Below are 144,179 nucleotides of genomic sequence, written 5' to 3' on the forward strand. Positions count from 1 at the left end.
GCTATGTGATTAACACCCAAAGAGTACTAAAGTGTGATCATGTTTTGCTTGTGAGAGAAGTTTAGTCAACGGGTCTGCCAAATTCTGATCCACATGTATTTTGCAAATTTCTATGTCTACAATGCTCTGCATGGAGATACTCTAGCTAATTTCTCCCACTTTTAATACGTATCCAAATTGAGACTCAAGTCATCTGGATCAGTGTAAAAGCTTGCATCGACATAACTCTTTACGACGAACTCTTTATCACCTCCATAACCGAGAAATATTTCCTTAGCCATCTAAGGATAATTTTGACCGTTGTCCAGTGATCTACTCCTGGATCATTCTGGTACCAGCTTGCTAAACTCATGGCAAGGCACACAACAGGTCTGGTACACAGCATGGCATACTTTATAGAACCTATGGCTGAGGCATAGGGAATGACTTTCATTCTCTCTCTATCTTCTGCCATGGTCGGCCTTTGAGTCTTACTCAACTTAGCACCTTACAATACAGGCAAGAACTCCTTCTTTGACTGATCCATTTTGAAATCCTTCAAAATCTTGTCATGGTATGTACTCATTGAAAGTCTTATCAAGCGTCTTGATCTATCTCTATAGATCTTGATGCCCAATATGGAGGCAGCTTCACCGAGGTCTTTCATTGAAAAATTCTTATTCAAATATAATTTTATGCTATCCAGAAATTCTAAATAATTTCCAATTAACAATATGTCATGCACATATAATATCAGAAATGCTACAGCACTCCCACTCACTTTCTTGTAAATACATGCTTCACCATAAGTCTATATAACCATATGCTTTGATCACCTTATCAAAGCGAATATTCCAACTCCGAGATGCTTGCACCAGTCCATAGATGGATCGCTGGAGTTTGCACACTTTCTTAGCACCTTTAGGATCAAAAAGACCTTTTGGTTGCATGATATACAACTCTTCTTTAAGAAATGCAGGAATGCAGTTTTGACATCCATTTGCCAGATTTCATAAAATGCGGCAATTGCTAACATGATTCGGACAGACTTAAGCATCCCTACGACTGAGAAAATCTCATCGTAGTCACCACCTTAACTTGTCGAGAACCTTTTGCTACAAGTCGAGCTTTGTAGATAGTAACACTACCATCAGCGTCCGTCTTCCTCTTGAAGATCCATTTATTCTCAATGGCTTGCGGATCATCGGGCAAGTCCACCAAAGTCCACACTTTTTTCTCATACATGTATCATATCTCAGATTTCATGGCCTCAAGCCATCTGTCGGAATCTGGGCTCATCATAGCTTCATCATAGTTCGTAGGTCCGCCATGGTCTAATAACATGACTTTCAGGACAGGATTACCGTACCACTCTGGTGAGGAACGTGCTCTGTTCGACCTACGAGGTCTAGTAGGAACTTGATCCGAAGTTTCATGATCATCATCGTTGGCTTCCTCTCTAGTTGGTGTAGGCATCATGTGAACGGATTTCACTGATGTGCTACTTTCCAATTCGAGAGAAGGCACAATTACCTCATCAAGTTCTACTTTCCTCCCACTCACTTCTTTCGAGAGAAACTCCTTCTCTAGAAAGGTTCCATTCTCGGCAACAAAGATCTTGCCTCTGGATCTGTGGTAGAAGGTGTACCCAATTGTTTAGTTAGGGTATCCTATGAAGATGCACTTCTCTGATTTGGGTTCGAGCTTTATCAGGCTGAAGCCTTTTGACATAAGTGTTGCAACCCCAAACTTTAAGAAATGACAATTCAGGTTTCTTGCCAAACCACAGTTCATATGGTGTTGTCTCAACGGATTTAGACGGTGCCCTATTTAATGTGAATGTGGCTGTCTTGAATGCACAACCCTAGAACAATAGTGGTAAATTGGTAAGAGACATCATAGATCACACCATATCTAATAAAGTACGGTTACAACGTTCAGACACACCATTATGCTATGGTGTTCCAGGTGGCGTGAGTTGTGAAACTATTCCACATTGTTTTAAATGAAGACCAAACTCGTAACTCAAATATTCGCCTCCGCGATCAAATCATAGAAACTTTATTTTCTTGTTACGATGATTCTCCACTTCACTCTGGAATTGTTTGAACTTTTCAAATGTTTCAGACTTGTTTTCATCAAGTAGATATACCCATATCTGCTCAAATCATCTATGAAGGTCAGAAAATAACGACACCCGCCGTGAGCTTCAACACTCATCAGACCACATACATATGTATGTATTATTTCCAATAATTCATTAGCTTACTCCATTGTTCCAGAGAACGGAGTTTTAGTCATCTTGTCCATGAGGCATGGTTCACAAGTATCAAATTATTCATAATCAAGTGATTCAAAAAGTCCATCCGTATGGGTTTTCTTCATGCGCTTTACACCAATATGACCTAAATGGTAGTGCCACAAATATGTTGCACTATCATTATTAACTTTGCATCTTTTGGCATCAATATTATGAATATGTGTATCACTACGATCGAGATTCAATAAACCATTTACATTGGTTGTATGACCATACAAGGTTTTATTCATGTAAACATAACAACAATTATTCTCTGACTTAAATGAATAACTGTATCGCAATAAACATGCTCCAATCATATTCATGATCGACGCAAACACATGGTAACATCTATTTAGGTCCAACACTAATCTTGAAGGTAGAGGGAGCGTGCGACGGTGATCTTATCAACCTTGGAATCACTTCCAACACACACCGTCACCTCGCCCTTAACTAGTCCGTGTTCATTTTGTAACTCCTATTAATCTTAGCAACTGAACCGGTATCAAATACCCAGGGGTTACTATGAACACTAGTAAAGTACACACCAATAACATGTATATCAAATATACTTTTGTTCACTTTGCCATCCTTCTTACCCGCCAAGTATTTGGGGTAGTTCCGTTTCCAGTGACCATTCCTTTGCAGTAGAAGCACTCAGTTTCAGGCTTAGGTCCATCTTTGCGATTTTTCCCAGGAGTGGCAACTTGCTTGCCATTCTTCTTGAAGTTCCCCTTCTTTTCCTTTGCCCTTTTTTAAAACTAGTGGTCTTGTTAACCATCAACACTTGATATTCTTCCTTTATTTCTACCTTCGCCGATTTCAGCATTGCGAAGAGCTCGGGTATCCTTTTCGTTATCCCTTGCACATTATAGTTCATCACAAAGTTCTAGTAGCTTGCCGATAGTGACTACACTAGTGCAGGATGCTGCTAACGCGACACTATGATCACAGACCCTTCGAGAAACTGTGTGCAATGCAATAATCTTAAACGGTGGTGTTAGAGAACCGTCAAAAATGTCCAAAACATTTGCGATGACGGATGCATCAAACACGGTTCAAATTATAGTTGCGTGTCCGATGCAGGGCATACGGTTCTATTCAATTAACAGTTTGTGATGAGGAGTAACAAAAGAAACGGCAGCCAAATGAAGGCGTGTGCGATACACAACATACGGTTCACTAGGATGAACTGTTTGTGATTAGACAACACAAAAGAAACGGTCAGCCAGATCAAGGTGTGTGCAATATACAGCATGCGGTTCACTTGGATGAACTATTTGTCTTGAGACAAGAGAACATAAACAGTTAAATATAGAAAGATGTGTGTGATACGCGGCAAATAGGTCTGTAATCAGAAATGTGTGCGAAGACCGATAATAACACAAATGGTTGCTTCTAATATGACGTGTGTGTTGTGCGATGGGATTGCATATAGAATAACAACATATATATTACATGCATGATTAACCAAATTAAACACCCAATTACATAGGTGGCTACTACAACCATGGCATTTGCACCCACCAAAGTAAACTATTAGAGGCATAATTTCATAGGTGGCTACTACACACATGACACTTCCACACACCAATAAAGTGAACTATATAATACATTCATGATAAACTAGCATAAACGATCATCTGATCATCATCTACTTCTTGTGACGCTTGCTCTGCTTGTGGCTCGATCCGGGCTCATCGATTTGGGTAACGAGGCACTTCATCATGTCAACGATCCTCCTGTGCATCTCATAGCATGTGTACATGCTCTTGGCCGCGAACCTGAGGTGAGGTTCTTCCAGTCACCGCATCCAGGCCATGTGCCAGGATACGACATTTGTTCTTTGGGCATCCTGCTTCATCTTTTTGTAGTAGGGGTCGATGATGGCCGAGGCGAGTTCGACCAGGGAGTCATTCTTCGTGCTGCCCAGACCCAATAGTGGTCATGGATTTCGACAAGGTTTTGGCAGGCCAAGCCCATAACACTGTTTGCTTTTACATCGTCGGTGGTTTCCACCATGGCGAACTTGTAGTCGGTGCTCTTGACAAACCAGTTGAAGCGGTCGCAAGGCTCTCTGGCCATGTAGTAGTGGTAGATGAGGACATGATGGCGCACGCACAACTAGGCGATGGCAACCTTCTGATCTATGCCGGGACGACCGGAGGTGTACTGGAGGTCGATGCCGACCACCTTGTACTTGTCTCCAGCAGGCAACTGCTCAACGGTGTTGATGTAGTCGTCCACCACAGCCGGGTCGATGGTGTACACCACTGAGAGATCCATCTCCATCGCATGGGTCTCCACTTTATGCTCGCCGAAGTTAATTGGAGTGCCGCTAGACTTCCCCTCTCTATGTGTCGTCGTGGGTGTGCTTGTTGTGTTGTGGGGCGCGATCGAAAGGTTGAAGAGACTAAGGTTATAATGGCTGCGGGAATTAAGGGGGAAGCCGGACGGCCTGGAATATCGATCGGCACGCCCTAATGGCAGATATAATTTGCATCGCGTAACTCCATCGTGCCGCATGTAACTGCATTGCATGGCAACGCGCGCGGCGTAACCGCATGCATATGGGGCCCCAACGTCATCGTGTGCAGGCCCAACTGCTGGTAGAGCACGCGCGGAGGGACGCGAGGAGAGCGCTCCGCAATCGCCTCAATGGCGAGCAACCATATATATGCATATAGCAGTTGAACACGCAAGGAAAAGTTGTCCACAACCCGAGCGCGCCAACGGACGCGAGAAGAGCGTGCCGCGGCGCCTAATGGCGAGCACCGCACGCTGCGGCGCCTAACGGTGAGCAGAGCTTGCCAAGGGACGCAAGCAGAGGCCGGTGCCATGTGTGTTGTGGGAAACGCTTGCTTGTATATAACCTCAAATTTAACCCACAAAATGATAATTCATGTTACAAAAGTTATATAACTGGAAACTATGTTCAAATACGAATCCGACAATATAATCCTTGGTGACATGCATTCGTATTTTATTAATTAAATCCTACTTATAAACCAGGACAGGCGTATAGTAGTTAATTAAATTGTAACGTTTTTTATTAAACGTATGTGTACGTGTCCTTTCCTCCTTCTCTCACACGTCTTGTCGCCCCGCTACCACAGACGGTTCGAGCTCAAGCTTGAGCAGCGCCCGGGGGCGTTCTTTTGGCCAAACGAGGCTGAGCCCGTTCCCGTGCAACCGTGCAGGGTCCCACTCAAGCTTGTCGCCTGACTCGATGAAATCCCCCAAAATCCCAATGCTTATCAACCTACTATACAAACCCTCACGGCTGGCGAGTCCTGCGTCGCATTTTCCCCTCCATCCTTGTAGCTTATCTCATCTGCTTCTCCCAAAAGCGGTAATGGCACCGGACCATCGTTGTCGCTCAGCCTCTCGGCCGTCATCAGAGCACAGCTCAAGCTGGGAGGCTACACTGCGGCAGCGGCGCAGTCCCCAGCGTAGTGTAGCGTGTGCGGCGTCCCAGTTGGGTGTGCGCGGAACATGCACCACACGCTCGGCCACCGGTGCCCGACGGCACCTGTTGCCAGCCGCTGTTGCCGCCACAGCTCCGTCGAAAGCTAGGGCCATCACCCGTGTAACGCCCCGAGACCGACGCTCCAGAAGACTTCCAGCTATTTTGAGTTTTATCGTGTGATTTGTTTTGATCGTTGCGTTCATCCTTGCATCATGTGCATTGCATCATGTCATCATGCAACCCCTTTTTAAAAACTCACCTAAATAAATTGCATAGATCGTTGATCTATTTAAATCGAGGGATATTCACATGGTGATTTCTCTTTAAAACATATTCAAAGTCTCCTACTATTATTAGGGAGCTATAATAAAATTATTCCGTTTATTTGGAATTAACCATAACCCACTTGCAAATAAATCCCAATGCCTTTGTTGTCTTAATTCTTGTTCTCCAACCTTGCCTGTAATTATTTCATCATTTTCCAGAGCTCCACCAAAAATCCGAACATTTTTGGACCTTCCTTTTATCAAGTCCTAGTTCAAACCCATTTGAATTAAATTCAAATGAGTTTGAATTTAAATCTTTCAATCATGCCTCTTTATATTTTTCCTGGATCGAGCTCATTTTGCGAGTCCGGGAAAATTATCCCCATGCGCAAATCTTTCCCCTAACCTCTCTTTCTTTTCTTTCTTTTCTCTGTTCTGTTTTATTTTTCATTAGCGAGAGAAGAGAGCCCAGCAGCCTAATTTTGGCCCAATGACCAGGCCAGCCTTCCTAACCTCCGCAGCCCAGCCGGACCCGCCTATCTAACCCTAGCCAGCCTCAAACCCCAACACTCCTGCTCTCAATTCCCTTGTGCCGCCACATGCACGCATCGCTCCAGGGAGGAGCTCCTCACGCCTCCGCCTCCGCCCAAGGCCTCGCCCTTCCTTCTCCCCCGCGTCCCCATCGCCACCCGCTGCCGTCGGCGACCCCCAGGAGGGCCACCCCGTGCGTGGCCCCATCCTCTCCGCCGCGAGTCCTTCCCCTCGTCGCCTCCTCCCTCCGCTGCGCGCGAGGCCGTTCAACCCCGTGCCCCTGCGCCTCAAGACTCCCGCCGGAGCCCCACAGGCCCGCGTCGTCGCCTCCTCTGCATCGACCGAGGACGACGAGCAGTGCCTTCTCTGCGCCCGAGTTTCCCCTGACCTGAGGCCGTCGTCCTCGACAGCGCCGAGTCCCTTGTCGCGCCGCCCTTCGCCAAGTCCTGCTCGCCGATGCTCCTTGACTCCGTCCTTCCCGCGCGGAACCCGCCTCGCCAAGCCCCTGCATCGCGCTGTTGTTTCCTCTCCTTCAACCTGCGCCGCCTCTGCCAACCCTGTGCTGCTGCTTGCATCCGCCAAGCTCCTCTCCTCCATTTTGCCTCGGCTTCGATCGAGGAGGACGAGCAGCATTGCTGCCTGCTCGATCCGCCTGCACGCGAGCCCGCGTTGGCTTCCCCTGCTCCACCACCATCAGCGCCCGGTAGCACCTCCTCTGTCCGTGACTTGTGATGCTGCCCTTTTTGTCATTGCCAAGGCCACCGAATCCAGGGACACAAGACCGCCTCGGTGGATTCCATTTGACAAGTTTCTCTCGGCGACCCTGAACATCTACATGGATTCGCCAAGTAGCACGACGACCATCGCTTGCCAAGTTCGACTACTTGACAACCTTGGTCGGCTACCTCTACATCAAGTTCCACTACGACATGTACGACTACCGTTGCCAAGATCGCGAGTACCTCTACTTCCACTACCGTCGACATGTACGACTACAAAACGTGAACGACTACCGTCACCGAGACCGCAAGTACCACGACAACCCCGAAGGGATTCGAATCCGTCAAGTTCATCTACGAAACGAGTACCACTACTTCCCTCGACGACTTGAACCGCTCCAAAGATGCACGCTTCGAAGGTATAACACCGAGACGATGTCCGCGGACCGAATGCATTTGTTGTATGAGATGCACCCTATGTTTGGACCGTGTCCGAATTGTTCTTTGCACGTTCCTCGTTTGCCATGCCGTCGACCCGTGGGAACCCGGTAGTCGGGAGCACCCCACCATCTCTTGTGTGTTCTACACATCCGCACACTTTCTTTTGCACCGACATCTCGACAAGTTGTCGGATCATCGAAATGTTGTCGTGTCACCATTTCCGTTGTCATTGCCGTGGCACCCCTTTTGTTCCGCCATGGTGAACAAATGCTTCATAACATGCTCATGTCAACGTTTTCATAAAATTGCACAAAACTTGGATATGTCATCCGCATCATGATAATAACAATTAAAATGTTTAAAATTATTGTTGCATTAAATTGCTAAATAACATGGGGATTTTCCGGAATTGTTGTTTGTGTTTCCGGCCTCATTTAAAGTTGCCTAAATAGTTAGCTCAATTATGCTTCACCCTTTGCCATGTTTAACAACATTTAATATTGATGAGTAGCATAACCGAGAGAGAACTAAATAATTGATGTGGTATTTTGTCAATATGCAACTCGTTGCATATTGTGCTCCACTTAACTTGTAGTATTGTTTGTTGCACTTTGCCATGCCATGCCTCATTAAACCGGACATGCATCATACTTGATTGTGCTTCATGCCATGTTTATGTGATGGTTGTTTACTATGTTGTTTGTTTCTTTCCGGGTTGCTTCTCTCGTTAGCTTCGGTTTCGTTCCGGAGTTGTATGGATCCGTTCGACATCGTCCGTTTGTCTTCTTCATGGACTCGTTCTTCTTCCTAGCGGGATCTCAGGCAAGATGACCATACCCTCGAAATCACTTATATCTTTGCTTGCTAGATGCTCGCTCTTTTGCTATGCCTATGCTACGATACCTACCACTTGCTATATCATGCCTCCCATGTTGCCATGTCAAGCCTCTAACCATCCTTTCCTAGCAAACCGTTGTTTGGCTATGTTACCGCTTTGCTCAGCCCCTCTTATAGCGTTGTTAGTTGCAGGTGAAGATGAAGTTTGTTCCTTGTTGGAACATGGAGATGTTGTTCCTTGTTCGAACATGTTTACTTGTTGGGATATCACAATATCTCTTTTTTAATTAATGCACCTATATACTTGGTAAAGGGTGGAAGGCTCGGCCTTATGCCTGGTGTTTTGTTCCACTCTTGCCGCCCTAGTTTCCGTCATACCGGTGTTATGTTCCCGGATTTTGCGTTCCTTACGCGGTCGGGTGATTTATGGGACCCCCTTGACAGTTTGCTTTGAATAAAACTCCTCCAGCAAGGCCCAACCTTGGTTTTACCATTTGCCTACCTAAGCCTTTTTCCCTTGGGTTCTGCAGACTCAAGGGTCATCTTTATTTTACCCCCCCCCCCCCCCCCGGGCCAGTGCTCCTCCGGGTGCTGGTCCAAACCGAGCGATGTCCGGCGCCCCCTGGGCAACCAGGGTCTATGCCAACCCATCGTCTTGCTCATCCGGTGTGCCCTGAGAGCGAGATATGTGCAGCTCCTATTGGGATTTGTCGGCACATCGGGCGGCTTTGCTGGTCTTGTTTTACCATTGTCGAAATGTCTTGTAAACCAGGATTCCAAGACTGATCGGGTCTTCCTGGGAGAAGGTCTATTCCTTCGTTGATCGCGAGAGCTTGTCATGGGCTAAGTTGGGACACCCCTGCAGGGTATAAACTTTCAAGAGCCGTGCCCGCGGTTATGTGGCAGATGGGAATTTGTTAATGTCCGGTTGTAGATAACTTGACACCAGATCCAAATTAAAACGCATCAACCGCGTGTGTAACCGTGATGGTCTCTTCTCGGCCGAGTCCGGGAAGTGAACACGGTGTTGGAGTTATGTTTGACGTAAGTAGTTTCGGGATCACTTCTTGATCGCTACTAGCTTCACGACCGTGCCTTGCTTGTCTTCTCGCTCTCTTTTGCGATTGTAGCCACCATATATGCTAGTCGCTTGCTGCAGCTCCACCTCATTACTACATCCTTCCTATAAGCTTAAATAGTCTTGATCTCGCGGGTGTGAGATTGCTGAGTCCTCGTGACTCACAGATACTTCCAAAACCAGTTTGTAGGTGCCGATGAAACCGTGCAGGTGACGCATCCGAGCTCAAGGAGGAGCTCGATGAAGATCTTGCCCTTTGTGTTGTTTCATTCTAGTTGATCAGTAGTGGAGCCCAGTTGGGGTCGATCGGGGACCTTTGTCGCATTTGGGGTTCTTCTTTTATTTTGGTTCCGTACTCGGACCTTGATTGTATCTGGATGATGTAATGCTTTATTCATGTAATTGTGTGAAGTGGCGATTGTAAGCCAACTATGTATCTCTTCCCTTATGTATTACATGGGTTGTGTGAAGATTACCTCACTTGCGACATTGCTTTCAATGCGGTTATGCCTCTAAGTCGTGCTTCGACACGTGGGAGATATAGCCGCATCGAGGGCGTTACAAGTTGGTAATCAGAGCCTTCCCCGACCTTAGGAGCCCCACTGCTTGATCGTTTTTAGCGGCCGAGTTGTGTCTAGAAAAATGTTTTGAGTCATTTAGGATTATATATATCGGAGAGTTAGGAATTCTTTTTACTCCCCAGTCTCTTCATCGCTCTGGTAAGGCATCCTGACGTAGAGTTTTGACTCTTCTCTTCTCAAATTTCACTAAAAAATTTTTAGGATCACGCGGGTATCTTGGAATCGTTCCGATGGTTTTATGATGAGAACATTGTCTTGGTGCCTCCTGTCAGGGGTTTAGTGGAAGTGTCCCGGGGAGTTGAGCTCTGAGGTGTTGTCGCCATAATTTTATCGTTGCAGTTCTGGAATACCTGAGTTTAGTACGCCGACATCGAAAATCTCTTTTATGCAGTTCGTTGGTGAGATAACCTCGACGCCACCCAGTACTGGGGCGGGAGTTCGGGAGTATCACCATAACTTGTATAACGGATGCTTTTCGAAGGTTGAGGTAGACGATTTCCGAAGGTTTCTTGGTTATGTGTTGAAGGATGGATACAACTGGATGTAGGATTTGCTAGTTTTGGGTGAGATATTATGCTTCCCCTGTATCCCCAACACCTGATTGCATAACCGGAAAATTTCGGGAGTTTCATAGGTGGGAATTCAAGTAGCTCTTAGGATATCTTTCCGACGGATGTATGATATGAAATTGGGGTTCGACGTCTAGTGGTCCGCCTATTCACGGTTGGTTTTACAGTGGTCTCATTGTGTCTTAAAGAGTCCTTGGCTATGCCGACTCGGGGATGCTTCGTATGTCATGTGCACTGCCTTGTACATGATGGTGCTGTACGATCGAGCCCGTGTAGGCCCCACCACGAAAACTTCGGACGAAATCTCTATCATATGTTTGTTCCGGCTTATTCTGCAAGCCAGTCCTTTGTTTTTGTTTTGAGTTGTGGTATTCGAGTTGCTTCAATGTCAAGTGTTGATTCCATACCTTTCCGAAATGGTGTTCTCATACTCCGATGTGAATACCAATCCTTCTCGACAATCGAGATTGTCATGTCAATCCTTTTCAACCGGCGTGTTTCTCTTCAAGTGGATCCGATCACTTCAACATCAGCAAGACCAATTATCATTTCTTCTCAACGGTGTTTGTTTCATCCGTCTCCAAGTTGCCTTTGTTTTTCCCGCCCACCCACCCTTTTTCCTCACGGACTAAGATTTCTTTACCAAGTATCCTTTTATTTTTGTGAAGTTTCTCCATTCTTTTCCGTCAATGTTCTTACCCGGTGGTTCTCAAGAAGATGTTCTACTAGTTCGTCATTCCTCATTCCTTTCTCTTCTCCGGTGGATTCAAGTCAAGTTTTGTTGATCATACCTTTTTCCTCATTTCAATGTCTTCTCATACCGGTGCACCTCATTATCATTCTACTTCTCGCTATTTGTTATTCCGGAGTGCTCAAGATATCTCGAAGATTCGTGTTTCCACTCTGCATTCGTTCAAGCTCTTTCGAGATTGGTATCTCATTCAAGTCATTTAATTCAACCGGTGCAACATCTCTTTTAAATCTTTTCAACGGTGTTCTTTTGAGTGGGCCCTAACCCACAAGTCTTTTCCCAGGATCTTACCTGACTCCTCTATTTTCCTAGAGTTATCCTAAATTCTTCTCCAAGTTTGACTTAAGAATGATTTATCATCAGTCAAATGCTTTTCTCCAAGATCTTTCAAATTCTTTTCATAGTTGGCTCAACCTCTTCGCTTTTGATTCTTCTGGTGTGCCTCAATAATTCTTGGTGGTGTTTCTCGTTGTCATTCTCATCATTTGAAGACCGAAGAAGAGTTTCTCTTTAATCTTGCTCTATTCTCTTCAAGATTCATGGTGCTAGCTTGTTGCCATCCTCTCATAATTGTTTTCTATTGTGAGAATCTTTTTCACCCATCCGGAGCATTTTAGGAGTCTTTTCAGTTTCATTCTTTGAAGCCCATCATCTCAGTATTATTCATTCAAGCTTTCAGCTCTCGTTCTCCAAATCATACCGGTGCATCATTCAAGTATTCTCTAATCAGCTCGTGATCTATTCGTTCATTTGTATCTAAATACCCTAAAGTATCTTCATTCATTTTGCAATTCTTCCCGGTGATTTGTGCATTTGCTACGTTCAATTTCAATTCTTACGGTGGTTCATTCAAGAGTTCTCTTTCTTTGTTATCATATCAATTCATTCGTTCTTTCCAAATCCTACCGGTGGTTCGTTGAAGACCTTCTCAAGTTTACGCTATATCTCTCTTAATCCTTTCTACAAGAATAAGTAGTATGCCAAATCCGTTGCTTGTCATCAATTTAAATTGGTGAAGGATACGCATAACATAATTCTTATTCTGGTTTCATCCAAGTGATTAATCCTTTCCTTCGGAGTTTGTTCAGGAGTAATAAATTCTTGGCTTCTTGTTGTTCATCTTTCTTCCGGAGTTCTAAGTTTTCCGCATTATCTCGTCGCGAAGCTCCATCTAAATCATCGCAAAGCTTCACCTTGTGTTTTCAACTTCTCTTTCTTTTTATCATCCGTTTATTACCGGACTGGTGGTTCGTCAAGGATTCTTTTCATTCTTCAATTGTTCTTCAAGATTTCTCTTGAAGTTAAGATCAGCCAAGCTATACTTAAAAATTAAACATGGTGTTCAACACATGTCTTGTTTTGAGGAGTTCAAGCGTTCTTCATCTTGCATTCCAAAGTGCAATTCTTTCTACCTTATCTTCTGAGGTGGTGTTAGGTCATTCTTGATAATTTCCCTTCGCGTTTCATGATTCACAAGTTTTCAAGAGTGACATATTTAAATCCATCTTTTTCTCTTTGTTCAAGAGATCTTTTCAACCGTCAATCTCTTCATTGGAGTTATCTTGGTATAGATTTCACCTAAAGCCTTCCCTAAGGAATGTAGCTATTTGTGGTGCTTATCAATGATCAAATTTTCTCCTTCTCATCTCGGTGAAGAAGTTTTTCATCTCTTTGGTGCTCTCAATCAAATCAATGGTTTCCATTAGTGGCCGGTTGTCACCTCATAGTCTTGAGATGTTTTCCATAAGCCCACTACAAGCTTATTCGTTTCGTTGTTGGTTTTCCAACAACTCCGTTATAACTTTCTTGGAAGGGTGCTTGGCATTTTCTTCTCCATTCTGTTATTCCAATGATCTATCTTCTATTATTTCTTTCGGAGGCATTGTGATGTTTCTCTCTTCACTCCTCTTCTCGAATTGAGGATCGTGTTCTTTTCATGCTTATCCATTTAACCGGGGTGTTGTGTTCTCATTCAAGTTCTTTCATCTTATCAAGTTTTGCCTCTCTTTTCAACTTGAGTGCTGTTTGAAATCCTTCTTACCCATTGTGCCGTTCTTTCAATAGTTCCGGAGACAGTGTGTTGTTGATTTCATCAAGTATCCTCTCATCTTGTCAAGTTCATGTTCAATTCCTTCCATGTTCAACTGGAGTGCTGCCCGAATTCTTCCCCTCTCATCTTGTTTTAACCGGAGTGGTTTCGAATTCTATCTTGTCCATTAAACTCTTGATTCATGTCTTTGCAACCTTCAAGTGCCCATAATGTTCCTTGTTCCTTTTTTCTAACGGATTGTTTGCAATCTCGTTCATCTCTGTTGTACTCTTTCTTTTCAATTGCTCAACCTCTCAAGGTTCGTGGTTTCACTCGTTCGTCAAAGAAGCAACTTAGTTTTACCTCCTCCGTTTCTCTCCAGTGCCATCCTAGATCTCGGGACGAGATCCTCTTGTAGTGGTGGAGTGTTGTAACGCCCCGAGACCGACGCTCCAGAAGACTTCCAGCTATTTTGAATTTTATCGTGTGATTTGTTTTGATCGTTGCATTCATCCTTGCATCATGTCATCATGCAACCCCTTTTTAAAAACTCACCTAAATAAATTGCATAGATCGTTGATCTATTTAAATCGAGGGATATTCACATGGTGATTTATCTTTAAAAGATATTCAAAGTCTCCTACTATTATTAGGGAGCTATAATAAAATTATTCCGTTTATTTGGAATTAACCATAACCCACTTGCAAATAAATCCCAATGCCTTTGTTGTCTTAATTCTCGTTCTCCAACCTTGCCCGTAATTATTTCATCATTTTCCGGAGCTCCACCAAAAATCCGAACATTTTTGGACCTTCCTTTTATCAAGTCCTAGTTCAAACCCATTTGAATTAAATTCAAATGAGTTTGAATTTAAATCTTTCAATCATGCCTCTTTCTATTTTTCCGGGATCGAGCTCATTTTGCGAGTCCGGGAAAATTATCCCCATGCACAAATCTTTCCCCTAACCTCTCTTTCTTTTCTTTCTTTTCTCTGTTCTGTTTTATTTTTCATTAGCGAGAGAAGAGAGCCCGGCAGCCTAATTTTGGCCCAATGACCAGGCCAGCCTTCCTAACCTCCGCAGCCCAGCCGGACCCACCTATCTAACCCTAGCCAGCCTCAAACCCCAACACTCCTCCTCTCAATTCCCTTGCGCCGCCACATGCACGCATCGCTCCAGGGAGGAGCTCCTCACGCCTCCGCCTCCGCCCAAGGCCTCGCCCTTCCTTCTCCCCCGCGTCCCCATCGCCACCCGCCGCCGTCGGTGACCCCCTGGAGGGCCACCCCGCGCGTGGCCCCATACTCTCCGCCGCGAGTCCTTCCCCTCGTCGCCTCCTCCCTCCGCTGCGCGCGAGGCCGTTCAACCCCGTGCCCCTGCGCCTCAAGACTCCCGCCGGAGCCCCGCAGGCCCGCACCGTCACCTCCTCTGCATCGACCGAGGACGACGAGCAGTGCCTTCTCTGCGCCCGAGTTTCCCCTGACCTGAGGCCGTCGTCCTCGACAGTGCCGAGTCCCTTGTCGCGCCGCCCTTCGCCAAGTCCCGCTCGCCGATGCTCCTTGACTCCGTCCTTCCCGCGCGGAACCCGCCTCGCCAAGCCCCTGCATCATGCTGTTGTTTCCTCTCCTTCAACCCGCGCCGCCTCTGCCAGCCCTGTGCTGCTGCTTGCATCCGCCAAGCTCCTCTGCCCCGTTTTGCCTCGGCTTCGACCGAGGAGGACGAGCAGCGTTGCTGCCTGCTCGATCCGCCTGCACGCGAGCCCGCGTTGGCTTCCCCTGCTCCACCACCATCAGCGCCCGGTAGCACCTCCTCTGTCCGTGACTTGTGATGCTGCCCTTTTTGTCGTTGCCAAGGCCACTGAATCCAGGGACACAAGACCGCCTCGGTGGATTCCATTTGACAAGTTTCTCTCGGCGACCCTGAACATCTACGTGGATTCGCCAAGTAGCATGACGACCATCGCTTGCCAATTTCGACTACTTGACAACCTTGGTCGGCTACCTCCACATCAAGTTCCACTACGACATGTACGACTACCGTTGCCAAGATCGCGAGTACTTCTAGTTCCACTACCGTCGACATGTACGACTACGAAACGTGAACGACTACCGTCGCCGAGACCGCAAGTACCACGACAACCCCGAAGGGATTCGAATCCGTCAAGTTCATCTAAGAAACGAGTACCACTACTTCCCTCGACGACTCGAACCGCTCCGAAGATGCACGCTTCGAAGGTATAACACCGAGATGATGTCCGTGGAGCGAATGCATTTGTTGTATGAGATGCACCCTATGTTTGGACCGTGTCCGAATTGTTCTTTGCACGTTCCTCGTTTGCCATGCCGTCGACCCATGGGAACCCGGTAGTCAGGAGCACCCCACCATCTCTTGTGTGTTCTACACATCCACACACTTTCTTTTGCACCGACATCTCGACGAGCTGTCGGATCATCGAAATGTTGCCGTGGCACCATTTCCGTTGTCGTTGCCGTGGCAGCCCTTTCGTTCCGCCATGGTGAACAAATGCTTCATAACATGCTCATGTCAACGTTTTCATAAAATTGCACAAAACTTGCATATGTCATCCGCATAATGATAATAACAATTAAAATGTTTAAAATTATTGTTGCATTAAATTGCTAAATAACATGGGGATTTTCTGGAATTGTTGTTTGTGTTTCCGGCCTCATTTAAACTTGCCTAAATAGTTAGCTCAATTATGCTTCACCCTTTGCCATGTTTAACAACATTTAATATTGATGAGTAGCATAACCGAGAGAGAACTAAATAATTGATGTGGTGTTTTGTCAATATGCAACTCGTTGCATATTGTGCTCCACTTAACTTGTAGTATTGTTTGTTGCACTTTGCCATGCCATGCCTCATTAAACCGTACATGCATCATACTTGATTGTGCTTCATGCCATGTTTATGTGATGGTTGTTTACTATGTTGTTTGTTTCTTTCTGGGTTGCTTCTCTCATTAGCTTCGGTTTCATTCCGGAGTTGTATGGATCCGTTCGACATCGTCCGTTTGTCTTCTTCATGGACTCGTTCTTCTTCCTAGCGGGATCTCAGGCAAGATGACCATACCCTCGAAATCACTTTTATCTTTGCTTGCTAGATGCTCGCTCTTTTGCTATGCCTATGCTACGATGCCTACCACTTGCTATATCATGCCTCCCATGTTGCCATGTCAAGCCTCTAACCATCCTTTCCTAGCAAACTGTTGTTTGGCTATGTTACCGCTTTGCTCAGCCCCTCTTATAGCATTGTTAGTTGCAGGTGAAGATGAAGTTTGTTCCTTGTTGGAACATGGAGATGTTGTTCCTTGTTGGAACATGTTTACTTGTTGGGATATCACAATATCTCTTATTTAATTAATGCACCTATATACTTGGTAAAGGGTGGAAGGCTCGGCCTTATGCCTGGTGTTTTGTTCCACTCTTGCCGCCCTAGTTTCCGTCATACCGGTGTTATGTTCCCGGATTTTGCGTTCCTTACGCGGTCGGGTGATTTATGGGACCCCCTTGACAGTTTGCTTTGAATAACACTCCTCCAGCAAGGCCCAACCTTGGTTTTACCATTTGCCTACCTAAGCCTTTTTCCCTTGGGTTCTGCAGACTCAAGGGTCATCTTTATTTTACCCCCCGGGCCAGTGCTCCTCCGGGTGCTGGTCCAAACCGAGCGATGTCCGGCGCCCCCTGGGCAACCAGGGTCTATGCCAACCCATAGTCTTGCTCATCCGGTGTGCCCTAAGAACAAGATATGTGCAGCTCCTATCGGGATTTGTCGGCACATCGGGCGGCTTTGCTGGTCTTGTTTTACCATTATCGAAGTGTCTTGTAAACCGGGATTCCGAGACTGATCGGGTCTTCCTGGGAGAAGGTCTATTCCTTCGTTGATCGTGAGAGCTTGTCATGGGCTAAGTTGGAACACCCCTACAGGGTATAAACTTTTGAGAGCCGTGCCCGCGGTTATGTGGCAGATGGGAATTTGTTAATGTCCGGTTGTAGATAACTTGACACCAGATCCAAATTAAAACGCATCAACCGCGTGGGTAACCGTGATGGTCTCTTCTCGGCGGAGTCCGGGAAGTGAACACGGTGTTGGAGTTATGTTTGACATAAGTAGTTTCAGGATCACTTCTTGATCGCTACTAGCTTCACGACCGTGCCTTGCTTCTCTTCTCGCTCTCTTTTGCGATTGTAGCCACCATATATGCTAGTCGCTTGCCGCAGCTCCACCTCATTACTACATCCTTCCTATAAGCTTAAATAGTCTTGATCTCGCGGGTGTGAGATTGCTGAGTCCTCGTGACTCACAGATACTTCCAAAACCAGTTTGCAGGTGCCGATGAAACCGTGCAGGTGACGCATCCAAGCTCAAGGAGGAGCTCGATGAAGATCTTTCCCTTTGTGTTGTTTCGTTCTAGTTGATCAGTAGTGGAGCCCAGTTGGGGTCGATCGGGGACCTTTGTCGCATTTGGGGTTCTCCTATTATTTTGGTTCCGTAGTCGGACCTTGATTGTATCTGGATGATGTAATGCTTTATTCATGTAATTGTGTGAAGTGGCGATTGTAGGCCAACTATGTATCTCTTCCCTTATGTATTACATGGGTTGTGTGAAGATTACCTCACTTGTGACATTGCTTTCAATGCGGTTATGCCTCTAAGTCGTGCTTCGACACGTGGGAGATATAGCCGCATCGAGGGCGTTACAACCCGCTCTGCCGCCACGGCCATCATGCGCTCCGCCGCCATGGCCATCACCCTACTGCCGGCCACCTTGGCAATCACCCGCTCCGCCACCACGGCCCGAAGGCGGGAGGTGGTGGTCGTGGCCGCCACCGCATCGTCGTCCGCCATGGCTGCTAGCCCACCGCCGACTGCTGGGATCATCACCCGCTCCGCCGCCACCGCCCGCAGGAGGAAGGCGGCGGTGGAGACCCACACGTGCGGCAGCGACCTTATGCGCTACATCGAGTTCCTGCAGGAGGAGGAGGAGCGCCTCGTCGAGCACGCAAAGATCCTTACCGCCGCCATGGCCGTGACACATGCCGACGTAGAGGCGAGGAATTAGGAGATCAATGAGGAGAACCACCGCTTCAAGAGGGATCGTCTAGAGCGGTAGAGGGCGTTCGAGGTGAGCATCGCTGAAGGTGCAGTAGCGGCAGGCACCGTATTGCAGTTGCCCAGCTCGTCGGTAGGCTCCTCCTCCTCCTCTTCTTACTGAGCATGCTCAGCATAGGAGAGGCTGCCAGAAGTAGTACAAAGCCCTTTCGTAGTAGTATTTAGGGACTATTTGTTCAATTTATCTAACTATAGATGTGGTGGAACTATACAATATACTTAAAATTAGCTAGTATATATAGTGGAACAGGCTATTGCAGTACATGGTTGGCAACAACTGGGGAAAAGTTTGGTCGGTTCAGCTGTAAAGTTGAACTGTTTGTATAAATTAAGCACGACTGCTTAATCTATGAATGAAATCTATGCTTAATTACTGAATTTTAGTTGCAAAAATTAGATAGTGCTACTGAATTTTAGCTTCATATTTTGAAAAATCGCAGTGTTACAAGGATTGATAAATGGTAATGTTAGAATGTCAATCTTTCCAGTTTAACAAATGGCAATATACCAAATTGACTGATGCAAATCTTACCAAAATTGTCTATACGTGGTTGCACACGGGTCACCCGAAAAAACCGTTTGCGTTGAAGGGAGGTAGAAATCCTGCATGCTAAATTTTCTCTTGGCTTAGCGCCGAAGTCTTGCTTTGCATACTTTATTCAATCCGAACCTTTTGCGTTGAAGAGATGCACAAATCCTGCGCAGCAAATTTTCCCTTGGCTTACTACAGAAGACCATAGCTCTCACTTTGCATAGAGGTGTTCTATCTAAAATGTTTGCGATGAAGAGCTGCACAAATCCTGCTCGGCACATTTTCCCTTGGCTTACTAGGGAAGCTGTCATTGTACATACGGGTGTTCTATCTAAAATGTTTGCGATGTTAGAGTGGCAGCTAGTTGTTTCAAAATGCCTTTGTCGACTATTATTTGAGTGCACCTTGTCCCAAAAAGGACACGGAAATTACCACAACATGTTGGGTGCCATTCCATGATACCATGCCAAGTTTCCTGAATTTCAGACGAGTGTTGGATTTACTAGAATTTAAAAACAAAGTATCTCAAAGTTTTGCCGGCAGTCAATAGTGCTAGTGTTTGAAATTCATTCCCATTTCTTGCATGGGACCTAAGCATGAACCCAAGGACACATATTTGATTTTTCAACCAATTTATATGCACTGGAGCATGTGCATGTAGTTCTAAATTTGAATTATGCACATAAAATGCCTAGAAACCCAGTTAATATATAATAATGTCCAAACGAACCCCAAAAAATTCCAAAATTGTACACAACACTCCTGTTGTTCTATGTTGACACTAGAATTTTTTTGAAAGCAATAACAGGCAACGTGTATCGTTTCGTCCCCAAAGGTGGCACGTTCCCTACCGAAACCATCAAGCTTGTTGTGAGAAGCTCTAGTTTGTGAGAAGATTATACCCAAACCTACCCCACATGGGACAAAAATTTACCATGGCATGTTGGGTGCCATTCCATGATAGCATGCCAAGTTTCATGGATTTTAGAAGAGTTTTGGATTTACTAGAATTTAAAAACCAGGTATCTCAATGCTTGCGGCCGAGTGACAGTGGCAGGGTGTTTGACATTCATTCCCATTTCTTGCATGGGACCTAAGCACGCAACCAAGGACACATATTTGAATTTTCAACCAATTTATATGCATTAGAGCATGTGCATGTAGTTCAAATTTGAATTATGCACCTAAATGCATTGAAAACTAATTAATGGATAAGAAATGTGCTAACGAACCCCAAAAATTCCAAAATTTAACACAACACTCATGTTGTTCTATGTTGACACTAGAGAAAAAATTGAAATCAAGAAGAGGCAACGGCTATCGTTTTGTTCAGAAAGGTGAAACATTCCCTACCGAATCCACCGGGCTTGTTGTGAGAAGCTCTGGTTTGTGAGATACTTATACCCAAACCTGGCCCTAATGGGACAAAAATTTTACGACGGCATGTTGATGCCGCCCCATGATAGCATGCCATGTTTCATGAATTACAGACAAGTTTTGGATTTACTAGAATTCAAAAATCAGGTATCTCAATGTTTGTGGCAAGTGACGATGGCAGGGTGTTTGACATTCATTCCCATTTCTTGCATGGGACCTAAGCATGCAACCAAGGAGACAGATTTGAATTTTCAACCAATTTACATGCATTAGAGCATGTGCATGTAGTTCAATTTTGAATTATGCATGTAAATGCATTAAAAGGTCAATTAATGCATAAAAATGTCCAAATGAACCCAGAAAAATTCCAAAATTCAACACAACACTCCTGTTGTTCTATGTTGACACTGGAGAAAAAAATTTGAAATCAAGAAGAGGCAATGGATATCGTTTCGTCCAGAAAGGTGAAACATTCCCTACCGTAACCATGTGGCTTGTTGCTAGAAGCTCTGGTGTGTGAGAATCTTATACCCCAACCTGCCCCAAATGGGACAATATTTTTACCACTGCATGTTACTGCCGTTCCATGATAGCATGTCAAGTTTCATGAATTTCAGACGAGTTTTCAATTTACTAGAATATTAAAACCGTCTATCTCAATGTTAGCGGCCGAGCGACGGTGGCAAAGGTGTTTGACATTCATTCCCATTTCTTGAATGCTACCTAAGGTTGCAACCAAGGACACACATTTGATTTTTCAACCCGTTTATATGCACTGGAGCATGTGCATGTATTTCAAATTTGACTTATGCACATGAATGCATAGAAAACTCAGTTAATGTATAAAAATGTCCACGCGAACCCCGAAATATCCCAAAAAATTGCAAACACTCATGTTGTTCTATGCTGACACAATAAATTTTTTGGAAGTAAGAAGATGCAACAAATATCGTTTTGTCCCCCAAGGTGGCATGGACCCTACCGAAACCATCATGCTTGTTGTGAGAGAAGCTCTGGTTTGCAAGAAGCTTATACATTAACCTGGCCCAAATGGGATAATATTTTTTACCCCAGCATCTTGATGTCCTTCCATGATAGCATGCCAAGGTTCATGAATTTCAGACGAGTTTTGTATTTACTAGAATTACAAAAGCAAGCACCTCAACGTTTGCCGGAGAGCCATAGTGTCGTGGTGTTTGAAATTCATCCCATTTCTTGAATGGGACGTAAGCATCAACCCATGGACACATATATCATTTTAGAGCCCATTTTGGTGCACTGGAGCATGTGCATGTGGTTTAATTATGAATTGTGTACCTGAAATGCCTAGAAAACCAAGTTATCATATAAAAATGTCCAAATGAACCCTGAATAATTCCAAATTTTTAACGACACACCTATAGTTGCATGTTCACTACAGATAGAAGTGCTAGCAATTCAAACACCATCCTTTGCAGCTGTGACCCCATTATGTAATTCAAATCAAGATGAAAAATCAAGTACATCCCACACAGTTTATTATCACCAACCGTGTGAGATGTAGTACAAAATATCCTGGAGCACCCTCGGTGTATAGTACGCCTATGGCTTACGCGAGAAGGTTTGTCGGCTACATCCCACAGCCGGCATGTCAAGCACACTAGCTCGCTCCCGAAATATCATTTCACTGTTCAATCATCACCAGTGAAAGATGGGCGCGTGGACCCATGTCCCAAGGGCAACTTTGGCGGCCCACAACGGCGAGAGTGCGGCTGCAGCCGCCAGCCGCATGCTAACAAGCTTCATGTGGGCGACCAGAATCTGTGACCTGGCGGCCAAGGCAGCCCAAACAGTCGATGTTGCTTCTCAGGCGGCGGCATCAACATCTGCCTCGGGGATAGCAATTGGCGAGAGCTACATAGCAGTTGTACGTTTCACAGCAGCGGCCTTAAACCTATTGGAGGCTGCCCAGGACCATGTCGAGGCCGCCCACACCCAGCTCATGGCGGTTACCGCACAAATCGAAAGAAGATTCAATGACAACGGTCGGCAACCCACGGCCGAAGAGTTGGCCATCGCCGAGAGTGTTCGAGCAGCCGTCCATTCCTGCGGCATACCTTGCCACGACGGAGCCCGCCAAAGCCCAGATGGCGGCCGCCCACACCTAGCTCGTGGTAGCCTTTTCCAAAGAGATGGCAGACGCGGATGGCGAGATGCTTGCCGAGCATGGTTTGATGGATGCCATGGAGCCCCTTCCAAGTCGACCGTCGGGTGTGAGATGGACATGGAGGAGTTGGTGGAGACCGACGAGCACCAGCCGTATTAGTACTCTTTGTTTTGTTTAATTAAGAGTGCCGGTCTTTAATTTGTTAGAATAATGTTTAGGCCAGCTAGCTCTGTTTAATTGCTGAACTTGCTCGATTAAGAAGTGTGGGTGTGTTGTAGTCTCCTTTGTGTACCCAAATTATGCAATGACGTAGATGAGCACTATAACCAAGGAAATTGGAACCAAAAATTTTGATGTTCAAACTCATCGCACACGGGTAAAGCTATCTGAATCTTGTGATGTTCACATATCGTACACAGTTCTGAATAAGGGACCATGTGTGATGACACATTGCGCGCCAGTTTTTTCCCTGAAGCATTTCCAAATTTTTGGTTTCGCGGAAATATATACCTCCCCGCCCCCTCCCCCTTACCAAAAACCACATTTCCCCTATTTCCGCCTTCCTTTCCAAGTTGAAGCCTTCACTCCTTGCTTGCAGCACCGTCCCCCTTGTCGGCGACCCTCCTTCATGCTGCTCGGCCTCGCCTATCCAGGTAGGTAATCCACACCCGACCCCCATCCTCCTCCTCCTTCCACATCCCACATGCCCCGACCGCCAGTGCGAGCGCGACACCTTCCACCAAAATCACCGACCCCTCCACCAAATAAGCGCCGCCCCAATCCATGGTGCACGGAGTATAGCCAGGATCTCAAGGAGCATTTGGCAGCGGAGAAGAAAACCGCGGCCGCACGCGAGGATGAGGTCGCGATGGCTGCCATTCGTTCTGACGCCCAGATCTTGGAGGAGCACCTTGCCATTTGCTAGCTACGCCGGTTAAGCATGCTCGGTTTACCCGTTGTGTGTGCTGCTCCTACCTTTCCTTAACAGATTCTAGTGAATTGTGCTATCTACTTTTACCATGCAATCTGTTGCTCTAGTGTATATGTTCTATATGTAGTGCAATGTGGTGCTCACTTATTAACTGTTTGGTTAATTAGTTGTCGTGCTCAGTTAACTGTTTGGTTCAATTCTACAAATGTGATGTTTAATTCTTCACGGTGCAATTTTGTATTGTCTTCCATGTGAGAAATAAATCAACTTTTTTCTTTACAAAATACATGAGAAACAAATCCAATTGCTATATTTCCAAGTTGTCAAGCATGCTTGGTTTGCTTAACTGTTCGATCTTCTAGTATGTTATACATTGTGCAACGTGGTGCTTAGTTATGGTTTGGTTCATTTGTTGTGGTGTTTAGTTAACTGTTTGGTTCCATTCTGCAATGCGATGTTCAATAGTTGTGGGTGCATTCTGTTATTGTATACCATGTGAGAAATAAATTGAATTTGGCTATACTAAATACATGAGAAACAAATACAATTGCTATATTTCAAAGTTGGTAAGCATGCTTGGTTTGGTTAACTGTCTGATCTTCTATTAAGAGTATGTTATATTGTGCAATGTGATGCTCAATTAATGTTTGGTTCATTTGTTGTGGTGTTTAGTTAACTGCTTGGTTCAATTCTGCAATGCTATGTCCAATTGTCGTGGGTAGAATTTTGTATTGTCGTGCATGTGAGGAATAATCAAATTTGGCTGCACTTAATACATGGGAAAGATATACAATTGCTATATTTCCTAGTTCTTAATGATGTTTGGTTTGGATAAATGGGTCTTCCATGTGGCTTGAATTAATCTGATGAATCTACAATGTGCTTATTTTTCATCAACATATTTTACTAATAGCATGCGGACCCTCACTTAACCTGATCACTAACTACCTTATATGTGTTGCAGGGAAGAAATGGGAAGCACTGAGGTTTACAATCGAGGTTTGCACATGCATGGTCCTTTGTCTAATAGCACATTATTGTGCAATTGTAGGAACCATTCTAATACCTAGGTTTTAAATAATTTGGTCTTGCACATGTAGGTCCTGCTGTGAGAGGTTTTGACCCACTGTTCGACCCTTTTTGCATATGAGGAAATGAGTTGTATCAGTCAAGTCAAGAAACTCAGAAAGATTGTTAGGATAAAGAAATTAGCGAAAAAAACAACAAGATCTTTGTCTGCACAGTGAAGAAGACATCAGTTCACTATAGGATGGTACTAACTATTATACCTTGTCTTTTTTATTCCTTTGCCCCATTTCCAATATAGAGAAGATATTTATGCACATCCTTGTTTTCAGGCCTTCCCAAAACAGTTCACTGATGATTACCTCTCAAACCACCTGTAGTTCAGGAGGCGAGGAAGGTATTAATACAACACCCACGGTTCAATATTGAAGTGTTCCTGGAGAGGACGAAGGATGGACGGTCAATCATCCACAGGCACTGGCCTAAAGTTGCAAAGACCTTCAACATCAATGAATGCTCAATATTCACCTTCCGCTTCAGCAGTTTTCCCGATGAGATGCATTTGTCTATGTACCGTCTATGATGCTAATTTCGAAAGGTTCTAGATGTTGCACGTGAAACTTGGTGGTGGTGCAGTTGTGTAATGGGGTAGCTAAGTGCTGAAGCTATCATGTTGTACTCCGATGTATTTCAATTATGAAATCCTAATTCCTTAATATGGGAATGAAATATATTATGTGTTTAATATGAATGTCAATTAGACTAATAAATGGATTATTAATAATAGGGTAATTAGCCTGCTAATGGCGAATTTGCCTATAATTGGTTTTTTGCTATTGTAAACGGTTATTGAGAAAATACCGTGGGCGATGACCTAAGGAAACGCACACAGTTTCTAGGAATAAACCATGTTGGATCGATGAACTATCAAACACGACATTCTCTTCAAAACTGTTTGCATTGGGCCACCTTGCACAAACATTTACCGCATAAAAGCTGTGTGTGATGGATAACCTTTGCCACACAGTTTCTTCTATGCACCTTGTGTGATGGAATCAATAATGCAAATGATAAAATTATTAATATTGTGTGCGATGGGAACACTATCACAAACGATTTAACGGGGAAAATTGTGTGTGATGTACCTACGAACGGAAACGTTTTCCTTGCAGCGACTGTGTGGGATGTATATACGAATGGAAACATTTAGCGGGGACTGACTGTGTGGGATGTACTTACGACCGGAAATGATTTCACATATATAATTGTATTTTTAGCACTACTGTACGTATAACCATATTTGCTCGCTCGTTGGTCACACACAACCTCATTTTGCCGAGCGTGTGTGCCAGGAGGGCATATCCCCGACGGTTTCTGGGTCGTGTGGGAAGGACCCCCTAATCGCCCACACTCACTAGGAGACGGTTCCGAACACCGTCGCGGAAAGCGGTTTAAAACCGTTTGTATAGCACCGACGCGTACCAGTGCTAGAGAACTCTGTCAATCACTATCTGATCTGGAAAATTAACTCCCACTTGATTCAAGCGGTTGTAGTGCCCAGACATCCTGAGCATATGCTCGCTAGCTGAGCTATTCTCCTCCATCTTGTAGGCAAAGTACTTGTCAGAGGTCTCATACCACTCGAAACGGGCATGAGTCTGAAACATCAGTTTCATCTCTTGGAACATCTCATACGCTCAGTGGCGTTAAAACATCTTTGAAGCCCTGATTCTAAGCCATAAAGCATGGCGCACTAAACTATCAAGTAGTCATCATATCGAGCTTGCCAAACGTTCAGAATGTCTGCATCTGCTCCTGCAAATAGGTCTGTCACCTAGCGGTGCATCAAGGACATAATTCTTCTGTGCAACAACGAGGATAATCCTCAGATCACAGATCCAGTCCGCATCATTGCTACTATCATCTTTCAACTTAATTTTCTCTAGGAACATATCAAAAAACATAGGGGAGCTACAACGCGAGCTATTGATCTAGAACATAATTTGCAAATACTATCAGGACTAAGTTCATGATAAATTAAGTTCAGTTAATCAAATTACTTAAGAACTCCCACTTAGATAGACATCCCTCAAGTCATCTAATTGATACGTGATCCAAATCAACTAAACCATGTCCGATCATCACGTGAAATGGAGTAGTCATCAATGGTGAACATCTCTATGTTGATCATATCTACTATATAATTCACGTTCGACCTTTCGGTCTCCAGTGTTCCGAGGCCATGTCGGCACATGCTAGGCTCATCACGTTTAACCTGAGTATTCCTCATGTGCAAAATTGTCTTGCACCTGTTGTATGTGAACGTAGAGCCTATCACACCCAATCATCACGTGGTGTCTCAACACGAAGAACTGTCACAACGGTGCATTGTCAGAGAGAACACTTATACCTTGAATTTTAGTGAAGGGATCATCTTATAATGCTACCGCCGTACTAAGCAAAATAAGATGCATAAAAGGTAAAGATCATATGCAATCAAAATATGTGACATGATATGGCCATCATCATCATGTGCTTTTGATCTCCATCTCCAAAGCATCGTCATGATCTCCATCGTAACCGGCTCGACACCTTGATCCCCATTGTAGCATCGTGGTTGTCTCGCCAACTATTGCTTCTACAACTATCGCTAACGCATAGTGATAAAGTAAAGCAATTACATGGCATTTGCATTTCATACAATAAAGAACAACCATAAGGCTCCTGCCGGTTGCTGATAACTTCTACAAAACATGATCATCTCATACAATAACGTATATCACATTATGTATTGACCATATCACATCACAACAGGCCCTGCAAAATCAAGTTAGACGTCCTCTACTTTGTTGTTGCAAGTTTTACGTGACTGCTATGGGCTTCTAGCAAGAACCGTTCTTACCTACGCATCAAAACCACAACGGTGCTTTCTCAAGTTTGCTGTTTTAACCTTCAACAAGGACTGGCTGCAGTCAAATTCGATTCAACTAAAGTAGACAGACATCCGACCGCCACCTTTATGCAAAACTAGTTGCATGTCTGTCGGTAGGGGTGGACTAATGAGCAGCTCGTCTCGTTAAGCTCGTACTTGTTAAGCTCGTGCTTGTTAAGACTCGGCTCGTTAAGATTAACGAGCAGAAAACCCTGCTCGGCTCGGCTCGTTAAGCTCGTGAGCGCTCGCGAGCGCTCGTTAATAGATTATAATGTGTTATGATATACATGATGAATGTGTAGGTGTGGTTTTCAAGATGAAATATGGTGACTACAAAAAAATGCACTAGTTTGTTGCCTCATATGTCGATTAGATTGAATTGATGGGCTGAGGTGGTACAAAAAGTTTGTCACGTAAGATGAAAATATGTGTTATGTTGTTACTAATGAGCTTAATGAGCTACTCATGAAACTCGTGAGCTCGTTCGTTAATCTTGTTAAGCTTAACGAGCTGAAATCAATGATTGACTTTGTTCATTAAGAAGAAAGCTCCAAGCTTAACGAGCCAAACTGTCGAGCGCTGATTAAGCTCGCAAGCTATGAGCTTTTGGTCGGTGGAACCTGTCTCATGAACATGGTCATGTAAGGTTGGTCCGGGCCACTTCATCCAACAATACTGTCGAATCAAAATAAGACGGTTGTGGTAAGCAGTATGACTATTACCGCCCACAACTCTTTGTGTTCTACTTGTGCATATCATCTACGCATAGACCTGGCTCGGATGCCACCGTTGGGAGACGTAGCATGCAATTTCACAAAAAAATCCTACACTCACGCAAAATCTATCTAGGAGATGCATAACAACGAGAGGGGAGAGTGTTTCTATGTACCCTCGTAGATCAAAAGCGGAAGCATTTGGCAACGCGGTTGATGTAGTCGAACTTCTTCTCGTTCCGACAGATCAAGTACCAAACATACGGCACCTCCGAGTTCTGCACACGTTCAGCTCCATGACGTCCCTTGAACTCTTGATCCAGCAAAGTGTCAAGGAAGTGCATGAGTTCCGTCAGCACGACACCGTCGTGACGATGATGGTGAAGTGATCCCTGCAGGGCTTCGCCTAAGCACCGTGAGAATGCGACCGAGGGTGTAATCTGTGGAGGGGCGTCGCACACAGCTAACAAATGTTGCTGTGTATTCTAGGCGCCCCCTCTCCATGTATATATAGGTGGGAGAGGGAGTGGAGCAAAAAGGGGGAGCCCCAAGTAGGAGCAATCCTACTTGGGCACCTCCCCAATTCGGCCTCCCCCCTTCCATAAGTTCCGAAGGGGGGAGGAAGAAGGAGGGAGGAGGGAAGGAAGGAGGAGGCCAAATCCCTCCCCTTCCTTCTCTCTTCCCATCTTTCCTTCTCCTCTATTTCGGCCCATATGGGGGGGGCGCAAGAGCCCCTACTGGCTGCTGTATTTCCCCACTTGGACTATTAGGCCCATATCTTTTGCCGGGGGTGCTTGGAACCCCTTCTGGTGACCCGATATGTACCCGGTACCCTCCGGAACACTTCCGGTGTTTGAATACTATCGTCCTATATATCAATATTTACCTGTCGACCATTTTGAGACTCCTCTTCATGTCCGTGATCTCATCTGGGACTCCAAAAAAACATTCAATCACCAAATAACATAACTCATATAATACTAAATCGTCATCGAATGTTAAGCGTGCGGACCCTGTGGGTTCGTGAACTATGTAGACATGACCAAGACACCTCTCAGGTCAATAACCAATAACGGAACTGGGATGCTCATATTGGCTCCTACATATTCTACAAAGATCTTTATCGGTCAAACCGTAATGACAACTTACGTTATTCCCTTTGTCATCGGTATGCAGTATGTTACTTGCCCAAGATTCGATCGTTGGTATCTTCATACCTAGTTCATTCTCATTACCAGCAAGTCTCTTTACTCGTTTCATAATACATCATCCCATAACTAACTCATTAGTTACTTTGCTTGCAAGGCTTCTTATGATGTGCATTACTGAGAGGGCCCAGAGATACCTCTCTGATACTCGGAGTGACAAATCCTAATCTTGATCTATGCAACCCAACAAACACCTTCAGAGATACCAGTAGAGCATCTTTATAATAACCTTGTTGCGATGTGACGTTTGATAGCGCACAGGGTATTCCTTCAGAATCCGGGATTTGCATAATCTCATAGTCGAAGGAATATGTATCTGACATGAAGAAAGCAATAGCCATAAAACTGAACGATCAATATGTTAAGCTAACAGATGGGTCATGTCCATCACATCATTCTTCTAATGATGTGATGCCGTTCATCAAATGACAACACATGTCTATGGTTAGGAAACTTAACCATCTTTGATTAACGAGCTAGTCTAGTAGAGGCTTACTAGGGACACAATGTTTTGTCTATGTATCCACACATGTATCAAGTTTCCGGTTAATACAATTCTAGCATGAATAATAAACATTTATCATGATATAAGGAAGTATAAAATAACAACTTTATTATTGCCTCTATGGCATATTTCCTTCAGCACGACCAGTAGATCAACACCCGGCTCGTTGAGGCTGCACGGGGCGCCGAAGTGCGCGCGCGCCACGACGCGTCCATAGAGTGTTGTAGCACGGCCAACTGCATCCCCAGGACCTGAGACCATGCCGGGTCATCTTGTTTTTCAATGACATGTGGGGATCGCATGTGAGCAAAGGGCATCTCCAACTTTGCCATGACCGCAACTGACTAACCTGGCACACCAAAAACCCTCGTCCCTCGCATTGCCGCTCAGTGCGTTCCCAACCGGCGCCAGCTGCCCGCATTCATGTCGTCCATCTGTATGCCATCATTCAGAAGCTCGATGCCATAGGAACAAACTCCGGCGACTTAATGACGCAACCGGACACTTGGCCTCACCGGAATGCGCTACTTATAGCGGCAACACCCAGCTAAACTCCACACCATAGTGCATCATCCTGCTACCTGGCACCAAATCTGCCATGACCGCGATCGCGAACGCTCTATGGGGGACCTTGTCTTCGGGGATGAAGCTCGAGGTCGTCACCCTCGCTCAAGTCGCCGCTCACGATGCAATAGTGGTGTAGCCGGACGCGGACACGACTGCACAATCGGTGGCCACACTGGCGGCCGACAACGGGAGCACCGTCAGCCACATGTCCTACTTGCCGCCGTCCAACGTTCGGTGGCGCATGTGGCAGGTGAAGCGACGGACTCTTGACGCCCATCATCATCGACCTCACATCCACCGGCATCGGCGAGGTCAGCGACTCCTCCGAGGATGAGTAGGGCATGGGAGGCGGCAGGGCATGGTGTGCCAACTGGTCGGTCCATCTCCCGTGTTCTACTCTTCATCGCCGTAGACTGCACCTTCACTTCACGGGTCTTGAACCCCGCCCCCATACATGGAGATCGCAGATGGAGGACGTCGGTCGCCGTGTAGAATAGGTTTAGGGTCGGGTTTCTTTTATTTTTTCTGTCCTTTAAAAGTTCGAAATGCAATGAAAATCTGCCGTGTTTCCATTAATCTCGTCCGGTGTATATGAAGTTCACAATAATAGTAAGATATATTGTAGGAGTATGAAAATACTACCTCCGTCCCAAAATTCGTGTCTTAGATTTGTATAGATATGGATGTGTCTAATACTAAAACGTGACTTGATACATTCGTATTTAGACAAATCTAAGACAAGAATTTTGGGATGGAGGGAGTATATGGAATGATGATTCATTTTTGTGTGTATAAACTTGGAAGGTTTGAACCGAGACAAAGTGAACATGTGAAATCAATAAACACATAGGGTCTACATACACAATTTATCTTAGGCACTCCAATAGTACGTCCACTACACATTCACACATTTCACATCTTTCTACATCTACAGTAACCTATGAAAGAGTTAACGTAAATTGCCTCTCTGTCCCCCCTGATTTTCATGGTTGTGGGCCCCTCCCTCTCCCTAATCTACAATCAACAGCTTACACATTTCACATTATGTTAATTACATAACAGGGATTACGTAGGTGTAGCATTACTCGTCCTAAAAAACCAACTAAGCCAACCTCCCAGCATATCGCGCGGGAAAGACCCGGCCACTCCGTTTTAGTCGGGATTACCGGATTACGAGTAGTAGTATCGATGGATCACGCGAAGCACCAAGTTTTTTAGGGGGCGAAGCAACAAGTTTAAAAGGAAAAAGGCGGTACACTCACAGCACGCCTGTCGCTGTCGGGGCGGATCTCTCTGTGGCCACGAGCACCTATGGGGCACGGGGGGCCCCTTCTAGTCCGGCAAGGGGGGCGGTGGCCGTGCGCAGAGCAGATCGAGGTCGAGCGCGCGGGGGAGACGGGCGATTTTTACCCAGCTTCGGAGAGATAAAACTCCTACTGCTGCTTTGTGTTCGTATTTGATCTTGCTCAAGGGTGCGAGCGTATGGTGGTGTTGCGTGTGTGGAATGGACCGAACCCCTTCTACGTGCGCATGGGCCTCCATTTTATAGTCTGAAGGGGGCACCAACAGGTGGCAGCGTAGGAAGAGGGGGTAGAAAGGTAAAAACGCAGGTTGGTACAACAGTGACCAACAGTGTCCCCTACCTAACTCTGACGGCAGGGGACAAGGGCATTTAATGCCCGTCCGGTCGCCCCAACAGTGCAGAGAAACGACCGTTAGGTGAGCCACCGGTTGCCACGATGGCGTCTCTGTCAGCTCCGCTTGCCACCTCGCTCCGCATGGCTGTGCAACGCCTCGCCACGTGCCCTTGGGATGGCCCTGGGTGACACGTCGCCGGATGCGCTGGTACGTGGCAGCCTTGCCGCGGCAAGTGCCTTGCCGCGGCCCTTCTCTTGTTGTGCCGGCAAGCTTGCCGGCCGTCGGGCCTTGCCGGGACGCACGGGGCGCCGCGGCAAGTCTTCTGAAAGCGCCTTGATTGGCCTTCCCGGCAAGCTCCTCTTGCCGGGGCCTTGCTTCCTTGGTTAATACTTTGTTCTTGAATGGCAGTAATAGGAAAGGATGGAGGGTCTTGGCGGGTGTCCGGCAAGCCTTGCCGCGGGGCGCTACTACTGCCCGTGCACAAGTTTGGGGTACTAAGATGCCCCCCTACTTTAGTACACCGACAGGAGCCCCCGGGCCTGGGCCATACACGGTGCCGAGCGTTGTTGGGCCAGGCCCAAAACAGTGCACGGGCACGCGTGGCCTGGGCCCACACAGAATCGGACTCTGTGTCCACCGCGCCCTCCTGCAACGGCACGCGTCGATTGCGGCGTCGTGGGAGACGTGGGTGGTTAATACTTAACTCTAGGAAATGCGTAACGTTCGCATCCCCTGTTTATAAGCAGAGGAAACGGGGCCGTTCCCACTTTCGCCACTTGCAGTTCCTTCCTCCGAAAGCTCCGACGCTCTCCTCCGTCTCCTGAATCGAGAGAAAAACAGCGCTCCACCGCCCATCGCCGCCGTCACCGCCATCGCTTTCGCCTCCCCCCACTGCCCCCGCCATGGCTCCGAAGGCCGGGAAGGCTACGAAGGCTGCGAAGGCCGCGAAGGCCGCGAAGTCGGCCAAGGCACTAGAGCTCAAGGCGCTGCGCAAGAAGCAGGTGCTTTTCTCCCCTGAGCTCACCCCGGAGGCGTTGCGGTCGGGGTTCTACCTCTTTTGGTCGACGGAAACGCGGGCGCACCCGCGCACGCCGGTGCTTTCCGCGGAGGCCTCCAGATCGAAGAAGTGCCCCAGAGGGTACTACTTCTTCCCTGTGTTCTTCTATTGCGGGCTCTGCCCACCTTTTTCCGATTTCTTTTGCGACATCATGAATACCTACGGGTTCCATCTGCTTGATTTCACCCCCAATGCCGTTCTGACAATGGCGGTTTTCGCGCACCTTTGTGAGAACTTTGTTGCTACCCTCCCCAATGTCGCTCTTTTTCGCCATTATTTTTCCCCTCAGGCTGAGAAAGGGGAGCCACTGGCTGGCAGAATTGCCTGACCTCTCGGATGGGCATGAAGGAGGCGTACTTGACGGGCGAGCTCCGCAGCAAGTGGGGTGAGTGGAGGGCGGAGTGGTGTTGGATCTGCGATGCAGATCCGCCGTCGTTCACCAAGCTGCGCAAGACTCGGGTGGTGCGTGGCAACGACTGGAGCGCTCTGTCGCCGGATGACGCCAAGCTGGCGATCGCCACCACTTGAATCCTCCGGCTCAAGCACGCCGAACTCACAACAGGGGCGGTCGGCGCGGATTTCCTTCGCCGCCGTATCGCCCCTTTGCAGGCAAGGGGGAGGCCCGCCTGGCTGTTTAGCGGCCCGGCGGATTTCATGAGGCTGCGCCCAGGCCTCAACTTCAACTTCACGGTCCTGGAGCTTGACGCGATGCTGAGGGAGACGTTCAAGCACGACGCCAATCATCCAGAGTGGTTCCAGTTGTCGCAGGGCGTCGTCCCCTTGTGCAACAACTCCCAGCGCGATCGCATCTGCGCAATGATGCCAGAGTGCGACTCGCACGGGGTAAGTGCCAACTGGATAGAGCCCGCCGCCGAGGTCGTGCAGCAATTCTTTGATGACTTGTCGGAGGTGGCGGTCAATTCTGACGAGCAGAAGCTCCTCACCCGTGCCACCACTACCAACGAGCTGGCGTACATCACTAGCAGGGCCGAGGAGGCGGCGGCGGCCGCTGCCGCGGGTGAGTTTGGCTTCACGCTGGCGGAGGCGGAAGTAGCCGAGGCGGCAAGCCTTGCCGCCCGGGAAGATCTCACCGGAGAGGGCGACGGCGAAGGGGAGGCCGCGGTCGGAGTGAGCCAGCCCGCCGAGGGCGCGAGTGGTCGGCCGTTTTCGAGCAACTTGCCGCCGATGGAGCCCTCGGCGCAGCCCCAGTTCCGACCGAGAGGGCGTCTCCGTCGAGTTGGAGAGCTGGCAGAGGCGCAGGCCGATCAGCAGCCGCGGCGCCGCGGGACGCGCTCTTCCGCGGCAAGTTTCGTTGCCGCGGGAGGGTCCCAAGCCGCGCCGGCAACTGAGGCGGGGTCTTCCCGGGCCGCCACGCCTGACCCTGCCGCGGACCTTGGCAAGCGCCAGAGGGAGCCTACCCCTCCGCCACGCTGCGCAGGGAGGGCACCGGAGTTTGACCTCTCCGCGCTGAGCTCTGATGACGACGAAGAGGAAGAGGACGATGAGGAGTAAGGCTTCCTCCATACTGTACTCGCCTTTCTCTTGATCCTTGTTGTCGTTTGTCTTGTATCTAATCTGTTTTTCTCTCTAAACTCCTGTTCTGTCTCAGGACTTTGGCGGAGAGAGCGGCGAAGAGGGACAGGGTCCCTGTGGTTGAGGACGATCCTGCTGTGGTGGCGGAAGATACGTCCGAGACCACCTTGACGGACCTGGTCCCTTCCCCTCGCAGCAGCTCCCAGCACAACCCCCAGCGTAAGTGCCTCGATCCACTTCCTGTCGTGTGGCGCGCATGGTCGCTTCTTCTTCTGCCAATATCTTGATTATTGACTCTTTTGCCTCCAGGGGAAGAACAGGCCCACCAGGAGCAGTCGGAGGCCGACCCGGAGGTGTCGTCGGCCACGACTACGCCACCAAGGGCCGATTCCCCGATATGGGAGCCATCTCCGGCAAGGAAGGGGTCTCCGGCAAGGGGTGGGACCAGTGAGCCCCCGGTGATGGAGCCCATGATCACAGAGCCCAGCACAGGTGACCCTCCTTGCTGGGGACTCTCCCTCGGATCCTGCTGATCTTCCCTTTTCCTTCTTTTGGGTATTTGCTTGACTGTCCCTTCCTTTCCCTGCCTTCAGATCCTCCCCTTGGGGACCCGATGGAGGCCGGGGCCACCGGCGAGGAGGGCGGGCGCGACAATACTGGGGATGCCGCAGCCGCTGAGGAAGGGGCCGGCGCGGAGGAGCCCGCCGGCGAAGAGGCCGCCAAGGCCGCTGGCACAGGGGCCGGCGAGGGGTCCGGCGACCGCACTGACGACCCAGAGGATGCAGGGGCGCGAGGCGCTGCACCGACTGCCGACCCCTCCGCCGCTGACGTAGCGCTGGGCTCCGAGGAGCCCCAGCCCGGCGCATACTTGAAAGCCGGCGAGGGCGTATATATCAAGCTCCCCTGGGCATCGAGCTCCAGGGCACCAGTTGAAGGAGGGGAGTTTGACGGGGAGGTACTTGCCTCCGCTGGGCTGGCAGTGGTCGACAGGCCAAGCAGCATCAGTGGCGAGTCCGAGGAGGAGCAGCTGCTCCGAAAGCTGGTGTCACTCTTCCGCGCCCGGCAAGCGAAGCTTGAGTCCCGCGAAGCGCTTGTCGCGCAGGCGGGAGTTGATATAGAGAAACTTGCACAAGAACTCAAGAACCGCAACCAGGAGGCCCTCCAGTCCATTGCTGAGGAGAGGGCGCAGCTTGATGAGGCGAAGAAGGCGTTCATCCTGGAGAAGGCTGAAGCCGAGGAGCAGCAGAGGCTCGCCGCCGAGGAGCTGTCCAAGCGGGACGGCGAGCTGATACAGAGAAAGGCGTACTTGGACAGCCATGACGAGGAGCTCGCCGTCCGGGAACAATCACTTGGCGGGGCACTCAAGGAGGCGAAGGATGCCGCCGCGGCTGCTGAAGCCGCCAAGAAGGAGTTGGAGGAGAAGGTGACGCAGCTGGAGGCGGACGCGACAAGGAAAAACGAAGAGCTTGCCGCACTCCAGCGCGATCGAGAGAAGGATGCGCACGCTCACGGTGATCTGCAAGTCTAGCTCTCCGAGAAGATCAAGGAGCTGAATGCCGCCAAGGACTCGAGCGCTGATCTAGAGCTAAAATTGGCCACCTTGACGGAGACGCTGGACGCCGCCAAGAAGCGAGAAGATATCCTGAGGAAAGACCTCAAGGGCAACGAGGAGCTGCTGACGAGGGCCGCCGAGACCCAGAACACCTTCAAGACCACGGTGGAGCTCTGGACGGAGGGCCTCGTCAACATCGCCGCGCTCATTGACGAGGAGTTGGCGGAGCTGAACTTGACGGGTTTCGGGTACTCCACTGAGGAGAATCTCCAGCCCAGCGCCAAGCTCACGCTCTTCTTCAAGGATGTGGTGACGGCTCTCCGGCAGCTCCGGGAAAGGATCCCGAAGCAGCTGGCTGACGAGTCGCGCGCGATCTGCGCTGGGGTCTTGGAGAAGGTGTTGGTGAAGGTCCTCTTCCGCAATCCGGGCATCGACCTCTCCCGCGTCACCAAGAAGCTGCCGGAGGGCGCTGATCTTGAAGAACTCAAGGCCATCGTCGCACCCATCATGGACAAGGTGAACGAGGTCAGGAGGGTCTACGGCGGGCGCGCGGATTAGGCCGCCCTTCTTCTCCTGTTTTCTTGCTGCTACCGTTTTGGTCATGAGAACAATTTAATCAGTGCCACAATGAGTCATTCTTGTAATATAACCCTATTCTAGGTACTGCTCGCTATGTTATTCCCTTTACTCTGCTGTGTTCCTTGTATGCTTTTACCCTACGCTTCGAGGGACCTTGCCGGCGCAAGCACACTCGCTGAGTGCGGAACATCAGCGGCCCGCTGGCGGTGCTGCCTCCGACAATAAACCTTGTCGGGTTAGTTGCGGCGCGCTTGGATCATTGAGCGGACTCGAAAACGAATCCAGGGCGCAACTGAACCGCGAGCCGATTCCTCCGCGCACAGTTTTTCCATACAAGGCACGACCGTTCAAGGGGTATAACTTGAAAAACTTAAAAATTGACTAGGCTCAAACTTTGGCTACTTAGCTTTTTGTCTTCTTCGTCCTGGCAAGGCCAGTTTCCTTTGAACGACGCCCGGTCCAGACTTTTATCTCCCCCCCCCCCCGTGAACTTGTGGGCGGAGGAACATTCTCTTTGATAAGAAAGAAGAGAAAATAGCGACATGGGACCCTGAGATCCTTCATTGCTTACCGGGGGTAAGTGCTGCACAAGGTATCAGATATATATGCAAGAAAAATAGAGGTGCACTGAATTTGACAAGATGTGCAAGACACATGAACTTTATTTACGCATGGGAACCACGCCCGGCCTTGTACAAAGTGTTACATGCAACAGCGGCAAAGCTTGTACAAAAGGTGGTTGCTGGAACAGGCCCGACAACCGCGCCTTATGGGAAAAACTTGCGAAGATGTTCTATGTTCCAGGAGTTGCTCACCGGAATGCCATCTTCGGTCTCAGGGCGGACAGCGCCGGGCCTAGTGACTCGTTTCACCCAATAAGGGCCTTCCCACTTCGACGTCAACTTGTTTGAATTCTTGGCGGATTGAATGCGCCGAAGAACAAGGTCGCCTTCCTCGAAGCTTCTGGCGTTAACTTTGCGGCTATGATAGCGGTGCAAAGCTTGCTGGTAGCGAGCAGCTCGCACAGCAGCCCGAAGACGATCCTCCTCGAGGAGCAACGCGTCATCTTGGCGCAGCTGCTCTTGCTCAAGCTCATCATAAGCGAGCACTCGTGGCAATCCGTATATGAGTTCCGTGGGGAGAACTGCTTCCGCTCCATAAATAAGAGCGAAAGGTGTCTGGCCGGTGGCTCGATTTGGCGTCGTTCGGATCGACCAAAGAACCACCGGCAACTGCTCGATCCAATTCTTTCCGCACTTGCGCAGCCTGTCGAAAGTTCTGGTCTTGAGCCCGCGCAGTACTTCAGCGTTAGCCCTCTCTGCTTGACCGTTGCTTCTCGGGTGAGCAACAGAAGCAAAGCAGATCTTGGTGCCAAGATCCTGGACGTACTTCATGAAGATGTGGCTCGTAAATTGTGTGCTGTTGTCGGTGATGATCCTGTTAGGGATCCCGAAACGGCAAACAATCGACCTGAAGAACTTGACTGCTGACTGTCCTATCACCTTCCTCACTGGTTCCACTTCAGGCCACTTTGTGAACTTGTCGATTGCGAGGTACAAGTACTCAAAGCCCCCGACAGCTCGGGGGAAGGGGCCGAGGATGTCGAGCCCCCAGACTGAAAATGGCCAGGATAAAGGGATTGTTTGGAGAGCTTGAGCTGGTTGATGGATCTGCTTGGAGTGGAACTAACACGCTTCACACTTGCTGACTTGTGCAGTTGCATCTTGGAGGGATGTCGGCCAGAAGAAGCCTTGCCGGAAAGCCTTACCGGCAAGTGCTCTCGCGCCAATGTGGTGACCACATATGCCTCCATGTATCTCCGCCAACAGCTCTTGTCCTTCTTCCCGGGATATGCACTTCAATTTCACTACGTTGAATCTTCTTCTGTACAGTATGTCGTCGACAAACTGGTACATACTCAATTGTCGGGCTACTTTTTCCGCTTCTTCTTGTTCCTCGGGAAGTTCTCCTATTTGAAGGAATCGGACTATTGGCTGTGTCCAGGTCGGAGCCTGTGGCTCGACAACGAGGACTAAAGGCGCAAAGGCTGCTGAGGGGACATCCGCTTCGACGGCAAGGATCTGGGATCCTGCCGGAGCGTGACGTTCCCCGCAAGTGTGTCGGGACACAGCTTGTCGGGAGTGCCTGCCTCAACGACGCGAGCCCTGGGGCTTGTCGGAGGAGACCGCTCCGCAGCTCTTTCTGTGTTGAGCCAGGGAACCTTCTTGGCGGCGGCTTCTGGAAGCTCTGCCGAAAAGTGGTTGCCAGCAGGCAACTTCCTCTTCTTACTCTGTCCAGTTGATGGCGTGACAGATGGTTGAGTCAGCTTGAGCACAAAAAGCCCTAGTTCCACAGGCAATTTGAGTGCGGCACATTTTGATAGGCTATCTGCAATGTCGTTCTGAGCTCTTGGAACATGCTCCATTTGCAGGCCATCAAAATGTTCCTCTAGCTTCCTCACTTCATCAATGTATGCTTCCATCAACGGACTCTGGTAATCTTTGTTGACTTGGCGGATGACAAGCTGTGAGTCACCCCTGACAACAAGTTTCTTAATCCCGAGCTCTGTTGCTATCCTGAGTCCGGCAAGCAAGCCTTCATACTCCGCAGTATTATTTGTTGCCTGCTCCTTGGGAAAGTGCATTTGGACCACATACTTGAGGTGCTCTCCGGTGGGGGCGACGAGTAGCACGCCCGCACCGGCGCCTTGCAGCGAGAAGGTACCGTCGAAGTACATGATCCATTCTTTGTTGACTTCCTTGACGGGGATGCTCCTCTCCGGAGTTTCTTCATCCGGTGTTGGCGTCCATTCCGCTATAAATTCTGCCAAAGCCCGGCTCTGAATAGTTGAGGTGCTTTCAAACTTGAGGCCAAAGCTTGACAATTCCAGTGCCCACTCGACGATCCTGCCTGTTGCTTCTGGATTTTGCAGTATCCTCTTCAGCGGGAAGCGAGTGACAACCGTGATCTCATGTGCTTGAAAATAATGGCGCAGCTTTCTTGAGGCCATGAGTACGCCAAAAAGCAACTTCTGCACACCAGAGTATCTTGATCTAGCCCCCTGCAAAAGGGAACTGACAAAGTAAACTGGGCGCTGAACCTTCTTCTTCGGTGTTTCTTCCGGCAACTGTACGGATCCACCCTTGGCGGAGCTAGCACTCTTCGGATCAGGACTTGCCGGGCCAGAGCTTGTCGAAGAAGCCCCCTGCTTGTCGCTGGACTCGCTCGCCGCGGCCGTTGGCTCATCGTCCGCTTCCCTCTCCGCCACTAATGCAGCACTAACCACTTGATTGGTTGCCGCCAGGTACAGCAGCAACTTCTCTTGCGGTTTAGGTGCGACAAGTGTTGGAGTGGAGGACAAATATTTCTTTAAGTCCTGCAGCGCAGCCTCCGCTTCCGGAGTCCATTTCATGGGACCTGCCTTTTTTAGGATTTTGAAAAATGGCAAGGCGCATTCAGCAGACTTGGAAATGAATCTACTGAGAGCGGCGACGCAGCCGGCAAGCTTTCGCACGTCCTTGACTCGCTTTGGTGCTTCAATTTGCTCAATGGCCTTAATCTTGTCGGGTTCGGCTTCAATTCCCCTTTGAGACACGAAGAACCCGAGAAGCTTGCCGGAAGGGACTCCGAACACACACTTCTCGGGGTTCAACTTGAGATTGACCTTGCGCAGATTTGCAAAAGTCTCATCCATATCCTGGATCAGAGTCTCTTTGTTTTTGCTCTTGACCACTATGTCGTCCATGTAAGCTTCTACATTCCTGTGCAACTGTGGCTCAAAAGCATGGCTGACTACTCTTGCAAATGTTGAACCGGCATTCTTCAGTCCGAAAGGCATCCGTATGAAGCAGTACGTGCCACATGGAGTGATGAATGCGGTTTCCTCTTCATCCTCTTTTGCCATGAAGATCTGATGATATCCTGAGTATGCATCAAGGAACGAAAGCAGATCACATCCTGCTGTGGAGTCAACAATCTGGTCGATGCGCGGCAAGGGGAATGGATCCCTGGGACAGGCTTTATTGACATCAGTGAAGTCAATGCAAAGCCTCCACATCTCGTTCGCCTTGCGCACGACTACTGGATTGGCTAGCCACGTCGGATGGAGTACTCCTCGGACCAATCCTGCTGCTTCCAACTTCCCGATCTCCTCTGCTATGAACTCTTGATGCTCTACTGCTTGCTTCCTGACTCTTTGCTTGACGGGCCGCGCGTGAGGGCATACGGCAAGGTGGTGCTCGATTACTTCCCTGGGAACACCGGGGATGTCTGATGGTTGCCACGCAAACACATCGACATTCACCCGCAGGAAAGCAATGAGCGCGCTTTCCTATTTAGGATCAAGCGTGGCACTGATGGTGAAGGTACCACCAGTGCCGTCCTCCTTGGCGGCCACCTTCTTGGTCTCTGGTGAAGCTACCTTTGCTTTCTTGCACTTGCCGGTGGAGCTCGATGGTGCTTCCTCGACGGTAGCGCAACACTCCGGGGAGGTGCGCTTGCCGGAGTGGGCATCAGAGATATTCTTGTCGGACTTGGCTTTCTTCTTCCCCCGGGGAGCTTCAGCGGCAAGTGGCTTGCACTCTGCTGCGGCTGCTGCTTCCCGGTAGATCTTGTCGGTGCAGATAAGTGCATCCTTCTTGTCGCCCTGGACAGAGATGACACTTATCGGACCAGGCATCTTGAGCACGTTGTATGCGTAGTGAGAGGCTGCCATGAACTTGGCAAGCGCTGGTCGGCCGAGTATCCCATTGTAGGGTAATGGGATATCAACAACATCGAATGTGACCCTCTCTGTCCTAAAGTTCAGCTCGCTGCCAAACGTTACTGGCAGCATGATCTTCCCCTTGGGCTTGCTCCTTCCCGGATTTATCCCTTGAAAGGTACCAGTTTCTTCGAGCTCGCTGTCGGGGATCTGGAGCTTCTTGAGCACTGCGGAGGAAATCAGGTTCAGGCCGGCCCCACCATCAACCAACATCTTCGTGACCTTGAGGTTGCGGATTGTTGGTGAGACCAACATCGGCAAGCACCCGACCACAGTGATGCGATCAGGGTGGTCCTCAACATCAAAGATGATGGGCGTGCTGGACTATTTCAGAGGCTTGCGCGCCTCGACGGACGGCTCCGCTGCATTCACCTCTCGCACCCACTGCTTGAGTTGGCGGTGCGAGGTGTGCAGAGAGGCGCCGCCGTCGATGCACAACACCTCTGTCGCCTTCTGAAACTCTTGGTCATCAGTCTCATCTTCCTCCATCTCATCGTCCTCATCCTCATCTTCGTCCTTGTCGCGGCCGCGGGGAGGCCTATCTCCTTGCCGCGGCTTGGCCTTGCCGCGGTGTCCTCCCCGGGCGGGCGGCTTCTTGCCGGATCCTCCGCCACCTCCCTGGGCTCTCTCCTTATCGCGGCGCTCGTACTCAGCTTTCTGTAGCTCGGCCATGTGCTCAACTTTCTTGCAGGTTTGGAGATCATGGCCCTTGGTGCGGTGGATCTTGCAGTACCGCTTGCCGGAGCCATCCTGCTTGTCAGCGGCTACCACAGCCTCGCCGGAGTCATCGGCTTTGGCCTTGTCGGAGCCGCCTCCATTGCCGGAATGCTCAACAGCTAGCAAATCCTTATCCTTTCTCTTCCTGTTGTTCCGCCTCCGGTTCTTCCTTGCCGGGGCGGCATCCTCACTATCAGATCCTTCTGCTCCTGCAACCTCTCCGGGGATTTTCCTCCCCTCCTCAGCCCGTGCACACTTGTCGGCCAGAGCATAGAGCTCGCTGACGTCTCTGATCTTGCACATCGCCATCTCCTCCCTCATCCTGCGGTTAAGCACGTTCTGATGAAACGCGCTGATAACCACGGCAGGGTGGACGTCTGGGATGTTGCGCTGCACTTGGCTGAATCTCTGTATGTACTTGCGCAGGGGTTCCTCGTCCTTCTGGACGAGCAAGTGAAGGTCACTCTCCTGGCCATGAGGCTTGTGGCCACCTGTGAAGGCGCCGACAAACTGATGACACAGGTCCGCCCATGAAGAGATGGAACCGTCCGGCAAGTGCATGAGCCAAGATCTGACGTTGGGCTTGAGCACCAGCGGGAAGTAGTTGGCGAGGATCTTCTTGTCACGCCCTCCGGCAGCCTGCACCGCGATGGTGTAGATGCGGAGGAACTCCGATGGATGTATCCTGCCATCGTACTTCTCGGGCATGTCTGGCTTGAAGTTCTTGGTTTTGGGCCACTGGACTTGCCGCAGCTCACGGGTGAACGCAGGGCAACCTGCCGCGTACGGTAAGTCGCTCGGTTCCCCTGGTGCATGCATATCGACAGTGGGCCCAGCGCGTTGGTCGGATTGATGTCGCGCTTCCCTTCTGCGCTCGATGCGAGTGCGAGCGTCTTTGTGCCGCCGTTCTTGGAGAACGTGGCATTGATCGCGTCGGGTTCGCGGGTCCGACGACGCGGTGGAGTCGCCGTCGGGGTTGGCCCGACGAGCCGGCGATCTCGGCCTTCGGGGTTGGGAGTGCACGGAGGTGGCACCCCCAGCGGTCTTGTCGGTGTCGGCTTGCCCCTGGGCGCCTTGCCGGGGCCTCGATGCGCTCGGTTGCCGGGGCTTGTCGCCGTTGGCGAAGCCGATGAGGCTGTATATGGTCATCCTCCAGTTGTCGATCTTGTGCGGCGCCGGAGGGTAGTCTAGAAGCAGCTGGGCTCGGGCCAGTGCTTCCTCTGCTGTCTTGGGTGGCGGTGGTGACGAGCGGCGCGAGGAGCGGGATGTGCTCGGACTCCCAACTGGATTGGGAGGTGCCACACCCCGTCCGGGCGACCGTACCTCGCTCGCACCAGCATGCGGGCGTGCATGCTGACCTCGAACGTCCCGCGACCCACCGGCTTGGCCTTGGTCCAATGCGAGCACGGTGCTAGGAGCACCGGGGCGTTGTCGACCTTGCACCTCCTGGGAAGGGTGTGGTGTCTGCACGGTCGCCGACGCTTGCGGGGCCTTGTTTTTGGACCTGGTGACGATGTGAGTCCCACCGTCGGCGCCCGCTCCTTCACCGGCGTCCATTCCACCGCCTGCTTGCTCCGGCGGTGGTGGTAGAATCGATGTAGACGGGGCGGCCACCTCCGAAGCCTTCTTCTTCGGTGGCATGTCGATGAAGATGTCGACGCAGCGCGCGCGGAGACCGGATCAGATGCTCACGACCTCGATGCACCCCTACCTGGCGCGCCAAAGATGTCGGGGCGGATCTCTCTGTGGCCACGAGCACCTATGGGGCACAGGGGGGCCCTTCTAGTCCGGCAAGGGGGGCGGAGGCCGTGCGCAGAGCAGATCGAGGTCGAGCGCGCGGGGGAGACGGGCGATTTTTACCCAGCTTCGGAGCTCTCCGGAGAGATAAAACTCCTACTGCTGCTTTGTGTTCGTATTTGATCTTGCTCAAGGGTGCGAGCGTATGGTGGTGTTGCGTGTGTCGAATGGACCGAACCCCTTCTACGTGCGCATGGGCCTCCCTTTTATAGTCTGAAGGGGGCACCAACAGGTGGCAGCGTAGGAAGAGGGGGTAGAAAGGTAAAAATGCAGGTTGGTACAACAGTGACCAACAGTGTCCCCTACCTAACTCTGACGGCAGGGGACAAGGGCATTTAATGCCCATCAAGTCGCCCCAACAGTGTAGAGAAACGACCGTTAGGTGAGCCACCGGTTGCCACGATGGCGTCTCTGTCAGCTCCACTTGCCACCTTGCTCCGCATGGCTGCGCAACGCCTCGCCACGTGCCCTTGGGATGGCCCTGGGTGACATGTCGCCGGATGCGCTGGTAGGTGGCAGCCTTGCCGCGGCAAGTGCCTTGCCGCAGCCCTTCTCTTGTTGTGCCGGCAAGCTTGCCGGCCGTCAGGCCTTGCCGGGACGCACGGGGCGCCGCGGCAAGTCTTCTGAAAGCGCCTTGATTGGCCTTCCCGGCAAGCTCCTCTTGCCGGGGCCTTGCTTCCTTGGTTAATACTTTGTTCTTGAATGGCAGTAATAGGAAAGGATGGAGGGTCTTGGCGGGTGTCCGGCAAGCCTTGCCGCGGGGCGCTACTACTGCCCGTGCACAAGTTCGGGGTACTAAGATGCCCCCCTACTTTAGTACACCGACAGTCACGGTCGCATTGCACCCCCCATACGGTCGGTCCTGCACACGGCTCACGTAAATGGAACACGCTTCGGCTTGCCTCTTCATTGACACATGGGACTGCACTTGGAGAAACAAACCATTCGCCATACTCCCCCCCGCCCACCGCGCAAAAATCCCCACCAACCCCCCCCCCCCAAAAAAAATCAAATTCAACTGCCCTTCGGCCAACTAGCCAATAATATTCCCCAAACCCCCCTCTCCCCCGCCCTCCATTCGCTCCGCCAAACCCACCCTTCCCACCGCGCCGATATGTCAGCGCTGTGGTTCGTCGAGGGGGCGCAGGACAATCCTCTTGCTCCCATAGTACGCTCTCGTATATTTTCGTCCTCTAGCCGCGCCGCCACCGCTGGCGACGTTCTTGTGGAGACGCAAGGTGGTCAGCGTCGCCACCGTTCGCGACGTTCTTGTGGAGACGCACGGCGGTCAGCTTCTCCCACGGTACGCGCATTCTAGACTGAGGCCCCGTGCACATCGGTGTAGCACTGAATGTTAGCTAATAGACGTTGTTAATCTCACTATTTGCCGAAGTAGTTTACAATCAATATGCTCTGCTTAAGAAACTTCCTTGCCCTGTTCTGCACTCAATCTACTTAGCTGCGATGGCATTCCAATCCCGATTAGTTGCTAAAATATCCTGCCATATATTTATTGTGACGTAGATTGCCATGGTCTAGTAGCCAATCTGTTAGGTGAAATACCTCTACACCATTTTATACTCAAATATGTTTGCTGAATTAGCTTTACATATATTTCATTACTTAGATATTCTTGTCCAAATATCTTGCCATAGCTTTAGACATAGACCTAGGTATTTTTTTCTAGACTTCATAAAAAAGCATATATGTTTTTCCTGTAATATCTAGTAGAAGAACTAATTTGTATGTCTAACAGATGGACATGACTTGGATAACTTCTGCTCAAAGATTCTCTGCTACATATGTCGAGGGGGTTGAAAACTTCATGAACTTTATCAGAGCTGAGTACAGTGGTCCAAAATCAGATGTGCTCTGCCCATGTAGCAGTTGTTTGAAATCAGTTACAAGACCCCAGTCGACGGTGCAAAATCATCTACACTTGTATGGGATGTCGGTCACATATACTAGGTGGGTTCATCATGGTGAAGTTGTGAACGTCAATGTTACTGACTATGTGGAAGAAGCAGATCACCATCTTGATCTGCCTGATGCTCAGGTGGAAGAGGAGGATGAGGTGGTGGTGGCGGAGCCAGTGAGTTTGACCAACATTGAAACAATGCTACAAAATGCTCGTGCATTTCGTGAACTTTCACCTGCAAAAGGAAAATGGTGGGCTCGCATGTTGGAACAATGTAACGTGGGTGTCACCCTAGGAAATAAGTTATCAGTATTCTCAGCTATGGTCACCTTTCTTCAGGTGAAGACATCCGAGCGGATGATTAACAAATCATTCGATGAGATGTTGGCTGCTTTCTGCAAATCTTTCCCAGATGCGTCCGAGCTGCCACACAACTACAATAAAATGAAGAATTTCCTTCGTGCAGTTTGAATTGGATATGATATGATCCATGTTTGTAAGAATAATTGTGTTCTGTTCCGGAAGGATTATGCCAACTTAAGTGAATGCCCAAAATGCAAATCATCAAGATGGAAAGATGGCAATGCTGTGAAGAGGATTCCTCATAATGCTCTGAGACATTTTTCCAATTATACCAAGATTGTAGAGGTTGTTTCATGATGCTGAAACAAGAGAGGGTGTACCGTGGCATTCTAGGAACCAGGAGTACAGAGATCAGAATGTAATGAGCCATCCATCTCATGGTAGTGACTGGAAAAGCTTCAATCAGAAACACAAAAAGTTTGATGCTGACCCGAGAAACATTAGACTTGGCTTAGCTTCAGATGGATTTAACCCATTTGGCCACCAGAGGGCCACATATAGCAAGTGGCCAGTGCTTGTTATCCCTTACAACATGCCTCCAAATGTCTACACCAAAGAATCAAACTACATGATGGCCTTGCTCATCCCATGTCTAAAAAGTCCTGGAAAGGATTTTGATTTATTCATGGAGCCTCTTGTGGAGGAACTTCAACAGCTATGGAGGGGTGTTCTCACTCGAGACTTATATAGCAGCCCACCAGCTGATTTCTTTCTACGTGCTGTTATAATTTGGTGCATCCATGATTATCTGGCTTTGGGCACTATGTTAGGGCGAACGACACATGGTTACAATGCATGTGTTCACTGTGACAGGAATTCGCTATCATACGCAATACTTAGCAAGATCTGTTACATTGGACACCGCCATTTCCTTGCCAAGGAAAATCCACATCCTACAAAATACCGAAGATATGTGTTCAATGCAAAGCATGAAAACCGTGATGCGCTAAAGAGGCTTGCCGCCGATGAGTTGCAAGTGGATTTAGAGAAGGTTAGGCATATTACACCAGGAAAGCATCCTGATAATGGTAGCGGGAAAAGGAAGCATGGCAGGGCAGAAGAGAGATTATTGTTTACCCGCAGATCCACTTTTTGGGACTTGGAGTATTGGGAAGATTTGGATCTGCGGCATAATCTTGATGTGATGCACATCGAGAAAAATATATGTGACAACATTATCTGCACACTTCTTAATATTGAAGGCAAGACGAAAGATACCTTAAAATCTAGGATTGATTTGACACACCTGGGTATCACATAGGATTTGCAGGTGCAAGATGAAGGTAAACCACATATATGGCACCTGCTATGTACGTCTTGGACAAGGTAGAAATAAAAGAATTCTGTGAGGTCCCATCACGTGTGACATTCCCACATGGATTTGCTTCCAACCCTGAAAGGAGAGTCAGTGCAGATGGAAACAAGGTACAAGGGTTGAAAACTCATGACTGCCAGGTCCTACTTCAAAGGGTTTTACCTGTTCAATGTTTTCGATCAGCTTAGCAAAGAGGTGGGTGAAGACAATCCCGGGCTCAATGTTTTCGATTGTTCTGTTCGAGTTACAGGGAAGAGTCTACAAGACGACAAACCTAAAGATTTCGACAAAATGGTTTGGTATGTGTTGAATAACTGTCTTGAGATACTACCTTGTATCAAGTAAGTGCTAAGTACTGCCGCTTATACATCGTAATCAACTAAACTTGTAGCACATTCTGATATATTTAGATGTTTGATGCGATCATATGTTGTGTAGCATTTACAAAAAGGGGTTACTGCCGCAAAATCTAAGAAACATTGACAAACTAGTTATGGCAGGACTTGCGAAATGGTTCAAGAGCCATGTAAGCTTTTGAATTGCACTATTAGTTTTTTTAATATACTGAGTACGTAAGATGATCAACTTGTCTATTTTCTAACCATAGGTTAAGAAGATACGGGAGGATGGGTAGGAAGTTGATGGTGCCCTTTACACACTAGCAATGGGTCCTGATACTCGGGTAAAAAATTGTGAATCTTGCATTGTTGGAGATGTGCGCTACAACACCCTTGCACGCGACGAAGGCAGGAAGACACAAAACAGCACCATCATGAGAACGGATAAGTACGGCGAAGTGACGACTGAAATGTATGCTAACATAACAAACATTATTCAGTTGTAGTATATCTCCAGTTTCGAGGTTCATTGGTGTGTGGTTATGTTGTGCTGTCATTGGTATAACCTATTCTCCAGGATCGCAAAACCCAGAGCTGATGATTATTTCAAATCCATCAATGTCAAGGCGGCGTACCAGACCAACGAGCCTTTTATTTTGGCAAATCAAGCACCACAGATATTTTTCTTGGAAGACACATTTTCATGTAGCGATGACTAGAGAGTATTACAAAGGCTTGACCAGAGGGATTCATTTAATGAAGTTGCACAACAAGATGATGCTTACACTGCTCCTAATGTACAAGGTTCCACAGATGTTCCTAATATCTTCGAGAACCATCACATCAATGACGATGGCAAAAAGATTGTCTGTTGGGCTGTGGACATACAAGAGTTGATCAATAAGAAGCCAACGTTCCAGGACATTGAGCATGAACAAGAAGATGACACTGTGGGGAATTACGACTCAGACTGATACACATGGCGAAGATGTTAACGCTGCTGCTGCAGATGGTGATTAGATTGCTTTTGTCATATTTACATGTCAGACGACATTTTTTTATCTTCTATGTGAAATTGTGTTTGCTATGACAACTGAAACCTGATGAACTTGTTGTTTAGTATTTTGCTGTGAGAACATCACTTATTATGTATGTTTATTTGTGTTTCGTGATTGTATGACGACTAAAACATGATGACATTGTTGTTTAGTTTTACTCATATTTGGTTGTGAAACTTAAATTTGATGACGTAGTTTGCTTTTGGACTGCAATTTGCTCGAAATTTTTGAATGGGAACAAGGCTGACCCGACAGGGCCTCTGCTAATTTATTTATTTATTAGCAAAAGGGCCTCTGCTATTTATTTATTTATGAGAAAAAGGGGATACCCCCGATTTTCATTAATAGAAATCATTAGATGTTCACAACACTACGCCCAGCCTACTAAACAGGTTTCATTCATTACTAGTTTCAGCAAAGTGCTCATGTCATAGCCACTGAATACATCACAATTGCTACATACACTACAAATAAAGAGACAATCATTCTACAGAGCACATCGATTTTGCCCATTATCTTCACAAGCTCTTTCATCTCCTCATTGCTATCAAGGCCATTCAGCAGCTGTTGCTTGGCCATGATCAAAGGAACTGCATCTTTAACCTTCTGATCTGCATCTTCCTCTTCTGTCGTTCCTTCTGTTACTTGTCCAACACCCCAACCTACTGGTATTGGGATTCCTCGGCTAACCAAAAAATCAATGTAGTTGCATTCTGCCACGTCAGCAACTTCCCAGAAATACAAATCACACAAATCTTCCCTTTTCTGCACGAATCAAATTGGAAGATCATCAACCAAACTATTAAAAAAATCAGCAACTGAAAGCAGCAGAACAACACTTAAACATATAATTACCCCACGATTCGGGCATTTGTAGAAGATTTGGCCAGGGTTGAGGATTGTGGTTGAGATGCGACGGATGACTCTGCGTGATTTGCAGCAGTGGCACCACACCAATGGCAGCGGGTTGCGATGAGCGATCGGCTGCTGTGCATGTGTCGCGGGGGTGTGATGAGACCCACAGGCGATGGTACGGGTGGCGACTTGGCGCATATCTAGTTGTTGCCTGCTAAAGAGCGGGTGGACAAGCAGCCAGCGGACATGGTTGCTGCGGCCAGAGCTTCTGATGCTAGGCAGAGTAAGTAGAGAAGAGGAGAAGCAAACATTGGATATATTAGTTTCATTACTTGCAGAGTAGCATAGCACCATATATAGTCATGGTCTAGGTTTGGATTCAAACCAGCTATAGGAGCACGTCTCTCTTTTTTTCTAAAACTCAGAAATGTCTCTTTACTGGTACACCAGCTTCTTCTATACGCCTTCTCAAGTATTTGATTTTCTTTCTTTTTTTGCGAGGAAGGAAGGACGACAAAATTGAGAGTTCCTGGGACTCGAACCCAAGACCTCTCGGTTCAAAAACCAAGGGTGCTAGTCATTTATGTGGTGAACGTTCCTTGGGAGAAGGACGGCAAACAAACAATTTTTCCTCGCAGTTAGGTGCGATGCAAGATCGAACGGTCGCAATTTCAGGAATGTTATCAGGCGAACGAGCCAAGTTTTTCTTTTCTTTCTATATAAAAAAGTATGCTACTTGTTATCGGCTTAGTCAAGAAACGATTGTGCCAACTTTGACCGTTGGATTGACATTCAACGTCTGTTGTGTTTCTTCAGTCTCTTCTTCCTCCAGCCGCTAAAGCCAAACCAGCGTCAGTGGGACCGCATGCTCCCGGTTCCCACGGCTGGCTGTGCTGCCGCACACGCATCATGGCCACATGGCACCCTAAAACCATGTGGATCTTCCCTGGCTCCTGTTCGTTCCCGTACGAGGCCTCACCATCGTCCTCCGCCTTGGTTCGCTCGCCGTGGCACCGCCCTCCGGTGTTGTCAACATGGTCAACAACCGAGAGGAATAAGGAGATGAATGTACATGGTGAGGATGACAGTAGGGACCCAGCAGCGCGCGCGCCGTTTTTTTGGGGCGGAGAAGGGTATCAACTGGGTTGTGCGGGAGCTTTGGACAGTCTAGCCCATGCTTTTATTTAATACGTTTACCACATGACCAGCCCAGTTTATTTTTTTCCTTTCTGAATATGGCTAGCCCAGCTATTTTTTTTTGCAAAATAACCAATGTAGGCCTACTTGATTTTCTACGCCCTTCTAGGCTGGAAATCTTTCAAGACGAGGAGGGATGCATTCGGGCTTGCCCAGAAAATGGGCTATAAGTAATAAGAAATGGGCTATAAGTAATAATAAATGGGCTGTAAAATGAAAAAAATATACAACAAACAGGCAATTAGTTCCAAAATACTTTTTTCTTTTGGATTTTGATATGTTAAATTTCGTTGTTTTTGTGTGGGTAAAATTTCATTGGATTTAAATTAAGGTATGTTTATTTTTTAAATTAATTTGAATCTAGCTAGAAATTTCGGGTTGTTTGTTGTTTGGGACAGATTTGGAGGCTCACTTGTGGGTCTACTAGGTTGACGTGTACGAAAGGCTTTGTCAACTTAGTCCACAAACGATTCTAGCAGCAGTGACCATTGGATGTTAATCTAACGATCATGCTGCTTCTTCAATATCTGATCTTCTTGCTCCAGCCGCCCAAACCAGCGCCAGTGGTACTGCCTGCTCCCGCCTCCCATGGCCAGCTGTGCTGCCGCACAGGCCGCACCGCCTCATCCTACTCCATCGCTGGCCAGGCCATTCCTCTACTCACCCACACCTCCTGTTATTTTCTGGCGACTGCAGCCGAACCAGTAACCCTCGTACTCCCCACTGCAACCAGTTCCGAGTCTTCCCCGATTCCGTGTCGTCCCCTTCCTAGGCCTCGCCATCATCCATCGCCCTAGTGCTCTCGGTGCAGCGTGGTCAACCTGGTCAATGAACGACATCCAGCGGAACTGGACTGTACGAGGACATCCTCTGGTCTTCTTGCTCCAGCCGCCCAAACCAGCGCTGGTCGTGCCGCCTGCTCCTGCCTCTCGTGGCCGGCTGTGCTGCCGCGGAGGCCTCACCACCCCTACTACTCCCTCCGCTGGCCAAACCATCCCTCTACTCACCCACACACCCTGTTATTCTGCGGCGACGATAGCCTCACACCGCAGCCGAACCAGTAAACCCTCATACTCCTCTCCGCATGGGCATCCACTGCCACGTCATCCCCGGCTTCCTAGGCCTCACCATCATCCACCGCCTTGGTGCTCTTGGCGCGGCGTGGTCAACGTGATCAAGGAATGACTTCCATCAGAAGAATACTGTACGTCGAGAGGTTGACAGCTGGGGTCCATGGCCGCAGCAAGGAAGTGCCGCCTTGTTACACGCAAAATAATGATTCCTCCACCTCACAGCAGGGACCCACTGGACAGGCCACCGTGTTTCGCGAAAAAAAGTTCCCCCTGACTGCTGGGACCCACCAGCTACATCTTCGTATGCAAGGAAGTAGCTCCTTATCCTCCCGGATAGTTGGGACCCACCAGCGTAGCGTTGTCATTCTGGTCGCGAACGTGTATGTACATACTGGTCGATCGGTATGTCTGCAGGCTACAGCAATGAACCATGGCCGAGTAAGGAAGGGAACATGTCGTAGTAGAGGCACGGACGTAGCACGTACACGTACATACAACTAGGGTGCAAGAAAGTAAATATGGCCACGTACGTACATACGGGCGGGGTCTCGAATGCCTACTCGCGCATACTTACAGCCAGGGCTCATGTACATGGAGAGGCAATGGACGACAACAAGGGCGTCCTGTTCATTGGAAGCCAACCGGCTAGGTCGGAATGGAGAATCTGCATCATCGTGTTCATCGGGAGGCAATAGAATGCGTCGTGTTCATCCGGAGCCAACCGGCTTTGACGGAACAGCCGAAACGAGGCCTGGCGTACCACAGAACGGAGGAAATGACCTTGTGTTCGACCGCCTACGGTCGAAACGGGATCCTGTTCACATGGAGGGTGTGGCATACCGCAAATGAGAGCAAATGGACTTCTCTTCGACCTCCTACAGTCGAAACAGGGTCATGTTGATAGGAGGGGTGTGGTGTACCGCAAAACAAAGGAAACAGACTTCTCTTCGACCTCCTACTATCAAAATGGTGGTCCTGTTCATCGGGAGCGGTGTGGCGTACCGCAAAACGAGACTCCATGAGCTACTGTTCATCCACCGTCTACTGCCTCGCTCTAGCCTCCACGGGCTACTATTCATCCATCGTCGACCTCCTCCAGCCTCCACCTACGACTGTTCATCCATGGTGTCTTCCTCCTGCCTCCACAAGCTATTGTTCATCCATGGGCTCCTGTTCATCCAGCCTCCACCGCTCCTCCACTAGCTACTGTTCAACCAGCCCTCTCCACGGGGTCCTGTTCAACCACCCATCCACGGGCTACTGTTCATCCAACCCTCCACTAGCTACTGTTCAACCAGCCCTCCACCGGCTGCTATTCATCCAGCCCTCCATGGGGTCCTGTTCATCCACCCCCAACCGGCTCGATCGGGGTCCTGTTCATCCAGTGCCAAAAACCTCTACTACCACAGGGTCCTGTTCATCCGACCCCCACCAGGAACTATTCATCAAACCATCAACAACGCTCACTGTTCATCAAGAGGCAGCAGGTTCGATCGGCTTCAGTTAGAAAAAGTAGCAAAGGAATCGCTCGATCGGGTTCAGTTAACAGCCAAACCGATCGATTGCTCGGGTTCAGTAGCACGTAGGCTGTAGTCCAATCGCTCGGGTTCAGTAGGCGAACACCTCACTCGGGTTCAGATAGAGCCCAAAGCCTCACACCCACGTGCGTACGTGTACAAAAGAAATGCACGTCGCTCGGTCCCGACCACCCACCGTAACCGGGAACTCCTCGATATTTTCCTCGCCCTCTCTTCTACCATGGTTTTTTTCGTCATGGACAGCCCAAAGAATGTCATGTAGCTGCATCGCCGGCCCGCCCAGGACGAAAAGCCCATTTTTTGTCATGATATTTTGTCCTGGAAGTAGGAGCCCACCACATCTATGATAATACCGGGTTTTGTCACAATTATTGTCATAGAAGTGTCATAAGCATGACAGGAAAAAAATTCGTTCGACCCAAAATGTCACAGATGTGTCTATTTTTTCTAGTGATACATTCATGTGTACACATGATCTATTATATATATATATATATATATATATGTAATCTCACATCATGATCTATATCATGAGACAAACAAAAAATTAATCCCCTCCTAAGTCAAATTAGTTAACTTCTCTCACGCTGTCGGTGAAAGTGATGGACCAAGCGGCCCGACAGATGGAAGCATCGCCGATAACCGCGTGAATGAGTGCCATATATAGGACAACAACTATCGTGATTGCATGTGTGCCAGAACATATATATGAAGAGGTGTGTTGTGATGTTTTGAATACCTAATGCACAACTTTGATGTGGCATTTGCCTCAAAAACCGCAAAGTCCCCACACAAAGTGAGGTTCATGTGACACCTAGTGTGTGTGTGTATATATATATACACACCCTTCGACACATACTATACACATAGGGCGTGTTTGGTTTCCTGGGTCGCGCCTGGCTCGCACCCGAGATGCAAAATCGAGCGCGTTTGGTTTCCTAGGCGGCCTTCTCAGCCTGGCCCCACAGATGCAAAAGAGGCCTCCCAGCCAGGCTCTCTCGTACGCAGGAATCGGGCATACCTTGCAGCCAGGCCCGCGCATCCCGTATCTCTTTTTCGTTTCTCTCTTTCTCTCTCGCACGCGTCAGATCCAATCAAGCACACAACCCACCACCGCCGCCGTCTTCTGAGCCCCCTCATGTGCAGGTGCAACTGGTCAGAGATCTCTCGTTCACCACCGTTCTGACATCCCTCACCGAAGGACGAATCCGCTGGCGCTCCTCCAAGCTTACGCCAAGGGCTCGCCGCCCCGCTTGGACATCGTCCGGTTCCGCCGCCGCCGAACTCCGCCATCACCGCAAGCACATTCACCTGCGGACGAGCTCGCCGAAGCTCACCATGCTGCCCGCCACGGATCGACATGAAGAAGGGGGAGGGAAGGGGAGCACTTATGCGTCGCGAGCCACAACTGGCTTCCTGTTTCCCCCCTTTCTCCCCTCAAGCAGAGCCACCACCGTCAATCCAGTTGGAGTCGAATCTCTGTCGGCATCTCCTCTCGGCCGCCCATGCCCTCCACAACCATCTCGTTGCCCTCCACCTCTTCATCCAGATTGGTGAAAATGTTTTAGTTCAGACTTGTTGCTTACAACTTCTCTCGTGCAGATTTTGATTCAGATTTCAGTTCAGTTCAAACTTGTTTACTTGCTATCTTGCACACAAAATGATCTAGATTCAGTTGAGATAATTAAAAATGGAAGAGAAAATTCACAGAATTAATCTCATGCAGTATACCAAACAACATCTATTGTATATAGCATCTCTCGTGCATCCATATCATGCAGTCCACCAAACATACATCTTAGCTCATCCTTGCATCAGCTCAACCATGCCCTGCTCACCCAGGATCCCCCATGCAATGCAGCCTACAGCCACCCAGGCAACCAAACACACCCATAGTAACACAACCCTAAAAGAATTAACCTTCCTTGTTCGTCAAGCGTACCTCTCTCTCGGTCAAAGTGATGAACGACAAAGTCGCAGGCTCAACACTGAAGCGAAGCGTACGTCACACGTGAGTGGTCCTCCAATACAGGACTACGTACCACCGTCTGCATGTGGCCCAAAGAGGTGTTTGTGTGATGTTTGAATACGCAATGCAACACTTTGATGTGGCACCACATATATAGGAAACCAAAAAGTCCCCACAAAGAGCGTGAGGTTCATGATGCGTCATATGTGCTATATGTATGCCCCCATTCGCCGTGTGGTATATATGTACTTCTACCATATAGCACAAACCAAAAAAGAATCATTACTTGATGGTCAAATTAACCTCTCTCTCGTTGAGTCAAAGTGAGGGAGGACAACCTCGCATGCCCACAGATGGAAGTGCCACACGTGAGTGAGTTTCTATAGGGAAACCAACGCCTGCGTTGTATTGCGTGATGTTTGAATACCAATATAATCTACAACTTTGATGTGGCACCTGCCTCAGGAACCGGAAAGTCTCCACATGGAGCGAGGTTATGACACACATATATATAGAGAGAGTATTCATGTTGCCCCCTCTTTGACATGTACATACTCCTACCATGCATATACGTAACACAAACCAAAAAAGAACCATCCTTGTTGGTGAAATTAACCTCTCTCTTGTTGTACGTTCAACTGGTCGACGACAACCTCGTGGGCCCACAAAGAGAGGCACACGCGAGTGATGTCATAGGACAAAACCACCGCGTGCATGCGCCCGTGTGTTATGTGATGTTTGAATACTACCCAATGCATAACTCTGACGTGGTACATGGTTCGCAAACCGGAAACGCACTACACCATGATGCGTGTAGCCACCTCACTTCAAGCCGGTGGGAGGGTGTGTACGCACTTGCGCGAACTTTGATATGGAATCTCACTATGATACACACCACACACATGCCAAGATGAATCCACCTTTTGGTCAAATGCCTCTCGTTGTCGGTGGAAACTGAAAACCTTTGCGGGCTAACGAATGGGCACGTCGCTGATAACCGCACGAGGGAGAGTGCCCGAGAGGACCACCAATGCATATATGTGTCCTGAACATGTATGTATGCAAGGGTTGTGTAATGCTTTAAATAGCCAATTTCATGACTTTGATGTGGCATATATGACTCACAAGATGATCAATAATCCCACACGGAGGTTCATGACTCGTAGTGTACTGCCGGACCAATCCGCCCCACCCCCACAGGCAAACACACACATCCCGCACCACCACAGCCACTCCGAGGCATGTCAAACTTTTTCTGTAGTGAACACGTGACCAAAGGCGGAAGTCGTGTTAAAATTTAAAAAAAAACAGACATCATTCGACCGCTTTTATACATTGATTGATTTCCTAGGGATTTAATGTGCAAAAATCAAATTTGAGCTACATGTGCACCAAAATGGATTGCAAAATCATAAGTGTCCCTGGGTGCGTGTTTCCACGTGCAAGAGATTTCAAAACATTGAGAATATAGATTTCTAAAATTTAGTAAATCCAAAAGTTAGTTGAAATTCATGAACTTATCATGGTGTCATTTATGGACACCAGTAGACTGTGGTATTGTACTTTTCGTCAAATTTGTGACCCGTTTTGATATAATCTTATTACAAATGGGAAATTATTAAAAACTGGTAACCAATATCTCATACGGATTATTTACGATGCCATGCTTCGGTTAAGCAACAAAGCGGCAGAATGAATCATCAACAAACCAAAAAATATACGTGCTGCCACATGCCCCGTGTGCCGTGCGAGCAAGCGTGAGTTGACAAGATGCATGCGAGCAGTCTGCTGTGCAGGTATACCAGGAGGCGTGTGTGCAGGTGTGCGTATTGACGGGAGGCATGCGAGTAGCTATGTGAAATGATGGTAGGAATGGTAGAAGTCCCGGCGCATGCTCACCGGGAGGCGAAACAGTCTTTGACCGCCGCTCGCCTCACTCCCACTGGTCCATATTAATTGTGCGCCCGAGCCGGCGGCCATAATAGGCGGCCGCACCCCCGGTCCACAATGTTCACCAACGTCTGGACTCTGGAGTGTATGAGGATGCGGCTGAAGCGCACCATTGGAGGGAGTGGCGATGCCGGGGCTGGTGAAGCACCCGCGCAACGCGTGAAGTTGGGCACAGCGGTTGCCATTGCTGCCAACGAGGTCTTGCGCAGGCGGCAGCACGACCTTGACTTGGAATACAAATCCTATGGTGATGTCCTCTCAATCCATGAAATCAGAGTAATTAAGATCCATTAGATGCACGTAGTGTACTGATTGTTTGAATGTTATCCGTATAGAGTTAGTGATTAATTGTTTGTTCTGTACAAATGATTTTTGCTAATAATCCGACTAGGGTTAGCTTGCGTGTGGCCAGATCTAGAGGATTGATTTTGGATGTCCTACATATATGTTCGTGCCTTTTTTCTTCCAGATCTTGAGAAATGATTTTGAATGTCCTACATGTATGTTTCTGCCTTTTTTTCTTTCAGATTGGAATGTACACAAATGAGGCTCTAGCCAGCGCCGGCGCTGGATGTAGATCTTGGACCCGGCTGCGCGGCCAGAATCGGCCACGCCCCCTAGACCTGAGGAACGAGTAGAATCTTCGGCGGACCGCATCAGCGATCTCCCAAACGACATCCTTAGGGAGATGATCTCCCTTCTCCCCACTAAGGATGGCTGCCGCACACAAGTCCTCCCATCTCGGTGGCACACTCAGTGGCGCGCTGCGCCTCTTAATCTCGACTGTCGTCAGGTATCTGTAGATGATGATTCTAAACTCTGCGGAGCCATCATATCATCCCACCAGGGCTCCGTTCAATGCATCTGCATCCCGGCATGCTACCTATTGGACATACCCTACATGGTGGCCGCCTGGATGACATCCTGTCAATTCGATAAACTCCAGTAGCTTGAGTTCTACCATTACTACATCGATAGGTTACCACCAATAGTTGCATATGTTACCTCACAATCGATGCCCATCTCATGGTTTTCCTCCTCTCTCCACAGTGCCACCTTGGCTGGGTGCCATCTAGCAGACAATCTGGTACAAATGCTTCAACTGCCACTACTGAAAAAACTTGCGCTTGTGTTGGTTCATCTGTCGGAGGCTTCACTGCACATCATCATCCACTCCAGTTGCCCTGCCCTGGAGCATTTGGTGCTTGTTTTTGGAAATGGAATCCATATCCCTTGTCTCAAAATAAAGTCGTCTCATCTTGTAAGCATTGGAATTCGTATTGAAGGACATGAGCTCATCATCAAAGATGCCCCTTCATTTCGAAGGTTGCTCCTTGATTGTTGTTATAAACCTTCACACGTAACTGTGGTCTCTGCGCCTAAACTGGAGACCTTGGGTGCAATTCCTGATCCATTTAAATGGTTCGAGATGGTGTTTGACTCCACACCTATTGAGGTATTGTATCTCTAATAATAAAGCACGGATTGAGTCTCCGGGTTCACCGTCACAATACGCTTTCTTCATGTGAATTTATGCTTTCGGTTTGAATTTACACGTATAAGCGAGGTGGTACTAAATATTGATACGTCCCGAACTAGCGAGGCGTAGATGCATCCTCATCATGGCGACAAAGGCATCCCGGTGGGCCGAGCCACGACGGATTGTTTCCGTTAAGGATTATATACAAGGAAAAAACATTTTTTTCCAACTTGGTCTCTGTCCACACCACGCATTGTTGCCTCTATCTCCTCGAGCCTGTTGGAGGTTGGACACCGCCGCCACCCCCTCGATCTCCGGCCATCGGAGCCACTGCGCTCCTCCGGCCGGTCAAACGGAACAGTCTTTGCCCCGGACTCCTCCCCGTACCAGTTGCCCAACTGCGGATGATCCCCTGTCTACAATTTCTCCGAAATTGAGGTCGACCGCAGCAAGCAGGGGCGGTTCCTCAATGACGCCGATATGATGGGCTTCGTGGGGTCCGTCGTGGACGTTGACGACGGCGCGCAGCTCTTACGGGGGCAGATGCGATACATGTTCCATTCATATCTGGTTTACTACCTACCTCTCCCCCTGCTCCGATGTCTCCTCCGTGCTCTAGGCAAGATCCAGCGCCGCAGTCTACCTTCTGAGTGTGCTGCGCCGCCAGCGTCCGCCGCAAGCGCGAGCAACGTCGCCCACTTGTGCCACCCTTGCCACTGCCGTCCTTCAGGTCTGGCGTGTCCATGCCTTTAAGCTCCTGCTCTGCCCCGAGCTGGTGACCTTTGAGTGGCACGGGAGCAACGGCGAGAGTGATTTGCAGCGGCAGTCCTCTCTTCTCCTGCCTAAGAGTGCCCAAAGGAGGTCGTCGTCGCCGTGTATTGAGCAGGCACTGGACGGAGAGCTTTTGAACTACTCTCTGAACTACTAACTCCTTGGTGAGGAGCGATAGCTGCAGTAGGATATCTGAATCCGCCGCGCCCCTGTTTGGTAAGTCCTTCTAATCGAAGTCTCACTGCTGAAGGTCTGCAGCACTGTCGCGTACAAAATTTGAGGTTTAATCTTCATTAGCCCATCTAGCCATCTGTCATTCGCAGCTAACGTCCAGATGCTCACAGTCGATTGGCTTGGTTATTACTTCGAACGCCAACTGAACTCATGGTGATTACTAGCTAGCTTCAAGAATAACCTGACGGATGGATAACCAACCCTGAATAGTATAAATACCGCCATATTATTTTACAAGAAAACTAAACAAGTATGAGCATGTGAAACCAACCAAAACTCAAGTCACATCAGTACAATTCGTCCTGTAATTCATATAATTTTCCTTGGATTAAATATTACAATTGTTTAGAGAGAGAGAGAGAGAGCCTTTTTAGCTGTACTAGAAATTCCCTAAAAAAAGCTGTACTACAAATTTGTCTAAAAAAAGTTGTACTACAAATAAGAGAATAGTCCCACATTGCTATCTCATACCAATTCCCATCAATTTATATATGCTGGCAAGTTCCTTGGAATGTCAACAAGTGGCTTGACGAATAAACAAACACATGATCGGAATAGAATTTATCTTTCAAACACTAACTCAAAATATAACATGTTATATATGAAAAAATCATGAGAAACATGTGTATAAATTTTAAATATACATACATAGCTGAAAAATCCTTTCGTCGGCCTAATTTTTTACGTCGCATTCCTCCGAGTCAGGCACAAACGATACGCACGGTTTTTTCGCTCACCTCCCCCTGGTATTCTATCTGAACCTATTGAATGTGGACAAATGACTCTAGATATATACATCCTTTTCCTGTTTAATCTTTCTTTTTTCTGATAGATTAAAATACTCTTCAAAATATTTATCTGTCAAACACTAATTCAATATATAACATGTTATATATGAAAAATTCCTGAGAAAAAATATGTATAAATTTTAAATATATATACATGCATACCTGAAAATTTCTTTCAATGGACTAATTTTTTATGTCGCATTCATTCGAGTAAGGCACTCAGAGTAAAACAGATCGAGGCTCCAGATATTAAGATGGCACTCAAAGTAGCCCTTGACCTTCACCTCTCCTTTCTAACTGGCATTTGCTCAGTATGATGATGAAAACCACAAGCTCGTATACATCATAAAACTTGCAAAAGGGCGAAAGGATGAATAGGTTGATGACAATGAGGAGACGGAGCAATTGTGATAAGTGACGAAATATTTTTTTGTTACCCCATTGCAATGCACGGGCTCTTTTGCTAGACAACCCGTGTTTGCATGTCCTAATTTATGTGTGCAAAAGCTGTATCTTTTGTTGAGCTATATTATAATATTATGTGTATGTATGTGCATGTTGCATAGAGATGTTATTTGGCATGCATGAATTCTAATTTTAATTTAAAGTTAGGCACGCTTAATCTCACACACCACAAAATTTCCTTACTGTGCATTACATCTTTTATCTCCAATTTGGATAGAGTCTAAGCGATAACTCTTTAGTCGGATTTATCTTCAAAAGTTTGCTAGAGGCTATAGATGACCTTCTGGTTTTTCTTCAATAATTTTTAGAGTGCAACTGTATGAAGTGGTTTCCCCATCAGGGTTGTATTTTCTTTTCTTTGATAGATTCTACAGTCATGTACTTCCGTTTCATGTGCCCATGTTTGCCATTATATGTGCCTTTCTTGTTGAGCTCTATTTGGATGAACTTTTGTTATGGGATGTGGCTTCATGGGCATGAACGGACATTTTGATCTAACCTTTCTTGAGATGTTATTTTATGCTTGACTCAGGAACTCAGCTTTGTGTGGTTAGTGATGACAATCGACAGTGTCTCTGTTAAAAATAATTCATAATTACTAGCAGCATTCCATAATTTGTATCGGGCTGTTTATTTATTTATTGAGGAAAGGCTTGTATCAGGCTGTCATGGTGTGGCGACCTAGGAAGGACAAACAGGGTCGGTCGTCACCAAAGATGAAAACATTGTCGAGCCTTACTTTTTGCAAGTTGCCTTCTACTACTTTTAGAGGAAAGAAAGCAATTTCAGTCCTGTTGCACGAACACTGGTGGATCGCGGTGCATCAAGATCATAATTGCTACACTCAAAGGTTACATTGACCTTATTTTTGACGTTTGCAAAAAATATATTAAAAATGCTGCATAATGGCACATGGAGCAATTTATACTTAATATTTCGCCCGGTGCAACGCACGGGCATTTGTACTAGTAATATTCATGTACACTTTTGTAATTTGCATTTTTTGTTTGTGCGCATAAGTTAAGTATCATCTTGGAGTACACTTTCAGTGCTAATATTATGTTCTATGCTCAATGAAGAGCTTGTCCTTCCTATCAGTGTTGGTGGATTCTGTCAAGACCTTATATATCAGTATGTGGTGTTTTGGTCTCAACATTATTATTGCCTTGCCGCAATGCTTTTCATGTCTGGAGAATTTGTATATAAAGGTGAAGATTTCACGCACATTGAAAGCCCATATATAATATACTATAATTAATCGTTCAGCTATCTCTCTTTCAACATAATATTTTTTAGACATTAACTGTTTTCAATCTTCATCTCTATTTAGGCACTAACACATGGAGAAAAAGGTATAACAAATCGATTGTTCAAGAAGCACCGGGATTTTCTCATATCTCCTGACATTCGTTTGAAGACAGTAACACTGGAAGGATATGCAACCAACAGTGCAAACACTAGCTTTGTCACATTCTTCGTGTTGAATGTGAGGGTGTTATTGTCCGTGAGGATTAAGTTTTTCAACAAGAAATTTCTCACGGAACTGTATGTGGAACAGGATAAAAATGAAGTTTCAGGTGGACCTAGGGGCTTCTGATCGTGCTTGTCTTATATTTACAACAACTTGTCATCATCATGGACAAGTAGAGCTTTTGTACCAGGATCTTGATTTTATGGATCGGATCGATCCATTTGATTGTGACTACAAAAAACTTTGTTTGAGTTAGATGTTGTTGCCCTGTTCAATCCGGGTTATGTGTAAACCTGATGAACAATTAATCCTCGTGCTTTTGTACCTTTTGTAAGCTGGAGTTAGACATTGTTGCCCCCGATAGGTACTACCTCTGTCCTGGTATATTCTTTATTGGCCCCTTCATATTTTGTAGTACCAAACTTTGACCTTAGATTTAACTAAGAATATATTAATGCATGTCATCGATAATAATATTGTAGGACGGCTATTCTCGGCTATGTTCATCTGCTATATGCAATAATTATGCATGAGTTTTCTCACCGTTTAGGCGGCCGCGGCACGCTCTGGTCGCGTGCTACTACGTCTTGAGCTTACGTTGGTTTTCCTTGAAGAGGAAAGAGTGATGTAGCAATAGTAGCGTAAGTATTTCCCTCAGTTTTTGAGAACCAAGGCATCAATCCAGTAGGAGGCTCCTCAAAAGTCCCACGCACCTACACGAACAAACAAAGAACTCATAACCAATGCAATAAAGGGGTTGTCAATCCCTTCACAGCCACTTGCGAAAGTGAGATCTAATAGAGATAGTATGATAAGATAAATATATTTTTGGTACTTTATAATATAGATGCAAAAAGTAAACATGCAAATAAAAGTAGATTGAAAGCTTATATGATAAAAGATAGACCCGGGGGCCATAGGTTTCACTAGTGGCTTCTCTCAAGATAGCATAAGTATTATGGTGGGTGAACAAATCACTATCGAGCAATTGATAGAAAAGCGAATAATTATGAGATTATCTAGGCATGATCATGTATATAGGCATCACGTCCGTGACAAGTAGACCGACTCTTGCCTGCATCTACTACCATTATTCCACACATCGACCGCTATCCAGCATGCATCTAGAGTATTAAGTTCATAAGAACAGAGTAACACATTAAGAAAGATGACATGATGTAGAGGGATAAACTCAAGCAATATGATATAAACTCCATCATTTTATCCTCGATGTCTACAATATAATACGTGCCTTGCAACCCTTTCTGTCACTGGGTAAGACACCGCAAGATTGAACTCAAAGCTAAGCACTTCTCCCATGGCAAGAAAGATCAATCTAGTAGGCCAAACCAACCTGATAATTCGAAGAGACTTGCAAAGATAACTCAATCATACATAAAAGAATCCAGAGGAAATTCAAATATTTCTCATAGATAAACTTGATCATAAACCCACAATTCATCGGATCTCGACAAACACACTGCAAAAAGAGTTACATCGAATAGATCTCCACAAGAGAGGGGAGAACATTGTATTGAGATCCGAAAATAGAGAAGAAGCCATCTAGCTAATAACTATGGACCCGAAGGTTTGTGGTAAACTACTCACAACTCATTGGAGGGGCTATGGTGTTGATATAGGAGCCCTCTGTGGTCGATTCCCCCTCCGGCGGAGCGTCGGCGAAGGCTCCCAGATGGGATCTCGTGGATACATAAGGTTACGACGGTGGAAATTGTTTTTCGTTGGCTCCCTGGATGTTTTCGGGGTACGTAGGTATATATAGGAGGAAGAAGTACGTCGGTGGCCGCTCGAGGGGCCCAGGAGACACGGGCGCACCCAGGAGGGGTGGGCGTGCCCTCCTATCTCCTGGCCGCCTCGATTGCTTCTTGACATGCACTCCAAGTCCTCTGGATCACATTCGTTCCAAAAATCACGCTCCCGAAGGTTTCATTCCATTTGAACTCCGTTTGATATTCCTTTTCTTCAAAATACAGAAATTGGCAAAAATAAATAAATAGCAATACGGGCTGGGCCTCCGGTTAGTAGGTTAGTCCCAAAAAATGATATAAATGTGTAAAATTGTAACGCCCCGAGTTCGATGCGCCAGGTGTCTGCCAGTTATTCGCCGTCATTGCCATGTCATTTGCTTGCGTGTTGCATTTTATCATGCCATCATGTGCATTGCATTGCATACGTGTTCGTCTCATGCATCCGAGCATTTTCCCCGTTGTCCGTTTTGCAATTCGGCACTCCTATGTCATCCGGCGTTCCCTTCTTGCCTATTTTCATGTGCGGGTGTTAAACATTCTCGGAATGGCCCGAGGTTTGCCAAGCGGCCTTGGTACACCATCGGTAGACCGCCTGTCAAGTTTCGTGCCATTTGGAGGTCGTTTGATACTCCAACGGTTAACCGGGTAACCGCAAAGCCCTCTTTTGTGCGCAGCCCAACACCCCTTCAAAGTGGCCCAATAACCCATCCTAACCCCCTCCATGCTCTCGGTCGTTCGATCACGATCGCGTGGCCGAAAACCGCTCCTCATTTGGACTCTCCTAGCTCCTTCTACCTATATAAACACCTCCCCCTCCGAATTTTCGGGCAAACCCTAGATCAATTCCCCTCCGCGCCGCCGGACGTTTCATCCTCCGCCGCCGGACATGTCCGCCCCACTCCCCCGTCCAACCGTGCGCTGCCACGTGGGACCCGGCCACCGTGCGCGCCGCCGGCCCGCCGAGCCCGCAGCCGGCCCCCACAGTCCGCCGCCTGCGCCCGCGCCCCGCCGTCCTCGCCGCGCCGCCCCCGCGCATTCCCCGCCGCCGGTGCGCCCGTCCGCCGCCGCTGTTGGCTCGCCGGTGCCGCCTCCTGGCCGCCCGGTCGCCGCCGCTCGGCCCGACCCCAGCCCTCCCCGGCCCGGCTTCCCGCGCCGCCGTCCGCGCCTCCCGCGCGCCTACCGCCGGAGGTTCGCCGGCGTCCCTCAGCCGCCGCCGCACTTTCTATCGCCGACCCCGTGCCGCCTCGCGGCCGGGCCCCGGCCTCACCGCCGGCCGCCGTCCGGCGCCCGCCTGCATGGCGGCATCCCCCGCCGGCCCGCTCCTCCCAGCTCCGACCGGATCCGGTCGTGGTTCGACCGGATCCGGCACCCCCTCGCCGGCAGAGCCCGGTCTCCAGTGCCCTCTCCCTCCATCTCCGGCGAGCTCGCCGGCCGTCCTCGGGAACCGCTCCCTGATCCAGATCTGAGAAGACAAGGTTGACCCCATTTTTCGTCCAAGTCCCGGATATTTTGACATTTTCATGCCCTGTTCATCGCATCATAACTCTGCAACCGTAGCTCCGTTTCATGCGCAACAAGCGTCCTGCCCGGGGTGGGCGCCGCGGCAAGCCCAAGCAGCGGCAAGGAGATAGGCCTCCCCGTGGCCGTGACAAGGACGAAGACGAAGATGAAGATGATGAGATGGAGGAAGATGAGACCGACGAGCAAGAGTTTCAGAAGGCGACAGAGGTGTTGTGCGTCGACGGCGGTGCTTCTCTGCACACCTCGCACCGCCAACTCAAATAATGGGTGCGAGAAGTGAGCGCAGCAGAACCGTCCGTTGAATCGCGCAAGCCCCTGAAGTGGTCCAGCACGCCCATCATCTTCGATGTTGAGGATCATCCTGATCGCATCACTGCGGTCGGGTGCTTGCCGATGTTGGTTTCGCCAACAATCCGTAACCTCAAGGTCACGAAGATGTTGGTTGACGGCGGGGCCGGCCTGAATCTGATCTCTTCAGCGGTGCTCAAGAAGCTCCAGATCCCCGACAGCGAGCTCGAAGACACCGGTACTTTCCAAGGAATCAACCCGGGAAGGAGCAAGCCCAAGTGGAAGATCACACTGCCAGTGACGTTTGGCAGCGAGCTGAATTTCAGGACAGAGAGAGTCACATTTGATGTTGCTGATTTCCCTTTGCCCTACAATGGGATACTAGGCCGTCCAGCGCTTGCCAAGTTCATGGCAGCCTCTCACAACGCCTACAATGTGCTCAAGATGCCTGGTCCGATAAGTGTCATTTCTGTCCAAGGCGACAAGAAGGATGCACTTATCTGTACCGACAAGATCTACCGGGAAGCAGTAACCGCGGCAGAACGCAAACCACTTGCCGCTGAAGCTCCCGGGGGGAAGAAGAAGACCAAGTCCGGCAAGAGCAGCTCTGATGCCTACTCCGGCAAGTGCACCTCTTCGGAGTGCTGCGCTACCGTCGAGGACGCACCATCGCGCTCCACCGGCAAGTGCAAGAAGGCAAAGACAGCTTCACCAGAGACCAAGAAAGTGGCCGCCAAGGAGGACGGCACTAGTGGTACCTTCACCATCAGTGCCACGCTTGATCCTAAATAGGAAAGTGCGCTCATTGCTTTCCTACGGTCGAATGTCGATGTGTTCGCATGGCAACCATCTGACATCCCCGGTGTTCCCAGGAAAGTAATTGAGCACCACCTTGCCGTCTGCCCTCACGCGCGGCCCGTCAAGCAGAGAGTTAGGAAGCAAGCGGTGGAGCGTCAAGAGTTCATTGCAGAGGAGATCAAGAAATTGGAAGCAGCAGGCCTGGTCCGAGGAGTGCTCCATCCTACGTGGTTAGCCAATCCACTAGTCGTGCGCAAAGCAAACGGGAAGTGGAGGCTTTGTATTGACTTCACTGATGTTAATAAAGCTTGTCCCAAGGATCCATTTCCCTTGCCGCGCATTGACCAGATTGTCGACTTACTGATGTGATCTGCTTTCATTCCTTGATGCATACTCAGGATATCATCAGATCTTCATGGCAGAAGAGGACGAAGAGAAAACCGCATTCATTACTCCATGTGGCACGTACTGCTTTGTACGGATGCCTTTCGGACTAAAGAATGCTGGTTCAACATTTGCAAGAGTAGTCAATCATGCTTTTGAGCCACAGCTGCACAGAAATGTAGAAGCTTACATGGATGACATAGTGGTCAAGAGCAGAGACAGAGCAACTTTGATCCAAGATTTGGACGAGACCTTCACAAATCTGCGCAAGATCAATCTCAAGTTGAATCCCGAGAAGTGTGTGTTTGGAGTTCCTTCCAGCAAGCTTCTCGGATTCTTTGTATCTCAGAGGGGGATTGAAGCCAATCCTGACAAGATCAAAGCCATTGAATAGATCGAAGCTCCGAAGCGCGTCAAGGATGTGCGAAGACTTGCCGGCTGTGTTGCTGCTCTCAGTAGGTTCATCTCTAAGTCTGTTGAGCGCGCCCTGCTGTTTTTCAAAGTTTTGAAAAAGGCAGGTCCAATGAAATGGACTCCGGAAGCGGAGGCTGCGCTGCAGGACCTGAAGAGATACCTATCCTCTACTCCAACACTTGTCGCACCTAAGCCACAAGAGAAGTTGCTGCTATATCTAGCGGCAACCAATCAAGTGGTTAGTGCTGCGTTAGTTGCGGAGAGGGAGGAAGATGATGAGCCAGCAACCGCGGCAAGCGAGTCCAGCGACAAGAAGGGGGCTTCCCCGACAAGTTCTGGCTCCGGCAAGGATGGATCTGTACAGTTGCCGGAAGAAAAACAGAAGAAGATGGTGCAGCGCCCAGTTTACTTTGTCAGTTCCCTTCTGCAGGGGGCTAGATCAAGGTACTCTGGTGTGCAGAAGTTGCTCTTCGGCCTTCTCATGGCCTCGAGGAAGCTGCGCCATTACTTTCAAGCACATGAGATCACAGTTGTCACTCGCTTTCCGTTGAAAAGGATACTGCAAAATCCAGAAGCAACATGCAGGATTGTTGAGTGGGCACTGGAATTGTCAAGCTTTGGCCTCAAGTTTGAAAGTACTTCAACTATTCAGAGCCGAGCATTGGCAGAATTCGTAGCAGAATGGACACCAACACCTGATGAAGAAACTCCGGAGAGGAGCATCCCCGTCAAGGAAGCAAGCAAAGAATGGATCATGTACTTTGATGGTGCCTTCTCGCTGCAAGGCGCCGGTGCGGGCGTACTACTTGTCGCACCCACCGGAGAGCACCTCAAGTACGTGGTCCAGATGCACTTTCCCAAGGAGCAAGCAACAAACAATACTGCAGAGTATGAAGGCTTGCTTGCCGGACTCAGGATCGCGGCAGAACTTGGGATCAAAAAGCTTATTGTCAGGGGTGATTCACAGCTCGTCGTCCGCCAAGTTATCAAAGATTATCAGAGTCCACTGATGGAAGCATACATTGATGAAGTGAGGAAGCTAGAAGAACATTTTGATGGCCTGCAGATGGAACACGTTCCAAGAGCTCAGAACGACATTGCAGATGGCCTGTCAAAGTGTGCCGCACTCAAGTTACCTGTGGAATCAGGAATTTTTGTGCTTAAGCTGACTCAACCATCTGTAACACCATCAACTGGATAGGGCAAGAAGAGAAAGTTGGGTACTGGCGACTACTTTCCGGCAGAGCTCCCCAAAGCCGCCGCCAAGAAGGTCCCCAGGATCAACACAGAAACTGCTAAGGAGCAGTCTGCTCCGACAAGCCCTAGGGTTTGTTTCGTTGAAGCAGACGCTCCCGACAAGCTGTGTCTCGACATGCTTGCTAGGGAGCATTAAGCTCCGGCAGAATCCCAGATTCTTGCCATAGAAGCGGATGTTCCCGCAGTAGCATTTGCGCCTTTAGTCCTTGTCGTCGAGCCACAAGCTCCGGCATGGGCACAGCAGATCGTCCAATTCCTTCAAACAGGAGAACTTCCCGAGGAGCAAGAAGAAGCGGAGAGAGTAGCCCGACAATCAAGTATGTACCAGTTTGTCGATGACATACTGTACAGAAGAAGATTCAACGGAGTGAAATTGAAGTGCATCTCCCGGGAAGAAGGACAGGAGCTGTTGGCGGAGATACACGGAGGCATATGTGGTCACCACATTGGTGTAAGAGCGCTTGCCGGCAAGGCCTTCCGGCAAGGTTTCTTCTGGCCGACAGCCCTCTAGGATGCAACTGCACAAGTAACCAAGTGTGAAGCGTGCCAGTTCCACTCCAAACAGATACATCAACCAGCTCAAGCTCTCCGAACAATCCCTTCATCCTGGCCATTCTCGGTCTGGGGGCTCGACATTCTCGGCCCCTTTCCCCTCGTATACGGATCGCCTCGAGTGCTCGCTTATGATGAGCTAGAGCAAGAGCAGCTGCGGCAAGATGACGCGCTGCTCCTTGGGGAAGATCGTCTTCAGGCTGCGGTACGAGCTGCTCGCTACCAGCAAGCTTTGCGCCGCTACTATAGCCGCAAAGTTAACGCCAGAAGCTTCGAGAAGGGGAAGATAATGAAGTGGATATGGCGTCGTTCAAAGAAGCATAGCCTTGCCCGGACGCAGGAGACAGAGAAGCTAAGTTGCCAAAGTTTGAGCACAATCAGTTTTAAATTTTTAAGTTATATTCCTTGAACGTCCGTGCCTTGTATGGAAAACCTGTGCGCGGAGGAATCGACTCGTGGCTAAGTTGCGCCCTTGATTTGTTTCGAGTCCGCTCAACAATACAAGTGCGCTGCAACTAGCCCCGACAAGGTTTCTTACCGGAGGCAACACCGCCAGCAGGCTGCTGATGTTCCGCACTCAGCAAGTGTGCTTGCGCCGGCAGGTTCCCTCAAAGCGTAGGGTAAAAACATACAAGGGATGTGACAGAGTAAAGGATATAACATAGAAAGCATTGCCCAGGACAAAGTTATATTACGAAAGTAACTTGTTACGACACTGACTAAGTTGTTCTCATAACTGAAATAACAGCGACAAGGAAGGAGAAGAAGGGCGCGCCGGCACCTGGACCCCGGCAAGCCAGTGTTGCCGGGGGCCGCGAATACCAAGATTCATCCGCGGCAAGCCAGAGTTGCCGGGGGCTGCGATATCAGATAAGCTTTTCGTCCCTCATCATGCATCCTCTTATGGACTAGGGAACGCGAAGCCGCGTCCTTGAACGGCCGTGCCTTGTATGGAAAACCTGTGCGCGGAGGAACCGGCTCGTGGCTAAGTTGTGCCCTTGATTTGTTTCGAGTCCGCTCAACAATACAAGTGCGCTGCAACTAGCCCCGACAAGGTTTCTTGCCGGAGGCAACACCGCCAGCAGGCTACTGATGTTCCGCACTCAGCAAGTGTGCTTGCGCCGGCAAGTTCCCTCAAAGCGTAGGGTAACAACATACAAGGGATGTAACAGAGTAAAGGATATAACATGGCAAGCTTCCCCTTTTCATTAAAAAACATCCCACTCGGGTACAGTCCATAGAGGATGAAAAACATGAAAGAGAGGATTACAAGTTTTTAGATGCACCTGAGACCCGAAGGCTTACAAATTAAAAAGATAAGATGCCCGTAATCCCTTTCCTGCCCCTCTTTTTCAGGAGGTAGGTCAAGGAGGCGAAAAGGGCAAAAGAGGCGCCTAGGTGAGCTACGGGTGCCAGAAGACACCAAGAGAACATCCCGGGGGCTATCCGAAGGCTAGATGGTGTTGGCGGCACCGGAAGCGGGGCTCGAAGACGGGGCGGCAGGACGTCAACACGCTGTCGAGGGCACTACGCCCTCGTACTCCGACTTGACGTCCTTGCCGCCAGCCCTCTTCCCCTTCTGCAGCCTCCCTACGCCAGCCGCCCAAGGAGACGACCCCGGGGAGTTCAAGGAGCCGGCGACGCGGATGATGGGGTCGTCGGTGACGCGCGAAGCGGCGCCCGACACCTAGTCGGGCCCGCCATCCCGCCGCCCCCTACCCTCGTCGTCGCTGTCGTTCTCCTCCTCGTCACTCTCGCTCGAGGGGGAGTCTTCGCTATTGGAGGAGCTGTCCACGCAGCATCTCGCCCGAGTGCCGGAATCCCCGAAGACCTTGACGGAGAGGAGGTCGCCCTCCATTAACTTAAAATGGAGGGTAAACCCCGCCGTCAGGCTGTGAATACGGGCGAACGTCTTCCACCCTCGATCAAGATACATCACATTAGGGGCTGGGAATACAACGCTGACTCGCGTGCCGCTGATCCCACAGCCCCTCATGTGCAATCTCAGCGTCTCGGGCGGGTCCGGCTCCATCGCGCTCGCAAACGGAGCTGGAAGCCGGAGGCGACGACGAGGCGCCCGGCGCAGCCTGACGAAGAACTCGCAAGGGTCCTCCCCCGTATGGACCGCCGGGGGGAGAGGAACCGCCGGCGGAGGCGAAGCAGACGCGCCGCCCCATCCGCCTCTTCCCCACGCGCCTCGACCTCGTCCTCGACCTCGCCCTCGACCTCGTCCACGACCTCGCCCCCTCCCTCTTCCCCTTGTGGCTGGCTCTACCGCCACGAGCGCGGGATAGGGAGGGATGCGCTGTCTGGCGGCGACCCTCGCCGCCACCGATGAAAGGCCAGGGTTCCCTTCCTCCATGGCGGATGAGGGAAAGGGGAGCAGAAGTTGAAGAAAGGAGAAGATGAGAGAGTGCGGGCTTCTGCGCTCCCCTCCCGCTCTTCTTAAAGGAGCAAGGTGGGGGCTCGGCCGCCCCGCTCAGCGAATCAGAGCACGGGAGGAGCAGGGAGTCGGGGCCGACCCGCTGCCTTCGCCCATGACGGCCCAGTTTCCCACTTCCACCATCCGCGACCCCGAGTGCATGGGAGCCGCGTGGCGGGGATGCGGAACCGAGGGGACGTTACGCATTTCCTGGATTTAAGTATTGCCCACGATCTCTCCCACGACGCCGTGATTGACGCGTGCCGTTGCGGGGGAGCGCGGCGGGTACGGAGTCAGGTTTTGTGTGGACCTAGGCCGCGCGTGCCCGTGCCCTGTTTTGGGCCTGGCCCAACAGCGCTCGGCACCATGTATGGCCCAGGCCCGGGGGCTCCTGTCGGTGTACTAAAGTAGGGGTACCTTAGTACCCCGAACTTGTGCACGGGCAGTCGCAGCGCCCCACGGCAAGGCTTGCCGGGCGCCCGCCAAGATCCTCCGCCATTCCCATTACTGCCATTCAAGAACAAAGTGTTAACTAAGAAGACAAGGCCTCGGCAAGAGGAGCTTGCCGGGAAGGACAAGACCCCAGCAAGAGGAGCTTGCCGGGAAGGACAAAGACCCCGGCAAGAGGAGCTTGCCGGGAAGGCCAACCAAGGCACTATAAGAAACTTGCCGCGTCGCCCCGCGCGTCCCGACAAGGCCCGGCGGGCGGCAAGCTCGCTGGTGCGACAAGACAACGGCCGCGGCAAGGCGCTTGCCGCGGCAAGGCTGCCACTCTGCACCTGAGCTCCAGCGCATCCAACGACGTGTCACCCCAGGACTATCCCAGGAGCACGTGGCGAGGCGCTATGCAGTCATGCGGTGCGAGGTGGCAAGCGAAGCTGACAAGGAGGCCATCGTGGCGATCGGTGGTGCCCCTAACGGTTGTTTCCTTGCACTGTTGGGGCGACCGGACGGGCATTAAATGCCCTTGTCCCCTGCCGTCAGAGTTAGGAAGGGGGCACTATTGATAGTGGTTGTACCAACCCACGTTTTTACCTTTTTACCCCTCTCTACGCTGCCACCTGTCGGTGACCCCTTTAGACAATAAAAGTGAGGCCCATGCGCACGTAGAAGGGGTTCCGCAGTTGGTTCGGTTCATCCGACGCATTCAACACCACAACACACCTACGCTCTCGAGCAAGAACAGAATAGAAACACAAAGCAGCAGTAGGAGTTTTATCTCTCCGGAGAGCTCCGAAGCTGGGTAAAATCCCCCGCGCGCTCCCGCCTCGATCTGCTCTGCGCCCGCCCTCCGCTCCCTTGCCGGACCAGAAGGGGCCCCCTGCCCCATAGGTGCTCGTGCTCCCACAGCCACGACACTTAGTCACTGCTGCAACCTCACCACTTTACCCCTTCCTTACCCTTTAAGCTTTGCTAGTCTTTATACCCATGGTAATGGGATTGCTGAGTCCTCGTGGCTCACAGATTACTACAACAACAGTTGCAGGTACAGGTTATGCGATGATCATGACGCGAGAGCGATGTTTGCTTGTTTTGGAGTTCTTCTTTTGCTTCTTCTTCGATCAGGGGATAGGTTCCAGGTCGGCAGCCTGGGCTAGCAGGGTGGATGTCGTTTGAGTTTCTATTTGTGTTCCATCCATAGTCGGATGGTGCTCTTATGTAAGATGATGATGTATTCGTGTGGCATTGTATGCCTTTTGTATGTATCCCCATCTATTATGTAATGTTGTTGTAATGATATCCACCTTGCAAAAGCGTTTCAATATGCGGTTCTATCCTTGGTGGGACCTTCGAGTCTCTTTAGGATAGTATCGCATATTGGGTGTGACAAAAATAAAGCCCATAAACATCCAAAAGGGGTAATATAATAGCATGGAACAATCAAAAATTATAGATACGTTGGAGACGTATCAAGTATCCCCAAGGTTAATTCCTGCTCGTCCTCAAGTAGGTAAATGATAAAAACAGATTTTTTGATGTGGAATGCTACCTAGCATAATTCTCATTGTAATTTTCTTTATTGTGGCATGAATGTTCAGATCCAAATGATTCAAGATAAAAGCTTATAAAACATAAAAATAATAATGCTTTGAAGCATACTAACAAATAATCATGTCCTATCAAAATAGCATAGCCAAAGAAAGCTTATCCCTACAAAATCATATAGTTAGGCCATGCTTCATTTTCATTACACAAAATACTCCCATAATGCACAACCCCGGTTTCAACCAAGCAATTGGTTCATACTTTTTAACGCACTTCAGCTTTTTCAACTCTTACGCAATACATGAGCGCAAGCCATGGACATAGCACTATGGTGGTATATGGTGGTGGTTGTGAGGACAAAAAGGGAGAAGATAGTCTCACATCAACTGGGCCTATTAACATGCTATGGAGATCCCATCAATAGATATCAATGTGAGTGAGTAGGGATTGCCATGCAACGGATGCACTAGAGCTAGAAATATATGAAAGCTCAACAAAAGAAACTAAGTGGGTGTGCATCCAACTTGCTTGCTCACGAAGACCTAGGGCATTTTGAGGAAGCCCATCATTGGAATATACAAGTTCTAAAATGAAAAATTCCCACTTAGTATATGAAAGTGACAACATAGGAGACTCTCTATCATGAAGATCATGGTGCTACTTTGAAGCACAAGTGTGGAAAAAGAGATAGTAGCATTGTCCCTTCTCTCTGTTTCTCTCATTATATTTTTTTCTTTTTTTTCTTTGGCCTTTTTTTTTCCTTTTTGGCCTTTCTCTTTTTTTTTCTTTAATTCCAAAGTCTCATCCCGACTTGTGGGGGAATCATAGTCTTCATCATCCTTTCCTCACTTGGACAATGCTCTAATATTGAAGATCATCACACTTTTATTGATTTACAACTCAAGAATTACAACTCAAAACTAGAACAAGATATGACTCTATATGAATGCCTCCAGCGATGTACTGGGATATGCAATGAATCAAGAGCGACATGTATGAAAATTATGAAAGGTGGCTTAGCCACAAATACGATGTCAACTACATGATCATGCAAAGAGCAATATGACAATGATGAAGTGTGTCATAATAAACGGAACAGTGGAAAGTTGCATGGCAATATATCTTGGAATGGCTATGGAAATGCCATAATAGGTAGGTATGGTGGCTGTTTTGAGGAAGGTAAATAATGGGTGCATGATACCGGCGAAAGTTGCGCGGTATAATAGAGGCTAGCAAAGTGGAAGGATGAGTGTGCGTATATCCACGGACTCACATTAGTCATAAAGAACTCATATACTTATAGCAAAAGTCTACTTGCCCTCGAAGCAAAGTACTACTACGCATGCTCCTAGGGGAAGGGTTGGTAGGAGTTAACCATCACGCGATCCCAACCTCCACTCATAAGGAAGACAATTAAAAGAGCACCTCATGCAACAAATTTGTCACACAACTTTTACCATATGTGCATGCTACGGGACTTGCCAACTTCAACACAAGTATTTCTCAATTTCATAATTACCCACTAGCATGACTCTAACATTACTACCTCTATATCTCAAAACAATCATCAAGCATCAAATTGATCATAGCATCCAATTCACTTCCTATGATAGTTTTTATTATACCCAACTTGGATGCCTACCATTCTAGGACCAATTTATAACCATAGCAAATACCATGCTGTTCTAAAAGACTCTCAAAATAATATAAGTGAAGCATGAGAGACTAGCAATTTCTTCAAAATTAAGCCACCGCCGTGCTCTAAAAGATATAAGTGAAGTACTAGAGCTAAAACTATCAAGCTCAAAAGATATAAGTGAAGCACATAGAGTATTCTAGCAAATTCTAATCAAGTGAGCATCTCCCAAAAGGTGTGTACAACAAGGATGATTGTGGTAAACTAAAAAGCAAAGACTAATATCATGTGGCGAATAAAAATATAGCTCCAAGTAAAGTTACCAATGAACAAAGACGAAAGAGGTGATGCCTTCCCGGGGCATCCCCAAGCTTAGGCTTTTGGCTATTCTTGAATATCTTGGGGTGCCATGGGCATCCCCAAGCTTAGGATTTTGCCACTCGTTATTCCATAGTCCATCAAATCTTTACCCAAAACTTGAAAACTTCACAACACAAAACTCAACAGGAAATCTCATAAGCTTCGTTAGTGAAACAAAACAAAACCACCACATAAGGTACTGTAATGAACTCATTCTTTATTTATTTTGGTGTTAAACCTACTTTATTCCAAGTTCTCTATGGTTCATACCACTTAATACTAGCCATAGATGCATCAAAATAAGCAAACAACACATGAAAAACAGAATCTGTCAAAAACAGAACAGTCTGTAGCAATCTGTAACTAACGCAAACTTCTGGAACTCTAAAAATCCTAAAAAAATAGGAAGTCCTGGAAAATTTTTCTATTGATCAGCATCAAAAATAATCAACGCACGTTTCTATGATTTAAAAAAACTAATTTCGTGCGTGCAAAGTTTCTGTTTTTCAGCAGAATCAAATCAACTATCATCATAGGTTATCCTATAGGTTCTACTTGGCACAAACACTAATTAAAACATAAAAACACATCTAAACAGAAAGTAGATGAAAAATTTATTACTAAACAGATACAAAACAAAAAACATAAATAAAATTGGGTTGCCTCCCAACTAGCGCTATCGTTTAACGCCCCTAGCTGGGCATAAAAGCGAAGATAGATCTAAGTAGTGCCATCTTTGGCACTCAATTCATAAGTAGCTCGCATGATAGATTCATAAGGTAATTTGACTTTCTTTCTTGGAAAGTGCTCCATGCCTTTCCTTAATGGAAATTGGAATCTAATATTCCCTTCCTTCATATCAATAATCGCACCAATCGTTCTAAGGAAAGGTCTACCAAGAATAATAGGGCAAGAAAGATTGCAATCTATATCAAGAACGATAAAATCTACGGGCACCAAATTTCTATTTGCAACAATGAGAACATCATTGATCCTTCCCATTGGCTTCTTAATGGCGGAATCTGCAAGGTGCAAATTTAAAGAGCAGTCATCAAGATCATGGAAACCTAGAATATCACATAAAGTTTTCAGAATCGTGAAAACACTAGCACCCAAATCACACAAAGCAAAAAACTCATGATCTTTAATTCTAATCTTTATAGTAGGTTCCCACTCATCATTAAGTTTTCTAGGTATAGAAACTTCAAATTAAGTTTTTCATCATAAGATTGCATCAAGGCATCAACAATATGTTTGGTAAAAGCTTTATTTTGACTATAAGCATGAGGAGAATTAACCACGGATTGCAACAAGGAAATACAACTTTCTAAAGAACAATTACCATAATCAAATTCCTTGAAATCTGAGATAGTGGGTTCAATGCTATTTAAAGTCATGACCTCTCCAATCCCACTTTTACCTAATTTAGCATCAAGATCTAGAAACTCTGAATTATTGGGACGCCTTCTAACTAAAGTTGACTCATCTCCAGTCCCATTATTATCAAGATTCATATTGCAAAACAAAGATCTAATAAGAGACACATCAAGAACTTTAAGGTCTTCATCATTATTTTCATGGAAACTAGAAGAACATGCCTTTACAAAGCAATCTTTCTTAGCACGCAGTCTAGCGGTTCTTTCCTTGCAGTCATCAATGGAAATTCTCATTGCTTTGAGAGACTCATTGATATCATTCTTAGGGGGAGTAGATCTAAGTTTAAGAGAATCAACATCAAGCGAAAGTCTATCAACGTTCCTAGCCAAATCATCAACTTTGAGCAATTTTTCGTCAAGCAAAGCATTAAAATTCTTTTGAGAAATCATAAATTATTTTACACTACTCTCAAAATCAGAGGGCATCTTATTAAAATTACCATAAGAATTATTGTAGTAATTTCCATAATTATTAGAGGAATTACTAGGGAACGGTCTAGAATTAAAGTTTCCTCTATAAGCATTGTTACCGAAACTGTTCCTACCAACAAAATTCACATCCATAGATTCATTATTATTCTCAATCAAAGTAGACAAATGCATATCATTGGGATTAAGAGGAGTATTTTTAGTAGCAAAAAACTTCATAAGTTCATCCATCTTTCCACTCAAAACATTGATTTCTTATATAGCATGCACTTTTTTACTAGAAGATCTTCCGATGTGCCATTGAGAATAATTAGCCATAATATTATCAAGAAGTTTGTAGCATCTCCTAACGTGATTTCCATAAACGTGACTCCTGCGGACGAATCTAAAAGATTTCTAGAAGCAAAGTTCAAACCGGCATAAAATTTTTGTATGATCATCCATAAATTCAAACCATGAGTAGGGCAATTGCGAATCATCACTTTCATTCTTTCCCAAGATTGGGCAACATGCTCATGATCAAGTTGTTTAAAATTCATAATATCGTTCCTAAGAGTGATAATCTTAGCGGGAGGAAAATACTTATAGATAAAAGCATCTTTGCACTTGTTCCAAGAATCAATACTATTTTTAGGCAAAGACGAAAACCAAACTTTAGCGCGATCTCTAAGTGAAAACGGAAATAACTTCAATTTAACAGTATCATTATCCGTATCGTTCTTCTTTTGCATATCACACAAATCAGCAAAGTTGTTTAGATGAGTAGCAGCATCTTCACTAGGAAGGCCGGCGAATTGATCTTTCATAACAAGATTCAGCAAAGAGGTATTGATTTCACAAGACTCAACATCATTAAGAGGAGCAATCGGAGTACTAAGGAAATCATTATTATTGGTATTGAAGAAATCACACAATTTGGTATTATCTTGCGCCATGGCAACAAGTAATCCAACACACAAGCAAACATAAAAAGGCAAGCGAAAAAGAGAGGAGAAGATTGGGAAAGAGAGGGAAAATGAAACAGCAAGGGTGAAGTGGGGGAGAGGAAAATGAGAGGCAAATGGCAAATAATGTAAATGCGAGGGAAATGAGTTTGTGATGGGTACTTGGTATGTCTTGACTTAAGCGAAGACCTCCCCGGCAACGACACCAGAAATCCTTCTTGCTACGTCTTGAGCTTGCGTTGGTTTTCCTTGAAGAGGAAAGGGTGATGCACCAATAGTAGCGTAAGTATTTCCCTCAGTTTTTGAGAACCAAGGTATCAATCTAGTAGGAGGCTCCTCAAAAGTCCCACGCACCTACACAAACAAACAAAGAACTCGCAACCAACACAATAAAGGGGTTGTCATCCCTTCATGGCCACTTGCGAAAGTGAGATCTGATAGAGATAGTATGATAAGATAAATATATTTTTGGTATTTTATAATATAGATGCAAAAAGTAAAGATGCAAATAAAAGTAGATTGAAAGCTTATATGATAAAAGATAGACACGGGGGCCATAGGTTTCACTAGTGGCTTCTCTCAAGATAGCATAAGTATTACGGTGGGTGACCAAATTACTGTCGAGCAATTGATAGAAAAGCGAATAATTATGAGATTATCTAGGAATGATCATGTATATAGGCATCACGTCCGTGACAAGTAGACCAACTCCTGCCTGCAACTACTACTATTACTCCACACATCGACCGCTATCCAGCATGCATCTAGAGTATTAAGTTCATAAGAACAAAGTAACGCATTAAGAAAGATGACATGATGTAGAGGGATAAACTCAAGCAATATGATATAAACCCCATATTTTTATCCTCGATGGCAACGATACAATACGTGCCTTGCAACCCTTTCTGTCACTGGGTAAGGACACCGCAAGATTGAACCCAAAGCTAAGCACGTCTCCCATGGAAAGAAAGATCAATCTAGTAGGCCAAAGCAAACTGATAATTCTAAGAGACTTGCAAAGATAACTCAATCATACATAAAAGAATTCAGAGGAGATTCAAATATTTCTCATAGATAAACTTGATCATAAACCCACAATTCATCGGATCTCGACAAACACATCGCAAAAGGAGTTACATCGAATACATCTCCACAAGAGGGGGGGGGAGAACATTGTATTGAGATCCAAAAAGAGAGAAGAAGCCATCTAGATAATAACTATGGAACCGAAGGTTTGTGGTAAACTACTCACAACTCATCGAAGGGGCTATGGTATTGATGTAGAAGCCCTCCATGGTCGATTCCCCCTCCGGCGGAGCGCCGGTGAAGGCTCCAAGATGGGATCTCGCGGATACATAAGGTTACGATGGTGGAAATTGTTTTTCGTTGGCTCCTTGGATGTTTTTGGGGTACGTAGGTATATATAGGAGGAAGAAGTACGTCGGTGGCCGCTCGAGGGGCCCAGGAGAAAGGGGCACGCCTAGGAGGGGTGGGCGCGCCCTCCTATCTCCTGGCCGACTCGATTGCTTCTTGACTTGCAATCCAAGTCCTCTGGATCACGTTCGTTCCAAAAATCACGCTCCCAATGGTTTCATTCCGTTTGGACTCCGTTTGATACTCCTTTTCTTCAAAATACTGAAATAGGCAAAAAAAAGCAATACGGGCTGGGCCTCCAGTTAGTAGGTTAGTCCCAAAAAATGATATAAATGTGTAAAATAAAGCCCATAAACATCCAAAAGGGGTAATATAATAGCATGGAACAATCAAAAATTATAGATACATTGGAGATGTATCACGTGCCTCTGTGCGCTCTACTCGTCGTTTAGGCGCCCATAGGTCGCGTCCCTCTGCGCGCTCTACTCGCCATTTAGGCACCAAATCCCTCTTGGGTCGCGTCGTCCCTCCGCGCGCGCTCTGGTAGCGGTTGGGAAGCTTTAGTTATTTGATCTTTGATTATGTTAATTAATTATACTTCTAGAGCCGAAACCATCCGGCTTTGGAGGTATAATTAATTAATCTAAACTATGATCTGCGACGCCTGTTCCCATTGCGCAACTCCATCCTGTTGTCGGTCGTTGGGGGTATGCCGGTATGTGTGGGTAACTAGCTAGCAAGTGGATCAGTAGCGAGTCGCCACCGGCAGCCATTGCTGAGGTTATTTATAGCTAGCAGCTGGCTAGGGGATTGGAGATTTTACAATTCACCCCTGTGGAGCGCGGAAAGACTTGCGCACACAACCCGACAACCATATGCATTGTTACGTGTGTTACCGGACATGTGTTAACATAAGTAGACGTATGTGTCACACACAAGTACTCGCACACGCATCGTGTACGATACTCCTAGCCATCGCAAGCAACTAGTATGCATTTTCAACGTTTTTAGCACACAAATAATCGCACACGAATTAACTCTAGTAACCGTGTGTGTTATATTTTCTCATCGCAAATAGTTCATCCGAGTGGGTTGTTTGCCACGTATCACACACATTTTGTTTACATGAATCATTTGTGTTTTTTTGGCTCATCGCAAATAGTTCATCTATGTGAACTGTCTGCCGCATACCACACACATCTTGTTAAGTTGAACCGATTCTGTTGTGTTCCCTAATCGAAAACAGTTCGTTCGAGTGAACCATATGATGTATATCAAACACAACTTGATCTGGCTGACCGTTTCCGTTGCATTCCCTAATAGCAAATAGTTCATCGGAACAAACTGTATGCGGTATATCGCACACACATTGATATGGCTGCCCATTTCTGTTGTTCTGTGTAATCGCAAACAGTTCATATGGATCAACCGTATGCCCCGCATCGCACACGTAACTAAAATTTGAACCGTGTTTGATGTCTCTGCCATCGCAAACGTTTTGCATCTTTTTGATGTTTTTTTACATCCCCGTTTTCTATTAATGCATCGAACACAGTTTTGTCAAAAGGTCTCTGATCATAGTGTTGCGCTAGCAGCATCCTACAGTAGTATCGGCTCGTTAAGCTCCGAAAGATTAATGAGCAAAAGACCCTTCTTGGCTCGGTTCATTTGAAGCTCGTTAGAAGAAAATTTGTGTAAGATGAAACATGTGTTGTATTGTTACTGACGAACTTAGCGTGAAACTTGTTAGCTGGTTTGTTAAGCTCCTTAAGAAATTGATGATTGGCTTTGTTCATTAAGAAGCGACCCACGAGGATAACAAGCCGAACTATTGAGGGATCATTGCTCGCCAGCTAAGAACTTTTGTTCCATCCCTAACAGTGTGCCAGGTCACACTTTGTATCATTCAAGTATGGTACTAGACCCTCCATTAAGTGAACAACCACTGCCTCGTAAAAATTGTGAACAAGGCCACGGCTCAAATTATCAGAAACGTGGGCTGCAGCAACATGCATTATTATTTATATTTTCTATGTGGGAGTATCCTCAAAACAAAATGTGAGAGTACAATGTTTATTGGCCCCCTTTGTAATTTGTGCTAAAATTTGCCAAAGATTTAACTAACAAAATGTTAGTGCATGTTAAAAAAATTATGTCCTTGGATTCATATTTGAACATAGTTTTCAATGATGTAATTTTTTGTGACATGCATGAACATTTGGTTGGTTAAATTTATAGCCAAAATTTGGCACAGATTATCATAGGGACCAATAAACCAGGACGGAGCTCCTCGTCTGTTGTCCAAACTCAATGACTAGCCGCTCTACTACATGAGGGACATCAAGCATCTGGGCCCACGTACCATCCACCAATCACAGCGAGGTGCTACTGTGGAGACTCACCGGTCACCCCGGTGTGGCCATCATGACCCGTCGTATCACAAAACCCACACCTTTACCAGCAGTGGTAAAGTGGCCTCGAGGTTTAACGGGACGAAGCTGCCATCATTTCACAGGAACGCTCATTGAAGCCATTTCTACCCTATCTTGAAGAAAACCTCACTCCAGGCTACTCACTTTTGCCATTTTTCTTCTGTACCGATGAAGGAAAGGTGGGCGAATCAGTGATGCTACTATATTTTTATTCCAAGAATCTTCTTTTTGCAAAGCACCGACCAATTATCACTTCCTATTCTTTTCCTGTTTTCATTGCGATTGTGGTTTCCCTTTGATTGCTTTTTGTTTGTTAGTTTATTGATGGATCCTAGAGCACTAGGCAAAGAGTTTCCGGCGGACAACCCACTTGAGACAGAGATCTCTAGGAAGCGAGCACCAGCAAACGAGTTGGCCATGTTGGCGGGCCAACCCATGGAGACGAAGAACTCCAAGAAACAAGCACTGGCCAAAGAGTTGACGACGTTGGCGGACGAACTCCCCAACCAAGAAAGCGGTAAGAACAGCAAGGGCCCCACCGTGCCTACCCCAAAAAATCTAATGGCCACCTATGAGAGGCTCAAGGCCGAGTTTGAGGAGATAGTCACCATTGAGAAGCAGTATTTCCCTGGCAAGGCGATGGCCCCCAGAGGGATGGGATTCCCCGGTGAGCTACACAAGGTAAAAAATGGATTACCATAATTGTGGTTTTTGATTATTTGCAATGTGCTTGCTAATATGTTAGGGTTGTGCAGGTGCCGGTGGACGTCCTTGATGATTCTGATGTCGCGGTCCATCCTGTGGGTATCGCCCTAGAGATCGATTCTGATGTCACGGTCCATCCTGTGGACATCGCCCCAGAGATCAATTCTGATGTCGCGGTCCATCCTGTGGACATCGCCCCAGAGATCGATTCCCAAGCCGTTGTCCATCCTGTGGACATCGCCCCAGAGATCAATTCTGATGTCGAGGTCCGTCCTTTGGACATCTCCCTAGAGATCGATTCCCATGCCGCTGTCCATGGTATGGAGATTACCCGAGAGATCGATGATAAGAAATAGTAGGTCACACTAATCCCTCAATGTAGTTTACATTGTGTTTAATTACCAGAATGATGCATGTTATCAAACCATCTTAGGGCTAGTGCACTGTCATGTGTGTGTTGTACTTGCTACTTTTGTTTGATAATGAATCACGCGAACCCTCACCGAGTTATGGAAATAGATGTATCCTCACCAGCTTTTGATGTAATATATGGCATGCTTAGATGTAAGTTGAACTATTTACCATATTAGCAGGACTTGTTTGATGATTCTTGGTGTTAGTAGGCTAGCTACTATGCGAGCTATAGTACATGCAAACACTCACTGAAGAGAAATGTTGGGGCTGATGAGCTTGTGGTACGCTTATAGGTCTGATCCGTCATTGATTGGCCAATAGCCCAAGCTCCTAAAATTGTAGGCTTAGCAATCGATCAGACAGTAGTCCACAATTAAACATTAATTCACATCAAAATCAAAGAGTTGGCTCACGGATACATTCACATTAATAGCCAGCAAAATTGGCACATACTTGTAACATGCGTGAATGTGTAATTTTTTGCTGGAAGCGTGAATGTGTAGTGACATCGTACTTTCAGAGTGGCTACAGAAAGTATGTACGTGTGCTAGAGGGGTTGTGGGATGGAGTGAGATCTAGAGAGAGAAAGAACCTCCATTTCTTTCTAGTCATTAGATTGACAAAGGATACGTGTGCTACAAAATCATAGCAGTACAAAGAAGTACAAATCCTAGGCGGGCTAGTTTGGGCTAGTGGATTTCAGTGATATGACATGCTAGAGTGGCGTCCAGTCTTTGCGGGTGGTAGTAGTATTGCGAGTACAATAAGTTTTCTTGAAAAAGCAGATTCAACGAAGTCATGATGGTTCCTTCGTCTGACCAACTTACACTGGGAAAGGATGGGCATGCACTATGACCGGGGTGACTCTCCCCTGCAGTACTATTGGTGCACTATAATTTTGTGCATGGCATGTGGACCAGGATGGTCGACGTCCCACATGTCGGTGAATGAAAGTATTCTTTCCGATATCAAGGACAATCAAGGAGTATTCATTGTTTATTTTTGATGAAAGCTATTGCGTCCACTGTTATGACGGACGAGTGTGAAACACGACATCCCAGTGAACTTGGCATGTGCAGAACTCCCTCCTTCCGCAGGTACCATAGTGTTGACTATAAGGTTGGCTATAACGTTATAACTTTTTCTCACTTTCTCTCTATCTATTTCCTCTCAGATGTTTTTTACATTCTTTTTTAGACACAAATGTTTTTTTATACCTAGGAGCACGTGTAGAGACGGGATCTTGCATTAGAGCCCACTCCTTCACTTTTTCAATGCCTCTCTCCTCCACATAAGCAGGCTTATAGCCCGGTATTGTACTTTCTCTTAATGCAGCTAGCACCTGGGGGAGCGTGCGCAGGAGGGGGGTTTCTGGTGGGCCAGGGTGGTTAGAAGCGGGGCTTGGGAGCGGTCCCATCTCCCGCATGGCCCACCTCACATTATCACCATATTTCTTGGAGCCCGTGCGTGGTGGACGGGCGATCTCTTCTTCCTCCCCCATCTATCTCTTCTCAGCTGACTCCCGTCGAGCGATTACATTTCGGCTATCGACGGTTTATTCAATGGAAATCCCACATGTCAGTGAAATGCAAGACAACGCGTGTCCCCTTTGGTGAGCGGCATGCCAGACCGAATGTCGGGGGTGCGACGCGAACGCGACAGACATGCTTTAAGTGTGCTTCCTTTTCCTTTTGAACTTGCAAAGTCTAACATTTTTGTGCGATCGATCGATTGGAATCTAGAACAAAAAGAAAAGGGAGGGGCTTTCCCGCATGTTAGGTGGTCTAGTTTGGGCTAGTGGGTTTGAATGATATGACATGCTACAATGCCATCCACTTGTTATTTTTATGTAAGCAAGGGTCTCCAGTCTTACGAGGGAGGAGTGTGAAACACGGCGGATCTGATTTTGATCTTATGATAACTGTTCCACACGAAATAATGGAGCATTGTCAGCAATTATACCATGATAGTTAGGGCATCTCCAGCGCCGACCCACAAATTTACACCGACATCTGTCCGAGGACACTGATGCTAGAGGATGCCATCCAATGTTGCCCGCATACCTTTTGACAAGTATATGAACTAACTGGACGAAATACATGCAAACAAAGCAAGTTTCATATTAAACGGATGGAATTCATTATATTTCAAAAACTTTTCCTATAAATTAGAAGAAATTCATTACATATTTTGCACAGACCGTACTAAAACCTATTGTAAACCTAATCTAAATGATCGTCGGCGCCCGACCACCATATCTGAAAATGAGCCTCGAGAACTGACGCTCCGGCTATTGCCTTTGCCTCCTCCTCATCCCCCTCGGCTTCACTACAAAAAAATATACTTCTGTGATGATACGTTTTTCTCACAATAGGTCGCATTTTTTGTCATGCAGGTACATCCATGACAATTTTATGACAGAATCAAGATAGTCATACCTGTGCTGTCATAGAAGTGTTCCATGACATTACCAAAATTATCATCACGGAAGTGTCCACTTCCATGACGATAAATCGCGCGTCATAGAAGTGCTTTCATCAAGGGTGAACGACACATGGCATCCACCATAATGGAACGTTGTTAAGCTATCGGGTCCGGTTTTGGATCCGATAACCCGTTAACATCCCCGACCAATGGGGATTTTCCACGTGTAAACTCATCATTGGCTGGAGCAAACACGTGTCGGCTCACCGTTGGGACAGATGTCATCCACTCATTGGACCGAAGGCGCCTATGATACGGCGACACGTGGCACGGCCCGACAGAGGCCCATTCCTGTGAAAAGGCCGGCCCGTTTGACTTGGTCAAAAGGTGGCGGGCCAGCCCACGGAAAGCCTGTTAACGGCATGTTCGCATATAGCCCATTTACAGCCCGCTAACCCAGGGCCCATTATGACCTCTCCGAATTAGGCCCAGTAGCGTCATCTGGGCCGTCCAATATGATTCCAGCCCATTTTAACTTCCGGCCCATGTGTGGCCCATGACTTCTTTCGGCCCAGATGGGGCCCTTTGTAACTCTTGGCCCATTAACGGCCCGTGGTGAAACTGGCCTGTAATGAATAGTGTATCACTTTATACCCATTATCGGCCCGTTATTCCATTGGGCCGTTTCCAGCCCAAGTTATCTTTCGGCCTTCTCAGGGTCCATTGATTCTTGGGCTCATTTGCAGCATTCGGTTACATACGACCCGTTACTGTCATTTTCTGCTTGTGGGCCAAATTCAGCCCGTCGTTACAGTCGGCCTGTTTGTGGAATGTTAATACGTTGGGCCGTTTTCATGTAAAAAAACCCGTTGGACTGTTTTCATAGAGTTATCAAATACGGCCTATTAACAACCCGTTATGGTCCACAAATAGTATGGCCCATGATTGGCGAAATGATGATACGCCCCGTAGAAGGCCCATGGATCCTACAGCCCGTATGAGGCCCATGGATCGTACGGCCCGTAGAAGGCCCATGGATCGTACGACCCGTAGAAGGCACATGGACCCTACGACACGTAGAAGGCACATGAATCCTAAGGCCCATATAGAAGGCCAATGGATCCTACGTCTCGTATAGAAGGCCAATGGATCCTATGGCCGGAAGAAGCCCCATGGATCATACGACCTGTAGGAGGCCCAAGGTTACAACAGTCCGTATGTTGCCATGATTATTTTGGCCTAGTTACCAAAAATAGGCTATTGTGGCCACTAGAAAAACACAGAAAAAGAACTGCAGTGACTACAAGCAAACAACTAAACAAGACAATAAGGAAATAAATAAGCAAGCAATTAATGCTAGCCTATTACCGCTATTACACATATTACATCCACTGGGCATCAAAGTTCGCCACCAGTGCAAATATAGGGAACAAAGTAGCATATTACATACACTGGCCGTCAAAATTGGCCACCAGTGCAAATAAACGCGGCAGCAAAACAAGAGCATAACTGAACAACTTCAGAAGAGCTCAAGAAACGTTATCCTGGGTATCCACCATGCTGGCAATAAGCTTAGCAAGCTTATTAGCTTTGTCCTGTTTGGCGCTAAAATCCTCCAACGCTTGCTGTTGCACCAGAATGTATGCATCTGAATGTTCCAGGGACTTCCGCAGCCCTTCCACTTCTTGTCGCAGCACAGCTGATCGATGTCTTTCAGCTTGTAGTTGAGACTCAAGAAACCAAACTGATTCAGACAGTGAGTTTTAATAGCTTGTGCAAGCGGAAGTGGCCAGTAACTCGAACACTAAACCAAGACAGGACTTTGGGGTTGTCTCGCTGTCTTCAAGATAGTCTTCCTCAGTTGTTTTATCAGCTTTGTTGGAGACCAACAAGGATGTGTCACTATCCTAAACCTTATCTGCATTACTTCCTTTACCATTGCTTAATAAGGCACTCTTCCCCAATATTCTGTCAGCCTTCTAAAAGAAGAAACAAGCAGACACATAACAAGTTTAGCATGTACTAGTATATGAAACTCATTTCGGTGAACCAGTTCATTAGTAAGGTGGACAGGATTAAACTACCAAGTCTTCTATTGCTAAGTACTAGTACATAATAAAAGCATCAAACAAACATATATCTATGTCTTATGGTCACTGCATTGTATTGCCAAATCAAAATAGAGACACGGTTCAAATCATATCAGTTCAAGACAAAGCAGCAGTGAAAGAATACAAAGTGTGGGAAACTACACGGCACAACAAGATTTCAGATGGGTACCACAGGTCTACATGTACAACAACACTATTGGCTCTGTTGTGATGCTAGTAATGTGCATGATATGAAAGTCAACTATATACACAATTGAAATTGAAATGAACAGAGCTATTGATAAGAGCAAACCTATTAAAGAAACATGCGTGAACATACCTGCTGTGCCATTGGAGTTTCGATTGGATCCCTCAATTTAAAAATAAGTTTGTATGAGTAAATACAGTGATACAAGAGCAAAGCAATCATAGTTAAAAAAGGCGCGCCTAAGCGAGCGCTTAAGCGCGCCTCGGCTCTAGGCGTTTGCGAAATGCATTGCGCATAACTACGCTTAATCTGTGCATAACTGCGCATAAGCATGCACTTTGGTCAATAAAGCGCAATGCGGTGGCAAAATGCACAATTAACGCCTAGCGCTTTTTTGAACTATGATAGCAATGGAATCTTAAATTAGAAAAGTTATTCTTCAGGTTTAGGAACTTGTTCCACATGAACAGAGTACAGTAAGACGCAAGAATATAATACTTACAATTAGAAAAGGAGCTCATAGACCTTACCACATTCTTGGTTCGGGACCAGTACAGAACAAGGTGTTCCCAGTCATCGTCCAGTAAATGTGTCTCAAGAGAACGTAAGGGATTTTTGATGAGTTTCTTTGCCGGTGAAGTATGTTTTCTTCAGGTAATTCCGATACTGCCACAAAGCATTCTTGAAGATAGCAGAGGTATTAGCACAGGTTAGTTCATCCCGAGTTTCCAAATCGGTCCTTCTCTATAGAGAAAAATGGGAAAATTTGATGTATTATAACCATCATGGAGGTAGGATGTACGGGACGAAGCAAAGTAATTGCCATGAATAACATTACTTACACATAACTCCTGGACAAACACCTACAACTGGCATTTTCCTTCATCTTCAGTATAATATTTCCAAGATGGGAAGATCAGCACATACGATTTAACAACATCAAACGCGATAGATGCTAAACTACGACTAGCTGGTTGTGCTTCCTCCACAGGAATAGGCACACTAACTGGTAGAGTTGGGGTTCTCTGTGATAGTACTGGCCCTTTGGGAACTGGAGTTGCCTTACTAGCTGCTCTTGTTTGGGAGCTCTGTGGTGGAGATGGTGCTGTGTCAACTGGAACTGGGTTACTATCGGCTGGGGTTGGGGTTAGATTGGGTGAACCTTGTTCTCTATCCATCGTAGTAGGGGTACAATCCGTGAGAGTTTGGATTAAGTGTGGTAGGGCTGGTTCTTGTGCATGTACAACCGGGGAGCTATCTCCACCAAGAGGTAGCACTGTTTTATTTGAAGACTGTGTTTTTAGTCCGCTAGATACTGGCATCACCCGCTCCAATTCAAATGGCTGATAAATAGGAAACATAGTTGAATGTACAGACATTGTATGAGAGACTGATGCAATAGATAGTGTGGAAAAAGAGGGCATGAAATAGTTGACATGTGTATTGTTTAACTAAAACGGATAGCATGACATGATTTCACATATATGATGTCTATCTAAAGTGGATAGCATAGCATAACATAATTCAAAGATATGATGAATAACTAAACAGGATCGCATAACATAATTCACCTACATGTTATCTAAGTAATCAGGATCACATCATTTATTTCACGTATGTGATTTATATGCTAAACAGAGGGCATTCGATATGATGTCTGAACTAAGAACATGGTGTTGAATATTGTGCAGATGATGTCTAAACTATGCAATGCAAGACACCATATGCATGATATGAGCAGTATAACCGTGCCAAGTTAGAGCATACACCTTAGTGGGGGAATAGGACTGGTCATCTGTCTCTGAATCCATCTCCGAGGAGCTATCGGGACCCAACAAGAGATCTGCTTCGACAGGTAGCACTGTCTGCTCTGAAGGCCTTGTTTTCACTCCAGATTTTTCCATCTCCCACCCAAATGGCTGATTCACAGGATGAGTAGTTTAATATACAAACATTGTCGACAAATGGAAATGTAATGAAGAAAAAGATGGGCAAGATATCATTCAAATATATGATGCCTGGTTAAACAGGATGGCATTGCACATTTCACATATATTATGGTTGGCTAAAAGACATGAGACTGCATAATTCCCATATATGATATAGAAACTAAACAGGTGGCATTACAGAACATGTCTAAACTAAGTAGGTGACATATATGATGTCAAAAGCAGGCACTGCAAGGCAACGTATGCATGATATGACTAACATCTTCATGCCTAGGTAGAGAAAACACCTTGGGGTGTAAATAGGAGTGGTCAGCAGTGTCTGAATCCGCCTCAGAACAGATATCTTCCTCTAGATTACAATCTGGAGAGGGGTGGGGAGGGTTTGCCATTTTACCCACCATGGAGCGATGTCTGCATGACATTGTATTGCCGCGCAAAACTCTTCTCTTTTTCTCTACATGTTCAGCATGACTATGTACAATATCTGACATGCATACGAAAAAAATATGGTGAGATTATGTAAGGAGAGCATGCAGAAATTTATAGTGATGGTAACAACCAGTGGATGGATCCAAAAATAATGATAGCAGGCTGATGATTGCTTTAATATGATAACAAGATAGATGATGATTGCTTTACTATTTGTTTCCCACCCAAGATGAACAACATAGGCATACCCTAGGTGAACAAGATATTAGACAGACATACTATTCGTTGCTGCCTCGATATGTGCCCCACAACTAATTTAGAACTCAAGTTTGAACATTAATTTGGACCTGACTTGGGAGTCCAGGAGCTTAACAGGATGATAAAGTAGCAGGTAAGTTTAAGCAATGCATAACATAAGCAGAAACAAAAGTGTGTGACCTCTCTTGTGGACCCGTGTACTCCTCAGGTTCATCTGCTGAGTCGATGATGGTGATGCCGTTGCGGTGGGTGCCGGCGGCAGGAAAGGAGATCTGAGGCGGCGAAAGACAGTCAGGAGTCGTGATGTATGGTTTGGTGGACGCTTCTGTCGATGGAGCAGCTCAGGTGAGGTGGACGGCGTCGCGTCAGGAGCAGCACAAACCACACAAAGTTCCCGTCGACACCTGCCTGTAACTGAAGTAATTCTATAAGGGCTCATTTGGCTTGCATAATTCTAAAAACGCAGGGATAGGAATGTGACGCCCTTGATTCAATCGTACACTAATCATACACGCAAATGTGTACGATCAAGGTCAAGGACTTACGGGAAGATATCACAATACAACTCTAGACACAAATTAAAATAATACAAGCTTTATATTACAAGCCAGGGGCCTCGATGGCTCAAATACATAAGCTCAAATATACAAGAGTCAGTGGAAGCAATAATATCTGAGTACAGACATAAGTTAGACAAGTTTGCCTTAAGAAGGCCAGCACAAAAGCATCTACGATAAAAAAGGCAAGGCCTCCTGCCTGGGAGCCTCCTAACTACTCCTAGTCGTTGGCGTCCGTCACGTAGTAGTAGGCACCCTCGGGGTAGTAGTAGTCCTCGTCGAAGGTGTCGTATGGATCCTGGGCTCCACCATCTGGTTGCATCATCCGAGAAGAATGAAAAGAGGGAAAAGGAGGGAGCAAAGAAACTGTGAGTACTCATCCAAAGTACTCGCAAGCAAGGATCTACACTACATATGCAACATTATCAAAGGAAGGCTATATATGTGGACTGGGCTGCAGAAATGCCAGAATAGAGAGAAGGCCTAGTCCTATCGAAGACTATCATCCTCTGGAAACCACCATCTTGCGGCAACAGGAGGGAGTAGAGTAGCATAAAGTAAAGTAGTAGTAGTGTTATCAACCTCGGCCAGAGATCCTTTCTCGACTCCCTGCGAGAAAGCAATCCCAGAGCCATACTATCCAATTGTCATCACAATCCAATTCTCATCACCATCCAATTCTCATCACATGTATCCAGTTCTAGTTGTATCGATCGGGATACAATTCCGAGTGTCCGTTACCATAGGACAGGCTATCGATAGATGATTTCTTCCCTGCAGGGGTGCACCAACTTACCCACCATGCTCGATTAACTCCGGCCTGACACACTTTCCTGGGTCATGCCCGGCCTTGGCCAAACAATATGCCACAACCCGACCTAGGATTAATAGAGAGGTCAATCACGCTGGACTAAATCTATGCCCCCAGGGGTCATGGGCCATCTCCCCGGGAACTCCTGCACGTTGTGTATGCGGCCGGTGAGCAGACCTAGCTACCTCCTTAAAAAAGAAAGGTGCTTACCAGTCCATGCCGGCGCGCGCCACTCAGTCGCTGACATCTATTAAGCTTCAGATGATGTATACGATGCAGAATGCCCATACTATGCTCACGTGATGGTTAGTGCTATCAGGCTAGAGGTCCCTCGGATCAAATATCCAAATCGTAGTGGATTAGGAACGCGCGGTAACAAGCAGAGACTCACGAAAGAGGTGACCCCGTTGCCCCGTCTCGAGGACTTGCAACAAGGGCTAGGAATGCCCGGCCACACCTCATAATTATCTCGCGTGCACCTTCCAGGTCAACCCGCCTCCACATCACTCGCGGGTACCCCTCAGGGTCAACCCGCCTCTCCAAGTAACAACTGTAAAGTCCAATTATCCGTGTGTCCAAACATCAAGGGGAAAACCCGAGGAATCACCTTTGGTGAATTCCACTCGATGTAATCATCAAGGTGAACGTAAGAGGGGCCACCCTCGAGGTCCACACTTGAGGGGTTGCACGACAGAGTCGTATCAGAAGTGGTTAAAGAGGAAATCACCCTCGATGACCACGACCGATGTAACATCCCAAATTTCCAATTTGGAATGTTATACAATAGATCATTATTGCATATCATATTTATTGCATTTTCGCTCGATCCTAGAAATTCTATGCAACTCCAGGACCCACGAAGAGAGTTGGGGATTTCGTTATTTTCATATTTGAGTTTTCTCAAATTTTGAAAATAGGATCATTTGATTTTATTTATTTTATCTTCAATTATTTCTATAAAGAAAATATGAGAGAGGGAATAAAATGACTTTCCCAAAATAAAGAAATCTTGAGGATTTAATGATAAAATCAAATAAGATTTTATTTTGGAGTTTATTGCTATTTTATTTGAATTTAGGAAAAATGCGCGTTTTTCAAAAATTGCATTTATGCCCAAATAAATGTTCATCTAAACCGGCTTGATTTTAGAAGTCGGGGAAAATTTATTTCGGGATTTTTGGAGTCCGTTTAGTATTTATTTTAATTGTTTTTCTGCGCATAATGTTTAAAAAAAAGAGGAACCGCCTTACCGGGCCGTGTCCGACCTGGACACTGCGCCCGGGCGGCCTTTAAAGGCCAACGGCCTGCCCCGGGCCGAAACCCTAGCTGCCGCCCCGCCCCGCCTCGAGACCCGCGCCGTTGCCGCTGCCGGATCGCGCCGCCGCCGCCGGATCCCGCCGACGTCGCGCCTCGCCGCCGGCGCACCTCGCCGCCCCGCCGCCCGATGCCGCCGCCTCGCCGGAGCCACCCGCCGCCGCCCTCGCCGGACTTGCCGTAGGTAGCCGCCGCCGCCGCCGGTTTTCTTCAGAAAACCGTACGGTTTTTCTTTTTAGATCCGCGGTTTATTTTTTAGTTCGGTTTTATTTTTTTCCGGTTTAGTTATTTAGCGAACGCCCATTCGTTCGTTCGTTTTAACGAATGAATTTCGCTTTTTTTCACAGACAGCGAACGTTCGTTCGTTAGCTTGTTCGTGCGTTTTTCTTTTTCTCGGATTTTCCGCGATTATTTCTGATCGCGATTTCTGATCCGAGTTTCGTTTTAGTATAACTTTTCGCTCGTTTATCGGAATCGGGCGATTCAAGTGCCTAAAGTTTCGTCTCGAAACCCTCTTTTCGTTTAACCAACTCAAACAAGTTTTTGCTACTGTAAAATTTGACTTAGGTCCAGATTAGTAAACGAAGCTTGTTTCTTTCGCCGTTTGACTTTTGTTGCTTCGTTTGATTTGATTCTCTTTGCAAACCGGAGTTCTTAAGTTGAACTTTCTGGTTAGATCTCTTATTTGAGTTTTTACCTGTGCATTAGATGAGTGCTTATTGTATGCTTGTTTGTTTGCGATAGAGTACCCGGAGTGCGCCGCTTGCTACTTCGAATCTCTAGGTTTCACGGATCAGTAGCAAGGCAAGTAACACTTTGATCATACCTCTTTACTACCCAGTTTTATTGCATTAGATCAATCCTCAACAATTGCATGATTAGGATCTGATTTAATATGTTGGTTTTGGGAAGTAGATGAGGTAGAACCTATTACCTGTTTATTATCAAACCTTTGGGAGTTATTTCTACGTTTGCTTATATTGCCATGCTATGCTAGTAGACGTGGATTGGGTGAGTGTTTCCATGACAGATGTGAGATTGTTCAATTAATGGTTTACTTAAGGTGGCAACTTAAATTCACATCTTGGTGGATTGAGGCACCTGGGGAACCCAGTGTTGCCTGTATTTTTTGGAAATCCCGGGGTACCGTGTGATTCTCCTATGGAGCGCCACTCAAGCTCAAAGGGATCATGAGATTTTTCATGCTAGAAACTTCCATGTGCAGTCGCAAGCTATTATGGGCTGTAGCATAGTTGATTAAGTTGTGTGAGCTCTTGAAGCGGTAGACTAGCAGATGTAGGGGATGTAGGTTGGTACCTAGAAAAAGTGCTCCGATGAAGAATCCATGATATCTGCTCCATCTTCATTAAACATAGTCATCATCACTATCGTCTGGGTCCGAGTCGGTGTCGTCGATGATGATGTAGTTCTCCGGGCAAGTGCAATCATCGTCTTCTCCTCCCGTCGCGGGAAATCCCATGAATACTTTTAGCTTCTTCTTCAGATCATCATTCTTCTCTACGAGTGTCATCATTTCCTCCTCATATCCATCACGCTAGACTTGAGTTCTTCCTCCAGCTCCGTGATATTGGTCAATGACTTCTTCAGATCCATCATGCCTGCGCACATCTGGTTCTCCTGGCGTCGTATGTGCTGGTTTAACTCATGGATGAAAGCTGCAATTGATCTATCCTTCCTGCTGCTGATCATCTCCCATTGCTCATCTCGGCACCCACAAATCTGGTAGATAGTATCCTTGAGATCCTTGTGGTAAACTTCTCCAATGCGTCCCATGGTGATGTGAGCTGCCATACTCTTTCCTAGACTCCAGGTTAGTGCATCAAAGGAAAACTCTATGGGCTCAGCGACTGGCATGAACGTTCTTCCTGGAACTTGAACTTGAATCATCTAGCACTCTTCTTCAGGTAAGGGGGCAATGTAGGTCCCGGTGAAGCTTGGTACTCAGATGTTCAGGTATCTAGTGACTTCCTTTAGGTGGCGTCCAAAGGGTGTATCTTCATCCTGTTGCGTGAACTTGTTCCTTGCATCCGCCATCCTAAAAGAATAGAAAAGATGAGGAGTCAGAAGTGAGAAGAGAGGGTAGGGTTCTAGGATTTTAGCTTAGTGGTCGTGTCCTACAGTCAGTGTGTGCTCTGATACCATCTTGTAGCGACCAGACCTCAAACAGTCTGATCTCTGTGCATAAGTGTCATCCCTGGATCAGTAATGCTGACACACACAATACTTGAAGGATTTATAACAGAGTAGCAATTACACACTTATTACATCGAATGTCTCAAAAGAGAACTTATTACAAATAATATGGCTTAAGGCCATCTAATAATGATAACAGCGGAAGGATTGGAAGATAAGCGAGTCCATCAACTCCAACGGCATCACTGAGTATAGAACCACGACCTAAAGGCACCTTACTCGTCGTCTGAAAAGTCTGCAACATGAACGTTGCAGCCCGATAATGAAAGAATAATGCTATACTACATGCATATATGGCTGGTGGAAAGCTCTATGGTTACAGTTTTGCATAAAGCCAATTTTTCCCTACTGTAAAGAAATAACATTTTATTTAACTATCATGGTGGTTGTTAAACATTGAGAAGGGTACTCCAACTCAATCCCAATTAAGCATCATCATTAAACCCAACAAGATTAATTAAGTAACATGATGAGATTCACATGATAATCCAAGTACTAGATACTCAAAACGTCCATAACCGGGGACACGGCTAACCATGATTAGTTTATACACTCTGTAGAGGTTTGCGCACTTTTCCCCGCAAGACTCGATCTCCTCCTCTTGATTTCTTGCACTACATGGTGTTTGAGAAACGGATAACCGAGACACAGTCTTTCAGAAGAATTAACTCTCTACTCTGGGTAGACCGTCGACCACCATAACAGTAGTAGTATTCCCCCATGTATATAGTATAGTCCGAGCACTTTTGTAACGATAGTTAGACCATTGTATGCCCTTGTTTGAATTGATTGAAGTGATATTGTTTGCTTTTGTCTCATGTGCATATGGGTAGTGTTTTCTCTCTAGACCTCTCTCTATTCTATTTTCTCATCTTTTCTAAACCCCAGATGCCTCCGAGACGTGACAATGGATTTGCTTTCCCACCGGAGCTCACCCAGTTGATCCAGCAGCAGAATGCATTGATGCAGATACTAGTCCAGAATCAAAATCAGGGGAACAACAACAACAACAATCCACCACCACCACCACCACCACCACCTGTTGACCGCTTAGCCCGTTTCTTGAGGTTGAATCCGCCGGTGTTCTCGAATTGCCCCGAGCTGATAGTTGCAGATGATTGGCTCCGCAAGATGGGAAGGGAGTTGACCACTTCAGGATGCACAGATGCAGAGAAGGTGCGCTTTGCCGCACATCAGCTTGATGGACCCGCAACATCATGGTGGGAGAATTTCACAGCCACTTATCCTATCGACACTGTCACATGGGATCAGTTTCAGCAGGCTTTCCATACTGCCCATGTTTCAGCAGGAGCAATGGCCATGAAGAAGCGTCAATTTCGCAACTTACGCTAGGGAGGACATACGGTTGGCCAGTATGTGGATGATTTTAGTAAGCTAGCACGTTATGCCCCAGATGACGTTGCTACGGATGTAGCTAAGCAGGAGAAGTTTCTGGAAGGACTGAATGATGAGCTGAGCATGCAGTTGATGGTAGCAACCTTCAACAACTACTAGGAGTTGGTAGATAGAGCTCTTATGATTGAAGGGAAGTAGCAGCAGATTGACAGCCGCAAGAGGAAGTATGGACAAGGGAAGTACAATTCTGGAGCTCGGCAGAAGCCTCATTTTACCCTGAACTCAGGAGGACATTTTCAGCATACCCATGGAGGAGGTAGTTCGCACAACCATAGTGGCCCCAAGAATGGTAATGGGAATGGAGGAAGCAACTGACAGAACCGTGCCAACCCGTCAACACCAGCCAAGAGGGATCTGAGCCACATCACCTGTTACAAATGCCAGAAGACTGGACATTATGTCACTGAATGTCCTGAAGCGAAGAATGGAAATGGCAATGGAAGTTCTGGGAAGAAGCCCAATCCTTCAACAAAGGACAGGTGAACCACGTTAGCATGGAGGAGGTTGAAGCCCAGCCTGATGCAGTAATAGGTAAGTTTTTGTTTAAGTCATTTACTGCAATTGTTCTTTTTGATACTAGTGCATCGCATTCATACATATCAAGGGGATTTGTGGATAAGTATAACCTGCCAACCCAAGCCCTTAGGTCACCCATGTTAGTAACCTCGCCAGGAGCAGAGGATATGGCTAGTCTATGGTGTGATTGGTTACCATTAAGGATTGGTAACTACGTGTTTCCCTCAGACCTAATAGTACTGGAATCACAAGGACTGGATGTGATATTAGGCATGGATTGGTTACCGAAGTATGGAGGGAACATTGAATGCACCAGTAAGTCGATTTTGCTTACCACACCAGAAGGAAGAAGGATCAAGTATGTATCCCGGCATGTGCCAAAGAGGACTCAAGTAAATTCCTTATCAGGAGTTGTATAGGAGGAAGTACCAGTGGTGAAGGATTTTCCTGACGTATTTCCAGAAGAGTTGCCAGGCATGCCACCGGATAGAGACATTGAGTTTTTGATTGAGATTTTGCCAGGCACAGGGCCGATATCTAAGAGACCGTACAGGATGCCCACAAAAGATTTGGAAGAAATTAAGAAGCAGATCAAGGAGTTACAGGATAAAGGCTATATTCGCCCAAGTTCTTCACCTTGGGGATCGCCAGTGCTTCTAGTGGAGAAGAAGGATGGATCATTCAGGATGGTTGTTGATTATCGAGGATTGAATGAGGTGACAATAAAAATAAGTACCCACTACCGATGATCAATGACTTGTTTGACCGATTGCAAGGAGCTAAAGTATTTTCTAAGATCGATCTGCGATCAGGATACCACCAGTTGATGATCCGAGAGCAGGATATACCTAAGACAGCTTTTACCACCAGGTACGGGCTGTACGAGTATACTGTTATGTCATTTGGTCTGACTAACGCACCTGCCTATTTCATGAACATGATGAACAAAGTGTTTATGGAGTTTTTGGATAAGTTCCTCGTGGTGTTCATTGATGATATTGGTCTACTCGAAGAATGAAGAGGAGCATAAGGAGCATTTCCGTTTGGTACTTGAGAAGCTCAGAGAACATCAGTTGTATGCCAAGTTCAGCAAGTGTGAATTTTGGTTGAAGGAAGTTGGATTCCTCGGACATGTTATATCCGGAGAAGGGATAGCAGTAGACCCCACCAAAGTTGTCACCGTAACAAATTGGGAAGCCCCAACAACAGTTGGAGAGATCCGGAGTTTTCTAGGACTCGCAGGACACTACCGGAGGTTCATTGAGAATTTCTCGAAGATTGAGAAGCCCATGATAGAATTGTTGAAGAAAGACACCAAGTTCAAATGGACTGAGGAATGTGAGGCCAGCTTCCAGGAGTTGAAGAAACGTTTGGTTACATCACCAGTATTGATTCTGCCAGATCAGCGCAAGGATTACAAAGTATATTGCGACGCTTCTTGTCGAGGACTTGGAGCAGTGCTTATGCAGGAAGGAAGAGTTGTTTCGTATGCCTCACGACAGCTTAAGCCGCATGAGCTGAACTATGCTACACATGATTTGGAGTTAGCAGCCGTACTGCACGCATTGAAGACATGGAGACATTTTCTCATCTGAAACCATTGTGAGGTGTACACGGATTACAAGAGTTTGAAGTACATCTTCACGCAGAAGGAGTTGAATCTTAGGCAAAGGAGATGGTTGGAACTCATCAAGGATTATGATATGAGATTGCATTATCACCCTGGAAAGGCTAACGTAGTAGCCGATGCGTTGAGCCGTAAGAGCTATGTAAACACACTCATGACCGGAGAGTTACCAAAGGAGTTAGCCGAGGACCTTCGTGAACTATGTTTGGAAATAGTTCCGAGAGGCTATGTAGCAGCATTGGAGATTCAGTCTACTTTGATGGATAAGACCAGAGAAGCCTAGAAGACTGACAAGGAGATTGCCGAGATAAAGGAGAAAATGAGCAAGGGAAAAACTAAGGGATTTCGTGAGGATGAGCACGATACCTTATGGTTTGAGGACCGCGTTTATGTGCCTAATGACCCGGAGATCAGGAAGTTGATTTCACAGGAGGCCCATGATTCGCCGTATTCGATTCACCCAGGAAATACCAAGATGTATTTGGGCTTGAAGGACACTTTCTGGTGGACCGGAATGAAGAAGGATATTGCAAAATATGTAGCAGTATGTGATGTATGTCAGAGAGTGAAGCCAGAGCATCAGAAGCCAGCAGGATTGCTACAAACATTGCCGATACCCGAATGGAAGTGGGATAAGCTAGGCATGGATTTTATCACGGGATTGCCCAGGACTCGTTGAGGCTATGACTCGATTTGGGTTGTAGTCGATCATTTGACGAAGGTAGCTCATTTCATCCTAGTGAAGACCACCTACACCAGTGCCAAGTTGGCTAAGATATATATGACCAGGATCGTATGTCTGCATGGAGTTCCGAGGAGTATTGTATCGGATAGAGGAACCCAGTTTACCTCAAAGTTCTGGAATCAGTTGCACGAAACTTTGGGTACCAGGCTCGAGTTCAGTACAGCTTTTCATCCGCAGACAGATGGACAGACCGAGAAAGTCAATCATATTTTGGAGGATATGCTGAGAGCTTGTGCGCTAGATTATGGATCTAGTTGGGATGACAATTTGCATTAGATCAATCCTCAACAATTGCATGATTAGGATCTGATTTAATATGTGGGTTTTGGGAAGTAGATGAGGTAGAACCTATTACCTATTTATTATGAAACCTTTGGGAGTTATTTCTATGTTTGCTTATATTGCCATTCTATGCTAGTAGACGTGGATTGGGTGAGTGTTTCCATGACAGATGTGAGATTTTTCAATTAATGGTTTACTTAAGGTGGCAACTTAAATTGACATCTTGGTGGATTGAGGCACCTGGGGAACCCAGTGTTGCCTGTATTTTTTTGGAAATCCCGGGGTACCGTGTGATTCTCCTATGGACCGCCACCCAGGCTCAAAGGGATCGTGAGATTTTTCATGCTAGAAACTTCCGTGTGCAGCCGCACGCTACTATGGGCTCTAGCATAGTTGATTAAGTTGCGTGAGCTCTTGAAGAGGTAGACTAGTAGATGTAGGGGATGTAGGTTGGTACGGTCTACCCGGAGTAGAGAGTTCAATGCTTCTGAAAGACTGTGTCTCGGTCATCCGTTTCTCAAACACCATGTAGTGCGAGAAATCAAGCGGAGGAGATCGAGTCTTGCGTGGAAAAGTGCGCAAACCTCTGCAGAGTGTATAAACTAATCATGGTTAGCCGTGTCCCCGGTTATGGACGTTTTGAGTATCTAGTACTTGGATTATCATGTGAATCTCATCGTGTTACTTAATTAATCTTGTTGGGTTTAATGATGATGCTTAATTGGGATTGATTTGGAGTACCCTTCTCAATGTTTAACAACCACCATGATAGTTAAATAAAATGTTATTTCTTTATAGTAGGGAAAAATTGGCTTTATGCAAAACTGTAACCATAGAGCTTTCCACCAGCCATATATGCATGTAGTGTAGCATTATTCTTTCATTATCCTCTATGTGTTACATTGCCAGCATATTCCATGTGCTGACCCGTTTCGGGCTGCAAAATTCATGTTGCAGACTTTTCAGACGACGAGTAAGGTGCCTTTAGGTCGTGGTTCTATACTCAGTGATGCCGTTGGAGTTGATGGACTCGCTTATTTTCCAAGCCTTCTGCTGTTATCGTTATTAGATGGCCTTAAGCCTATTGTTTGTAATAAGTTCTCTTTTGAGACATTCGATGTAATAAGTGTGTGATTGCTACTCTGTTATAAATCCTTCAAGTACTATGCTTGTCAGCATTACCGATCCAGGGATGACACTGATGCACAGAGATCACACTGTTTGAGGTCTGGTCGCTTCAACCGAATAGCAACACTACAGGGTTAACATCAGAAGTGCTGTAGAGGTCTCACCCTCGGCACTCAATAGTAACCCAGTAGTGTCGAGCAACGAAGGGGAAAGTGATGTGCGGTGCCGGGGCCTGGGCTTCGATCCCGTTGATCGGGTCTTCAATGATGAAGCAGGGGCAACAAGCACAAGGTGGGGGGTCACTGATGGATCACTAACCAACCTATACTAAGCAGTTTAGGAAAGCAGGTAAGGTAATAATAAGCAGGCTATGCATCAGAATAGGAGCAAACAATAAAAATAGCAAAATCTAATGCAAGCATGAGAGAATGGAATGGGCGATATCGAGTTGATCAAAGGGGGGCTTGCCTGGTTGCTCAGGCGAGAAGGAGGGGTCATCGGTGATGTAGTCGATCACAGGGGCATCAGCATTGTCACGGGGGATATCGAAGAGAAGAGGGGGGAAAACAGTAAATACATAGCAAGCAAGTGCATAACAGGACAACAGGTAGAGCTAGACGTGTTCTAACGCGGTGCTACACGATACCGGCGAAGGGGGAAGTCAACCGGGAATGTTTTCCCGGTTCCAGACTTGTGTCAGACAGATGACCGGAGGGGGAAAGTTCCATGTTCAGATAGTTAGAGGCATCTGACAGGTAAACGGACCGCGTGTTCGGACTCATCTCGTTTTTCTGGGCAACTTTCATGTAGAAAACATTTTCATCGGAGTTACGCTTTATTTTATATGATTTATCAAAGTTTTAAAGATTTCTTAAATTTATTTAATTACTTAAATTGAACATTATCCAGAACAGTGAAAGGTGATGTCAGCATGACATCACCATGACGTTAGTAGGTCAAATCCAGCTAACCAGAGTCAAACATGGCATGTGCGTCCAGCGGGACCCACCTGTCATAGACTAAGGTTAACTAAACAGGGTTAATTAGATTAGTTAATCGATTAGGTTAAGTAAACACAATTAATTAACATAATTGATCAATTAATGTATTTATTTTAAAAACCTTTTTTAAGGGGGCGTGGGCCCCCAATGTTAGTGGCCCGCGTGGCCTAAATGGGCGACGGGTTATGGGCGTGTGGGTGCGGGGCGCACCCAGGCGCCCACCACGCGAGGGGAGGCGAGGCCGGCCGGGGTTGTGCCCGGTGGCGGCGAGGCCACGGTGGCCAGCGGTGGGCGCGGGCCAGCGACAGGAGGCCGTGGGGCAGAGGCGTGGCGTTGCCAGGCGACGAGCAGTAGCTAGCAAGCGGGAGTGGCGCAGGGGCGAGGTGTGGCCATGGTGCGGGCTCGCCGGCGACAACTGGAGGGAGCTACGGGCGTGCGGGGTGGAGAGAACAGCTGGCGACCGCGGACGCGGAAGTCGGGCGGCTGCAGCGTCGGTGCAACGGCGGCCGCGAGCTGCTCGGGAGCTCGGGCGTGATGGCGGGTGAGGGAGTCCTGGACTAGGGGGTGTCCGGACTCCAAGACTACGAAGATACAAGATTGAAGACTCCGTCCCGTGTCCGGATGGGACTTTCCTTGGCGTGGAAGGCAAGCTTGGCAATACGGATATGTAGATCTCCTACCATTGTAACCGACTCTGTGTAACCCTAGCCTCCTCCGGTGTCTATATAAACCGGAGGGCTTTAGTCCGTAGGACAACATACATTACAACAATCATACCATAGGCTAGCTTCTAGGGTTTAGCCTCCTTGATCTCGTGGTAGATCCACTCTTGTACTACCCATATCATCAATATTAATCAAGCAGGACGTAGGGTTTTACCTCCATCAAGAGGGCCCGAACCTGGGTAAAAACATCGTGTCCCTCGTCTCCTATTACCATCCGCCTAGACGCACAGTTCTGGACCCCCTACCCGAGATCCGCCGGTTTTGACACCGACATTGGTGCTTTCATTGAGAGTTCCTCTGTGTCGTCACCGATAGGCTTGATGGCATCTTCAACCAACAACGCTGTCCAGGGTGAGACTTTTCTCCCCAGACAGATCTTCGTATTCGGCGGCTTTGCACTGCGGGCCAATTCACTTGGCCATCTGGAGCAGATCGAAAGCTACGCCCCTGTCCGTCAGGTCAGATTTGGAAGCTTAAACTTCACGGCCGATGTCCGCGGAGACTTGATCTTCGACGGACTCGAGCCACAGCCAAGCGCGCCGCACTGTGACGACGGGCATGATCTAGCTCTGCCACCGAACAGTGCCTTGGTGACCGCACACGGATCTGCTTCGGCCATTAGCCCGGAGCCGATCGCCCAGATCGAGGGCCAGTGGATAGACGCCGCCCTGGGGGCTTCAACATCCATGGCGATGGAGCCGAACACTAATCTTGTCCCCTGCGAAACTCGTGATTCCGAGGCGCCGGACTCCTTGCCGGACTCCGAACCTCCCGCACCCCTACCAATCGATCCGGATTGGGCGCCGGTTATGGAATTCACCACCGCGGACATCTTCCAATACTCGCCTTTTGGCGATATCCTAAATTCACTAAAGCACCTCTCGTTATCAGGAGAGTCCTAGCCAGACTATGGCCAGGATGGTTGGGGTACGGACGACAAAGAAATTCAGAGCCCACCCACCACCCACTTTGTAGCCACTGTCGACGATCTAACCGACATGCTAGACTACGACTCCGAAGACATCGACGCTATGGACGACGATGCCGGAGACGCACAGGAACCAGCGCCTACAGGTCACTGGAAGACCACCTCGTCATACGACATATACATGGTGGACACCCCAAAAGACGGGGACGACGAAGAAACAGCGGAGGCAGACTCTTTAAAGAAGCAGCCCAAACGCCAGCGTCAGCGGCGCCGCTCTAAATCTCGCCACAGCAAGAATGGAGATTCCGGCACAGGAGATAATAATACTCCAGAGAGTGCCGAAGACAATCCCCTCTAGCAAGACTCAGCGCAGGAGGATGCAGAAGCAAGCCCTCAAGAGAGGGCGGCAGACGAAGAGGTTGAGGATCATAACTATATGCCTCCCTCCGAAGACGAAGCAAGCCTCAACGATGATGAATTCGTCGTACCCGAGGATCCCGTCGAACAAGAGCGCTTCAAGCGCAGGCTTATCGCCACAGTAAACAGCCTAAAGAAAAAGCAGCAACAGCTTCAAGCTGATCAGGACCTGCTGGCCGATCGATGGACCGAGGTCCTCGCGGCCGAAGAGTATAAACTCGAACGTCCCTCCAAAAGTTACCCAAGACGCAAGCTGCTCCCCCGATTAGAGGAGGAAGCATACATACCTCCATCACCAGCGCATGATATGGCTGACCGACCACCCCGTGGTCGTGACAGAGAGGCATCCAGGCCCCCAGCCAAGACCATACCCCGGCATCGCTCCAAAAGTACGAAGCCAAGAGGGAACGCACCGGACTTGCGAGACATATTGGAGGACAAAGCAAGGCAATCCAGATCCATCTATGGATCACGTGGGTGCCCTACGACCCACGACGAATACCGTCGCGCCGAATACAATAACCCTGGCCGGGCCAAAAACAGCAGACAGCGCTCTCTCGAGCTGCGTCACGATATTGCTCAATACAGAGGCGCCGCACACCCGCTATGCTTCACTAACGAAGTAATGGATCATCAGATCCCCGAAGGGTTTAAAACCGTAAACATCGAATCTTACGATGGCACAATAGACCCCGCGGTTTGGATCGAAGACTATCTTCTCCACATCCATATGGCCCACGGCGATGATCTCCACGCCATCGAGTACCTCCCACTCAAGCTTAAAGGACCAGCTCGGCATTGGCTTAACAGCTTGCCCGCAGAGTCAATTGGGTGTTGGGAAGACCTGGAGGCCGCATTCCTTGATAACTTCCAGGGCACATATGTGCGACCACCAGACGCCGATGACCTAAGCCACATCATTCAGCAGCTAGACGAATCGGCCAGACAATTCTGGACACGGTTCTTGACGAAGAAAAATCAAATCGTCGATTGTCCAGATGCAGAGGCCCTTGCAACCTTCAAACATAACATCCGGGACGAATGGCTAGCCCGGCACCTGGGGCAGGAAAAGCCAAAATCCATGGCAACCCTCACATCGTTAATGACCCACTTTTGCGCGGGAGAGGACAGCTGGCTAGCGCGCAGCAACAATCTTCGTAAAAATTCTGGCAGTCCGGATACTAAGGACAACAACGGTAGGTCACGTTGAAACAAAAACAAGCGCCGCATTAACGGCGACGATAAGGAGGATACGGTAGTCAACGCCGGATTCCGAGGCTCTAAACCCGGTCAGCGGAAGAAGCCATTCAAAAGAACCACTCCGGGTCCGTCCAATCTGGACCGAATACTCGACCGCTTATGCCAGATACATGGCACCTCTGAAAGGCCAGCTAACCACACCAACAGAGATTGCTGGGTGTTCAAGCAGGCCGGCAAGTTAATTGCCGAAAACAATGACAAGGGGCTAAACACCGACGACGAGGAAGAGACCCGACCGCCGAACAACAGAGGACAGAAGGGTTTTCCCCCACAAGTGCGGACGGTGAATATGATATACGCGGCCCACATACCTAAGAGGGAGAGGAAACGCGCACTAAGGGACGTCTATGTGATGGAGCCAGTCGCCCCAAAGTTCAACCCATGGTCCTCTTGTCCGATCACTTTCGATCGAAGAGACCATCCGACCAGCATACGCCATGGCGGATTCGCCGCATTGGTTTTAGACCCAATCATCGATGGGTTCCACCTCACGAGAGTCCTGATGGACGGCGGCAGCAGCCTGAACCTGCTTTATCAGGATACAGTGCACAAAATGGGCATAGACCCATCAAGGATTAAACCTACAAAGACAACCTTTAAAGGTGTCATACCAGGAGTGGAAGCCAACTGTACAGGCTCAATCACACTGGAAATGGTCTTCGGATCCCCGGATAATTTCCGGAGCGAAGAGTTAAGCTTCGACATAGTCCCGTTCCGCAGCGGCTATCACGCTCTGCTCGGACGAACCGCGTTTGCAAAATTCAACGCGGTGCCGCATTATGCATACCTAAAGCTCGAGATGCCAGGACCTCGTGGAGTCATCACGGTCAATGGGAATACGGAACGCTCCCTCCGAACGGAGGAACATACAGCGGCTCTCGCGGCAGAAGTACAGAGCAGCCTTCTAAGGCAATCCTCGAGTCCGGCCGTTAAAAGGCCGGATACAGCAAAGCGCGCCCGGAGCAATGCCAACCAAGACCACCTGGCGCGATCAGAGCACGCGTAGCAATGCAGCCCCAACCCTCGCCCGTGCATGATCGCAAGAATAACACTCCGCGTACATCATTATGCTTTGGAGATACCATGGGCACACGGGAGGGGGCACGATCGCAACAGACCCAGAGTGCGGTTCGACCACACCGGGGGCTCGCAAGTGTGCCCCCCTTTTTTATTTTTTTCTTCTTTTATGTACACAGGACTCTGTTAACCAGAAGCCCTGTCCGGCGGCGAACCTGCCGAACTCATGATGCAACAGTCAGGGACTAAAGAAGGCCGCGACGAACACTCAGGTGGTCTCAATTACGAGCATTAAATTCGATTATATACACCAAGTCCGCAGCTCATCCCTGGAGGGGGACATGTTTACCTAGTCCAAATCCCTTGCTTACCGCACTATTTGTATCAGTCCGCTCCACTCGCAGACTTTCTTTCATAAATAATACAGCACCTCTTTAATCGCAATTGCATTACCTTTTATATATATGCTCATTATACGACATCTTGCACCCGTCTATTTTGGTACGGCCTAATACACCGGGGGCTTATGTTCCCCACTCTATGGTGTGATAAGTCCGAACACTTTCACAAGTGCGGCACCCTGAACTTATAGCATTATATGAATCAGCTCCGAATCATGTCTTGGGTCAATAGTTGGGTTTGCCCGGCTCCCACATTTTGGTGCCTTACGTTCCGTTCCGTCGGCTAAGGTGGCACTGGGAGAACCGTTGCGATTGCGCCCCGGTTGAGCCGGGCGAGCACCTCAGTGGAGAAAGCTAAAACTGACTGGCATGATAAGGCGAGAGACTGGTCGCTGTTCGAGAGGTTTTTTCGGGTCCTTAAAGACTCACGCCGCTTCGAACGAAGTTCCGGACAATGTCCGATGAAGGCGTGGATAGCGCCCCGGATTCGGTCTTCCGAATACCAGGGGCTTCGCCGAAATTTAAAATTATAGAATTCTATGGCTAAGTGAGAGTGTTCAAGCATTATAAGTCCGGTTGCCTTGTTCGTTGTGTTGAGTGCCTCCCTCGATGGACCCAACAATGGGAACAAGAGTGCTCAAGTTTATCCCAAACACCCCAGCACTCGTGGCTCGGGGGCTGAAGCCAATGACTTGCCATCTCTCAGATTTTATAAACGGCCGCACAGAAGGTAATATTTTAAATTAAACAAGCGTTGCTTAACGCGCACATGAACAAAGTTTCAGCGCGCAGGATAATACATAGCAAATTCATTCAAAGATTACATTTCGGGGGCACTCATCCGCAATATTGCGGGCTCCCTTCAGGACAGTTTTATAATACATCACGGGCGTACGGTACTCCTTGCCTGGCGGCGGTGGGTCCGTGAGAAGCTTCTCCGCATCCAACCTGCCCCATTGCACCTTTGTGCGGGCAAGAGCCCGGCAAGCACCTTCAATACAGACGGAGCGCTTGATGACATCCACCCAGGGGCATGCATCCACCAGCCGCCACACGAGGCCAAAGTAGCTCCCAGGCATGGCCTGTCCAGGCCACAGCCAGACTATAAGGCCCTTCATGGCCTCCTCAGCTACCTTGTGGAGTTCGACCAGCTGCTTCAGTTGGTCGCTTGGGGGCACCGGGTGTCCGGCCTCAGCATCCTGAGACCAGAAGACCTTTTCCGTCGAGCTCCCCTCCTCGCCACGATAGAATGCGGCGGCATCGGACGCACTACGCGGCAGATCTGCAAACGCCCCTGGAGAGCTCCGAATGCGGGTAAGTGTCAGGTATTTTACATTAACATGCTAGCTTTGCATGAAAAATGCCTTATCCGCCGCTATTTTCTTTATATCTTCAACCTCCTGAAGGGCCTTATGGGCCTCGGCCTTGGCGGACTTGGCACTTTCGAGAGCCGAGGCAAGCTCAGCCTCTCGAGTCTTGGAGTCACGCTCCAAACTCTCATGCTTTTCCATGAGAGCCTGGAGCTCTTGCCGAACTTCCGCCACCTGTGCCTCCTGCTTTTCTCGCTCTGCCCGTTCCGCGGCCGCATTGTGTTCAGCCGCGAACACAACATCCTTCAGGGCGGCCACCTCGTTAGTGGCCCCTGTGATACACATATTATCCTGGTTAATTTTAGTGCAACCAAAATCCTTTTCTGTAAGGTACCTATTCAAAGTGGTGTTACTCACCTTCTTTGTCCTCGAGCTGCTTCTTCGCATGGCCGAGCTCTCGCTCGGACCGCTCGAGATCCTGCTTCAGCACATCGACCTCCGCCGTTAATGCGGCAGAGGCCAGCAGCGCAGCCTGCAAACCCATATTGACATATTTTTAGCAACCCTGCGCATATCTTGTTAGATCCTCAGTCCGGCTTTTTCTTTCCGAACACCGAACTGAGCATCAGGGGCTACTGTCTATGCGGTATTACATTACATAATTTTAACTTCTTACCTCAAAGCCTGTTAAAAGGCTGCTGCAGGCTTCGGTCAGCCCGCTATTGGCGAGCTGAACCTTTTGGATCACCGCACTCATGATAGTGCGGTGTTCTTCCTCAATGGAAGCGCCTTTAAGTGCCTCCAGCAAGTTATCCGGCGCCTCCGGTTGGACGGAGGCCGCCGGTGTCACGGTCTTGCCCTTCTTTCGAAGGGGCCGCTTGCCGGACTCTTGAACCACTGCGGGTTCCGATGTAGAGTCCCGCGCAAAGTCCGGGAGGTTGCCTGACGGCGCCTCCGGAGCCTCCTCCTGATGGGTCCCTCTCTGGGATCCCACCTCAGCGTCCTCGTCGGCGCGTGGGGTAGAGGCAGGCGGAAGTGAATTAACATCCGAAGAGGCCAACGACCCGCTCGATGAGTCGGGGAGATCGTCATCGGCCAGACTATGGACAGAATGCGGCGTTAGAAGGACACTACGTGACATAAAAGATATTGCGTATAAAGGATCCGGACACTTACGATCTCGCCGGACGCCTGGCCCTTGGAGGCCACTCATCCTCGCCAACGCTGGTGTTGGCGAAACTGTCCGGGGGGATAACTCTCCCCCTCTTGGACCCTTCGGCCTCCCCTATTGGGGAAGCCTTCCTCTTCTTCTCTCCCCCCTCCGGGAGAAAGTACTCCTCCTCCTCCTCCTCGTCTTCGGGGGAGGAGTTTGCATCGTCGTCAGACGCCTGATTGTGGGAACTCTTTCGAGTCCCCGCGGCCACCTTCTTGGCCTTCTTCTCCGGCACCACGTGCGGTGCCGGAACCAGCAGCCCTGCTATGCGAGCGTCCACTGGATCTTCTGGCATGGGAGCCGGGCTGATAAGCTTCCTGGCTTTCTCCATCCATTCCTGTCAAAGGAAAGGAAGGGATGAAACCCTCTTATAATCAATTCGATTACTATAAAGTGTCCCGTAATGGGGTTGAATCACTTACCTCGTCAGTTGGATACTGCGAGCTAAATCCGCGATCTTCCGTCGCGGATGCGGGGGCTTCGGCGCCCTTAAACAGCACCCTCCAGGCGCCTTCGTATGTCGTATCGAAGAGTCCGCTCAGCGCCTGGTGCTGTTCCGGATTGAACTCCCACAGATTGAATGCCCGTTCTTGGCATGGGAGAATCCGGCGGATGAGCATGACTTGGACCACGTCGACGAGCCTGAGATTATTGCTCACCAGCTTCTGGATGCAGGTTTGGAGTCCAGTCACCTCCTTCGGATCGCCCCACAGCAAGCCCTTCTCTTTCCAGGAGGTGAGCTGCGTGGGGACGCCAGATCTAAACTCGGGGGCCACCGCCCATGTGGGCTTGCGCGGCTCAGTGATGTAGAACCACCCCGATTGCCATCCCTTGACGGAGTCCACAAAGGCCCCTTCGAGCCAAAGGACGTTGAGTAATTTACCCAACATGGCGCCTCCGCATTCCGCTTGCGTGCCCTTCACAACCTTCGGCTTGACGTTGAAGGTCTTGAGCCACAGGCCGAAGTGGGGCCGGATGCAGAGGAAGGCCTCACACACGACAATGAACGCCGAGATGTTGAGGATGAAGTTCGGTGCCAGATCGTGGAAATCCAGGCCATAATAGAACATGAGCCCCCGGACGAATGGATGGAGCGGAAAGCCCAGTCCGTGGAGGAAGTGGGGAAGGAAGACGACCCTCTCGTGAGGCCCAGGGGTAGGGACGAGCTGCCCCTCGTCGGGCAGCCGATGCGCGATATCGCCGGAGAGGTATCCGGCGTTGCGCAGCTTGGTGATGTGCTCCTCCTTAACGGTGGAGGCCAACCACTTGCCTCCCCCTCCGGACATATTCGGAGAAGGTCGAGGTGAGATGCGCGAGCTTGGGCATTGGAGCTTAAGTGCGCGGAGATGTGTAAGCAAAGGAGGAAGAAGGCGTAGGTGAGAAGGTAAATCCTTATCCCTTATATATAGGCGGACGAAATTGTGCATCCCCCACTGGCCTGGTAAAACTCGCTTATCTCCCAAGCGCCACCATCAATGGCGCGGTTGGGTTACCCACATCCGTATTAATGAGAATCCCGGAATAAGGGGAACACGATCTTTGCTTCGACAAGATGTGCCAAGGAAACCGCTTCGCTAAACGTGTTGAGGTGGTATAGTAAAAATGATTCAAACTGTGGCTTGGCAGTGGCATGATATCACGCCGCATAATACGTCAGCAGATTGAGCTAGTGTATATTTTATTCTCTCTATGGTGGAATGTGGAATTTATTTTGCAGAGCTGGACACTATCCTGGTGTTCATGATCTTCTCTGGGTTATTCAAGGGAGGAACCCGCCTTGCAATGCCGAACATTATGCGCGCTGGACTAATCGTCATTGAAGCCTGGTTCAGGGGCTACTGAGGGAGTCCTGGACTAGGGGGTGTCCGGACAGCCGGACTATAATTATCTGCCGGACTCCAAGACTACGAAGATACAAGATTGAAGACTCCGTCCCGTGTCTGGATGGGACTTTCCTTGGCGTGGAAGGCAAGCTTGGCAATACGGATATGTAGATCTCCTACCATTGTAACCGACTCTTTGTAACCCTAGCCTCCTCCGGTGTCTATATAAACCGGAGGGCTTTAGTCCGTAGGACAACATACATTACAACAATCATACCATAGGCTAGCTTCTAGGGTTTAGCCTCCTTGATCTCGTGGTAGATCCACTCTTGTACTACCAATATCATCAATATTAATCAAGCAGGACGTAGGGTTTTACCCCCATCAAGAGGGCCCGAACCTGGGTAAAAACATCATGTCCCTCGTCTCCTGTTACCATCCGCCTAGACGCACAGTTCGGGACCCCCTACCCGAGATCCGCCGGTTTTGACGCCGACAGCGGGGACGGGTCCTAGGTGCGGAGTCGCGCTGGCGTGCGCGGGACGACGACCAACGTGTTAGAATATATGTATAGGATAGAGATATACTTCTCATTCAAATTGTACTCTATCTCTATCTCTCCTTCTCCCTCTCGGTTTCTTCTCTTGTACCGAACTTCTTCTCCTGAGATCGATCTTCTTGATCTCTTCTTGTACTCCAAGGCATTGCCAATATAAATACAATGCAGCCCGAGACCAAAGGGTTATACGCTTCAACCAAACTTACATGGTAATCAGAGCATCTTCCTCTTAGATCGAAGATCGCATCTAGCTACCTTCCTCGCGGCCGAGATCATGTCTTCCTCCGCAGCCCTAACTTCCACCACAAATGCACTTTCTACCTCCATGTCGTCCACCTTCACACCATCATCCAGCAGCAGCTCTGTTCATCTCGGACTGCCACCACAAGAGAAGCTATCAAGGGGAAACTTCCTTCTATGGAAGGCCGTCGTGCTCCCGCTGATCAGAGGGGCACAGATGGAGCACCACCTTGACAGGAAGAGCCCGGAACCACCGGCCACCCTCACCATCACCAAAGAAGGTAAAGAAGAGCAGATCGCCAACTTTGCCAGAACCCTCTGGTACGCGCAGCAGCAGCAACTCCAGGGGTACTTGATGGGGTCTCTGTCACGAGAGATCCTTGCCCAAGTCGCCACGCTCTAGATGCCGGCAGAAGTATGGAGCTCCATCAATGCCATGTTCGCCGCCCAGACCCAGAGTCAAGCCATCAACACCCGCATCGAGCTCACAAACCTGAAGAAAGGTAATATGTCCGTGGCTGATTATCTTGGCAAAATCAAAACTCTTACAGATGAGATCGCGTGTTGCACTGGAGTTCCTCTTCCCGACCCCGAGATCATCTCCAAGATCATGGCTGGCCTCGATCTGCATTACAATCCAGTTGTGTCCGCTCTGTCTGCTAGGGTTGAGCCAGTTTCGGTTCAGGAGCTATACAGCCAGCTCCTGAGTTTCGATGCTCGCCTTACTCTCCTCCACGGCAACAACATCAGGCAATCTTCTGTCAACTCGGCGGCTCGCGGGCGCGGGCGTGGACGCGGTCACCAGGGCCAGAGCTGCAACTCCAGCGGCGGCGGTCATGGTCGTGGCAACTACCAGGGCGAGGGCGCTCGCTCTGGTGGTGGCAGCAACTCAGGAGGCGGCGGCTTCAACCACAACACGGGAGGAGGCGGCGGCTTCAACAACAACAACAACCGTCACACGTCCTCAAACCGTCGCCCTCGCTGTCAACTTTGCAAGAAGCCGGGCCATGAGGTCCTGGACTGCTGGCACAGATACGATGAAGACTTCATCCCCGACTCTCGTCACTTTGTTGCAACTATCCGTGAAGAAGGAGGAGGAGGAGACGGAGTCTGGTACGTGGACTCGGGTGCAATAGACCATGTCACCAGCGAGTTAGAGCAACTTGCGCTCAGATAGAGGTACCACGGTGGTGACCAGATTCACACCGCGGCCAGTGGTGGAGGTATGGATATTTGTCACATTGGACAAGCTTACATTAATTCCCCTAATCTCAAACGTGATCTAGTTCTTAAGGATGTTCTTCATCTACCACAAGCTGACAAAAACCTTGCCTCCATGTCTCGTCTAGCAAATGATAATAATGTCTTCTTTGAAACTCACCCTCGTTACTTTTTTATAAAGGACCGGGCAACGAGGGAACTTCTTCATCACGGTAGATGCATTGGAGGGCTCTACCCCATCACATCCGGAGCACTTAGTCGCAAGAGTCGTCAAGTTTACTCTGCCATCAAACCCTCTTTGGAAAGGTGGCATCAAAGATTAGGACATCCGTCATCGATCATAGTTAAACAAGTAGTCAATAAAGACAAACTTTCTTTGTCACAGAGTCAGAATAGTGAGTCAGTTTGTGAAGCTTGTCAGTGTGCCAAGAGCCACCAACTTCCTTATCCCAAGTCTAATAGTGTGTCTCATGCTCCTTTGGATCTTATTTTCAGTGATGTGTGGGGTCATGCAAGAGATTCTTTTGGAAGAAATAAATATTATGTCAGTTTTATCGATGATTATAGCAAGTTTACTTGGATTTATCTACTCAAGTATAATCTGAAGTTTTCTCTATCTTCCAAGAGTTTCAGAAACTTGTTGAAAGGCAATTGAACAAGAAAATTCTCACAATTCAAAGTGACTGGAGAGGGGAGTACGAAAAACTTAACTCCTTTTTCCGTAGCATAGGCATTCAACATCATGTTTCCTGCCCACATGCTCATCAATAGAACGGTTCTGCCGAGCGCAAACATCCTCACATTGTTGAAGTTGGTCTCTCACTCCTTGCTCATGCATCTATGCCACTAAAATATTGGGATGAGGCGTTTCTTACAGCGACATATCTCATCAATCGTCTTCCAAGCAAAGTTATTGGTAACTCTACTCCTTTGGAATGTCTCTATCATCAAAAACCTGATTACAACTCGCTCAAAATATTTGGGTGTGCTTGCTATCCAAACTTACGTCCATATAATCATCATAAGATTGAATTCCGCTCCACACAATGTGTGTTTCTAGGATATAGTAACCTTCACAAAGGATACAAGTGCCTAGAAATTTCAACTGGACGTATATATATTTCTCGAGATGTAGTTTTTGATGAAACCCTCTTTCCATTTGCCAAACTCCATCCTAATGCAGGCGCACTCCTCCGTGCTGAAATAGCATTTCTTCCAGACCTTGACACAATCTCTGATCACGGGGGTGAATTAACCAAAGCTGACCATGTGGAAAAATCCACCGAAAATTGTGTCTCTGATGATGTTTGTACAGGTGCAGTTTGTGATTTTATGTACACAGAAAAAGCCAACACAGCCGCCGGCGCTAGCTTCGAAGAGGATCCCAGCAGATCCGGCGCGCGATCCCAGGACGATCCTGGTGTCAGTACAGGCGCCCGATCCGAGGAGGATCTCCCCATGCTGAGGAGGCGGCGCGTGATTCGGTGGTTGACAGCGATGGCGTGGAGCCCACCAGTCCAGGCGGGGGCGGGGGCGACTCCCCGCTTGCCACGACTTCATGCGTCGCGCGGGTGGCCGACCAGCCGACAGCTGCTGGGCCCAGCCCACGAGCGTTGACGCGCACGGGCTCAGTGGGCGGTACAGCGGAAGCCACGCGGCGCGCTTCGACTGGCGACTCGTTCCCAAGGTCGATCTCGTCTGCTGGAGATTCGGCGCGCGATCCCGTGTCGCCTGAGCAGGACCAGTTGGCTGGATCTTCTGTGGTAGTTCCTGCACCAATAATCCCGCGGCGCCATACGAGGTCTCAATCAGGTATTACTAAAGAAAAAGAATACAAAGATGGCACTATCAGGTATGATAAAAAAAGAGCTTTTCTCACTACTACTGGAGAACCCGTTAATCTTGTTGATGCCCTTGCCCACAAGAATTGGAAAGAGGCTATGGATAGTGAGTATGATGCACTTATGAAAAATAAAACATGGCACCTAGTACCATCCAAAAGTGGAATGAATGTCATTCATTGTAAATGGGTATACAAGATAAAGAGAAAGTAAGATGGAAGTATAGACAGGTACAAGGCCGGATTAGTTGCTAAAGGCTTTAAGCAAAGATTTGGGATTGATTATGAGGATACTTTTAGCCCAGTTGTCAAATCAGCTACCATTCGACTTGTCTTGTCTATTGCTGTTTCCAGAGGTTGGAGCTTAAGACAGCTAGATGTTCAGAACGCGTTTCTCTATGGTGTTCTTGAGGAAGAGGTTTTCATGCGGCAGCCACCAGGTTATGAAAACAAAGGTACACCAAATTATGTTTGTAAATTGGATAAGGCTATATATGGTTTGAAACAAGCTCCAAGAGCTTGGTATTCACGGTTGAGCATGCAACTACAACAACTTGGATTTGTAGCATCCAAGGAAGACACGTCCTTGTTCTTTTACAATAAAGGAAATGTCACTATCTTTGTATTAGTCTATGTTCATGATATTATTGTTGCTAGTTCAAGTTCAAGTGCCACCACCTGTTTGCTTAAGGATCTTAAGTTGGAATTTGCCCTTAAGTATTTGGGAGAACTTCATTATTTTCTTGGTATTGAGGTCAAACAGATAAGAGATGGTATACTTTTGACACAAGAAAAAATACACAGCTGATATTCTCAGAAGAGTAGGTTTAGAAAAATGTAAACCTGTAAGTACACCCATATCGACTTCTGAAAAACTTTCTGTTGAAAGTGGAGAGCCACTTGGATCAGAGGATGCAACGAATTACATAAGTGTTGTAGGTGCTTTGCAATACTTGACACTTACACGTCCTGATATTTCTTATGCTGTCAACAAGGTATGTCAGTACTTGCATGCTCCTAGCACTACTCATTGGACTGCAGTTAAGAGAATTTTGAGGTACCTTAAGTTTTCAGAAGGGCTTGGACTTCAAATTACCAAGTCCTCTTCTATGCTTGTTACTGCCTACTCTGATGCAGACTGGGCAGGATGTATTGATGATAGAAGGTCAACTGGTGGATTTGCTGTATTTCTGGGATCCAATCTTGTATCATGGATTGCAAGGAAGCAAGCTACAGTTTCTAGATCAAGCACAAAGGCTGAATATAAGGCTTTTGCAAATGCCACAGCTGAAGTAATGTGGATACAAACACTACTTTATGAGCTTGGAATTAAGGTTCCAAAAGCTGCCAGATTATGGTGTGATAATATTGGTGCAACCTATCTGTCAGCTAATCCTATTTTTCATGCACGCACAAAGCATATTGAAGTTGATTTCCATTTTGTCAGAGAAAGAGTAGCTAGAAAGCTTCTTGACATTCAGTTCATTCCTACTGGAGATCAACTTGCTGATGGTTTCACCAAGCCTCTTACTATGAGGAGGTTAGACGAGTTCAAGTACAATCTTAACCTTGGCCGAAGTTCATGAGGTTTAGATTGAGGGGGAGTGTTAGAATATATGTATAGGATAGAGATATACTTCTCATTCAAATTGTACTCTATCTCTATCTCTCCTTCTCCCTCTCGGTTTCTTCTCTTGTACCGAACTTCTTCTCCTGAGATCGATCTTCTTGATCTCTTCTTGTTCTCCAAGGCATTGCCAATATAAATACAATGCGGCCCGAGACCAAAGGGTTATACGCTTCAACCAAACTTACACAACGGCGAGACGAAAACAGGAGACGGGAAGGGGAATCGGCGTGGGAGCTCACAGCGAGGTAGACGAGGGCGAGCTCGCATGGAGGCGGGGAGGATCGGAGCTAGCAGATCGCTGAGGTAGCCGAGGCAAGCACCGGCGAGGGGAACGGGCGCAGCCGGCATTGTTGAAGCTCCCCGGTGCCAACTTGGTTCTGTAGACGAAGAAGACGAGGCCCACGGTGCAGATGGGCATGACAGTGGGGTGCGACGAGGCCAGTGGCCGCAGCTTCGATGGGCCATGGCGACGCTTGGAGACGGTGGCGGCTTCGGGCGCTTCTCCCGGTGCTGGAGAAGGGAGAGGAAGCGAGGGGGATCTGTGAGGCGAGGGGAGATCAGGGCGACGAGGGGCCGAGGGGGGGGGGGGTTGCGGCCTTATCCTCTCGACGAGGCCGACGAGGCGGTCGGGGTCGACCTCACCCCTGTAGCGACCGCACCACAGGAACAGGGGGAGAAGGAGACCGGTGGGTGGGGGCTGGTTGACTGGGCGGGCCAGTTTGCTAGCTGGGTCGGACAGTTGGCTAGCTAGGCCGGTCCGTTCAGCATGGGGGAAAGTCCTGTTGTTTTCTCCCTTTTCTATTATTCTGCCTCTGTTTCCTATTTAAAAGAGCTACTGAAATAATTTTGTTAAAAGTGGCACTTTGCACAAAAATAGATAGGAACAAAGTGATGCTGCATAAAAAGTTTAGGGTCAGAAGGAGTTGGCTAACCATTTTTAGAAATTGGATAGGCCAATGTAATTATTGTTGGACCACAAAATAATACCCCAGGGGCATTTTGTTTACACAAATGAGGTTGGTTTCAACATGACAAATAACCATAGATTATTTGCCACACCTTGAACATTTTAGCTTTCATGTTTGAAAACTTTGAGTTTTGGACTTTATTTTTAATTTGAAATTTGAACTGGAATAGAATCAAAGTGAGATTAGCAACAGTAACAATGATGACAAGGCATCATTTGAGGGGGATTACTGTAGCATGATTCTCGGGGTGTTACAAATCTCCTCCACTACAAGAAATCTCGTCCCAAGATTTAAGAGGTGGAGTAAGGGAGAAAGACTCGGGAAGGACGGAGCTCAACACAAGATAGGTACCTGGGGGCTATCTCAGTGAACGTGGCATAAAGGCATCTCTCGAGTTGAAATCGAAAGTCACCAAGAGCAAGGTAAGAAGGTGCAATATGAAGCTTCAACTGGGTAGGCAATCATTCGTTGCCTGGAACAGAGGGTGAAAGGGGTTCACAGCAATGGGAATAAGTATTTCGTCTGATACCAGAACATATCACAAGAAGGTGGCTCGTGAATTACATAAGAAGCCAAGCGCGAGGAACAATTTTGGAAGACAGGGATGTACAGGAGAGTCAGGTTTCGATACAATTAGAACTGTGGGTTATGGGCCCACCATGTGGGTTAACAGCAGGAAGGCACTAATCAATTTGCACAATCATGATAGCAAGGCAGGTCAGAGTATAGCCTGTCAGTTATGTTGGCAACAATGCTGGTACCAAGGGCGAGGGACGAAGAGAACCGTTTTCTTGCTCGTTAAGACGAGGCGGACCAATAGGCAAAGTTCCCGTCCATTGGCGGCTACCAGAATGCCATCAACAATAGTAACAAGGTCTTACTAACATAGTTTGTACACGGAGGTGTTTACATAAGCAGGGAATTATCTCTGCTCAGACAAGTTAGATTGCAAGAAAGGTGAAACAAAACAATGGAAAGTAAAATGTGATTATTATGATAATCAGACTAGTGGAAAGGAAAATGTGTTTAAACACAAATATCAGGAGTATATCCTTCCAAGGACAAGCAAATGTTGATATCCATGACAGGATAGTAAGTAGATTACCATTTAGGTAAAAGGGAGAGAAAAATCATGACGTTACCCATACAACATTGTTTGGATAATAGAGCAAGAAACATTTGGCAATGCACTTCCAATGTTCTTGTTGTTGTTCGGCGTACCACAGTCATGCTTCGAGATAACATTAACATGGTGTTTCAAGCAAGATTGAATCTGAAGGTCACAAGAAGTACAAAGGAACAATTCCAAGAATGTCAAGGAATATAAGATATAACCAAAACATGACCAAGTCCGTATTGGCAGGAAGTCAAGGATGGTGTCGATGACAACACGAATCATCGATGGACAAGGATGGAATTTCTCCTCAAGAATTCGATTGCAGAACAAGTCAGTATATTGATGGTGGTCATGACAAATTTTGTCGAGAGGCTCTATGAAGATGCCATTGAGCAGCAACGACATCAAGCAAAAGGAATGATGAAGCAAAGGCTATTGGAACCATGGATACGACACAAGTTCGGATTCAAGCTTGTTGTTCAAGGTGGAATGATAAGATGAGGAAGAGCGACGTAAGCCGGCCGTGGGGAGGAGGGAGCAGGCAGTCCCGCCAGCGCTTGTTTGAGCGGCTGGAGCAGGAAGAGCAGAGATTGAAGAAGCACGACAACCGTTGGATGGACATCCAATAGTCGCTGCTTGTGCGTCAACCTTTTTTTAGGAAAGCTTCAAATATATGGAAAACAACATAGAGCCCATCTGCCATTATTTCTAATAATTTACAGCCCATTTGCTAATTCTTAAGGTTTTTTTGGAGCCCATATTCTTTTTGTTAGCATTACATCCCATATTGTGGCCACGGTTAAAATATTATAGGAAATTTTGCATATTTCGGTGCGGTCCTAACTATTTTTAATCCCGAAATTTCGACTCACATTCAAACTGATTTTAAAAATAAATGTATATCAATATAAAATCCAACAAATTCTCCACGCATAAAAATTAATGTAATTTAAAATCTCAAATTGAAAAAAAGATATTTGAAACTAATTGCTGGTTTGATGTGTTTTAAAAATGTACAACCCATTTCTCATTACTGATAGGCCATTTTCTCGGCCAGCCAAATGAAGCTCTCCTCGTCTTGAAAGAATTGCAGCGCAACAGGCCTGACAAAGCGACTTACTTGGCAAATCACAAAAAAACTGGGCTGTGGCCGTGGACCCAACTGTCAGCCTCTCCACGTACAGTACTCTTCCGATGGAAGTCGGTCGTTGACCACATTGACCACGCCGCGCCGAGAGCACCAAGGCGGTGGACGACGGCGAAGCCTAGGAAGAGGACGACACGGAGCCGGGGAAGACGCAGCACTGGATGCCCATGCGGAGAGGAGTACGAGGGTTCACTGGTTCGGCTGCGGCGTGAGGCTGCCGTCACCGCAGAATAACAAGGGGTGTGGGTGAGTAGAGGGATACCCTGGGCCAACGGTGGGAGTAGTAGGGGGCGGTGAGGCGTCCGCGACATCACAGCCGGCCACGAGAGGTAGGAGCACGCGGCATGACCGGCACTACTTTGGGCGGCTGGAGCAAGAAGACCAGAGGTTGAAGAAGCACTATGGCCGTTGGATGGACATCGTACGGTCAAATGAGCTACAATCGTTCATATTGACTAAGTTGACAAAGCCCTCCATCCTTGTCAACTTAGTAGGCCCACAAGTCAGCCACCCACTATGGTGGGTCCCACCTAGCAGGGGGTATTCACTTTTTGGTGCGTAATAAGGAGGCACTTCCTTGCGTGCGAAGATATAGCTGGTGGGTCCGACTTGTCAGCGGGGGGAATGTTTTTTCGCGAAATACAGAAGCCCTTCCCACGTACAGTGCACGTACAGTGCGTAATAAGGAGGAACTTTCCCTGCGTGCGACCATGGACCTCGTGGGTCCCAGCCGTCAAGCTCTCCACGTACAATCCTCTTCTGATGACTCTCGTATGTTGACCACGCCGCGCCGAGCGCACCGAGGTGTTGGACGACGGCGAGGCCCCAGACTGGAACGACCTGGAGATGGGGAAGACACGGCAGTGGAGTCGCAGACGGAGAGGAGTGGGAAACTTGACTGGTTCGGGTGCGGGGTGGGCCTACACTCGGCATAGAATAACAGGAGGTGCGGAGTGGAGGGATGGCCTTGCCGTCGGCAGGGTAGCGTTTCGCTGAGGAGCGCAAAACAACGCCTTTGGACGCTGAAGGCTGGAGCAGGCCGTTTCGGCAGTGCTGGGGGAAGAAGACGAGAGATTGAAGAAGAATGCCCGCCGTTGGATGTAAATCCAAGGCCTTCTTAGGCTTCGACATACTGGCCCACATGTCAGCCAATCCATTTGTTTTTTTAGTCCATTTGGTGGGCTGGGTGAAACAATGATGTAGCATTTATGCAGCCCATTTAAATCCCATTCGCATTTTTCTCGAAATCCGCGGACTTGCTGGGCTGGGTGAAAATATCATGTTGGGCTAGACGGAGAAATGTTATAAAAACATAAACACATGATTGCACGTCAGTAAAATCTTTGCAAGCTTGTGTACGCAATCACTAGGAGTTAACTTGGCAAGTTATATATAAACAATTATTATTATTATTTTGTAAGAACTTTCAACTTACGAAATAAAATATCATTTTAATTGGATGAGTTAATAGTACGTTGGGTATTATTATTTTTTAGGCTAGACGTGGGACAATTGAGTTGGTTCTAGGGGAAAGTACCGGGAGAAAACTCAGATTACATTGAAAAAGAAAGTGGGAGAAAATTCAGAGACCTGCTGGGTCCACCTGAGGAGAGGAATATGTTGGGAGGAAGGAGATTCAAAGCACGGCAGCCGAATGAACTAGTTTTTTTACGGACAAGTGAACTAGTTTACATACATAAGCAAATAGCCACTAAAAAAGCAATCAGGTTAATGGTTTCTTAAAAGAGATATTTCGAACAAAACAGATAATTACGACACATAGGCTAATGCATGAAACACTCAGATGATAAAGGTTCTTATAAATAGATAAAGTACAACATCTAGACCTGCCTGGCATGCTTGATCATGACGCTGCGGCTGTCCGTGTACTCGTCGGTTACGGGAAGCAGACACGCCCTCATGTCCAAGATCTGCCTGTACATGTCGTAGCATGCGTATGCGTCCTTGGCCGCGTAGGTTATGTAGGCTAGATTCAGAGGTACCTCCCACATGTTCAGGTCGTCTTCTTTCATGTTGGCGTATCAGGGGTCGATGATGGTGTCAGCGAGGTCAACCACGGAGTCCTTCTCCTGCCTGTTGCTGATGATCTTGTATTGCTTCTGGATGTCGACAAGCTTGTTGTGCCAGATGGCCGAATCGTCACATTCTTCCTTCTGTCCACCGTAGCGAAGGTGCAGTCGGCGCTGCCAATGAAACAGGCGAATGCCTCAGAACCTGGTGCAGCCATAGGACTGAGGTGAGGCAGAGCTTCAACGAGTCCGTATCATTGGTGTACATCACATTCAACTTGGTGCAGCCATAGGACTAAACGGCGAACTAACTCCTTGCTGAAGTCCATATCCAGCAGGCTCACCCCTCGGATCACCATTGGAGTCTCTTCGAGTGAACGAGTGTGTAGGCGGCGGCAGCAGTTCGTTTTTCAGCTCTTGGGGAACTGGATTGAACAGTAAGCTGAGTGTGTGCAGGCGACAATAGTTACTACCCCTCCCTCATTCACTACACGCCCGGTAGAAGATGCACCCTTGGCGCATTCAAACGCCTCCATTAAGAAACCTACTCCGGCAACACGTCGGTTCACGAGCGGGTCTGTATTGGTACTGTAATAACAGGAGTTAGTGGTCAGTTTACTTAAATTTAATTAGCTTTAATAGAAATTTATACTTAAAACAAGCAATGCATTGGCTCGTTCTATCAGTGCCACGGGATCAACATGCACAACAATTAGAATTATTATTCTCAGGACGCACACGATCAGCACATTTGTCACACTTTCACAAAGATAATACTACCAAGTTTGAACTGTTTGTTATGGTTGTTGTCCTCTGCATCATCATGCCGTGTTTCCTAGCTTGCAAGATTCAGAACCAACAATTAAGATCCAAATAATAAGTACAACAAAGATGCCTACACATCTCATTGATTCCCAGCTTGCAAGATTCAGAACCAACAAATAAGATCCAAATAATAAGTACAACAAAGATGCCTACACATCTCATTGATTCCCAGCTTGCGAGATTCAGAACCAACAAATAAGATTCAAATAATAAGTACAACAAAGATACCTACACATCTCATTGATTCCCAGCTTGCAAGATTCAGAACCAACCCATTAGAGCCTTTTGATAAAGTGAATATTGGGATTAAATCCATCTTGGCTAGCCATGTCATACAATCGAAGAACTTGGCGAATGCTCTTGACCATCACAACATCTGTAGTTGAGTATTCCTATTTACACAGCATGTTTGCACATCACAAACAAGGAGACAGGAGAGCATGATTTCACTTTAATAGCGGCCTCCTTGAACTCAACCTCCAGCTCCACTAGGATGAGGTCTGCCTGGAGTTCCATGATTAAATTCATGCGCCTTTTTTTGCAGTTCACCTGAAATGAAGCAAATATTGCATCATTCAGCTAGCAAGAAGTACTTGCTCTTGTGAGCTGGCAGGTTCTTCTTTAGTAGTTGCACTAAAATTGAGGAACATTAAGGTTGGCTGTCCGGCTCATGTACGGTGCAACTATAATTTTCTTATCCTTTTGTGCAGTTCCACTAAAATAAAGTGCCATTGTGGTGATAGTAACGGCTCCATCTTGCAAAGGCTAATAAAATTTTGCACGAGATTACGAGCAGAACTTGACGGAGATTTTGGAAACTCCAATCACCATTTTGTGTAGTTACACCAAAATTGAGAGATGTTGCCCACGTGACATTTTAGTTGAACTGCACAAGACACTCATTCCAAAAAAAGTGTTTTGTGCAGTTCACCAAAAGGTCACAATAGCAACAAGGTGAAATGGATATCCCTATCTGCACAAAATGATAGAAAGTGAATAGTTGCTGGTCAATAAGAATATACAAAACATATAGAAAATGAAAAGAAGCATCTTAATTATGTTCATGGCAATCACGCAAGGACAATAGAAATTTTAAAACTCAGCAGTGCTTCATGTTACCAGAAGCATTACGATCAACAATGAGATTCCTCAAATATGGGATTACTTTAATGGTGGCATTGCTTGTTTACCAGACACAGTAAATCAACAACAGCTAAAGAGTTGGTTTAAGGGCATGGGACCGTGGGGACACCAGGACACTCAGTAGCGTAAAGGAGCAACTTACTTATCATACTGGAAAAACAGCAGGTGTGCCATTTGTAACACAGTTTAATTGCATCTTATCACTGGAGGCATTAGATTAACAATAACACTGGTTAGACATGTCCCTAAGGTAACAGTGTGATCGCTTCATTTTACATGCGCCCTTACATTAACAACAACAAAAGGTTGGTATAAGGACATGCGATAGTGGATGCATCAGCACAATGTACCTACAAGGAGGCATAAAGTGGTGATGCCGAGCTTGTTCACACTATGTGAGGGCAGCAAACCTAATCCTGGAGACCATGTAGTATGTGAGGGCAGCAAATCTAATCCTGGATACCTTTTACTATGAGAGGGCAGCAAATCTAATCCTGGAGACCTTTTACTATGTGAGGGCAGCAAATCTAATCTTGGAGACCTTTTACTATGTGAGGGCAGCGAATCTAATCCTGAGACCTTTTACTATGTGAGGGCAGCAAATCTAATCCTAAGACCTTTTACTATGTGAGGGCAGCAAATCTAATCCTGGAGACCTTTTACTATGTGATGGAAGCAAATCTAATCCTGGACATACTCTGTTGACTTGTCCACCAGCCACCACTTTCTATCCTTTTTCAACCAATAATAGATCTGTTCCTTATCCAGTTTGCACTGCATTTTCCTATTATTTCCCTTTTCAACCAAGAGACCGGTTGGGTATCCAGTCTCTACTACTTTCATCATATTATTTCCTCTTTGAATCAAGTCCTAGATTCATGCTACAACTTCCCCCCTTTCTTCGTTGTTTGAACAAAGCCCTAGATTCGAATGCATAAAGTAGATTTACCTCTAATAATAGTAAAAATTTAGGTGGCTTTGGAAGAGCTGATGGGAGTAGAAAAATATGCACATGCAGACACGTGGGGAGCTGGGGCAGTAGAGCAAGGCCGCTTTCGAAGAACTTATACCTGAGGGTCGCCGGGATGTCGGCTGCGGCAGGTCGGATCTGTGGACAATACGGCAGGGAGGAAGAAGGGTCGGAGGACCTCCCAAGACGGCGCTGTGTCGGAGAGAACGGCGCAGGCAGAGAATCGGGCCCCTCCGGCAGCTGTGGGTTTCCTCCCTCAGCGGCGATGATCGCGTGAATGATGCACCTTTTAGTCCTCTACACACACCGGCCAAAGGGATCCGGCCGAATCCGTGACCAGCGGTGAGCAGAGAGAAAATGTCACTACCACTATCTTGTTTATATCTGGAGAGGATGAGAGAAGGAAGAGAGCAACCCTAGTAAAGCAAGCGCTCAGGCCCCTACATCCATATATACTGGATTGATTATCTTTTTTCTCTCCACAACAAGCGTTTCAATTTGTGTACGTGGCATTAAAGAAAAGAAACTCTCTATTTAAGGTGACTACTCTACGACTCCTACTTACTACTACAGTTTGTTCACTTGTGCTCCCCGCCCCTCCATTCATTGAACAACCCCACGGGTGAATAAACATACAGTAAGTACTGTATTTATATAGAACGAACAAGCTCGAACTATTTTCGCGTAGTTAAAAGTTGAGGGCGGGGCTTTTCCCGGGCAGTGCGCGCGGCAGTTTTCGGGTAGGCGGTTTGACAGAGAGGCGAGGAGGGTTAGCGAGTGGGGTTGTGCAATTTGACGACGCGTTACTGCTGGAAAGACTTGTGATATGACCACTCACTATAGTCATGAATTACTGGCGCTTCGACCGGGGTGATGCCCCCCTTCCGTTCCGCGCTCTAATCTGGTGCATGGCACGTCGACCCGGATGCTGGCTCTGCCACATGTCGGAGTAGTAAGAAGGAGCAAAGAATGATGCGGTATATACTAGTACTATACCACTCCCTCCTTTCCTAAATATAAGTCTTTGGAGAGATTTCACTATGGACCACATACGGAGAAAAATGAGTGAATCTACACATAAAATGCATCTATATACGTCTGTATGTGGTCCACATTGAAATATCTATGAAGACCTATATTTAGGAACGGAGGGAGTACTACTCAGGTCGGAGGAGTGCGAACCACGGCAGCCCAGTGAACGAGAAGTGCGAACCACGGTAGCCCAGTGAACCAGCAGTAGAAAAGAATGTGGTGATATGGCCATAAAAACAATGTTCTACGGTCCACACTGTAGCATGTACAATAACACTCCTCTTTCTTTGGATCCCTGAGTTAGAGCTAGTTTGGGTTGAAATAGCCTCAAATTATCGAAACAAGAGGGGTTAGTTTGAGCTAGTTTGCTCTAACCCAGCTAAAAAAACTAGCCCGGTCGAGAGGTTCTAATTGGGTTAGTTATCCTCGGGCCTACTAAAAGAGAACTAAAAAAAATCTCACCTGCCCGCACTAGATCGCTCCCCCATCTCGCACAACTCCTCTCTGTTCCCCATAGGGCCGCCCGGCCAAGCGCCGCTCACCCTCTCTCTCCTCCGGCCACCCTCTCCTTCTGGCCTCCGCCGCCCTACTCCGGCCGCCCTCTCCCTCCAGCCTTCGAAGGTCGCCCCGCTCCCCCTTCACCAGTTGTTTTTCTCCCTCTGTCATGCGCGGCGGCGGCGCATCTACCAGGGAGGTCGCGAGAGGGGTGAGTTTGTTCATTCCTTCTCTGTCTCACGGCCATATCATTGATCTTGCTTGCTCTAGCACTAATTCTGATTTGGAAAAGTAGATCCTGATCAAACTTGCTATAGATTTGTGGTGCACGCATGGAATTGTTTGATGCTACTTGAGGAGGTAATAAATCTTTCTAGAGGCCCAAAGATTCAGGTCACCTTTCTAGGCATTTCAATTTCAGGCTTGCATTATTTGTAGAGGCCCAAAGATTTAGTTCACCTTTCTAGGTATTTCAGTTTCAGGCTTGCATTATTTCTATAGGCCCAAAGATTCAGTTCACCTTTCTAGGTATTTCAGTTTCAGGCTTGCATTATTTCTAGAGGCCCAAAGATTTAGTTCACCTTTCTAGGTATTTCAGTTTCAGGCTTGCATTATTTCTAGAGGCCCAAAGATTTAGTTCACCTTTCTAGTATTTCAGTTTCAGGCTTGCATTATTTCTAGAGGCCCAAACATTCAGTTCACCTTTCCACTACTAGGGAAAAGCCTATACACAGAATCTTACCAGCAGCGCTCTTCAAAATACCAAGCTACTGCTATTTAGCAGCAGCGCGTGTCGCCAAAACGCGCTGCTGACAGGAAAATAGCAGTAGCGCGTCCACCGCATACAGCGCTACTGCTATAGTTGCCATGACCTCGCCCCCCGCTAGTTATAGTAGTAGCGCACTTTACTAAACAGCGCTACTGCTATTCAGGTTAGCTGTAGCGTGTTTTGGCAAACGCGCTACAACCATCCCTACCTTATCCCCACGCGCACGACCGGCCCTCTCACTCACACTCTCACTCTCGCCCGTGTAACCGTCGTCGTGCGTCGTCGCCATCGCCGCCTTCGTCTGTCCGCTGCCGAGGTACTCCCCTCCTTCCATCCCTCCTCCATCCTCCTAGCACATCCTCCCTCCGCCTGCGGCCGCCCCTCCCTCCTCCGCTGCCGCCCTCCTCCCTCCGCCTGCGGCCGCCCCTCCTCCCTCCTCCGCCGGCAGCCCTCCTCCCACCGCCCTCGACCTCGCCGCCCCTAGCCACCTCTCCGTCGCCCCCCACCCCCTTCCACTAGTTAGTAATAGATTTAGTAGTAGTAGATGTTAATTTAGGGTTAGCTAGTACTAGATGTTGCTTAGTTAGTACTAGATTTTTAGTAGTAGTAGTGGTAGTTGAACTACTTTAGTTGTAGTTGAACTAGTTTAGTAAGTAAATCAATAAACTAGTTGAACTAGTTGAATTAACAGAACTAATCTATTTTTAGTAAGATAATTAATATAACTAGTTGAACTACTTTATTTTTAGAAAGAACTAGTTTTTTTTCTATTTATAGTAAGTTTATATTTAGTAAGAACTAGTTGAATTAATAAAACTAGTTGAACATGTCATATTTGTTGTTATTTTTTAGTTTAAGCAATTATTCGGGATGTATTAGTGATAACTTATATGGTTTCAGGTGACCTCCGTCGTCCCCGTCACCGACCCCCTCCGACATCCCCGCCGTCGTCCCAGTCACCGACCCCCTCCGACATTGAGGTGAGACCAGCCAAATATCCTTGTATATCTTGTGTTGTTGCTCAAATAGGATATGTGGTTGCCCAAGTGGCCGTTCATGTTCAGTTTACATCTCTGAGTGGCCTATTTTTTGCCGGAGTGTTGATTAATTTCCGTTCCGGCAAATTTCAGGTGCTCGATATGTCCTTTTTTAGCAAAGGTCATGCCGGATTTTGTCGCGAATTCTGGCATGACTTGTGCTAGAATATGTACAAGTTTAATCTTTGAATTATGATTGTAGGAAATGTCGTACTCGGACGACGACGGTCTCCCGGGGGAGTGTAGCTGGTGCCACGACGATCGAGGTATGTGCGACAGGTTCGTTCGGCTGGACGAAGATCGGCGCTCTAGCATTAAGCTCGAGGAGACCTTCGATTGTGAAATGCTACGCAACAACGACAAGTGTTTTTTTCGTAATTAAGCATGACTTCAACTATTTCAACGTCTAATTTTCATATGTTACAATTCGACTAGCTTATCCCATGCCATGCAAGACGCTATGTCTTGGAGAGGATGGGTTTTGAAGACCATGAAAATTTCGAAACAAAGAAAATACACCTAAGGACCCATCATGATATGGATTTCGAAGTAAATCTGTGCAATGCTCAGAGCGTAACTCATTTTGGTTGCCAAAATTGGGAAGCACTTTGCAAAATGTATGGTTTTTATGAGGGTATGATTGTCACCATGGATCTTGGTGATCCTGACAGTGAGGAAGACAATATGGACATTTGGGTCCTTGTTGATACGCTTCCGATTGTACCGCTATGTGAGTTTCTCAAACATAGTTATTAACTAATTTATATTGTTTATTTCAAAATAGTTGATAGCTTATTTCCGTTGACAGCTTATTTTGATTCTTCAAAGACTGTGCAGAAGATGGTAGATAAAACCCACTACACCGATGGCACCGAATTAACGTATAAGGAGAAAAATCATCTTATCGCATTTTGTACTCTTCTTGAGAATTACAATGACTATTATCGAACTCCTCCAAATTATGGTGAATACGTGCCACTAGTGCATGTGTTGAACCACGATAACTTCTCTGGAGATACCCTGGTAAGATTTTTTACTATAACGACATCCGTGCATCTTTTGCATACTTCTAAAACTAGTACATCATTGCTAACTACGAAGTTATTATTATGTTTTTCAACAGAAACTCCCGATGGATTGTGTGCCTCATCTGATGTCTCTGCATGGTCGCCTCTCAGTTCTGAACATACTGCCAGGTAAATCTATGGAGCTCACCTGTGCATATCGGATTTCTAAAACCCGTGAACACATGATCATCAAAGAATGGAAGAAATGTATGGACATTCGCAAGGAGGTTCTTGGAAGTAACATTCAGCGAAAGGCAAGAATTGGAGACAGGCTAATCTCCATTCTCCATAATGGAGAGTCAGGGGCTATCTTGTTTTTTGCTATTTTACCTTAGAAAATGTAGGAGCTCTTAATCGAATGTAATAGGTCCTATGAGGTAAAATATGTTTATTATGTGGTAATGTGTTAGAGTTGATAATGATGATCTTGAGGAGGTGTTATGTGATGTCAATGATGAAAACGATGATCTTGAGGAGGTGTTATATGACAATGATGTATTATGATGCTAAGTTGTTAATGACATGATGATGATGATGATATTATTAAATCATTGGGTGAAAGAACCGCAGATTAGTTTCAAGTGGATGGACATCCACTTGAAACTAGTCCATGGTTCTTTCACACCATGATGTAATAACTCATTATGATGTAAAAACAATCTCTAAATTCCTGTTGTATGAAAACTTGTGTAAAGGTGTATGAATACAACATGAAAAAGAAAATAAATAAAATACTAAATAATAGTAGTAGCGCGGGCGAGGAGAAGCGCTACAACTAATTACCAGTAGCGATGTTCTGAAGAAGCGCTGCTACTAAGTCAATTTAGCAGTAGCGTGGGTCAAGGCGCGCTATTGCTAAGCATTAGCTGTAGCGCCTTATCAGTAGCGCTCCTGCCCGCGCTACTGATAGGCCCAAAACCCGCACTGCTGCTAGGCTTTTCGCTAGTATTGTTCTAGGTATTTTAGTTTCAGGCTTGCATTATTTCTAGAGGCCCAAAGATTCAGTTCACCTTTCTAGGTATTTCAGTTTCAGGCTTGCTTTATTTCTAGAGGCCCAAAGATTCAGTTCACCTTTCTAGGTATTTTAGTTAGAGGCTTGCATTATTTCTAGAGGCCCAAAGATTAAGTTCCCAGTCGGCGGCAAGCAGCCCTGCTACCCATGCCGGTGTCGACCTCAACTCGCAACGGCCGGCGTCGGAGGGGTTCCCGGGGCTTGGGCTCTACAGAGCCTTCCTGCAGAGCGACCATGGCGAGCTCCTCCCTCGGTGCGTGAGGGGCTCAGGGCTCCCTCCCTATCGTGAATGACTTCCGTGATGAGTTAGCTCATTCTTTGTTTCATGAAGTGTTTTTTTTATTTTGTGAAGCTTGATTGAGACTTGTATTTTTAAGTGGGATATCTCATTTGTATGTACAAAGTAAAAATTACCGTGTTTTGCATGCTTGATTTGTATAGATGGTTCGTTTATGTCAATTGTGAGCGGGAGGAGGCCACAGAAGAGCTGGCCACACCAAGAGGGTGCTTGGACCCAAGGGACTTATTTTAGTCTGACTAAAAATAGGGTCCAAAGTAGTCAAATGATTGAGATAGAGCATTTATTGTCAATCTAACCCTGCCATCCATACACCTCTTTGGTTTAGAGTTAGTTCAGGGTTAGAATCTAACTCTAACCTCTAACTGAGTTACATTTCTCCTCGTCTCCGTTCATCGCCATCATACTTTCCCCATTCCTGTGTTTTCAATATCCTGCGAATCAAAGAGGCCCTTTTTTTGCGGGAAAAATCAAAGAGGCCCTTAGACTGGTTTAGGTCCGGTCATTTTATATAAACGTGTTATGTCCAAAATTTAACGAACGTGCTCCGGTTTCCACGAAAATAATCCGGTTTCATGTAGTAATTCATTCATTTATTTATTCTTCTGCAGGGGGTTTGCATGTAATTCGTGAGGTCTGAAATGTAAAGTACCCCGGCATATGCTCCGAGTCGTGCATGCACTATGACCCAGATGCTCTATGTCCCACATGTCGGCGAATGGGAGCACGTGGAAATATCCTAGGAGTACATATAGGAAGATAAATGCGTGAAAAAAATATGTACTGTGAAGCGTAGCCGCGGTTCGAAAAGGAGACCTAAAGTGATGACAGCTATAGGTCGCACGCACCCAACTAGTGGTACTACACATACGACTAATTTTTCGCTCAAAAAAAGAGGCACGTGTGCTCAGTACTCCTATTCTATAAACACGAGTCCCATCTGACAAGAGCGTCCGTGCTACAGCTAGCTCTCCTCCCTCGTTTCTCTCTTCTAATTCTAAACTCGGTCGACGCTCGGTGGGTGGGGTGGGTTTGCTCAACTGCGGCCCCACCTCACAGTGAAAACGTTATGACTGGAATAAAAATGCCATATACTCCCTTCCTTCATAAATATAAGCCTTTTTAGATACTAGTTCAAATGGAATACAACATAGTATCATCTTTGTAGACATAGTTTAGAGTGTAGATTCACTCATTTTGCTCTGTATGTAGTAGTCACTTGCTGGAATCTTTAGAAAGACTTATATTTGGGAACGGAGGGAGTACTATACTAATAAAACATTAAGGCCACGAGGCGATGCAGTGCTGGTTATAGGAGGCAAGTAGAAGAGATGCATCCATCGACGATGTCCACCTCCTCGACTCAGGGCACCGGCCCACCGAACGACGCCTAAGTAGCAGCGGCTTTTGTGGCCAGGTCGACGTGCTTCTGAACAATGGCATCCAAAGATTCAGCCGCTGGAAGAAGGCTAACGTCTTTCTGTCCTCGCTTGCCTTGTAGTGACCTATGTAGATGATTTCCTCGTAGACGTGGATGTGCAGGTCGACGGTTTCTTGCATGGCGAGGCGCTGCACGACGAGCGCGGCCTCGAGGTGCACATTCTTCATTGCGACCTCCGGCACCTGCAGGGCCACCAGGGCTTGAAAGAGTTCGTCACCATGTAGGTCGATGAGGTTGGCAGGCAATGAGGAGCCTGGGCGCGCGGGCTGGAGCAGTACGGCAAGGTCGTCCGCGCGCTTATTGACGGCGGTGAACTTGCGGATGGAGTTGACCATCATGTCGTCCATGCGATAGGCGAAGCTGGTGTCGGCGAGGGCTACGATGCCTGCGGTCGCCAGCACTGTCTGGAAATGCTGCACGGTGCGGGGCCGCAGGCCGGCGCCTTGGATGATTTGGCACAGCCGGCTGCTGCTCGCGTCCATCGCCTCCATAGGTGCTTGTGGCTTCTGGTCACTTGGTCTTGGATTGGAGTGAGCAGTGTTGCGCAGAGACATGGGAGTAGATGGATTGGAGTGGTGGGGCGCCTTTATTATATGAGAGTCCAAACTCTATTGCATTCACATCGTGTTGGCTCTATTTTGCTTCTCCAATTAATTTCCTCTGCATGTAATTGAGGATGCATCATTGACCGTTCAATGTCTCGGGAACCGCTACCCTCTTCCTCATTGGCATTCAAGCACCTATGGACCCGTCGACGACGAGGTGCCTATGGTGACTTCATAAATTTCAATATGATAGTGCAGTGCGTGTGTGTGTTCATAGGGGTGAGTGTATGCGCGTGTATATGAGCGCTTGCGTCTGTACTGTGTCAAAAAAAACGTAAATGCATGTCAAAAAGAGACTAGTCAGTATACTCAATATTGTGCACCTCGGAGAGGAAAACGATAGAACTAGTACGTATTTATTTACGGTGCAGATTCACTCATTTTGCTCCATATGTACTCCGTCTCGGTGTAGTCTAGTCACTTGTTGAAATCTCTAGAAGGGCAAAAACTCCTTTCTAGTTTACAGGGCTATACTAGCAAGTAGTTGTACGTACTAGTACAATAGTGGGCTCACATAGCAATTTTGTCTCATGCAAGAGTCTGGCTATATGCGTGCTCCAATGTTCGCAACTGCAATGTTTGGTTTGCGCTTGGCTCTTCGCCTCTTCGAGAAGACGAACAATGATGTTACTACTACTACTTCTACAGTGTCGAATCCACTATTGCATGTCTGTCCACCGCGAGCGGGACGGATAGCTTGTTGTAGAAGTAATACTAAGCAAAAGCCTATCCTTGTTTGCGAGCAACCGCGCACATGGGCGAGGGAGACAAGCTTCTCCTCGTTGTACGATTTGATGCGACACATCATAGCACTGGCCCCACATGCTTGCCTCTAAACTTGGCTGAAAGACCCGTAGTGTACAATATATTTGCTGCAACCTCTAACATTTACCCACCACAAATTAAAATATATGTGGCCGTATGCATCGTTCTGATGCAGAGGCTGGGGAGTCCCCCCTTTAAAAAAACAAATTAAAATATATATTCCCGTCTTGACCAGATGAGCGTGCAAACTACTCCCTCCGTTCCAAAATAGATGACTCAACTTTGTACTAACTTTAGTATAAAGTTAGTACAAAGTTGAGTCATCTAAATAAAGTTAGTACAAAGTTGAGTCATCTATTTTGGAACGGAGGGAGTACAATCACCTGGGTGACAGGTAGGGCCAGAACACTATTTTAATTTTTTTTAAACTTTGAGACGGCCACATAGCATGGAGCCGACCCCAACGATTTTAGGCTTACATGCACGGTACAAGCTATCCTAGACTACTCTACACATGAAACTGCCACACGTGCGTCCGGGCTGCGTTTGGCTCTTCGCCTCTTCGGGAAGTCGAACAATGATGGAGTACTACTGCACTAGAGGAGCACTACAGTACGCTTCTGGCCATCTGACACCGATTGAACTGTTGCATGTCCATCGCGTGCAGGAGGAAGAGCGTGTAGCGAAAGCTTCTCCTAGTCTTGCCAGCCACCACGCTCATGGAGAGGGAGGGACGCTCCTGCCTTTGCGTGTATGACAGGTGGGCCCGACATGTGTGTGGCCAACCTGTCATACAGCCAAAGGTAGGTGCAGTTAAGTCCGCGAGGGAGAGGATAATCAAACTTCTCGTTGATGTACGAGTTGACGCGACACATCAAAGCACTACACTCGATATATTTTAATAATTTGCGTTTACCGATGCATTAATTACAACGCATGCATGCATGCCGTGACTCTTCTTTTGATACTACCTCCATTTCAGTTTACAAGTCCTGCGCATATACCTAGGTTGCCAATTTAATCACCTTAATATAAACTATATACCAAAAAAATTGTATCTTTTGAAAATAGAACATCTAAAGTTTATATTGGTATACTTTTTGTAATACTAGCAAAAGAGCCTGTGCGTTGCTTTGATAACAATATTTTTAAAATATTTAATAGGTAAAATTAACATCATATTTAGATTCCATTTTTCTAATAAAATTTCATATACAATATGTTAAAATCGAAGTTACGGTTTAAAAGATACAGATAATTTAGAAAATCATTTGGTTTGACTCAAATATATTCCAAATTAATATTTTAATATACATAAAATGTAAAAATAATCTCATATTCATATTCTACATATTTTTCTAATCAAATTTCATATATAACATGTTCAAATCGGAGTTACGATTTAAAAGATATGGATGATTTTAAAAAGTAATTGTTTGACATAAATATGATCCGCGGATGAATTACCTAAAACATCAGGTTTTTTTTCGAAAAATGTAAAATAACAGTTCGGGTGTGACTTAAATTCGGATGGTGGGTTGGTTTCAAGAAAAGACAGGGACTTTTATGTAAAATACAAAAATAACGATTCGTTTTAACTTAAAACAGGACTGCGGGGTGAATTCTCTGAAATAGAGGGACTTTTCTAAAAAATGTCATGATGGACGAAAGACACCCAATTTGCTTTATTATTAGGTAAAGATATGACTTGTACTCCCTCCGTTCCTAAATATAAGTCTTTGGAGAGATTTCACTATGGACCACATATGGAGCAAAATGAGTGAATCTACACACAAAGTGCATCTATATACATCCGTATGTGGTCCATAGTGAAATACCTACAAAGACTTATATTTAGGAACGGAGGGAGTTTTAGGTTGGTCAAATTGATGACTTAGGGGTACGCGCATGCCCTGTAAACTGAGAGAGAGGTAGTACTTGCATGTGTTGATTTAATGCACCTTGAAGTAGTACTCCCTCCGTTCCTACATATAAGTCTTTGTAGGGATTCCATTATGAATTACATACGGATGAATATAGATGCAATTTAAGTGTGGATTCATTCATTTTGCTTCATATGTAGTCCAGCTAGTGAAATCTCTATAAAGACTTACATTTAGGAACGGAGGGAGTATAAATATGTGACGATAAAGCTTTGTAATACCCCGGCCCAAGTCGAGAGATGGTTGTGCACGAGGAGGGCAAGATCATGCAGACCGAACAGGACCCGACGATGGAGCTCTCTAAGGTCTCGATGGACCTCACCGTTCTCCACTGCCCCTTGTGCCTCCTCCCCTTGACGCCTCCAGTGTATGAGGTTCGAATACACCTCGTCCGTTCGGTTGATTGAGCAAGGTGTAGGTTTCTTGATTGATGTGTTGTTCGATTGATTTCTGAAGTGCAAGGTAGGGCACCTGGCCTGCGCGGACTGCCGTGTCGAGCGCCTCGGGAACCAGCGGCAGTGCAAGAAGTGCAAGCACGGTGGTGGCTTCGACGTGCGGAACATGGCGATGGACTCCGTCCTTTCGTCGGTGAGGGTGGAGTGACCGCACGAAGGCTGTGGGCTCTACATCACTTACCACAAGCTCGCCGATCACCAGAGCGTGTGTCCGCTCGCGCCTTGCAAATGCCCCGTGCCTGTCTGCGGCTACGAAGGCCCGCCGCCGGAGCTCTACCACCACATCAGCACTGCGCATCCCATGCCCGTGGACAGGATCCAGTACGGCAAGGTGCTCCAACTGCAAGTGCCACTGTCGGAGCCACGTCTCTTGTTGTTCGCGGAGGAGGACCACCGCGTGTTTTTCTTGGTTGGCGGCGTGCTCGACATCGGCGCGCCTATCGCCGTGTTGGTCTTCTGCATCAGAGCGGGGGCGTCCCCACTGCCGCACTACTTGGCCAAGCTGTGGGTGAACGGCCTGCCGCGGGAGCCCAAAGGCACGACCGATGCTGTCAAGGTGGAAATGAAGGTGACAAGCAGCAAGGATCCCGGCGACGTCGACGTGCAGGAGCTGACCTTCTTGGCAGTTCCACCCAAGCTGCTGGCCGGGGCTAAGCTTGTGTCCCTCCACATTCAGATTGACAAGCTCACGTCCTAAATGTTTCTACAGTGCCTTCTGTTTATCTTAGTAATATGCTAATATAGGGATTACTTTGGTCTACTTTAGCTTAAGAAATGGTGGGTTTTGGTGGCGATGCAGCAATTACTTCGACATCAGATCAGTAATTTCCAACAGTCGAACGGATATTTTGTGTCTGTTGGATATAAAGTTCCTTTGGGTAAGAAGTACTACTTGTCATCAAAATGGATAAAAGGAGATGTATGTAGACGTATTTTAGTTCTAGATACGTCCCTTTTTATCCATTTTCATGACAAGCACTCCCTCCATTCCACAATACATGCCTTCCGTTTGTCAAAATATAGATGTATCTAGACATGTTTTAGTATATAGGTACATCCATGATAGAGCCAATCGGATGGTTGAGAACACTACAATTCGTAGCTACAGATGCGTGTGTGACTCCCAGATGCAGAGGCCGGGGGTCATCATCCTCCTTTTCGAGAAAAAACAGACGCGTGTGCGAGAGGACGAGTGTGTGCGTGCACCTCTTCTCTTCCTGTATAACGTACTACTAAACTCAGAGTACAAGTTTTTTTGGGTGGCACGATGGTGCGTGCGAGCAGTCCCGAGAGATAGGTTTAATGCGTCTGAAAAAAGGACTAGCCTGGAGCTCGCCACGCGGCTATTCCCGTCGAACGCCCCATTAACTGTAAGATATGTATACGACGGTGCCAGTTATTGCACGTACACAACATTACTCCCTCGTTTCCAGTTTACAGGGCTTAATTCAAAAATCTCACCAACCAAGATGGTGAGTGGTGGAATAATTTTTATAGTTTGCAAAAGCACCTAATTAATGCTCTTGTTTTTCTCAAAAAATTATGTTTATCAATGCATTAATTGCAATGCATGCATGCATAAAGTACATGCATTGGTCAATTTTCTCTTAATACTTGCATGCAATTATTTAATGCACCTTGGAATCTGAACATGTGTTGGGGAACGACCAAATTGAGCCTTGTAAAATGGAAAAACTAAAATTTTGAGATAAGCTCTATAAAATCGGAAAGGAGGGAGTAGAAAAAGAAGTACTCCATCCGAGAATAGTGCCGCACTTCGAAACTAGAACCGTCAATAAATTTTGAGCTTGCGTCTTGTCACATTCCAAATTACTCCACGCTATATTGAATTGCAAACCTGTTCACACCGATCACAACCTAAACGGTTTCCCACTTAGGAGCGTATTAGTACCATGCTATATTGAATTCCAAACCTGTTCACAACCTAAACGGTTTCCCACTTAGGAGCGTATTAGTACTTGGTTATAAATACTAGTATGCCAAGATGACTGCACATTCCTCCTCAACTCCTCATCCACAAAATCAAACAAGTCATTCAGCATCCTTCCCTTGTGTCTGCCATGGCCAGCGTGAGTTCTGGGTCGAGAGACTGCCACCAGGGATAGGCGAGCATGGAAGCGGAAGCACGAGAGATGTCCCTCCTTGCTGCGAGAGCAGCCGACATGTCCGGCCGCACGGAAGTAGCAGCACAGAGGTCCCGCAGCGCCGCTTAAGTAGCACGGAGGTCCCGCGCGCCATCGATGCAGCAGACTGGTCCAGTCGTGTCGCGGAAGCAGCAGAGATGTCCCGTCGCGCCACGAATGCAGCAGAGATGTCCCGCCACGCCGCGGCGTACTGGGAAAATTTCTCACGGGCAGGCGACGACTGTTACAGGCGCATGCATGCGATCGTCCATAGCCAGATGGATCAGATCTCCGGCTGGGAGAGGTTGCAGGACAACGTGAAAGCCTCATTTGAACAGGCCACCGGTGTCATCCGACAACTAAGGGAGGGCAATGAGAGGCTTCGGGCCGAGCGCAACCTGCTCAGGGAGAAGATCGTCCGAAGTGCAAACCAGCAGGAGGAGACTAGTGCCTTGTTGAAGAGGACCGGCATCATTGTCAAGAAACTTATGGACGAGAATGACATGCTCCGCAGCGAGCACCAAAGGCTGGTGGAGGAATCCCTGGATGTTCTCAAACAACGTCTTGAGGAAACAAAAGAGCTCATCGCCGATCACCACGGAGACTAGTTCTCGCGGCCTGCAGCAACGCATCAAGAAAGTAGAGATCAGCGAGCCAGATCCTTGTCTTCCTTCTTCTTTTGCCCTTGTGTATTTCGGGCGTAGCTGCATGTGGCTTTTTAAATTATCTTTCTAATTATCTAAGACAATTAATCGTCCTTATCTTTCTGTGGAAGATCAATGTTGCGAGGCTGGAATGAAGAAAACTCTTGCTGTGGCGACCCTGGCGTTACTGTTCTTCTAGTTGCTGCTAGGCTTCCTTCAGTTTCCTTGTTCCTTTTGATGTAATAATCGGTTTAGGATGTGGATTGTGTCATCGGTTGTGAAATGTTGGGTTCTAGCACGGATGTTTGGCCTTTGTTGGCCTCTTGGGATGTTGCGATTTCAATCTGGTAGCTTTTAGTCCTTCGTGTTAGGCTAGAGTTGTGCTGAACTTCTAGTGAATTGTGGTGGTTTTCAGTAATGAAAATCGGAAGGGGCAAGCCCTTCTTTGATCAAAAAAATTTAATCGTCCTTATATATTCATCAGTCTTGCTATAAGTCACAGTAGATGCTATATAGGTCCGTCGGATCTTACATCAAGATCCGTGCTTTCAAATTTTCTTTTTTCTCTCTTAAATCTCAGTCGAGTGAGACATAGCCACGCCATTAAATAGAGGCTCGGGCGCCATTAATGGAGACCTTGGGAGAGAGGTGGACGGCAGATGGAGGTCAAAGGGCTCTCCTCCAGATAAGCACGCGCAGGGGTCTAATCGCACGCCTCTCGTACTCAAATAGCTACCCTGCACGACGCCTCCTAGCTAATAAAAAATGGGGACGCGTGGCGGCACGTAAATGGTACTAGTAAGTAGAACGCCCACGATTTCAATAATACTTGTGTTTTCGATTGTAACGTGACAACACTTGTTCCAAAATGACTTTGTTGATTGTTAATGTGTGCGCCTTCGCAAATCGGACTGCAAATTTACCACAACATGTTGGTGCCATGTCATGGAACCAAGCCAAGTTTCATTATTTTCATGCGTGTTTTGGATTTACAGGAATTAAAAAACTAAGCTTCTCAATGTTTCCAACCCAGCCATGACGCCCAGAATTTTGAATTTCATTCCCATTTCTTGCATGGAACCTAGAAATTTACCCGAGGACACACATGTGATTTTTCAACCAACTTTGGTGCACTAGAACATGTGCTTGTATTTGAAATTTTAATTATGCACACAAAGGTGACACGTTCCCTCCCAGAACCACGAGCCTTCTTGAGAGAAGCTCCAATTTGCAAGAAGCTTATACCAAAATTTGTTCCTATTCGGCGAATTTTTTTACCACGGCATGGTACTACCATGACATGACACCATGCCAAGTTTCATGATTTGAAAACAAAGTTTCTCAATGTTCTCGACCGAGCCACGATGCCGAGATGTTTGAATCTTATTCTCATTTTTTGCATGCGACCTACTCCCTCCTTCCATCTATATAGGGCCTAATGTGTTTTTCAAGACAGCCTTTAACTATTGACAAGATTAATAGCACATGAGATGTATACTATGAAAATTATATTATTGGAAGCTCCTTTGACATACAAATTTTAAGGTATGCTTTGTGTAAGTTGCATGTCATATATTATTGCTCGAACGTTTGGTCAAAGTTAGCCTCGAAAAATGCATTATGACCTATATAGATGGAAGGAGGGAGTAGAAATTCACCCGAGGACACAAATGTGATTTTTCAACCAACTTTGGTGCACAGGAGCATGTGCTTGTACTTCAAATTTGAATTATGCACATTAAATGACCAAAAACTCAATTAATATGTAAATAAGGCCAAACGAAGCCGGAATAATTCCAAAATTTAACAGGGCACTCATGTAGTTCTATGTTGCCTTTGTAAATAAACTCAAGGGGGACAACGTATATCGTTTCACACTCAAAGGTGGCACGTTCCCTCTCAGAACCACGAGCCTTCTTGAGAGAAGCTTCGGTTTGCAAGAAGCTTATACCAATATCTGTTCCTATTCGGCCATTTTTTTACCACAACATGGTAGTACCATGACATGACATCCATGCCAAGTTTCATGATTTTCAAACATGTTTTGGATTTACAAGAATTTTAAAACCAAGTTTGTCAATGTTCTCGGCCGAGTCACGACGCCCAGATGTTTTAATTTTATTTTCATTTCTTGCATGGGACCTACAAATTCACCCGAGAACACAAATGTGATTTTCAACCAACTTTGGTGCACGAGAGCATGTGCTTGTAGTTCAAATTTGACTTATGCACATTAAATGACCAGAAACTCAATTAATGTATAAAAACGACAAACGAACCCGTAATAATTCCAAAATTTAACAGTGCACTAATGTAGTTCTATGTTGCCTTTGTTAAGAAACTCAAGGGGGGGGGCAGCATATATCGTTTCACACTCAAAGGTGGCAAGTTCCCTCTTAGAACCACGAGCTTCCAAATCAGCCCAATTTTTTACCACAACATGTTAGTGCCATGACATGAGACCATGCCAAGTTTCGTGATTTCCAGCCGAGTTTTGGATTTACATGAATTTAAAATCTAAGTTTCTCGATGTTCTCGGCAGAGTCATGACGCCTAGATGTTTGAATTTCATTCTCATTTCTTCCATGGGACCTAGAAATTCAACCAAGGACACACATGTGATTTTTCAACCCACTTTGGTGCACCGGAGCATGTGCATGCAATTCATATTTAGATTATGCACATGAAAAGTCCATAAACTCAATTAATGTATAAAAAGGCCAAATGAACCCGAAATAATTCCAAAATTTAACAGGGCACTTATATAGTTCTATGTTGCCTCTATAAATAAAATCAGGGGGAGGTAGCATATATCATTTCGCACACAAAGGTGACACGTTCCCTCTAGGAACCACGAGGCTTGTTGAGAGAATCTCTAGTTTTGCAAGAGGCTTATACCAAAACTTGTCCCAATTCAGCCAAAAATTATACGTATGAAAACAGGGTTTAGATTATCCCGAACATCTCGCTACCTAGACCAATAATGTACTATGATTTGACTTCAACATAAAATGGATACAAATATTTGAATTGGAGAGCGTATGGTACATGTAGTTCAAGTGAAATATGATTACTTCTATATGCATGTCTTTTTGTTTTCAAGATAATATTTAAATTACTGTATAACTTGACAACAATCGTATTCAAATAAGGAAAATAGATTCAAATTTAGTCCATATGGTAGACGAAAGTATATATGTTCACATGGTGGAGTAAAATGTTCATATATGATGGAAGATCAAAATGTACGACTACATCAATTATAACCGCAAGGTCACCTAATAATATATTCGAATTCAACATAACATGGATTCAAAAATTGAAATTCAAGATCATGGCATCTGTAATCATATAAAAAGTGACATTACTCTTTCTTTGGTGGGAACTGATTTGTTTTTTGTTGTTGTTGAGGGAAGTGCGAATCGATTTGGTACTGTGCAGGGTAATCTTGTTCTCCCAATTTTTTTACATTTTTCTTGTAGTTTTTTCAATGGCATCTATAGCAATATAGTGAAAGGGGACATGACTCTCTTGTGTCTTGTATGAAATGTTTTTTGTACATGTTAAGTTTGTTCTGCCGAACAAGGAATCCGCACCTTGTTATCCCGAAATTTTCAAGCTCGAGTATCTTTTGTCTCACCTGCTTTGAAACTCCCACTTCTTCAACCCGCGCTGCGCCTTGTTATCCCGAAAGTTGGACGCGCGCGAGAACCCCCTCCTCATTCGAAATCGCTCCCACAGCCCAGACACACGAAATCCCCCTTCTACCCCTCAGCCGGAAATGAAGCTCCACGTCGCGGTGTCAAAACCGGTGGGGGTACGCTGGTAACTTACCCTACATTTCGGATAAGCGCGTCCCTAAGCTTGGCTCCCCCCTCCCCCTTCGCCCCCCCATTCATACACCGAGGCCGCCAAAACCTGCGAAACCCCACGCTCCTCCGTCGGCCTCCCGACCGCCGCCCAGCCGGAGGACTCTTCCCCGACTACGCCGTCCACCACAACATCTCGCCGTCCCTCATCCACCGCACCGGATGAGGATCCGTTGTCGATCTTGTCGTCCCACCGGATCAGCCGCCCTGTCCTCCACCTCCAAGGAGCTGCCCCGATGTTTGCCTCGTCTATCGCGCCACCTCAATCCCCATAGCGCCGTCTTGACCTGCCCCACCAGAACCGCATCACCCTCACCAATTTCTCTGATGAAGCCGAGGCCAACTCGGCGCCACCAAGGAGGTTCTGCACTCACCGCTGCATTTTATCTTTTATTTGATCTCACGGGGCTGCCGATGCTCGATACTAAGCAGACATGGCGTCTCCATCGATGGCGCCGTCGTCGGCCACATCATCCACGACATCTCTCCCCCATATTGTTGCTTCCTCGACGGCGACTTCCACAACGGCACTAGCTGCAGCTGCTCCGGCTCTCGCTCGCGTTGTGGCTCTGTTCTTGCTGTCGATCGCGCTGCTGCACTGCTCCTGCTTTTGTTCGTGCTGCTACTCTGCTCTTGCTCTCGCTTGCGCTGCTGCTGCTGCTGCATGACCTCCGACACCAACAGGAGTTGCTGCT

This window comes from Triticum aestivum, chromosome 3B (assembly GCF_018294505.1).
Source record: "Triticum aestivum cultivar Chinese Spring chromosome 3B, IWGSC CS RefSeq v2.1, whole genome shotgun sequence".
Classification (NCBI taxonomy): domain Eukaryota; kingdom Viridiplantae; phylum Streptophyta; class Magnoliopsida; order Poales; family Poaceae; genus Triticum; species Triticum aestivum.